General features: G+C 44.4%; 3 protein-coding genes and 1 pseudogene across 13 annotated transcripts; 2 read left to right on the plus strand and 2 right to left on the minus strand.

Annotated features, from left to right (window-relative positions):
* Positions 1-3140: 3140 nt before the first annotated feature.
* CNTN2 (contactin 2) lies at positions 3141-36354 on the plus strand. 10 transcript variants are annotated; one of them, XM_058275075.1, is made up of 23 exons: positions 3141-3326; positions 11859-12000; positions 16723-16867; positions 16985-17160; positions 17362-17457; positions 17903-18112; positions 18385-18484; positions 19735-19910; positions 20342-20478; positions 20878-21007; positions 23474-23624; positions 23754-23881; positions 24189-24364; positions 24882-25002; positions 25507-25665; positions 26021-26170; positions 28118-28188; positions 28513-28747; positions 29107-29219; positions 30325-30511; positions 30843-30955; positions 31407-31575; positions 32044-36354. In XM_058275075.1, exons 1-23 carry the CDS (start codon positions 3312-3314, stop codon positions 32151-32153), a joined length of 3210 nt encoding a protein of 1069 aa, XP_058131058.1. In that variant the 5' UTR covers positions 3141-3311; the 3' UTR covers positions 32154-36354. The 10 variants fall into 10 exon arrangements, 8 of the variants coding, with proteins under 8 accessions (XP_058131058.1, XP_058131056.1, XP_058131059.1 ...); XM_058275076.2 differs by having other exon boundaries at positions 3218-3326; positions 17984-18112; XM_058275072.1 differs by lacking the exon at positions 3141-3326 and adding an exon at positions 3458-3670.
* A 4105-nt stretch (positions 36355-40459) lies between these two features.
* On the minus strand, positions 40460-41471 carry TMEM81 (transmembrane protein 81). The gene has a single exon (XM_004477599.4). It carries the CDS (start codon positions 41370-41372, stop codon positions 40596-40598), a length of 777 nt encoding a protein of 258 aa, XP_004477656.1. The 5' UTR covers positions 41373-41471; the 3' UTR covers positions 40460-40595.
* A 1858-nt stretch (positions 41472-43329) lies between these two features.
* Positions 43330-80679, minus strand: RBBP5 (RB binding protein 5, histone lysine methyltransferase complex subunit). 2 transcript variants are annotated; one of them, XM_058275080.1, is made up of 14 exons: positions 80487-80679; positions 73012-73037; positions 71731-71903; positions 62414-62554; positions 61459-61621; positions 60033-60142; positions 58257-58376; positions 58015-58168; positions 57846-57917; positions 57159-57276; positions 54674-54743; positions 54029-54258; positions 52495-52572; positions 43330-45319 (listed from the first exon to the last, which is right to left on the minus strand). In XM_058275080.1, exons 1-14 carry the CDS (start codon positions 80503-80505, stop codon positions 45291-45293), a joined length of 1503 nt encoding a protein of 500 aa, XP_058131063.1. In that variant the 5' UTR covers positions 80506-80679; the 3' UTR covers positions 43330-45290. The 2 variants fall into 2 exon arrangements, with proteins under 2 accessions (XP_058131063.1, XP_058131062.1); XM_058275079.2 differs by having other exon boundaries at positions 52381-52572; positions 80487-80643.
* Positions 48106-48844, plus strand: LOC139436351 (glycogenin-2 pseudogene; annotated as a pseudogene).
* Positions 80680-135073: the final 54394 nt, after the last annotated feature.

Consider the following 135073-nt stretch of genomic DNA (forward strand, 5'->3'; position numbering starts at 1 on the left):
GTAGCAGGACTGAGTGTCAAGCAGATCTGCCTTCAGAGCTGGCTCTACCTGCTTGGTCACTCTTTTCCAAAGCTGCAAACGGACAGTCCCATGTACCACTATCAAACTGCTTCCAAAGACGTTACAGATGCTTTGAAGAGCAACCACATCCTATGGTTCTTGAATCTCCCACCATTCTAGGCAGAAAAACTTCTCTATAAATACACAGTCTCCTGGAAGCTCTAGAAAAGGATCTGGAGTCCAAAATCAAAGATAAAGATGCTAATGGCTAGAAAGGCCAGGAAAGGAGATGTGAGGCTGGGGCCTGGTAAGGAAAGAGAGCTCAGTACCGTCAGAGAGCCCAGGGCCCTGGCAGTACGTCCTCTCTCTTCCCATTTGTTCCCTGGGGCTGGGCCCAAAGCCCATCCCACGCCCCAGACCACTGGGAGATCCACTGGCCTCCACTGCTATTGATCTGTGGGGCTACAGGAAGAAGGAACAGATGGTCTAAGAAGGATTGGGTGGCCCTCAAGATGCCCTCTGAGTGCTTCCCCTGGGGCACTACATGTTTACAGCCCAATTAATGACACACTTGATCAGCCACCTGATGGTCTTCGGCTGGCCCTTCTCTGTCCTGTCTGGGAGTCCATGGTACTTAACCTGGAAAGTGGGTGCCCCAGCTCTGGACAACATGGAGACATTAATTAACCACAAAGAGGAGAGTTGGTCCTTATGATCAATTCAATGAGGCTTCCAGACTCTGGAAGACACTGAGAAAGAGGAAACCCTCCTGCCTCTTCCATGGCCCACCCCAGAAGGGTAAGTGTGCTACGGAGTACACTGCACAGTGGCTAAACCACGGCGCTGGAGCCAGACCACCAGGCTCCAGGTCTCCACTTGCTTACTTTGAGAAATTCCTTAATCTCACTGAGCAGCATCTGTAAAACAAGAAGAATTATACCTTGGGCAGGTCATCCAGGTAAAGCATTTAGCACAGCTCCAGGCACATTGGAGACACTCAAAAATGTTAGTTATTATTTCTGTTACTATCAACTAATGGACCTCACAAGTAAAACTCACCCTGGACCCCCAAATATCCACCCGAGGTTGGCATTGAGGATCCCAAATAATCCCCAAGAACTATCTGGAACGGGCTCAGTCAAGAGCCTCAGAGAGGTGAAAAGATAAAACTCTGGGAAATGTCTCCCCAAATCCAGGTCTAGGCTTGGCAAATACTCTTCCCTTCTTGGGTCTGGAGGAGTCTCGCTGGGGTGGAGCAGACTGGTGGTGCAGAGGAACCTGAGAGCTTTGAGACCCGAGTCATCTATGCTAGTGGGGAGGGAACTGAGGTCCTCCCCGGGGACCCAGCCCCCACCACACCACAAGACAGCAGCTGCCCTGAAAGAGTCACATAGACTGCCTCCGTCTAAAGCAATCCTTGCAAGCATTTCTAGGGCCCTTGGCCCCGACGCCCGCCAATCTTCCAGCCCATCAGCCCCGTGGCAGCCAGCATGCCATCCCCTCCCTCGGCGGGGACCTGCTCCTCGGCAGAGCTGGCTTCTGCTTGGAGAGAACCCACGACCCTCTCTTTAGAAGGTTGACCTGCGTGGCATCAGAGGGTAAGGCTCACCTCAGGAGCTCAGGGCCAACATGCCCACCACCAGGAAGACAGACAGGCAGACAGAGACAATGACACCGTAGTCAGGGGCAGGACAGAGAAGGATGACCTGGAAGAGATTTGATAAGCCTGAATTTGCACAGCAGCTTTCAGAGTTATCCAAGAAGTGATATTAGCAGAGTCAGATGTCGCTCCATCAGGAACAAAGAAGACTGTCTCCTAAGTCAGGAAATCCCTTTGGCAGGAGCAGCAGAAGGAGGAAAGGGAGAGCATATGGGACTTGGGCAAGCCCTCCTGGCCTTGGAGGCCGGGCAGCTGAACCTCCCTCTCCCCGTGTCCTTTTGCAGACCCTCTCCCTGCTCTGAGGTCTGTCCCAAGCCCCTCTGCCCTGCTCCACTTAGGAAGGCACAGAGCCGCGCTCCAGGCTTGGCAGGTTTGGCCATGTGTAAGTCTGAGGCTGGCCTGTCCATGTCAGCTGTTTCAGCATCTGGATGGCTCACCGGTCTTGCCTGCGCGAGCTGGACAGCAGGCGGACCAGAGGGGGGTGAGACGGCAGTGACAGCCTGACAGGCACGCCTGCCGCTGCAGATGGCCGGTCCCTCTGCCACCAGCCCAGCCTTCCTGGGCACACTCCCACATGACAGGAGCAGGACAAGAAAGCCTGCCCCTGACCTGGGTGAGCACCTCGAATCTCAGAGGTAGCAGGGACCCCAGTCATCTTTAGCCCTTTCAGGTTACCAGTGAGGCCCAGAGAGGCCAGGGCCTTGGCCAAGAACACACAGCCAATCGGTAACAGAGCCCAGACTACTACTCTTCAGACATTCAGGCTCCCAAGCCAGTGAGTGAGCTTTTCTTGACATCACACTGCTGATTGATTAAAAAATCGGCCTTAGATCCGGAAACACTGATATGGAAAGATGCTCACCATCTATTAAATACTGTCAAAATATTTTGCAAATCAGTTTGCATTATGTGACTCCATTTTCATAAAATAATACTAATAACCCATGCAACTGTGTACGTGACGCTAATAAACTGGGAGGCCCGTACTTCAAATTGTTAAGGGTGGTGGGCGGTAGATACAAGGGGCTTCTGCTCTAGTATTTTTAACTGTCTATAAGGGTTAGATATTTTGTCACGGAACCTGTGTTACTTTTGGAACCAAGGGAAACAATGACGATGAATGTGATGTGGTGTTGTCACAGAAGCGCTCCCCTCCATCCCACTGGACCCACACAGCAGGTCTGTGAGCTTTCTGACTGGGATCACTCCCTCTAGAGCAGGGAGCAGGGGTCCATGAGCTTGAACTGAAATTCAAAAAATATGTATTATTCTTGTGGGGACACGTTGCTGCGGGTGTGATATATTTATTAAATAACACACAGGACAGTGTGGACTTGGTAAGTGGTCCGTGGACTTCACCCGACTGGCAAAGAGGTCCGTGGAACAAAAAAGGGTAAGAACCCCTGCTCTAGAGGGAATTTCTGGGGGAAAGGAGGAGTTTGGCCCCAGGGATCCCCAGGGCTCGGGAAGCAAGGCACTTGCTTTCCTCTCCTCTCTAGGGTGGAGTCTCCGGGCTGGGCTGGGCGCCGGGTGAGGGTGAGACCCGAAACCCGGACTGGGCGGGGCGGCCGGGAGGGCAGCCCACAGCGGCGAGGCTGCGCTGCCCATCATTACGGAAGACGCGGGGACCGACTCGCTCCCTGGTCCTTAAATGACAGCAAATGAGGTAAAGGCGGGAGGGTGGGGACAGGAAGGGTGGGGGTGGGGGCCAGAAGGCAGCCATCTCCAGGGCCCCCCGAGAGCGTTGGCTGAGGACCGGAGCCAGCCAGTGAGCGGAGCCTGGGAGAGGGAGGAGCACATCTTGATGCAGAGATGCTGCAGTGGCTCCGAGCGCGCGCACACACGCGCCCTCACCCGCGGCCGCCGCCGCCGCACCCGGACGGCCCGCGGCCGAGGCCGGGAGAGCCGCGCCGAGGGAGGGCGGCCCAGGGGGCTGGCGCCCGGGCCGGCTCTGCTCGCCGACTGCGGCGGCGTCCACCTGTCCCGGCCAACACCCTTCTTTCAGCCCAGGTAGGTGCCAACCGCTTTTGTCTCCTCCAGCCCAGGGGCATCCCCGGCGCTTCCATCAGCAGGGACTCCTCGCTCAGCTTCTGTAAATATCCCCCTTTGCAACTTGGGAGGGGCACGGGGCTGCAGCCAGTCTGACTTCTCACCCCAGCCCCAGGGTGGCTTCTGGGACCCCAGAGGCTCCCCTCTGCCCTGTCTACGTGGGCATCATCGCACAGGGCTCTGACAGGCCGACCCTGGGCAGAAGGCTGGACCCGGCAGTGTGTCCCGGAATTCGAGCCGGCCGGCCGGCAGCAGCAACTGCCTGCGGAGAGGGCCGCCAGCTCCTGGCCTGCGGGCCTGCCCTGGGCTCCCGGTGCAGGGCCAGACCAGTCCAGAAGGCCAGGCCCCACACCCCGGCCTGCCCCCGAAGCCCCTGGGTGGAATGAAGCCTGACTCCCCAACTTGAGGTCACCCTGGGGCTGCCTCTGCTAGATGACATCTTTGCAAAGTCTCTCCATATGATAGAGTAGGGGACTTTGGGAGAGAAAGGAGAGGGGGGAGCTCAAGTTTGAGCAAAGGCCAGTCTAGGAGCCAGAACTCAGGAGGAGAAACTGAGACAAGTCACATCCCAGAGGCGAAGAGGCTGGGCCACGGGGCTCCCCTCCCGTGCCTCCCTTCCGCCTTCCCCAAGCTTACCTTTTCCTCACATCCCTCCCCCCTCATCCTCACCGGTGGGAGGGAAGGCTTTGCATGAAGTTTGGCTCTCCAGTCAAGAAAGGGGCTGGGACCAGAGCCGGTATGCAGGGGGAGAGGAGGCACAACTTGGCAAGGGGGTCTGGAAAGAAGGACAATCCTGCCCAGAGCCCGGGGGCTTACGTAATGGCCAGGAGGTGGGGGGAGCAGCCCCAGCCCGGGTCCTGAGCTCAAGCCTGTCAGTCTCTCCAGAAGGGGCTCCTAGTCCTGTGGGGGGAGAGGGGGTTAAGAGGAGGTGGTGACCGGAAGGCGCGCTGGTGCTGCGTGGGTCTGAGCCTGCGTCCTGGGAGGAAAAGCTGTCAGTCAAGGTTGTCTGTGGTTTGGGTATCCAGAGGTCAGGAAGGGGTGGGGTGTAAGTGCCCACGGCCCCAGAGAAAGGTGGGTTTCCTGCTCCCAAGGCCTTTGGCATCCCTCCACTCTGGGTCCACTCTTGCCTTTCAGCCTGCCTCCCCAAGGCCCCAGCCTCTTCCCAGCCCTGCCGGCATCCTTTTTCTTCTGCTAGAAGGAGGTGGGAGGAGGAGCCCAAATAACCCCAGTGCCTCAGTGATCTCCTGAACTCTTTCTGGGTGGCCTTTCAGCCTCTTCTCCCAGTCTTCCACACACAGAGAAGCCCTTCAGCCTCGAGTCTCCCTGCCTCCCACTCCTACTCTGAGCCATGGGGCAGACCACCAGAGATGGAGGAGCTACAGCGCAAAAAAGGGTGGGCAGTCTGTGGGAGAGGCTGGGTGGCCAGGACTCCGGGCTGGGTTGGGGAGATGGCCTGGAGGTCCAAGCGAGTGCCCTGGCCTTGGGAGAGCGGAGTCCTGCCCTTGGCAGCATCTCAGCTCCTCCCCAGCTTGCCCTTCCAATTAACCCCTTTCTGGCCGGGCTGCAGCACCCCTAATAGGACTCAACGCCTACTTTAGCCACAAGGCTTTCTGATTTCCAGTGGGCTCTTTGGGGAGTCCTCAGCCAGCAGGAGGGATGCAGGTAGGGAGGAGACCCGTGGGCTGACGATATTGAAGTTGCCCAAGGTCCACCTGTCTCATGCAGAAACCACTTGTCCTCATGCTCAGCGTGAGCAACAAGGGAAGCAAAGAAACGTGCCCAAGGAGATGGGTCCCCAGACTCCAGAGCCTGTCCTTCCCGCACTCTCTCCTGCTCTCCTCCCTCCTTAACATCCCCCATCCACGCCCACATCCTTTGAGCTCTTCCCTCATGCACCCTTTCCTGGTCATGTGCTCTGCCAGTTTCAGCCCTCAACCTCCCCACACCTCCCCCTGCCCTGATTTCACTTTTTAAATGCAACTCCCTTCCAGCACCTGCTCTGCCAGCAGTTGTTCAAATAAACAGGAGGGGCCTCTGAGGACGTGTGCTCTACAGGATGGTTGGCTAACCAAACTACTCTTCAGGAGTGGGCACACAGAAGGAGGTACCCCAAGGTATCCTCTCTGGTTCTAAGGACATCAGGGAAGCAAGGCACCTGGGGTGGTTTGGAGGGTGCACAAACCCCCGAAACCTCTGCAAGCCAAATGCTGATGAGAAAGTGCAGCCCTAGGACAATCTCTAAGGCTGAGTGTGGGTGGTATTCCTATTTCGGGGGAAATTCCTAGGAAGAAACAGGGGGTTCAGGAAGGGGTGGTTGAAATACAGGAAAGGGAGAACTAGACCAAAGAATATGCTGGCAAAGCAGGAGGAACCAGAGTTAGATGGCAAGAGACACTTCCTGACCAGGAAGATGAGCCGTGGGAAGCAGGGCAATCTCCTTTCAGATGACTCTGAGGTGGGGTGGAGAACTGGAGCCTGGTCCAAAGTTAGAGACCGTCCACCTGAGAGCACCTGGGCTATCGTCCCTCAGGTGGCAGACAGGTGGTGCCACAGGAATCCAGAGGAAATCAGACATCCTGTTCCTTCCCTCCTGCAAGCTGGCCACCTCCCATCCTCCACGACGGCCACCACTAACCCAAACCAGGGGTTCTTAACCATCAGTCCGTGAGCTTGAACTAACATTCAAAAACACGTTATTCTCATGGGGCGTGTTGGTGCGGGTGTGATATAGTTATTAAATAATACACAGTGTGGCGTGGACTTAGTAAGGGGCCTGTGGTTTTCACCCGACGGACTGAGGGACCCATGGAACAAAAAAGGTTAAGAACCCCCATTCGAAACCAAATGCCGGGGTCAGGGGAAGGGGGCAGGTTGTTTGGCTAACCTGGAAACTTCATGGGAATTTCTGTGGGCTCTGTGCCCAGGTGATAACCATCCTGAAATCAGGAAATCCTCCCTTCATTGAATAAGTTTTCTGGCGACAAAACTAGCCCATGTTTCCCGTTTCCCAAAAAGGATGCCGACAGAAGCAGGGGGTGTGATGCTCTCACCCATAGCCTGAACGTGCCCTCCCAGGACACACTCAGGAGCAAACGCACCTCAGTGTCCTCACCAAATGAGCTCCTGGATCCAGCACTTGGAGGTGGAAGTAACCCCTGCCTCCCCCGCGGGATGCGCCTCCAGACACAGCCCGCCTGCCTCCTCCAGCCCCAGCCCACACCCTCTCAAGGTCTGCTAACCTCCTAGAAAGGAGGTCCCCCACGCTCGGCTGGAGGGCAGCCTTCCCGGCTGCCCGGGGGGTGGAGTTAGTCTGGGACCCAGAGCAACTAGCCCTGAGGAGAGGAGGGGGCTGGAACGCACCCAGCCGGCTCTGCTCCGAACCAGCCCGCCTGTCACCTAAAAGAGGAGACCCCTGAGACTGCAAGAGATTACGGGATCACCCAGCCCAATGGACGGGAGTCCCCCCTAAGCAGTGATGGGGAGGGGGTAGGAGAGCAGAAATCGCTCTGCTGCTGCATGGGATTCTGTCCTCGGTTTAATTCTTCTGAACCAGGTCGAAACAGTTGTCCTTACTCCTGGCGCCTCAGATAGGGCCCCTTCTTCCAAAGCCCTCCCTCACTCCGCCCCCTGCCACGTCTGGAGCAAGGAGGTCAAGTAGGAAAACCTGAAGTCTAGGGTGGCTTGCGCTTTGTCCCCGACTTCCTCCCAGCAGCACTTCGGCTCTCCCCTGTGCCCGCTCCTCCCTTGGAAGGTCCCTCCACTGGAGAGGGCAGAGGCGGGGGGCCAGAGACCCCCCCCATGCCCGGGGCTGAAAGCTCACCCAAACCCTGAGCGGGGAGCCACAGCTCTCCCCCAAGGGCTCTTTAGAGCCGAGGCTGGGGCTCGGGAAACCAGCTGCAAATACAAAGAGCCTGTAGAGAAACCGAGGGGCGGGCTGGGGGAGGTGGGGAGGGAGGGAGAAGGCCGAGGCGCTCAGCTGCACACTGCCCTGTCCGCCTTTGGAGCTGCGCTAAGGACTTTCTGGAGCCCAGGACTCCAGCCCCCACGGAGGCCTCTCCACCATAGCCTCCCTCCCCCTGCCAGCTCCTGCACCCCAGGGCCCCCACCCCGGCGACCTCAGAGGGTATGGGGACGCGTCCGATTTTTCTGGAAGACAGTGGTCCTGTTTCCTACCCCAGGTGGTGATTCCTTTCTTAGTTGGAGCTCCTCCACATCTTAGAGCCCACAAGGCAGGAGACAGGGGCGGCTGAGGAGCCCCTGCCTGGGGTGCCCAGGTGTCCGTGCTTAGCCCTCTGCGTTCCTGAGCACACTTCATCCGGGTGTGATCTAATGTGTGCATTTGTCCGGCATCCTTGCCCTGGGGTTGAGGGCATGTCCTTGGGTAAGAGGAGGAGACACCTGCCCAGGAAACTGTGGGGGCCTGACAGCACCCTAAACGCAGGCAGGGACAGGCAGCAAGCAGTCGCTGCGTGGAGGTGAGCACGACGCACAGACGTGCCCAGCGTGCCGACACACATTCATGCCGGTTGGTGCCGGGGCCCGTGCATCGAGGGCTGGCAGGACTCTGAAACAAGAGCCCATCTCTCCCCAGCACTTACCGCAGGCCAGGCTAGGGCTGACCTCACAGTGGCCCTTATCCCCGTTTTGCAGCTGCGGAACTGAGGCTCAGAGAGGTTAAGGCACGAACTTAATTACTGGGGTTGACTCCAGAGCCTGCCCTGTAATCTACATGCTGTGCTACAGGATGGGGTGAGGGAGCGCGGGGCCTGGTCTCCTATGTTACTTGGGTGACTGATAATAAATCACTTAACCTCTGCCCACAGCTGAGCTCCAACCTCCTTTTCCTACCTCCTCTCTTCTGCAAGTTGGCAAATCACTCCATGCTCAAATCTCCATTTCCTAAGGGCAGGGGGGTGGGATAGATCCAGGGGCAGGAGCTGAGCATCCCAAGAGGCAGCATTTGGGTGGGGGGGGTAGTTTTTTTTCTGACTGGCTCTGTGCAGGGTCCTCAGCCCAGAACACCCACTGTGTGCTACAGTCCAGCTCAGAGCCTCCCGTCCCCCAGCTGTCCCCCGGTCCCTTTGTTTCCTGGGCCCAGCAGTTGAGCCATTACCCCCTGATGCCCCTGCATGCCCCAGGTGGCCCGTTCCCCCATGTGCTGCTGCCTCTCAGGGCCAGTCCCCAACGGTGACAGCCTGTGCCACCCGTGCCAGCCTGTGCCTGCACCCTGCACAGGGCAGCTGGGCTGGGCGAGGCTTGGCTGGCTCAGGGCTCTCAGGGCCCACTCGGGGCTGGCTTAGCTCCACTGCAGCCCTGCTCCAGACAAAAAGGCCTCCTCCGCATCCTGGAGATTCTAGAACAAGTCATAGGGCAGATGGTTTGGGAAGAGGACCGGTGTGTGAAGCTCAGGACAGCGTCTTGTGGCTGCACGAGGCAGCGTCCTTATTACTTTCTCCCCAGTGCTTAGCACAGTGCCTGGCACGTGGTTCACAAATGCCATAAAGCTTGTGTTTGCGGCTGAATGGCTGCCTGGCTGGAGTGGCAGGGGAAATGACTGCAGGCAGGCCCTGATGCCCAGCGCCTCGTCTTGAGGAAGGTGATACGTTCCAACCTCGAACCCAGACTCTTTTCGCATGCACACAGTGGAGCTCAATATCTATCTGATCAGGCTGGCCAGTCTTCAGTGCTTCTCAAGGACAAATCCAGGAGCCTCCGGGCTCCCTGCCCCTCCCGGCCTCAAGTGTCCCCTGAAGCTGCAGGTCTGGGTCCCCAGAGGGAGCTCAGGGCCCTTGGGCTGGGGAGATGACTGACAGAACTAAGATCTAAGACACTTTGAGATTGAATTTTGACCACCAAGGCAGGTGGAGGTGAATGATCCAGGGTAGGAGCACTTACGTGTGCACATACATATACACACAGACACACACAGGCGAAGACCAGACACACAGACACATGCATGTCAGGGACACAAAAACCAGACATACCAAGACACCCACACATACAGGCGCACACGCAGAGAGAGTGAGAACAAAACCCAACATGCACATATGCACATGTCATCTACATGCACAGAGACGCAGACAAAGCACGCACGCCCTGCTCTCGCCAGCAGTGCAGGTGGGCATCAGCAGGCAACTACCTCGGCGTCTTCAGCACTGGCCACAGCGCCACAGTCATCTGGCTCATTCAGGATAATGTGCCAAACCAGTCCAAACAGCCCCTAAGACCCCATAGCAGACGGTGTGAAGACGACTCGGGGAGGGGGGCACTCCTTTACCTCATTCAACCTTCAGACCAACTCTGTAAAGTAAATGTTATGACCACCACTTTGCAGATGGAAAAACTGAGGCTCCACAGGGAATTAGCTTGTCCAAGCTCACAGAGACAAGAGATTAAGTCAGTAATACCCAATCCTGTGGCCAGATTCCCACGCCGGTGAGTGCCCGCGAGGCCTCCCTGTTAGAGGGCTACCCTCTGCATTTGTGGAGCATCTGGGGGGCTCACTGTTGAGCTTCCCCATGCTGACTCTGGAGACCTGTGTGTGTGTGTTGTGTGTGTGACTATGTGTTCGTGAGTATGTGTGAAAGTGTATAGGTGGCGTGCAGGGGCACCCAGGCCCCCCTTCCTGACAAAGCGAAGCGGATATGAGGCTAGAGGTAGGGCAAGGCTGCCATCTGCTCAGACACCCCTCACGGCCCCCCCCAGGCACCCCCCTTCTCGGCTCCTCCCAGCAGGGCTCGCATCCTCCCTGACAGGCCCTGGGGCCCCTTCCCCTCCCCCCAGCTCCCTCAGGTACCAGCTGTGCCTGTTGAGGGGCAGGAAAAGGCTGTGGGGTGATCGAATATGGAGGCTTCAAGGGCTTGGGGCTTCTCTTTCCCAAGAAGTCAAGCGTGAAGCAAGACAAGGTGGATCCCAAACTCCAGCTAGTCTTCAGAGCCTGCTCTGGCTCCAGGGGCAGAGTCTCAAGGCATCTGCAGCTTCCTTCTCTCCCCCTCCCCCCGGGGGACAGCATTCCCAGCCCCGGCCCCCCCAGGAGCGTGCAGAGTCTGACCTGCAAGGATGCGTCGAGAGCACCCACTTTACAGAAGAGGACTTGAGACCCAGGCACTGAACTGGCCTTGCCCGAGCTCGTGCAGCGAGTGAGCGCTAGAGCTCAGCCAGGTTTCTGCAAAGAGGACCCGCTGGGCAGAGGAACAGAATCCCCGTGGGTTATCCTGCTCCCTGGGACAGCTGGGAGGGAGCTGGTAGGAGGCCAGGTACTCTGGCTCACCCTCAAGTAAAAAAAGCAGGCCCCGAAGATGCCACACTCTTTCCAGGACTTGGAAAGTGGGCCAGAGATGGAGGGTGGATGGAAAGGCTGGCTTTGCCCCTGACCCCGCCTCTGAGCCAGAGGGAGGGCCTCTGGCCTGCTCTCAGCACCCCCAGAGCTCTGGGATTTAACCAAGTAAAGAGTGGAGTTCTTGCTGCATTAATTCTTTCAGCCCAGAAGGCTGGTCTGGGACCATTAGCCCCTCCGGTCGGTCGGGAAGCTCTGTTAACAGAGCCAAGGCCACAGCTCCGTCCTGCAAAGTCTAAGTGTCTAATCCGGGGACCCTGGTGAGCAAGAGGAGCCAGTGGAACCCCTTTCACTGCTAGAAAAACAAAGCGGGTCCTGAGAGATTTAAGGCAGCTCCCGGAAGGACTTATTACCCCCCACCCCAGGTAGCAGAGAGTGGGTAAGAGGAGAATCTGCCCCAGTTGCTAGAGGAAGATGCTACTGGTTCCCCAAATCCAGGCACCAGCCTGTGCTCTTGTGGACCCTGCACCAACAGCGACGGCTGAGCGTCGCTGAGAGAGCGGGCAGCTGGGCTCTAGCCTCCCAATTAGCCACGGCGTTCACTTCCTGAGCAGCACCCTGCTGCCTGGAGGGGGGAATGGGCGAGGTTCGGGGCAGAGCCAGACTCCCAGGGGGCTGGTAGGAGGCACTCAGTCTGAGGAAGAGCTCCTTGGTAATAGCCAAGCCCCCTCCCCAGGGGCTGCCGGGAGGATTAGTGCTTGAGCAATTCCGGCTGCTCCCCCAGCCGGAAGTAAAAGCATTACCCCCCAGATGTGCCTGGAGCTGAGAGGGGGCTCAGCAGCTCAGAGCCTTCTCGCCCCTCTGCCTCGCCAGGTCCTCCTCTGCCTGCAGCCAGACTCTCCCCGCACTGGGCTGACGCGCCGCTCCTCCGCTGCCCACCACACCATGGGGACCCCCGCCAGGAGGAAGGCACCCCTGCTGCTGCTGGCCGCAGTGGCCCTTTTCTTTTCTCCAGGTAAGAGGATCCTCTGGGCTCAAAGGCCCAGCACGGATGATTATTTCATTATATCATTGCTATTATTATGTCATTGCTATTATTATGGTGATGATGACTGCACTGCTATAGCACCCGTATTTCTGAGGCTGTTTCCTGGGACTTACCTTCCCTTTGAGGTTAAGAGGAAAGGGGCTGAGTCTTTCCCATAGGATAGATGAAGAACGAATGACCCAGAGAGGGAGAATGGCTTGCCCTGGGTCACACAGCATGATTATGGCACAAGCAGATCTCCACAATGTCAGCCCGGAGCTGTAGCCTCTAAGACTGTGCTCTACAAGGTGGTAGCCAATACCCACATATGAGTATTTAAATTTAAATTAAATTAAATTTATGTAATTAAAATTTTAGGTCCTTACGTGGGAATCCTGTACTCCATGCATGATTACTCTGTAAACCCACAACTTCTCTAATAAAAAAAATTAATTTCTCAGTTGCGCTAGCCACATTTCCAGTGTCCAGTAGCCATAAGGGACGGCACAGATGATAGAACACTTACGTGGAAAGTTCTGCTGGACGGTGCTGTTCTAGTGTCCCCTGACGTGAGGAGACCGCGGTCGAGACCTCTGGGCTCTGAGGGTTCTACATGGCAATGCCCATCACTTGGCAGTGGGAGAGGAACTGGGAGGAGGTGCAGCAGAGCAGGGCAAGCCCTGGCACAAGGCGAGAGGGGCCCAGGCAAAGGTTCTCCTCCCCCTCCAGGGTGGGAGAAGGTTGGGGAGGGGGTAGAAAAGTGGGGCAGGCCAAGAGCCAGGCTTGCCGGGTTCTGGAGAGTGTGTCTGGAAGGAGGAGCCAGACATCCATGGAAGGAGGAGCTGGATGCCCAGGCTGAATGAGAGCCGCGGGAAGTCTCCAGCCTGCCCGCCAGCCCGCCAGCCCGGAGCACCGGCCTTCCTTTTCTCCTTAAAGATCTCCCTGGAAGAGGGGACCCTGTTCTCCAGAGGTCTTCTGGAGGCCTCAGGCTCTAGTTCCCCCACATCCCCAGGCTGCAGCCGGTGCGTTTGAGGTTCCTGTCTTAAGAGGAAAGGACTCCTCGGGCGTTCTTATAGAAGATCTCGTTTTGTCTTAACTGCCTCCCAATCCTGCACCCAAGTCAGCGAGCATGCTGGAATCAGGGCTGGCCCAGAAGGTGGGAGAGCCTTTCGCCCCCTCGCCCTGCCCCACAGGCCCCGTTCCCTGCCCTGAGCCCGCCAATCTGGGAGGTGCTGCAGCCGGGAAGCGCCAGCTCCCAGGCCCTCCTGGGACACAGCCACCCCAGCGAGGACAAAGGGACCAAGGGGCATTCCCTCGGCCAGGGACAACTGGATGCTGAATCCACACCATCGGACGGGGTAGGCAGCCCCCGGGGGTCATTAGACCCAGAGACAGGAGGCAATTGTCAAGAAGCAGGGACCAGATCTGCAGCCTTTCGTAGATTCAGAGAGAGACCAGAGTGGAAACTCCCCTGACTTGTTCCCGCCCCTCCCACGGAAGGTGCCTCAGCTCTCGGCTTTCCTTGCTAGTCTGCCCCGGGGATGCGGTTTGGGATGGCTGGTACCCCAGTTGGTGGAAGGGCCCGTAAACCAGGATGGGGGGTGGTGGTCCCCCTCCCCCAGGCTCTCAGGCCTCCAGCACCCTCCCCTGCAAGCTCACTGGTGCCTGTGTTTGGACAGGACCAGAATCAGGACAGAATCAGGGTGGAAGTGGAGCAAGGACAGCAAGGAGGCTGGCTTTATCTGGGAGTGTGTGCGCATGCGCACGCGGGGGCAGGTGCCCGTGTAGAGGGGTATGTAGCTGTGGCTGGAGGCGGGCTTGATTCTGCCGATGTTCTAGAGGTGGAGCTGCACGGTGTTGCCTGCAGGAGGTGCTGTGACTCGGGGGTGGGGGCATCTAGAGGCCTTAGGCACATGCAATGGCTCTCCGCCCCAAGGGGCATTTAAAAATATTTGGATTCCTGGGCTTCACTCCTAAAGATTCTGACTCCGTACCCCTGCGATGCATGATGAGAAACCGAGGTCAGGAATTCTGGCCCGTGGTTAAGGATGCCGGCTTGGGGAGGGATGGGCCAGGGCTCATATTCCCAGATCCGCTCTGTCTTGCTGGGTGTTTGGGGGCAGTGTATTGGACCTAAGTTTCCATTTCCACATTAGTTAAATAAGAAAGTGGCAGCATCTTTCTTGTGAAGTAGTTATGGGAAGGAAATACGGAACGTGGTATCTGGAAACTAGCAGGCCCTCAATCAATGGCACCTATTGTTATTACTGTGGATGTGTGGGTATATATAAATTAGTACACATGGGCGTTTGTAGCTACATGTACAGCGGTGCGTACGGGAATGGGTGTGCGTGTAAGTGTGTGTGTCTGGATATCTGAGTAGCATGAAGAGGTGGATATGTATATGTGTGTGACGTGTGTGCAGATGAACAATAGTGTGTGAGAGGCGTGGAGGTGCAGATATGTGGGTATTTAGGTGAGGGTGTGCCTATGGCTGAGTGCAGAGGAGAAGGCTTTTCAGGAAGAAGGCATCTTAAAGCTTCAGTGTGCCCGGAGCCCACTCAACCCCCCACCCCACCCCCAGCCACAGCTCCTGCCAGCTGCATTGTGCAAGGTAGTTCACAGCAGCCTGGCTGCCTCCACAGCCCCTCTTTCCCTCCCCTCCCGGTGGTCCCAGCTGGGGCATGGGTCTCCACCCTCTGCCACCATCATTAATTTGGGATTAAGCTGGGCTCTCCAGCCGAGATGATGCAGCAGTCACCGCCATCTCCGAGGCCTGGGGCGGCAGTGGGAGATCGTGGCGGGTGGTGGGCAGGGGGTGGGGGCCTGCACTCAGGCCTTCTCTGGCAGCCCTGCCTCCTTCCTCATTCTGGAGCTGCTTAACAGCTGCCCCCACCCCCAAGGGGCTAGGGCTGGGCCTCAGCTGCAGCACGGGGGGCCCACGCCCCACCCCTGGAATAGGGCTGACAGCTGGACACACTGGGAGAGGAGGTACTAATTGGATAAAGGGGTTCACCCCCTGCTACTCACTAAGGAGAGGCCCCAAATCAGCTGGGCCGAGAGGTAGGAGCCAATTATGGGTGACCTGCCTCCCACCTGACACCACGGAGGCAAAGTGGACTGAGGCCCACAAGCCAGAAACAGAGCCCACCCTCACCCCACCCACAGAAAGGCAGGGGTGAAACGCTGCCCTCTGTGCCTCTGCGTCCCCCGCCCCTGCCCTGGTGAGGCTGGGCAATGATGCACGAAGAGAGAGGCGCCTGGCCATTTGTGCCTGAGATACCCATTTGTTCAGCAAATTCAGGAGGCCTGCCGTATAGACCTGTCTGTGTGACCATGGGCAAGTCACTGCCTTTCCCGGGCCTCCCTTTCTTGAATTGTCACACTGGGACTGTAGTAAAATGCCCCCAAAGCAAACTGCACACCACCCACCCACCATCCACCCACCGTAAGACCTTCCTCCGTCCCCCATTCTCCAGCTGCCCACAGTTGGGTCCAGCAGGCATTTGCTGATTCCATGCCCTGGGCCACAGCATTCTTCTGCCCGATCATGGACCTGGGATTTCATAGGTGAAGACACTGAGGCTCAGAAGGGCCCCCTAACTTGCCCACACCGCTGGTACGAGGCTCAGCCTGGTCCCACAGCCTAATGATTTCCCCTGGGCACACTGTCCCAGAGCGGGCTTAGGCTTCAACACACGTGACCTCCCTTCCCCTCTCTGGCCTGTGACTCCTGTACATCTCCCAAGGCCCACCTCAAACCCTGCAGATCTGCGTGGCCCCCTGCCAATGCCAACTGCTTCCATTCTGAGGAATGTGGGATCATGGCGGGTGGTGGGCAGGGGGTGGGGGCCCTGCACCAGGCCTTCTCTGGCAGCCCTGCCTCCTTCCTCATTCTGGAGCTGCTTCACAGCCGCCCCCACCCCCAAGGGGCCAGGGCTGGGCCTCAGCTGCAGCACGGGGGGCCCACGCCCCACCCCTGGAATAGGGCTGACAGCTGGATGCACTGGGAGAGGAGGTACTAATTGGATACCTGAATCTAAACCTCGATGACAGCATTTGCCACCTTGCACTGAACGTTTTCTGACTCCCTGCCTGGACTATAAGCTTCTTAAGGAAGAGGGACTGTGACATTCACGTTTGCAAATGCAGTCTCCATCCCCGTGCCAGGTATACGGCAGGTGTGCAATGCCACCAAACGAACTGGACCATATGGGGCCTGCCCCGTCTATTTATTTATTTTTATTTTAAAAAAATGAATTCCTTTTATTGCAAACAAGCGTCTAAAGTAATTTCTCCACCCACTTTCTTTAGAAAGAAAAAGAAATCAACAGGCTAAGGAGATACCCATTCAAGAACTGACACGATGAAAAATTAAGTTATCAATGGGTGACTCACAATTTCCTGAGCTTTACAAAGATGCTGGCGTTAACTACCACACGCACACGAGCTTTACAGTATTGCCCAGTCTATTTAAAGGTCCATTTTAATTAATTCAACTAAAACAAAAAAATCCAGGTCCTTGGCTGCGCTAGCCACATTTCAAGCGCTCCATAGCCAGGTGGGCTGGGAACTACCCTACGGGACAGTACAGAACACAGAACGTTTACGTCATCACAGAACGTCGTATCGGACAGCACGGCCCTAGAGCAGCCGGGCTCCAGCCGGCCCCCCGGCCCTGAGGCCTCCGGTCATGTCCCCCATCTGCAGCTTGGAGCTTAGCCAGGACACCCCCGGATACCTTCGGGCCTGTCTTTGAGGACCAGCCCCTCAGCCTGCTGTTCCCGGAGGAGTCCACAGAGGAGAAGGTGACGCTGGCATGCCGTGCCCGGGCCAGCCCCCCGGCCACCTATAGGTGAGGCTGGGAGGGAGGCCCCGGGCAGCCCCGTGGCTTTCCGTCACCTGGGCCCTACCTTGGGCCGGGCCCAGCAGGCAGGACTTAGAGGTGCCCCCCCTCCACCCCCGGCTGCAGGTGGAAGATGAATGGCACCGAGATGAAGCTGGAACCGGGCTCCCGCCATCAGCTGGTGGGGGGCAACCTGGTCATCATGAACCCCACCAAGGCCCAGGACGCCGGCGTCTACCAGTGCCTGGCCTCCAACCCCGTGGGCACGGTCATCAGCAGGGAGGCCATCCTCCGCTTCGGCTGTGAGACCCCCCTGGGGCGCCAGGAAGTTCTGGGGGGTGGGGGCCGGGAAAAGAATGTCCAGAAAGGGCAGGTGGCACCCTCAGGCTGGCTGCCCCGATCTCCCCATGTGCCTGTTGGCTACTTCCCCACAGAGGACGAGTTAGGAAGGGGGCTCCCAGGCTCGGAGGATGGTGCCTGAACCCCCTGGTCTCTACCCCCAGTTCTGCAGGAGTTCTCCAAGGAGGAGCGAGACCCGGTGAAAACCTACGAAGGCTGGGGGGTGATGCTGCCGTGTAACCCGCCCGCCCACTACCCAGGTGAGCGGGGACCCTGGGCCCGGCTTAGAGCTAGACTCTCAGGAGGGGAGGGATGGACTAAGAGGTGGCCAGTGACCCTTGCAATCACTGATCCCTGGGTCCCCAATTTGAAACGACTTTGGTATATCCTTAGCGAGTCTGTCATTTTCTAGCTGTGGCTCTGCTTTCCCCTTTGGGCTGGCAGAGCCGCGGGGGCAAGGGCTGTGTCTGCATCACCTTGGGGGGGGGGGTCCCTGAGGACAGGCACTGGGTTCCCCCAGCAGACCCGGAGCTCCCCGAGGGCTCCTGAAGTCACACCTTCCCTCCAGGTCTCCCCTCAGCCCCAGTTCAGAGCACGGGGGCTCTCGGGACAGGGCCTACCTCCTCCCTCTGGCATGTTGGGGTCCCCCCCAGAGTTGTCCCCTTAGCCCAGCTCCGCCTGCTTCCCCAACTCCCCGCGTCCTAGGCTTGTCCTACCGCTGGCTCCTCAACGAGTTCCCCAACTTCATCCCCACGGACGGGCGGCACTTCGTGTCGCAAACCACAGGGAACCTGTACATCGCCCGGACCAACGCCTCGGACCTGGGCAACTACTCCTGCCTGGCCACCAGCCACATGGACTTCTCCACCAAGAGCGTCTTCAGCAAGTTCGCTCAGCTCAACCTGGCTGCGGAAGGTCAGAGCGGGGCGGGAGCCTGGGGAGGAGGCAGTGAGAAGGGCGCGCCCTGGGAAGAGCTCTCAGGAATGGGAAGAGTGCGCCGGGGCCAGCGGCATCAGACCCCAGAGTCTAACCACCGTTCCCCCACCCTGCCCCTCCCACCCCACTGCAAGGCCTCAGACCCCTGCCCCAGGCCCCAAAGGGAGTCCACCCAGCCGCCGAGCTCTGAACGGGCTGGCACCAGACCTGGAACCATGGGCATCTGATTTGCAAACTCCCCGTCTCCCCAGATACCCGGCTCTATGCCCCCAGCATCAAGGCGCGGTTCCCAGCAGAGACGTACGCGCTGGTGGGCCAGCAGGTCACCCTGGAATGCTTCGCCTTTGGGAAGTGAGTGTTGGAGGAGGGAGGTGAGGGGGCCAGGTGCCCCCCGGAGAGGGCAGGCAGGGCCAGTGCTCGGCCACCTCGGCGCCCCTTGCAAGGACTGGCAGAGGGCCGGGAACACCGGGGAGCAGTTACCACTCACTGGGCGCCCTCTCGGGTCAGGCATGGCACACAGCAGGGGCCTGACGCATGTCGCATCCCTTGCTCCTCCCAGCAAGGCACGGCAGGCTCAGGCAGCTGCAGCAGCCCAGGGCTGGAGGCAGCCTAGCTCCAAGGTCCGACTCTAGCCCCGCCTTCCTGGTTCCAATCCCAGCTCGCTGGCTGAGAGAGCTTGGATAAGCTGCTTCACTTCTCTGTGCCTCAGTTGCCTTATTTATAAAATGGTGATAATAGTGTCGACCTCATAGGGTTGTTACAGGATTTAATGAGTTTAGCATATATGTAAACTGCTTAGAACAGGACCTGGTATTTAGTTAAGTGTCCCATGAATGTTATCTTTTCAAAAAGTATGACAGGAAGTATTAGCTTTCTCGCTCTCCCAGGAAAGGATTCACTAAAATAGGGCTAGGCAAAGTAGCAGGTGCTTACTAAATGTTTGTTGAATGAATGAAAGAATATGACTTGTGCTTTGGTCTCCTCTTGCCTCAAGTATCTCTTGCCATTACCTGGGAAGCCCCCTGCTTAGTGGAAACTTATGGGCTTCTAACAAATCCATTCTAAAAGTACATGGAAGGATACTCTATTAACCCTTTAAGACCCACGGGTACCAAAGTCCACCCTAGCGCACAGCTTACTATTAACTAGGGCCCCGTGGAAAAGCAGAGGCAAGTTCCAGCTGGGAGCAAGGAGAAGGGAGTCCCAAAAGAGCCAAGTCACAAGTCACTGCCGAGAAGGGTAGACCCAGAGGAGGCAGAGTGGCCGGTGGGGAGGGGAGGGGCTTTAGGGCCCAGACCACAGAGAAAACCAAATTCTTTGGCTTCTCAGTTGTTGCTGGGGAGAGGGGAGGAAAGGGGAGCCCTGCTTCTTGCCCCTTGCCCACCTGTGCTCTTAGTCCACCTGAGGGAAGGGCATGGAGCCAGCCAAGGGCCCCGTCCCGCCTGGCCCCTCTCCCTCTGCTCCTTCCCAGGCCAGCCTCCCCTGCCACCCACCACACCCACCAGCTCAGGAGGACCTGAGAGTCTGGGCTCAGGGACGGACCAGCACAGGGGGAGTGTGCCCAGCTCAGCCCAGCCCCGCGACTCTGTCTTCCCTGCCAGCCCCGTCCCCCGGATCAAGTGGCGCAAAGTGGACGGCTCTCTGTCCCCGCAGTGGGCCACAGCTGAGCCCACCCTGCAGATCCCCAGCGTCAGTTTTGAGGACGAGGGCACCTACGAGTGTGAGGCGGAGAACTCCAAGGGCCGCGACACCGTCCAGGGCCGCATCATCGTGCAGGGTACAGAGCCGGGACACCCTCTTCCCCTCTGCCGTCACCCGTGCCCCTGAGAAAACAGACCCAAAAGTCAGGGAAGGGACGGGGAAGCCCCTTGCTGAGGCCCTCGTGCCCTTGGATGGCACCGGGTATGGGAGCAGAAGCAGCGAATGCTGCAGTCGGCTCAGAGCTTGGGGAGGGGTTGCAGGAAGAGCATACGGGAGGCTTCAGCACGATTTAAGTCGCTAAAACAGCCACTAGCGCAAGCACCAATTGCCAACTTTCTTGCACCTGCTTCTTTCTTCGCCCTCGCCTTTGTCCTCGCCATTCGGGAATGCTGATGGCGCCCTCCGCTGTCGCACGCAGGTACTGCAGCCTTGCAATTCCATTCCTTTCCTGAGCTTGGACGCTCCTCCCCGCTCATCCTCAGACTTTCTCTCCCTTACCCCCCACAGCTCAGCCGGAGTGGCTGAAGGTGATCTCGGACACGGAGGCTGACATCGGCTCCAACCTCCGCTGGGGCTGCGCGGCCGCCGGCAAGCCCCGGCCCACGGTGCGCTGGCTGCGGAACGGGGAGTCTTTGGCCTCCCAGGTAGGAGACCTGGGCTTCTCTGCTCACCTGGTTCCCTCACCCCCAGCCTCCCTCCCTCCCTCACACACACACACACACACATACACACACACACACCACTGGCAGCCCCTCTGGGCCAATGGGGGTCCCAGAGGATGGTCCTAGGGGCTTCTTTCCAGCCTAGAGTCACATGGCCACAGACTAGTCAAAGAGGCCCAGTGGAAAAATCTCTGTGGCCCTGAGCGGGTCACGTCGCCCCTCTGCCTTCAGTTTCCCGAGGTGCAGGGAGGCCTGGGTGATCTCTAAGGTCTCTCCCAGGAACCCCAAGTCGCCGCTGTGCCCACCGTGTTGGCCCCTCCACCCTGGTCCTGCCATGACCCCGACCCCTTGCCCTGCCCTGGGCTGGGCTCTTCTGCACAGAACCGGGTGGAGGTGCTGGCCGGGGACCTGCGGTTCTCCAAGCTGAGCCTGGAGGACTCGGGCATGTACCAGTGTGTGGCAGAGAACAAACACGGCACCATCTACGCCAGCGCCGAGCTGGCCGTGCAAGGTAAAGAGCTTAGGGAGGCCAGAGGAGGTCCCCGAGGCCACACGGGGGAGGGGGATATGGCTTCAGGAGTGCTGAGTTGCAGCACAACCAACTTTCTAAAACACACAGGCGGTTTTCTTGATTCATGAAATGTGGGCAATAATAGTCCTGACTTCACAGGGCTGTTAAAAATTAAATGCAATGATCAAGGTAAAGCATAAAGGACCGACTCATCACATAACGAGTGTCAATAAATGTCAGCTGGTGCTAATATTATTAATTGTGTATTAATAGTATTACTTGAGCTTGCTGAGCGTCAGTCTCCTCATCTGTAAAACGGACGTAACACCTACCTCATCAAACTGTAGAGAGTTTTAACTAAGTCTCATTCATTATTCACTCAACCAGTATTTATTTAACACCACCTAAGGAGAGAACACAATAGATAAGGTCCCTGCCTGCAACTATCTTACAAACCAGTGGAGCGAGGTGGACAAATAAACACATAATCAAATAATTAAAGGCCTTAAACAAAGGCTAAAACCATAAAACTTCACCATGGGGGAAACTTCATAACCTTGGATTTGCAATGATTTCTTAGACAACACCAAAAGCATGAGCAACAAAAGAAAAAAAACATAAAACAGGCTTCATGAAAATTAAAAGCTTTGTATGTCAAAAGACACTATCAAGGAAATGAAAAGACAATCTACAGAATGGGAGAAAATAATTGTGAATTATATATCTGATAAGGGATTAATATCCAAATATATAAAGAACTGCTACAACTCAACAACAAATAAACAACTTGATTTAAAATGGGCAAAAGATGTGAATAGACATTACTCTAAAGATAATACACAAATGACCAATAAGCACATCGAAAGATGTTCAACATCATTGGCTATCAGGGAAATGCAAATCAAAACCACAATGAGACACCACTTCACACTCACTGGGATGGCTAAAATTTTAAAAAGAGAAAACAATGTGTTGGCAAGGATGCAAAGAAATAGGAATACTTATATGTTGTAGGTGGCACTGTAAAATGGTGCAGCCACTTCAGAAAACAGTTTGGTGGTCCATCAAGCAGATTGTTGAAAATAGAACTACCACTTCTTGGTACATACCCAAAAGAATGAAAAGCAGATACTTGAACAGATATTTGTAAACCATTATTCACAATAGCCAAATGGTGGAAACAACCCACAGATGAATGGATAAACAAAATGTGGTATATACATAAGGAATATTATTTAGCCATGAACTGGAATGAAGTTCTGATACTTGCTTGAAGACATGTTGAGAATAATAAGCCAGACACAAAGACAAATATTGTATGATCTTACTTACAGGAAATACCTAAAAGAGCAAATCCATAGAGACAGATGGTAGTTTACAGGTTTCAGGGGTAGAGCAGGAAGAGGGAGTTATAGCTTAAGGGCTGAGTAATTTCTGTTTGAGGTGATGAAACAGAAGGATAATGGATGTCAGTGATGGTAGCACAATATTGTGAACACAAGACTACTGAATTGCATACATGACTATGGTTAAAATGGGAAATTTTGTGCTCTATATCAGTTATTACAATGAAAAGTCAATAAAAAAATCAAATAAATAATTTCAGACAGCCATAAAAAAAAAGTACAATATAAAGAAAATAGAATGATAGGGCTGTGATGGGCCAGTTAGATGGGGTGCTCAGGCTGGCTTCTCTGAGGAAGTTACATTTGGGGTCTGACCTGGGTGTTAAGAAAGAGCCAGCTATGAGAAGATCTGTGAGATTTCCAGGCAAAATGAGCAGCAAGTGTAAAAGGTCCTGAGGCAGGAAACAACTGGGCATGCTCAAAGGGTGAAAATAAAAGGCCCGGGGTGATTGGAGGATCACAGATGAGGGAGAGCAGAGCCAGACTGGCTCCGAGAGGTGGGGACTTACTTGCGAGTCCCTCATGAGGAGCTGGGCTTCATCTAAGTGCCATAAGAAGGGGATGTTGAAAGTGGGGAGTGGGATGGCTTGATTTATGTTTTAAAAAAGATCATCCTGGCTTCCAGGGGGGAAGCTTAGACACACGAAGACCAATTAAGGGGCTTTTCCGTAGTCCAGGCAGGAGACAGGTGGCTTGGACCAGCATGGTGGCAGTGGGGGTGACAGGAAGGGGCCGGGTTCGGTGTCTTTTGAAAGTGGATTGGCCGCAGGGGGCGGGGGGGGGGGGGGGGGCGTGGTATTTAAATCACTCAGCATGGGAAGCGGCTGTGGCTCAAGCAACTGAGCTCCCATTTACCACATGGAGGACCTGGTTTGATCCCTGGGACTCTTGGTAAAAAAAGGAAAAAGGCGTCCCAGACCTGCGCGGAAGCGATGCACCAAAAAGACAACAACGCAACCAGAGAGAAAAAAAAAAAAACTTAGCCAGGTGCAGGGCTGGTCCAGGGTGCCTGGGACCGTTCTTATTCCGTGGTGACCGTGGCGTCCCCCTCTCCTTCCAGCACTGCCCCCTGATTTCAGGCTGAATCCCGTCCGGCGCCTGATCCCGGCGGCCCGGGGCGGAGAGATCTTTATCCTGTGTCAGCCCCGGGCCGCGCCGAAGGCCACGGTGCTCTGGAGCAAAGGCACTGAGATTCTGGTCAACGGCAGCAGGTACAGCTCCCCCTTCCCCTCTGCCCTGCGCAATTCCTGCTCCCCCCTCATACTCCTTGGCGCCAAGGCCCCTGCCTGTGCCCGCGGTGCGCCCGTGGGTTGGCCGGATCTGCTTTGTCCTTGCTACAGAGTGACAGTGACTCCAGATGGCACCTTGATCATAAGAAACATCAGTCGGTCCGATGAAGGCAAATACACCTGCTTCGCTGAGAATTTCATGGGCAAAGCCAACAGCACCGGCGTCCTATCCGTGCGAGGTGGGGGCCGGGCGCTGGCTGAGGGCGCTGGCTCGGCCACCACGGGCGCCCTCTCTCCTCGTCATCCTGCTTTTGTGCCCCCACAGTCCTTCTAGTTTGGTTTTAAGGCTACCCCAGGATTCCTTTTCACTTGGGACCACCGCCCAGAATCTAGCCCTGCCCCCCACACACACACTCCCACGGCGCTGCTGGGAGGTCAAGTGCGTGTTTACCGCCGGCCTCTTCCCTTTCCCGGGGCTCAGGACAAAGCCTCTCCCCCTGCCCCCTGCCCCTCCCTGGGCCTCTTCCACCTTGCTTTCCTTGGCAGATGCCACCAAGATCACTCTAGCTCCCTCCAGCGCTGACATCAACTTGGGCGACAACCTGACCCTGCAGTGCCACGCCTCCCACGACCCCACCATGGACCTCACCTTCACCTGGACCTTGGACGACTTCCCCATCAACTTGGACAAGCCCGGGGGTCACTACCGGAGGGCCAGCGCGGTGAGGCCTGAGCCAGACGCCCCAGGGCTCCTCCCTCCTCCTGGATGCCCGGAACCACCAGCACTCCCAACACCCCGGCCACCCCAGGGCCCTTCTGCATGCCCCCAGGCCCAGGCGTGGCCGGCACATCTGGGATTATTAGCCACCCTCCCTTAGATGGCAGTTCCCTGAGATCCACCCAGAGGCCCTGCATTTAGGAGAGTTAGGGACAAACCACGACTTGAGGCCACCCAGCAGGACTTACTCCCTCTTGCTCTCCTGCTCGGTGTAAATGGCATTATCAGCTTGGGCTGGCGTTGGCCAGCTTCCACAACAAATTTGTTGTTTGGTCCCCAGGGGGTGCTCAGTGGGGACTACTGGTTCCTCTCATTGAACTGATAGAGGAAAACTGAGAAGCAGAGGGGTCCGCAGACGCGGGGGGGGGGGGGGCCGGGCTCTGCCTCGCGTGTCAGGGCTCCGTGCACTAGCCGGGGCCGCTTGCCCTCACCCGCCTCCCTCCTCCCGGGTCCGTGTGCAGAAGGAGACGGTTGGGGACCTGACCATCCTGAACGCCCAGCTGCGCCACGGTGGAAAGTACGCGTGCGTGGCCCAGACGGTGGTGGACAGTGCTACCAAGGAGGCCACGGTGCTGGTCCGAGGTGACGGTTTCCCACCTCCCCCTGCTCCCCGCGCCTTCCCTCTTCCCCTTCCCTCCCTGCTGCAAGCTGTTGGGAAGGGCATCTGAGCTGAGTACGTCCTGTGGTTCTTCCTGGGTCTTAAGTGAATAGAACATTCTTCCTCCAGAGCCAAACTTTAAAAAAAACCCACTCTTAAAAAACACATGCCCAGGACTGGAGTGCTTTGCTGAGGACATCAGTTTTCAAAACCAGCATTGAGAAGTCGGTTACACCTCTCTAGTGAGGGCCTCAGTGAGCCCCTCCAGCCCCGAGCCCGGCTGCTGCCCCCGCCCCTCCCGCCGCACTGCCCGGCCTCGCCCACCGCCCCACTCCTCGCCCTCCCACCGCGCGTCGCGGGCACGCGCGCTGCGCCCTCTGCCGGCGGGCCCGGTCCCGCGCCAGCCCCAGGGGCGGGGCCTGGGGGAGGCGGGCTCGCACTCGAAGCCGCCCAGTTCTGACCCCTGGCGCTCGGACCTCTGGGCGCAGGTCCACCAGGTCCCCCGGGAGGCGTGGTGGTCAGGGGCATCGGCGACACCACCGTCCAGCTCAGCTGGAGCCGTGGCTTCGACAACCATAGCCCCATTGCCAAGTACACCCTGCAAGCTCGCACTGCCCCTGCAGGAAAGTGGAAGCAGGTTCGGACCAGTAAGTGAGGGCGCCCCCCGCCCCCACCCGGGCCAGTACTGCCAGGGCCTGGCGGTGCACAGGGGGAGGGGGGCCGGGGCCGAGCCTGGCGCGGCAAAGGACAAGCGTAGGCCCTCTCCCTGGCCAGCGGGGAGAGTCACACCAGCAGCAGGAGAGTGGGGAGGGAGTTGGAGGATCGGTATTTGCGAGGTGGAGGATTTGGGCGCGTGGGAGGGGGGTGCAGGCGAGCACACATTAGCAAAGGCCCCAGATCATTTCCGACGTCAGCGGTACAGGGCAGGTCCCATGGCCTCTACGTCCTGACCAACGCGCGGGCCCTAAGCCTCCCTAGAGCCTCACTCCCTGGCGCTTGCAGATCCTGCCAACATCGAGGGCAACGCCGAGACCGCCCAGGTGCTGGGCCTCACGCCCTGGATGGACTACGAGTTCCGGGTTTTAGCCAGCAACATCCTGGGCTCCGGGGAGCCCAGCGGGCCCTCCAGCAAAATCCGGACCAAGGAAGCAGGTCAGAGTCCCGGGTCTCCCCAAAAGAAATGAGGTCAGATCAGAGACTCAGGCCCTCCTTAGCCCCAAGGCCGCAGCAAATCCTCTGCGCCCCAGCCCTGCTCTCTCAGCTTGGGACTCTAAAAATGGGAGAGGAAGGGTAAGGGAGGACCCGAGCGGCTGCCCTGCCCCTTGTCAGCATCGGCCCTGGGCGGTAGCCTGTCAGCGCTGCTAGCACCACCTGGTCCAAACCCTTAATTTTTAAGATGGGTGAACCTTACCCCTGCATGCAAATCTACACTTATCTCAAAACAAAAAGCCTCATTGTTGGTTTGTTTTTTTAATGGAGAAACCAAGGTTTGGAGAAAAGTCCCGCTGACAGAGCCCAGATTTGTATGCAGGACCATGGGTGGTGCAGATGTCCTCTGTGGAAGGGCTGGAGCTACAGAAATCAGTTAATGAGGAAGATGTGTGTGTGTGCATGTGACTGTGCTTGCGTGCGTGTGTGTGTGCATACGTGTGTGTGTTGCCGGGGGCTAGGGAAGAAGCCAGTCTCCCGGCCCTGCTTTAGGTGGTTTCTTCGAGAGCAGGAGGAATGCATAATCTGCCCACAGCAAAAGGCACGTGGGTGCCAGAGCCTGAGTGGGGGAGGAAGAGAGAACCCAGGAGAGAGGGGACAGCAGAGGCCCCAGCCAGCCTCTCGAGAGGCTGCTCCCCAACCCTCTCGTCGGACCCTCACCCAGCCATTCACTGGGGGATCCCAAAAAGGCTAGACTCAGGCCCCTGCCTCCCTTCCTCCCACCCTCCCAGCCCTGTCCCCCTGCCCCAGGCACTGTAGTGTGGTGTAGTGAGCTCTGGTGTCCCTTAAACCTGTTTTCCTAAAAGCCTCAGGCTGACTCTCCAGGCTCTTTCTAGAATCACTCAGCATTTGCAGCTGGTAACTCTTCTGAATAAGGAATTCTAGAAGTCCTTTCTTTGACCCTGAGCTCCTTTGAGAGTCAAATGTGGTGTGAGTGGTGAGCAGGGATCGCCTTCATTCTAGTATCCCAGTTGTTGATGAGCACAAAGACAGATGTAATGCGGAGGAAAGATGATGGGTTTTGAAGTCAGAAGAACTGACTTCAAATTGACTGTGCCACTAAGCTGTGTGACCTTAGGCAAGTCACTTACCTGCTCTGCGCCTCAGTCTTTCCACCCTGAAAAGATGAATGTGCATCACAGGATCCAAATGTGTTTAAGTGCCTCTTGCAAATTACAAGGCCCTTTTCCTTGTACCAAGTAAAAAGTTTCCAACTGCTAGATTCGTTGCAGAAATATCTTGATCCCTAGCCAAGCTACCCCCTGCCAACCTGTGTGAGCTGGTGAAATACATTCTTGTTTTAATATTGGCCTTGTTTAATACTAGAGACAATTAGAAAATTAAATCTGCCACAAAAAGAAAAATAATAATAAAATGTCCTAGAACCCCTAAGAAATGTGTTTGGTTTGGTTTTGTTGTTTTTGTTTTTTCTTTTTGCATTAATAGCAGTTGTGAATTATTTATTTCTCATAATTTAAAGCAAATTGGAGTTGGCCTGTGTTATTCAGTATAAGCCAATGAGGGTGAGGAGGAAAAAGTATCATTTTTGGAGCATCTACTATAGGCAAACCACTGTTTTGTTTAATTTTATTCTTGCTACAGCCCTCTGAGAGAAATATTATTATCCTCATGTTATGGAAAGGAGAAGCAGAATCTCAGAGAGGTTAAGTCACTTGCCCAGGGTAACACAGCTTGTAAGTGGCAGAGCTGGAATTTCATCCCAGGCCTGCCTAATTCCTGAAGCCATGTCTGGAGGGATAGTTGGAGAGCAAAACTGGGGCCTATTTGAAGGGACGGTCCAGGCCTAGCAGGTACAGTCACAGGTCCTGGGCTTTTCTTTCCCTCGCTGCCCCTTAACAAGCCACATCTGTGTCTCTTGGCACCTGCCAGCCCCCTCAGTGGCTCCGTCAGGACTCAGCGGAGGAGGTGGGGTCCCGGGAGAACTCATCATCAACTGGACAGTAAGTGGGTGGGTGGGCACAGAGACGGGCCTCCGGTTCTCTGGGACAAGCCCTGCGCCCCCTCGCCCCTCCCTGGCTCGCCTGCTGGTTGGCTCAGCCTGCAAGGCCCTCCCCAGGGTCACTGCGCAGCTCCAACCCAAGGACAGACACCCTCCCCTTCCCCGCCCCTCCCCTGCCTCTCCCCTCGCAGGAACACCCCTTGCAGGATAAAACCCGCGGCAGACCCAGGCGTCCGGGCGGCCCCTCCTGGTGCCGGCTGGACGGGCCCCGGGTGGGCAGGGAGGCGCGCCGCCGCCTCGCCCACGCCGCCCTCTCGCCCCTCAGCCCGTGCCCCGGGAGTACCAGAACGGAGACGGCTTCGGCTACCTGCTGTCCTTCCGCAGGCAGGGCAGCAGCAGCTGGCAGGCGGCCCGCGTGCCAGGCGCCGACGCCCTGCACTTCGTCTACAGCAACGACAGCGTGCGGCCCTACACGCCCTTCGAGGTCAAGATCCGCAGCTACAACCGCCGCGGGGAGGGGCCCGAGAGCCTCACGGCGCTCGTCTACTCCGCCGAGGAAGGTGGGCTGCCCTGGACCCCCGCTCGCCCCCAGCTGCTGTTCTGCGGGGTGGGGCTGGGGGAGTGTGTCGCTGACGCCTGCGGCTGTTTGACAGCAGGAGGTGCAGGTACCGGGCAGGCGCCGAGCCAACAGCCTCCTTTCCCGCTGCCGTGTCACCTTGTCTCCCCACTCAGGCCTGTGGGAGGGGGCTGGGGCTCGCTGGGGAGGGCCGAGGGCAGGGAAGTGGGCCCCGGTGACAGCGACGCTCTGGGGGCTCCCTCTCGGCCTTCATCCCGGGCCCTGGGCTCTCCTCTAAATCCTAAACCAGGGCAGCCGCAGATTGGCCCTGGGAACCCAAACCCATTCTCTGTTGGTTCCCAGAACCCAGGGTGGCCCCTGCCAAGGTCTGGGCCAAGGGAGTCTCGTCCTCAGAGATGAACGTGACGTGGGAGCCAGTGCAGCAGGACACGAACGGTGTCCTCCTGGGGTATGAGGTGAGCATCCCCCCTGGGGCCCCGGAGAGGAAGGAAGGGGTGCTGGGGCTTCCAGACAAGGTGGGGGCCCCTCACAGCGCCGGCTCCCTCCCTGCCCTTCACTCTCCTATGCAGCCCTGTGGACACAGACTAAAACCCCGTGTCTGCCGTCCACTGGGGAAGACACACCCGTGCACTGCTGCACAGGGTGTTTGGCTGAGGGTGGCTTTGGGACCCGGGAGCCCAGGGCAGGAGGCGCAGGTTCTGGGAAGCAGCGTGGCCGGCCCCCTCCCTGCCTGCCTGGCTCGCCCCCGGCTGCGCAGCCAGCAGCCCGGGCTCCTCTCCGCACCAGCTGATCCTCCCATCCCTGGGAACTCCGGGCCCAGCGGCCAGTGGCTTGAGCCCTGGGCCCTCAAGGACTCCACAGAGGGCTACCTGTGGAGCAGACCGAGAGCACAGGAGAGCAAAAGGGAGGGAAAGAAGAAAAAGCAAGAAATGTCATTGCCTAGGGGAGAGTCAAGGGGCTGGGCTTACGAGTGATAGAAATTCCAATGCAGTAGAGTCAGCCCTGGATTTTGGTGCAATACCTTAGGCAAGCCACGTTGAGGAAAGCATTCCAAGCTCGGCCCTTGGCTAGAAAAACCGTTTAGCAGGGTCTTAGTATTACGATTACTATGAAAATTTTGAGCAGCCAGCATCATCTCGCTGGGGGTCAGGAGGCCCCTTTGCATGTACAAGGAGACACTTCATAGCCCTTGGGGCAGAATCCCATGGGAGCCCCTGCTTTAATGAACTGGAGTGGGGTTCGGCAGGCCATGGCTGGGCTGAGCCTGATCCAAGCCTCCACACCTCCCACCCGCCCGCGCACTCCTTGGGTGCATTCGCTGCGCCCTGCCTTGGGCTGGGCTCTCTGCTGGGCACTGAGAAGACAGCAGTGAACGGCGCCCACTTCCGCCTGCCCCTCGGAGCGCGTCATCTACGGTCCAGGCGCTGAGCCTCGTGACTGAGACCCAGGGAGCCGGGGGAGAAGGGGAGGAAAAGGGTATAGGTGTCCAGGGCTTGGGTCAGGGTGGCCCTGAGGTCCTGGGCCTGATCACCGACCCTAGGGGACCCCTGGCCCCTGCAGATCCGCTACTGGAAAGCCGGAGACAAGGAAGCAGCTGCTGACCGAGTGAGGACGGCAGGGCTGGACGCCAGTGCCCGGGTCACCGGCCTGCACCCCAACACCAAGTACCACGTGACCGTGCGGGCCTACAACCGGGCCGGCACTGGGCCGGCCAGTCCTCCTGCCAATGCCACGACCATGAAGCCCCGTGAGTCCCGCGCCTGGGGTGGGGGTTCTGTGGGGACCCGCTGTCTCTAGGATCACTCCCCACTGATGAGGCAAATGCTCCAGCCCACACGAGCTGAGCTGGACAGGAAGAAGGCAGCGAGCCGCACGAGAAGAAGGGAGTGGAACTCGTGGCCTCTGCAGTGCCTCTCTTCTCCAGCCCTTGGGTGTTCGTGGCATTTGTTGCGTAGGCAGTGGTGACAGAATGTTTAGAATGTGACTGCTTTGGACAGACATCCAGAAAAAGGCTGCTAAAGGGGAGGGGTGGAGGCCGGGAAACAGAAGTCTCCCCAACCCTCTCCCTCCCCTGGCAGCTCCACAGCGACCTCCTGGCAACATCTCCTGGATTTTCTCCAGCTCCAGTCTGAGCCTTAAGTGGGACCCTGTGGTCCCTCTCCGAAATGAGTCTGCAGTCACGGGCTATAAGGTAAGGATGGGGTCGACCAGGCTTCGAATGGTGAGAAGCAGCTCGTCTGCATTTCCAGTGAGCACAAGGGAGCTGGAATTTGTAGCAAGAGGGATCTGAGTTAGACGTCAGCAGAGAGTCTTAATTGTGAGAGACATGAAATACATGAATGATTCTCCAGGTACTTTACAGTCGAGGCCATCAGAGAGGGGGCAGATGGCATCACTGTGGAGAGGTAGGGGGTCCTGGGGGCGGTGACGGACTGGGTGAAGCCAAGTGCTCCTTCAAGCCTAGGGGCTCTGCAAAAAAAGTGGGGCTACTTGCAAGTTTTCCTCCCACCAAGGAGGAGCTCGTTAAAAGCCTGGTCCCCGTTGCTGGGAAACAGGGGAGGGCCCAGAGACTAAGGGCTCCTCCCAGGAAAGAGAACGGGCCTGGAGTAAGCAAGCTCCGCCCAGCTAACCCCTACCCGCAGATGCTGTACCAGAACGACCTGCACCCGACTCCCACGCTCCACCTCACCAGCAAGAACTGGATAGAAATCGCCGTGCCTGAAGACATCGGCCACGCCCTGGTGCAGATCCGCACCACGGGGCCCGGAGGGGACGGGGTCCCAGCAGAAGTCCACATCGTGAGGAACGGAGGTGCTGCCTCTCCCCCCTCTCCCTCATCTTATCCTCCTGGAACATCAGGATCCACCCAGATGCCTGGGGAGGGAATCATTCCCACCCAACCCAAACCCACCCAACCAGACCCCATGGGAAGAGGGAAGACAGGAACCAGGCGCACGGGGTCCTGGAATTGCCCTTGCTGGCCCCTCCTCCTCCACCCCTGAAACGGGGCTGAGGGCCAGGGAAGGCAGGGGGCTCCTTTCGCCAGGTGCAGGCGAGGCTGAGGACGGGCGAAGGAAAGGGCCCTACCAAACCCTGTAGGAGTAGGACTGAGAAGGGCACCCAGCCACCCACGCTGCCAGCCCTGGCCACTTTCCAGGCCTGAAGCTGACCCTCTGAGTCTCTCAGGAAAGGTCCTGATCCCAGCCACACGGTGGGCCTGGCTGGGGTGCTCCCAGTCCCGGCTGACTCACACCCCACCTTTCCACCTGCTGCTTCCAGGCACCAGCATGATGGTGGAGAACTTGGCCGTCTGCCCCAGCGCACATCCCGGCTCCCTCCTCTCCTGCTCCGTGGCGGTGCTGCTCGTCCTGGGCTACCTGGAGCTCTGATCCTGGCCCCCCGCCCCCTCCGCCAGCGCTGGACACCCCGCTCCAAGTGACTCGGCCAGCTGGCCCCACACTGTGCCCAAGAGTGGTTGGTCTGAAACACCTACTTTAAACAGTGCCCTTTTTTAGGAGGTAGGAGGGTTCATATTCTGCCACGGGATAGAACCCATGCAAGGATTTTTTTTCTTTCTTTCTTTAAATCAAGAGGCACCAGGCAGCAATTTCCATGGTAATACTGAACTCAATGCCTGGGCCTTCTAGGGTGCCTGGATTGAAGGAACAGACCTATAGGAAGAAGGTGAATTTTAAACATGGACCTTCCAATCAGCAGGGCTGGCACTGTGGGACCACATTGGGATCGTGCCCCTCCAGGCCGAGTCCCGGGCCCAATGGAAACTGGCCTAAGGCAGCTGGACGAAGCACGAGCATGAACAGGCCTTGGTCTAAGGGGACAATACGGCTGAACCCTGACATTGTCCCTGACGACTCCCTGGAGGCCGCTGCCACCTGCCCAGGCTGCTGGAAACCAGCGCCCTGAGGCCTGGAGCCTGAGCCCCTCAGCTTTGGAGGGACGATACTCCAGACCGCTGGGGGTGGGAGCCACAAAGGGGTGAGAGGCTGGGCCACCTGGTGCAAAGGGGCACACTCATAACCCAGGGGGTTGCCCTCTCCGCCGACACTGCCAACCTGACCCTGTCACCCTGAGTGACAGAAGCCACTACAGGTGGCTGGATGACTAAAGGGCTCTGTCTTGGGGAGGTCCCTCACTCCGCCAAGGCGTGTCCTGCACGGTCCCTCCGGGGGCTTGGGCAGGAGGTAGGGGAGGGCCCGGTGCAGCCTGGCGGGCCCCCCTCCCTCTTCCGCCAATTCCACCTGTGGACCTGTGGCGCCCCCCCCACCCCCGAGGCCCCAGGCTCCACTCTCCCTCCTGACTCACTCAAGTCTGGGAGGGTAATGGGTGCATTCTTCGGGTCCTAGAACGGCAGTCTTCTGAGGAGGCCAGAGGACAGACGTGGCCCCCTCTGCTCCCAGGTATTCCCTGGGGCTACCTGGCATTCCCCAGGCTGCCTCCGACGGCTCTTGTGACAGGGACTGTCCTTTGCATTTTCCCAGAAGAAAAAGGGGTAAATAAACAGGACATCATATTTCGAGCTCCAAGTATATTACCAGTCACAGAATGTTAACCCTGGAAGAGGCCTTAGAGCTCAACTCGCCCAAGCCTCTCACTTCACAGATGAGGAAACTGAGGTCCAGAGAGGATTAGGGACTTCCCATGGCCAGAGACTGTACGTGAGGTGGCTGGGGTAAGAATTTGAGTCTCCTGCCTTCTCATTCAAGGCTCTTTGTCTCTCTAGAGGAAGGAAGCAGAAGTTGCTACAATTGGGCAGTGTCAATGGCTATGGACTGGTAAAGAAGGTGGCCCGGGGCAGTGGGGTATGAAAATTCTGTTTCAAGTTGTTCACAGGACTGGCAGTGGCTGGTCCCAGCCCAAGCCGTGGACAGATTCCAGGAGGCATGCAATCCTTCTCTGCCTGAGTCCAGCTTTTGCTGTGACCTCAATATGCCGTGCTGGTTCGAAGACTCTGTCCCCTTGACCCCAGCTCCAATAAGAGGCCAAAGCAAGGTCAGGAATCTTGCAATCCAGGCAGCAGTGGCAGCATGGCCAGGAAACCCCAATGCCTGTGCCCAGACCAGTGGCCCTTTCATGGGGTGGCAGCAGGACAGCTTCTTGTAGGGCATGTGCCCTCTGAGGCTCCCTGAGCCTGTTTTCTGTAGTTTACAGTTAGAGCTCTATTTTTTAATGGTTTTTTAAACTTTTGGGTCCTGCTCTATTTTTCTGGGCAGGTTTATGTTGATATTTACCCGCTACCATCTTTTAAAAAATGTAGGCTCACACCTCTTCTCCCTGCCGCCACCTACATCCCCACCCTTCCAAGCCCAGGACAGCTGCCTTGCAGCCAGACCCAGCAAAACCTCCTTACCTGCTCCTGTCTCCTCACATGCCAGGTGCTGGGGTCAGCCATGTGATCATTCTCCCACTCAGCCTGGCAACCTCCTGGTTCCCCATTGGCTGCAATTTGGCCTGTGCCTAGTTCTCCATCTGAGAGGTGTTGGGGGAGGAAGGATGTGTCCTTCTTCCAAGGTTTAGCTTGTTCTTGCCTCACTGCTTAGGACTGCAGCAGGGGAAGCAAGGGCACGAGTGTCTACGTGCTGGGCCAAGGGGGATGAGCTGGTTTGATAGAGGACCTAACTCGATACAGCTGAGGGCTGAAGCCCTTAAGCTCACTTGGGAAAAAAAGATTACAACTAAGTATCTTAGTTCTAACGAGGTCCACTGGAGAGGGAGAGGAAGGCAGACCTACTGGGAAGCCCAGGGTGTTTAGGAAAACTAAGCCCCAGGAAAATCTAACCACCGTGCAGGAAGAATTTGTTCGGGGGACACGGATCTATATTAAAAGAGTTGACACTCTGGCATGGGATTTCAGCTCAATTACTGATTAAGGTTCAATCACAGAATAGGTGACTTGAGGATATGCAACTTATTACAACAGAATAGCTTGTTAGGATGGCTTGTACATGAGCATGCCTGGTGGCGGAACACTAGATGAAATGGCTGTTCAGAGCCCCTGCCCAAGGGTCCTCCGATTTTCATCTGGTCTGCCCATCTGGGCTAGGGTTGTTGAGTGTGGCTCCTTCCTATCGTGGTCACCATCTCTACTATGGACTCTACCCCCTCACACACCAAGCTGTCTTTCCCAGCATCTGCAGCCCCAGAAGAGGAGGAAGCAACGGGGAAAGCCACAAATACCTACCACCCAGCTTAGTGGCCATTAAGTGCCTTGAGGAAAAGGGACAGAGACAGCCTCTTCAGGGTGGGCATACAAAGCACTCCCTATTCTGTGCACATTTGGGTTCAACCTACACAGGGTCCTTTGCCCCTTGCCTCGGCTCCTTGGTCCTTGTTGGTCTAACAGCCCAGATGTGCACCTGCTCCACAGAGGAAGGGCGGCTCTTTCCAGATGGCATCTCCGCACCCAACGAGGTCAGGTTACTTTCATTCAGGGTATCACATGTTACAGATGGTGTCATGGAGTGGGAGAGCCATGGGGAGGTGGTCTTTTTTTTTCTCTCCATAAAGTAACAGCAGAAGAGACTGTGATTAGATTATCAGAAGAAACTTCTGCCATGGGACCCTGGAGGCAGCACTCGGGTTTTTTAGGAACTTCTGAGGAATTTTGACAGCTGTTGGCCAGGGGTCAGGTTAGATGAAGGTGTGACGGGGGCGGGGAAGAGGCCGAGTGTCCTTCCAGAGCTGAGAGTCTTAGAATCAAAAGGTGTTAAGTATGCTACAGCCCCTACATTGTAGGGGAAGCGGCTGGAGGCACATAGCAGAAGCGGAGGGCTCCCCTCAGCCAATCTTATCACTGTCCAGTACTTTTCCCAGCACACACTGCCTCTCGGCACCTACCGTGTCCCTGACTGCAAGAGCCCAAGACGGCTAAGAGCCATTTACAACCTGTAGTATTCCCCAGCAACAAAGGGTATCTTTTTCTCTTCCTGGTCTGGAAGGTGACTGCCAGCTGTGCCCCTCACATCAGGATAGCAGTACCTTCACATCTGTATTCGCTGGCTCGGGTGTGATGCCCTATTTCCCTGGGTCAGACTCTACTAAGCCTCACCCTGGGATTGAGGGAGGTGGCCAAAGAGACTCCTAGAGTGGTGTGAGAGAGATTAGCTGGGCATTTTCCAAGGGACCTCAAGAGCTCCATGGAAACAGGTGCCTGGTGGCAGGGCAGGGGAATGCCCCCATGGACTTGTACATATGGTCATAAGACTTTGGGAAGGCCAGACAGTAAAGGGAAACTGGAGGTTTGGAGAAACGAGTCAGATAACTTTGCCCTGAGTCCCAGAAGGCCTTAGGGGCAAAAGGCACTTAATGACCTTGGATGGTTCAATGGGGTCCATCCTGCCTTGGCCCCCAGACTCCTCCAACTTACCCGTTCCACCTAGGACCTGCATAGCTCAGAGAAGCTTGTGGCTGGGTAGGAGCTGGGGCCATCTGATGACTTGACTCAGTTTTTGTTAAAATATAACCACTCCCACTGTCCTATCGTCTGTCTCTTATACTTCTTGTAATGGTAGTTATTTATTGACTCTTGTAGCAGGCAGTTCTTAAATAAAGATGGATTCTCAACCTGTTTAAGCATCTGGCACAAGGTGCGGGTTTTTTGGTTTTTTTTTTAAATTTATTACTATTTTATTTATTCCCCGCCCCTCCCCCCTGCAGCTTGCTTGCTGTCTTCTGTGTCCATTCACTGTGCGTTCTTCTGTCTGCTTGTCTCCATTTCTTGCATCATCTTGCTGCACCACCTCTGCAGGGTGCAGGCATCAGCTCTGCGTGGGGCGTGGGTCAGCTTGCCTTCACAAGGAGGCCCTGGAATGCCTCCCACATGATAGACAGGAGCCCAATCGATTGAGCCACAGCCGCTTCCCTGCTGTGTGGGTATTTTTTATCTTCAAGCTATAGCACACTTCCTCTGTCCTACAACCCCAGAGGCTCTTACCCAATATTTTGACCCCTCAGTCAACTCGTAGGAAGTTACACAATAAAGTCCATAATGCTTCATTCAGTCTTGGGAGATGGAAAAATTAGGCCAAGAGACTTCTAGGCAGACCTGAGCAGAGCACAAGCAGCTTATTTTTCTGGTCTGGCTGGCTTTACCTAACATTACAGCGGTAAAGGCTGTGTGATAATATTGATTCAAGATTCCCTGATTGTTTTTTAAGACAGTTGAGGTGTTGACTCAATAGTCTTAAAGGGAAGTATTCTTTCTGCAAAGATATATTGACCCTGCAATGGTAAGAATTTGACTGCTGTCTCTAGTCTCTTTGCACGGCAGTCAAGAGGGATACCCTTAAGGCAACTCTGTGAATGTTAAGTTCTCTCAGTGCAAGGCCGGCGAGACACTCCAGGCTGACTTGGCCCAGCCTTTTTCAGGGAAAAGGGTTTTTGGTGGAGATGAAGGTGAGCAGAGACCCCACCACTCAGCACTTAACTGCTCAGGGTCTGTTCAGCACGAGAAGCCTAGCCTGACAGTGAACCCCCAGATGGCCAGCATAGGCACTGGTATGGCAACAGGATTATCCCTTCCACTTGGAATCCAAATGGGCTGCTGAAACCAATGGCCAATAGAAGCCAAATTTTCATACAGTCAACATCTCCTTGACCATTCAGAGGCAGATTATATACACAGAATTCAATGAACTGAATTTGATCATTATAAATAGGAGGTCTTTTTTTCTTCCCTGCTCAATCCTTTCACATCCTCAAAGTCAAAATTCAAGAGTACAGCACACAGAATTATAAACCTAGAGCTGTGTAATAGTCCACTGGCTTGCAAGAAAATGCTGGAGCTCTTCTTGGGTCTCAGTCTATCCATAAAATGGGAAAGTCCTTCTTTCTCCTCAGCAATGTATTAATAATATTGAGGACATTCAGTACAAAGTAATATGCTATTTTTTTCTGGCTCTCTTTTAAAGCATAGCAAGTCATCACCTGACTGCTTCAGCATATTGGCCAGTGCTGAGCTAATATGCTTCCTTAATAATATTTCTGAACTCATGATCAGTACTCCAGAGCTTACGCAGCGGCTTTACTTACAAGATCTCAGTTGATTCTCACAACTACCCATTTCAAAGGTGAGGACTACAAAGGGTCAGAAGCTTGCTCCAGCAGAACCAGGACCAGAACCCAGGTTTTCTGAAATCCATTCCCTTGAGGCTGAGAGGATGAGGGAAAGGGCTATAGAAAATTTAAGGTATTTTCAAAGTAAGCAATAATGAGGAAGGCTCCTTATGCATGGGTCTAGGTCAGTGGTCCCCAACCTTGGTTATATATCAGAATTACCTGTGAGACTTCTAAGAATCCACGAATCTTGGAACTCATGATTATGTATATCTAGGACACTGAAAGGGCCTAGAAGCAATGGCTTCTCAGTAACAATGAGTACACCCAACTCTTAAGACTTTGGTTTCTAACTACTAGCCCTCACACTAAAAGGAACCAGAGCTCCTTGGAGAAACAGCAGAGGCAAGGGAAGTTCAAATGTCGACCTGGGACATATTGTGCTAGGAAACTCTATCTTGGGGATGGTCAAAGTCAAATGTAACCATGTCAAAGGACAGAAGAACTGGCTGAAAGGACTGACTAGACAAAACCTGGGACAACTTGAGCATGAAAACATTGACAACAGTAATGGATATAATTCACCAAATAAAAACAATCCATTGAGATCTCAAAAATAAAAAGGCAAAAAGAGTAAGCTCTTCTTTACAGAAAAATGCAGGTTAATAAATAAAAATAGAATGCTGAACTTAAAAGAATCACCATTTTGCAACCCCCAATATGCAATAATGAATAAGATAATATGACCATTTGTGGATGCCAAAACCTTTTGAGTGGTTTTTGGGAAACCAGCTATCACAATCCTAAAGTATCACTCCAAGGATTATTAATAACAAAGGGGGAAGGGGGCGGAATACCTTTGGAGAGCTGGCAGTCACCAGTTTTCTTCAATAGTGGGTCAACGTGACATTATATGCCTCCTCGTGGGGTACATCAAGTACATTATCTTCTATAAATGGCTCCTGTTGAAAATGTTTAAGCTGAATCTAATCATGATGAAATAATGACAAATCCAGATTGTGGAGCAATATACAAGACAACTAGCCTAGCTAGATTCAACAGAATCAATATCATGGGCGGGGGGAGTGCAGGGGATTTGTTTAAAATAAGAGAGTAAAGTGAAATAATATGTGAAATTTCATTTGATCACAGATCAAAAAGCTAAGTTAAAAAGCTACAAGATTTTAGAAACTGGGGAAATCTGAATATAGATTGTATATATAGCTAGGAATTGTTAATTTTCCTAAGTATGATAATGATATTGTAGTTACACAGAAGAAAATGTCCTTATGAGGAGATGCAGGCATGATTCAGGGGTGAAGGGCTACAATGTTTGCAACTAACTCTCCAATGGCTTAGCAAAATCAATACGTTTAGAGAGAAAGAAAAATGTGGAAAAAGAAAACAATTTGGTGAATCTAGTAAAGGGTCAAATCTATCAACTTTTCTATGGATGTGAAATTTAAAAAAATAAAAAATAGAGGAAATAATACAGATCCCATGGCCATACTTTAAATTGAATTAGCATTTCAAGGTTGGGGCTCAGGAATTTTATTTTTTCAAAAGCTAACCCAGGTGATTCTGATGTCCAGCTAGAGAAGAGAACCACTGGTTTGAGTCTTTGGTTTTTGGTATCCCTTTCTGTAGCTAAAGTGATGGGAAGAAATGCTGTAATTCTCTCAGTAGAATTAGCTTAGCTGGTGGTCAAGAGCCTTTTCCCTCAGAGTTCCACAACCCAATTACCTCAGTCTAAAAGGCCCCTGAGGGTCTTAAGTTTGGATTCCCAACAGAAGCATGTAAGTACCATTCCTTCCTTGGGAGGCTTGGCTGCTCTAAGAAACCAATACACTTGACCTTTCCCAGGAACATAAGCTTCAGGGCACTGAAAAACGTAAAAGGAAATGGAGCAGGGAGAAAGGAAAGGTATTGCCTGAAATACCAGAAGAAACATACCAGGTAAAGAATCCAGTGTTTTGCCAGGAAATTCCATTTAACACTGAACACAGAAGGTTCACCTGGGTGAGGACAGGGAAGACAGGTAACTTATTAATTTTTAGTGATTGTACATTACATATCTGAGTCAGATATTACCAACAACCTCAGCTCTGCCACACACAGGTATATGTCCCAACTGCCCCCCTCCCCCCGACAAGGCAGACAATTTGTTCAATATCTAAGAAACTTAACAGGAAAAAGCCAGACTGGTTATGGGAAAATTTAAACAAATGCAAAAGATATTTTTAACTAAAGAGCAGGGGGGAAAAAAGGTTAAGTGTCCATACAACTACCGTGAATTAAGTATTTTTATTGAAGAGGAAAAAAAATGTTTTCACTAGAAAAGCTATTAATACATGAAAGAAGGGAAAATGTTTTCTAGAAAAACTATTAACACATCCTTCTATAGGAATATACTGCTCATAAAAGGGGAAATGGAGATTGTAGGCATACAAGTTGTAAGAAAATGAATACAAACTTGGAAGATGAACTCTTTCCAGGAGCAGCGAAGAAGTCTGCAATCAGTTTCCTGGGTAGCTGGTGGGCAGGGAAGATCAGGAAGAGATCCATCGAGTTCGTAAAAGATGTTCGAGAAGACTGCCCATGGCTACCATGACGTTGCCCCTCTCCACGTCCCCCACTCATGCTCCTGGCAGTGGAAGCCCTCCCTCTTACTCCATCCACAGTCTGGCTGCCAGAGTACTCCCTAAAGAACTAGTTTGGCTTCCTGAAGAGCCAGCCCGGCAGAAGCAAGACTTTTAAGCTTAGGCTGTCATCCCTGTCCATCTTCTTAGCACATACCAGAGGACTATGCTCAACAACACACCACCAGCCACTCCACTGGCAATTCCTATTCCCAAGGCTGCTGCCACTTTCTTTTTCCACTCTGTGTGCTGAGGCCTGGTATGGTTGTCCAGATTCACTTCCAGGCCTTTGTCTACTAATTTCTGATCCTCCGTCAGGGACTGGTAGAAATTCAGGTTCACCAAGCTAGGAGGAAGGACCCTCAGTCCAAAATAGAGCCTCTTGACAAATTGCAGGTTTCTTAACAGCTGCACATCACACCGATAGGTCCCAGAGTCATACTCTCGAGCAGATCCAAACATCACAAAGTGAGAATTGACTCGGAAGGGTTTGAAGAGCTCATCGTCAGTTGAGATGATACCACGAGCAAGTCTCCAGGTGAAACGGAAAGCTTCCTGTCCAACATCCAGGATGTCTGAACTCAGGCAGCTCAGCACAAACTCCTTCCCCACAGGAATGGTGAAATGGTACATGCCACAGATCCAGTTGGTTAGACATTCCAAGAGGTGAGATTCACACTTCCTTCTCACTCCATCAGGACCCACCTCGCAGACAGTCTCCTCCTTATAGCCAAGGCCACAGGTGACAGTACAGGTTGTGGTACTGACAACAACTCTCCCCACAGCTTCCTTCAGCTTCTCAGGGATGTCCAGTGTTTGAGATAAAGTCACCACCAAAGGCACATAAAAGGCCAACACCAAGCTCCCAAAGATGAAACTAGTGGCCCAAGTCTTCATGTCTCAGCAGGTATTTCACCACCCTCAGCCAACACCCCAAGGTATTCCAGTTAAGTCCTCCTTGATACTGTAACTTAATTCCTTCTACATGAGATATCCTTCAAAGTTAAAAGGTATGATGGCTGCACTGTCAATAAAAAAAGTGCAACGTAAAAAACGCCCAGTTCTTACTAACAAGTTAGGTCATAAGGCAGGAAAAAAATCACAATTTTGTTGCTTTACTATCTATGCTTGTTAATGACCACCTTACCAGTCTCCAGTATTCTTTTCCTATCCTTTTAATGGATTTAAATCCACCTCTGAGGAAGACAAAGATTAAAAGACTTCAGAAACTCAAGTGAATTTCCAAATCACCTCAACTGCATAGTGAAGCTATATTCTTCCTCAGCCTATCCTCTCCCCTCCAAATTGCAGGATTGAAACTGTTAAAAAATTCCAGTTAAATCTAACCAACAAAAAATCAAATGCTAAAGTCTAAAAAAAAGGGGGGGGGGAGGGTAAAGTTGAATTAAATTACAATTAACTTTAAATGCTCCTAAACCTTCTATAAAAAGGATTAAGAGCTTTGGACTGGAAGGCAAGTGATTTATCCTTCCTGAATTTCGATTTGTTTCATCCTTCATAAATTAAGATCTCCTTGCCTATTTCAGGATGGTCACGTTGAGCATCAAATGACATACTGTACACATGTACATTCTATAAAGTATAAACCATTGTTCATGTGTAAGGAGTTTTAAATAGAAATGAAAAGTCATAAAGACAAGGACCAAGATGCTCTTTTAGAATCAGAATTATCAGTAAGATAAGTCATAGCAGTTACTCTCTCCCTTTTAGATACTCTTCCCTCCCAAGAGTACTGAAGATATTTTCCAGGTGAGAGGATACATAATTTTCCTTGACTCTGCCTACTTCCTTTCACCTACAGAAAACAGGATCTTATCATTTGGTTGGGTCAAGGTTGCTATGAAACAGCTATGATGTCAAAAAAGGAAGCATTTTTTTTAAATCGGAAATTCTCTTATTTCCTTTTTTTTTAAAGATTTATTTTTAATTTATTTCTCTCCTCTCCCCCCATTGTCTGTTCTCTGTGTCCGCTCACATTCTTGTCAGTGGCACCGGGAATCTGTGTCTCTTTTCTTTGAGTCATCTTGCTGTGTCAGCTCTCCGTGTGTGTGGTGCCTCTCCTGGGCAGGCTGCACTTTTTTTCACACGGGGTGGCTCTCTTTATGGTGAGCACTCCTTGTGTGTGGGGCTCCCCTAAACAGGGGATACCCCTGTGTGGCACAGCACTCCTTGTGCACATCAACACTGCGCATGGGCCAGCTCACCACATGGGTCAGGAGGCCCTGGGTGAACCCTGGACCTCCCATGTGGTAGGTGGACACTCTATCCGTTGAGCCAAATCTGCTTCCCGAAAAAAAAAAAAGGAAGCATTCTGAGTCACATAAAAAATGATTAAGTAGACACTCGGATTTAGAAATGATAAAATCAAGGACTTAAATAGTCTTTATGACACATATTCTTTAGGACACAATGAGCAGTCAATGATTTTTAAAGCTATTTAATCCAGGAAAGAAAGGCTAATAAGGAGGAATTTAACCATACTCATATTTTAAGACAGACCCCTGAAGGCAGGACCCTCTTCACAATCATTTTTGTAATCTCCTGAAGGTTTATACTGTGGCCCCTGTCAAGTAATTATACAAACTTGTTCTGAGTTATAGGATCCGAAGACAGACTGTGGGATGGCTTTTTATGATTAAAACCAACTTTCTGTTTGGATTGTCTAGTTATAATCTTAACTAGAAGCAGATATTTGGATGACCTGATCATTGCTACCCATTACAGCTCTAACTTCCTCTCAACATAGTAGGCCACATTTTCTGTAGTACAAAACAAAATGGCTGGTGAGTTTCGTAAGTGATCCGTGTTTACAAACAAACATCTACATCTGTTCTTTAATAAACATCCATTTTTATTTACAAAGCATTAAAGCTTCAGCAAAAAGTACCCAAGGCTAAGTCTTATCTTGTACAAAACTACAGAACATTAAAAACCAGAGTAAGAGGAAGACAGAAAGGAAGAAGAGAATACACATATATTATACAAATCAACAAATTCAAACCAAAATGGGTAAGTTTTTAGGAGCTGCAAAAAATTCTCAAAGCATAAATAATTATTAGGAGCTGCTGCCAAAGACAGTCTGACAGGGTTTAAGCTGATTTTCTCAGTAGCCAGTTTAGGAGGCAGACATGGCATAAACACCCAAAGATACAGGTAGAAGTCAAGCTATTTCACACATGGAAATAATGTAGAAAGCCTTTGTATCACGCTATTACAGCATACAGTGCAGAAAGAACTGGAATGGATATAATGTTTGTAAAATAAAAATATATCTAATGAGCCACCAACCAATCTCTATTACTGGTCTAACTCATATGAAATTCATAGACTGGACATTTGAAGAAAAAGTAGTAGCAACTGAAAATACAGACATTTTGCAAGTCCCTCAGAGAGAGCACTTTTCACTCAACTACTGAATATATTGGCTCTAAAAGATGGAATGGGAGAAAGAATACCGATGGATTCTACTTTGATTTCTACCCTAAGTTCCAAAAGGTGATTAACCTGTATATAAGCACGGTGTTTAAACTCTCCTTTGAAAATACTGAGAAAATGACAACCCAGGTTAAGCACTTAAGGTGAGCTAAAAGCTCTGCTCCGAGAGGCCAGTGAGCCCTTTCCACAACTGGTTTCTTTATTCTGGATTTTCGGAGAACTTCAAACAGCTAATGTACACATCTATCCAATCTGCTACTTTTTATATAAAGAACAGCAAAAGCAAAAACAAAAACAAAAACAAAAAAACAAAAAAACTAAGCAACCTTTCACAGAAAGGAAGTGACTGAAAACATGTAGTAAGAAAAACAAGCATAGACATAGGAAGGGAAAATGCAATGACTGATGGGAGGGACAGATATCCATAAACAGTGATAAAATTTTACCTTGATCTTTGATTTGAACTGTGTTGTTGCTGCTTTGATTTTTGACAGTTTTACTTTAGTCCTTGCATAGATTCCCCACCCCAATAAAAAAAGACACTTGTTTAGAGAAACCGTGGTTTGTTTCCATCTCTGGAAGCCAGCACAGGTAAAGCAATATAAACTATTGATGATTCTTTGCTGGAGACAGATGAAACTAGCTATCTTCAAAAACCATGATTAATGAGAGTGAACCAATACTGGAGGGAAATGTGAAATGAAAGAAAAACAAGAAAAAACCCTGAACCTCATACAACCCAACTTCTTAAGCAAAGTATAGTATAGTAAGAAGGGCTTTCTTATCTTTCTTCCTTTTCTGAAAATGTGTAATCTTTCAAGCACTTTCTTTTACTGCCCATCCTTTGTAAACAATATGGAAATACAGGAGGTATCTGGTGAGAGGGTACATTTAAAAATGGAAAAAAGAAAATATATAACAGAAGTATTAGCCAGGATACTGGTAACAAAATTTCAGATAAGAACAAGTCACTCAAGGACATGTACTGAGGACAAAAGGCAAATAGGAGATAGGAAATGACAGGTCTAAACGATGCTGGGTTAGATGAGCAAAACACGGGTATCTTTTGTCCAGCAACATAACTACACATTAATATTTCAATGAGTCAAACTCCTACTTGAGGTCTTCACAAATCCTCGTTCCTGAGAGCCTATTTGGACTTATGCTTGAAAGGGAAGGGACGTATACTCTTCTTCCATAATTCACTTCTTCACTCAAACATAAAATTCACTCCTTCCACCTCCTGGGTGGGAGACAGAGGCCTTTGTTTTAAATTAAAGTCAATCTCAAATGACTGACCACAGTGTCCAGAGGCCACATGATGGCAAAGTGGGGAAGAACGAAGAGCTTCAATGGTCTTCATAACAGTTCTGAGATTGCTCCCCCTGCTAAAGAGATTAGACAAAAAAAGATTTCTTTTAGCATCAACGTAGACCAGTTACTTACCAAAACAGCAATAATGATGGAAGCTGGCTGATGAACTAGCAAACATGGGCTAAAATTTCCCCTTTTTTAGAAAAGTTATAACCAACTCTCATTCCCAATTACCCTTTATTGAAACTTCAAAAAATCCAAATCCCAACCCCATACCCCAGTACTTTCCTTAGTACTTCCCCAAAGGAGGGAGGAAGGGACTGACCAGAGTTCAACAATTCTCCAAGGGGTTAACAAATAATGCTTAACAATCCAAAAAATGCTGTAAGTAGAGGAAAGGAAATTCTAGGGTACTACATCTTTCAATCTTTTATATAATAGACTTAGTCGCTAAATGATTAACAGTGAGCTACAGACCCTTTTTTCCCCAAGTGGCCTTCTTTTATCACCTTAGATTCCCAAATATGGTGAAATGTTAATGAAAGCTACTGTTCACATTCCTATGCACCAACCACTAATCAATAAATAGAATCCTAAATAGTAAAATCAAATGAACACTTCCCTGATTATTCCATAGAAGCTGTTCAACCTCTGAGGGGACATCCTTAAATGGACTGCTGTGAAATATTAACTAGGAAGTGTAAAAAGAGAAAAAGGTGAAGAAAATCTTCCCAGATGTCATTTGGAATGGGGAGAACATCATTCGAAGATTAAAAATATATAAATATAGTTAAAAAATAATTGCCCACTCTACAAAAGAAAACTACCCACTTATAAAAACTTTGCTTTTACACAATTTTTAAAGTAAAATTCAAGAGCAGATGAAAACTGGCAATAAAAATATATTCACTTTTGTCTGAGAACACACTGAAATTACCAAGAGATTCAAACTCTCTACTGAATTCTGCATTGTTAAAAATCAAATTTAAACTTTTCATAGTTCAGTAAGATAAAAAGTTTACTAAGCACCTGGTTTTCCAGATCTCTCCTAACATAAAACATAATCATTAACCTCAGGGATTGATTTTTTTAAAATTAATCTAGCATCTACTTTCCCAAAGGACTCAATGCCTTGGTACTTTAAAGCTAGTTTTGTTGACTGTTCCCACAGGTACCTGACTAATTTAGTTTCAACAGTTGCAAAGTGAACAAAACACTGGCATTCTAAGTCTAAACTATGATGGGAGAATAACTTGATCACAAATCGCTAACATTAATAATGGAACTCAGCCCCAAACAGTGGGGCTTCTGGGGGCTACAGAGACATCTAGACACTAAAAAGGCTCAGGAATTCGGCACCCATTCAGCACCCGATCAATGGGCCTTACTTTGGAATTTATACTCCCCAGTGTAACAGAGTTAAAGTCATTTATAGTTTCCTTACACATAGCTCTAGTTATAAAATATATGCCCAGAGACTTAAATTTTTGGTCCATTTATGAGTCTGTTTATGAGCCCTGAATCCCAACAGAGTTGCATCACCTACTCTCCAGTTCACTGGACTCACAGGTCAACTAATAAGGAGATGATGATGGACAATGCCCATCCCAAGGAACAGAGAGTGTCTGCAACTGCAAGCAAGACAGTTCCATGCATCTGCCCCATGGGATCAAAGTCCACTCTCAACTAGAAACAGAGTGGGTATCACCAGCCCCAAATCCTCAAGACTGGGAAATGAACAACGGACTAAAGTAGACTTATTGTTATTCTATTACAGACTCATTATTATTCTAACAATGGAAGAACCTGTATCATTAATATAAAGGCAGTGGCACCAAAAAGGAGAAGGAAGGACAGGTGTAACATGGGGATATTTTAGGAACAGTGAAATTGTCCTGCATGACATTGCAATGATGGATACAGGCCATTATACATTTTGTCAAAACTTATAAAATTGAGCGGGGCAGAGTGTAAACTGTAATGTATACCATATTCCATGGTTAGTATCAGTGCTTCAATATGTGTTCATCAATTATAACAAATGTACCACACTAATGAAAGATGCTGTTAATGTGGGAAAGTGTGGGAGAGGAGATGGTAGGGCATATGGAAATCTCCTATATTTTTGATGTAACATTTATGTAATCTAAAGTTTCATTAAAAATAGAAAAAAAATTATTCTAAAAAAGGACATTCACATGACTAATGAGCTACTTTATACTGATTGTCTATTGCAGGTCAGTTTGTGTCAATATTATCATCCTTGTTCTTAGGAATAGACCAAAAAAGGCTTGTCGAAGCATCAGCAAACTAATCAAAAACAGAACAAGCAATACGATGAGGAAGCTAAGCAGAAATACCACCACCAGAGAAGACCTCCATGCAATCTAAATCTCTGAAGTAGTAGCTGCTCCAAGGACATGTACTATTTAGCTGCAACATAAAGGAAAGCTCCATAATATAAGATAAAGAAAAATTCAACTCATGATGGATGCCTATTTCTAGTAAACCCCAAATAGTAGCTCCAGGTGGCCTAAGAAAACCCTGGATCATGACTTAAGCATTACCTTAGTCAGCTCTTAAGATCACATGGAATGAAAAAGAATACTCAACTAATCACCTGACTTTAAGGGAGGAGTCACCGTCTTAGTAACTGTTCAATAAAAAAAGAAAAAAATACAATAAAAAAAAAAAACCTCACCAGCAAGCACTTTACAGAGCACAGATTCAGTATATTCAGTGCCCTCGGGCTGAGTGGGTGGTGGGCCAGCAGGAGGAGACAGGGTAATCTGGGCAGTGCCTGTCCGCCAGCACAGAAATACGTCTGCTTGCTCTGGCCTATGTCCAGGAGAGACGCCCAATGGACCAGGCATATTTCAGCCCCCTCAGTTGGTCTTCAGATCCGTTTGTGAGAGACCACATCTTTGTCACACTTGCTCATAACAATGTTTACTGCCAAGGAGCCCTAGTTCTTGGCCAATACCTGAGAAGTCATAGGGCAACAAAGAAACTGGTGATTGTGCTTACATCTCAACTCTCTAGTCTTCTGAGGCTTCTACTTCCAGATACTCTGGAGAGTATCTGATAAGGTAAATGAGGGGAACCTGATAGAAAGTGCTATGTTAGCATACTTTCCAAAAGGTCCCAATCTTAGGGTTACCCTCAATAGCTTTACTGACAGGAACTTACTCATCACAGCAAGTGTGTCTTGAATGACATGAATACTTTGGCACTATCTAATATTGATGAGCTGTTTGATAAGGGAGAATTTTCTGTAGCCCCAGATTCCAGATTATTTCTACAGTGGTGTATTTGTTTTCCAATCCATCTCTTGAAATGCATTATCTCCTACTGCAACATACAACCTACTATGGCAGCTTTCAGGGGGCTAATCAAGGCTTACTGAACAATTTCTTCAGTAACTGTTCAACTGCAGATACTAAACAAATAGCTGTCATTCATCTAACTCAAGTAACAAAGCCTATACCTAATAATCCTGCTTTTAGACAATTTGAATGTAATATAAATTATTCCATTTTGGAGATTCCACAAAACCTTGGATCTACAGATACAATCTTCAAACTGATTTGATTTTTTAAAGAAAATGCCTCAGGCATTCTGGATAAGGTTTCATTTCTTAGTTATCTGGTGGAAAATCTATAATGGCTGCATACTGCCTTTTACCATATGCCAAAGTGCTTGCCTCAGAAGTCTCTGGAGTCAATGTGCAAATCAGCAGCAGGCGCCAGCCAGGCTTTGCTGGTTCAGGGCCCTCCAAGTGGACCGTGGTATTAGATGAAGCCCTCCCCTCACCCAAAGAATTCCCCAAGAAAGGCAAGTTGCCATGAAACTAATACTTCTGCTGCTGTTGTGGTCCAGATTCACCATTCTCCTTCAAATTCACACACTTCACAAAGATCCAACCACACTGCAGACACTCAATAAAACACTAAATGCAGCGCTTCTAAGGAAGCCTTGGAACCTAGCCACCAGCTCCATGTTCATGTTTATCGGCAACCCTGCTCCCCAGCACACTCTGGAGTTTGATCTAGCCACTTCTGATCTGGAGATTTCCATATAGGAAAAGGCCAAGAAACCAAGGACAGAGAAGAAAGGAGAAAAATGGGGAAAAAGACATGTAGATTACGTGGGGATGGACACAATGCATGCAATCAGAAGTTGCTGGGGACATGTTTACAGTGATCTTTGTTGTTGTCTTGCTGTATGTTGTAAGAAAATCCATTGTTAATCTGACCCTGAAATGTGAAAATCGCCTCTGGTCCATTTAAGGCAGGGGTTCTTAACCTTTTTTGTTCCACAAACCCCTGTCAGTCAGGTGGAAAACATGGACCGCTTCTAAGTCCACACTAAACTGTGTATTATTTAATATTAATAAATATATCACACCCATACCAACATGTCCCCAAAATAATGTTTTTCTGAATTTCAACTCAAGCTCACATACCCTTGTTAAGAAACCCCAACTTTAAGGGGTAAAGTTGCCAAAATTTTACCAATTTAAGTGCCTAAAAAAATAAGGCAGAAAATAAAAATTCAGTTTGAATTACATCTGCTATTACAAGAGACAAGAAAGTAATAGTCTTTACTGAGATGTCAGTTTCTGATTTAACTCAGCAAAGTGAGTAGGAATAAACTTCTAATAAGTCCTCGATAATGGTATCCACCCTGGTTCAAAGGAGCTTTGAAATGCTGACTTGTACAAATATTAAAATATATATCCTACATGTAGTTCAAAATTTCATCACAAACTTTCTTTGTCACTAAGTAATAACACTAGAATGCATGTATTCAATACTTTGAAATGTACAGGGGAAAAAAGGCTCATTCCTTTAGGGTAAGTAAACTTTCCAAAAAGTTTGATTTTGACTTTCACTTAGACATATCTGAAGCGCAGCTGAGAAACACCATGGTGACTGTACTCTCAGCTATAAAACCTAAAGGTACTTCACAGTGACTTTGACAGGAACCTAATTAGGGAAATGCCAGAGATTCCTAGTTACTGTTAGTGGTCACATCAGCTATAATTAAAAGATAAAACCACTATATTATAGAGAAAACATGATTTTTAAAAAACTTTTAAATGGCTTACTTATCATACACTTAATACTGAAAAGCAAATGATTAATTTAGGGGCAGGTTTTGAAGAAGCTGAGAGACTATGTCCCAGAGTATCTTAAGTGAATATATTTGACCATTTTATTTTATTTTATTTTATTATTTTTTTTTTTAAAGATTTATTTATTTATTTAATTTCCCCCCCTCCCCTGGTTGTCTGTTCTTGGTGTCTATTTGCTGCGTCTTGTTTCTTTGTCCGCTTCTGTTGTCGTCAGCGGCACGGGAAGTGTGGGTGTCGCCATTCCTGGGCAGGCTGCACTTTCTTTCACGCTGGGCGACTTTCCTCACGGGCGCACTCCTTGCGCGTGGGGCTCCCCCACGCGGGGGACACCCTTGCATGGCACTGCACTCCTTGCGCGCATCAGGGCTGCGCATGGCCAGCTCCACACGGGTCAAGGAGGCCCGGGGTTTGAACTGTGGACCTCCCATGTGGTAGACGGACGCCCTAACCACTGGGCCAAGTCCGTTTCCATATTTGACCATTTTAAATTACATGGAAACATTTTAGGCTCTTTGGCCTAGGGAAATCCCTCTCAATTCTAAGCTGTGTTTCTTCTCTTGTGGCATCAGCTTGTGCAAGAAGTGGGTTATGATGATTTTTATTTACCTCAAGCTGATTATTGATCTGGAATCTTTGTTGGGAATGCATACCTGACTCTTCCTAGGCTATTTTAAAATACATACAGGTATATCCTTAAGTGGATTTTTAGTGGAGCACTATAACTATTGTCGATGGGAAAAGAATGCTGATGCTCAAGAGATACAGTGTCGAGCTATGAAAAACTCAAGTCTAAATCTAACAAACTTGAGGTGAAGCATTCAAAGTCATGAGTCTTTCATTTGCTCCATAGAAGAACATTCACGCTTACAATGATTAACTGACTGAAGGTCTAAGTTAAACATAAGGAATTGTTTCGCATTCTATTGTGTATCACCACATTTAGTTCAACACATTCAAACCAAAATTTTTAGGCATCAAAAAAAAACACAAATAAAACTGAAAACCACCACCAATATTTAAATCAATCCTGCCTCTGGGCCTGCTGACCTAGCCACAGAAAATCAAGTATTATATATTAACTAAAGCTAGGCTTATATATAAAACCAAATGAGAAACTTCCAAAGCCCAAAAATATTTGAAAATAAACGGTTTCTAACTTGATAAATATTTTTTAAAACAAAAGTACATCTAGCCTTGGTTCACAAGTATTTGGTAGGAAACTAAAATTGTTCTACATCCCCCAGTAAAAAACCCCAATCATATAAAAGTTAGAAAACCCAACTATTAACTTTTAAAAGGCTTAGGTGTTAAGATGCAACACAGAAGCTAAAGTTTTTCCTCCTGATTTCAGATATGGAAAAAAAAAACACCTCATATCTTTTTCCTTAACATGATGATACCACTAACATTCAACACTGCTTCTAGACTACTTGGAGAGAGGAAAACACCACCTCTGGGATTTGAGCAACTTGAAGAGAGGGAGAAAAGGTGCTAGGGTTAAGCAGTCAAGGGCTGTATAAAGTAAGCTTGTATTTCCGGTTATTTGTCTGGCTCTTTCATTTGAGGTAATAACAACCACAACAAAAACAACAAGAAATAAAATATAAAATAAAATAATAAAATAAACTAGGAGCAAATACAGAGCAAGATATGAGTTAAACCAGAGGTTCTTACGCCTTTTTGGGTCATGGATTCCTATGGGAATCTGAGGAAAGCTATGGACATACTCCCCAGAAAAATATTCACACAGTATTTTGCATATAATATTTGGGGGCTGTGGTTCCCTTGAAACCTATTTAAGGACCCAAGATTAAGAGCCACTGAATTAAGCCAAATCTGGTTTAGCTTGCCCTTGGCAGAAGCTTAAAACTCAAGAGAATATATACTATTGGGGGAAAGGAGGTGAGGAAGAAAAAAAATACTGCAGTTAAACTGAGTCAGGGCTGTACAAAGCAAGGCCACGAAGCAAGCCAGACAGTGCTCCTCATGTGTCCTTACCTGTCAAGGGCTGGCTGAGTTCCGCCTGCACTTTACCCTTCGCTGATCCTTCCAGAGGTAAACCTCTGTCCCCTTTGTAGAGTTTCGGTTTAAATGGAGAATCTTTCTCTTTACCTTTTGATCCTTTAGGCCGGCCAGCTTGCTTCTTCTTGGATTTGCCATCCCCCTTCACACCCAGTAGTGGATGGACTTCTGTAAAAGGACAGGGAGACACAGAAAGGAATCCACACAGCACTAGTCCCATTATCCTAACCACAGCCACCTACCAGTGAGCAAGGAATGTTGCTCCCGTGACCCAGACCCACTAATAAAAGGAGAAAAGAAGTTTGCTTTGTTCATTATTCCTAAAACCGTTAAGTGTGGACATTAAGAGAAAGAGTTGGTTGGCCAAAGGGCACACATGGCCTACACAAGTTGACACCAACCCATATCAGCTCCAAATTGAAAAAGTAGCTGAGCGATCACTAATAAGGTCTCAGATCAAGCCAAAACAGGCATGCACATATGCAATGCCACATGGGAGTGGAAGGGAAAGGAGCTTTGGACCTAGACAGACTCTACCTGAGTCCACCACTTCCTATGAGATCTTGGGCAAATTAAATGTCTCCTTAAACTGTCTCCTTTGTAAAGCAGAGACAGTAAAACCTGCAGAGTTGATATAAAAATTAGCAGTGGTATATAAACCACAAAACAGGGCCTGGAAAAGAGCTAGTACAAAATCAGTAGCATCAGAGAACTGTGCAGTTGCATAACTAGCTGATCTAGAGGTATCTAAACAGAGAAAAAAATATGCCCAAGAGTAAACACACACACACACACACCCATCCCAAGAGGTGACAATAAAAACTTCCATGGTCAGATTATATAGAAGCAGAGAGGATAAAATGATTGTCCAGGTCTGACTAGCACTTTACCACCCAATAAAACCACTCTATGGAAAAAAAGAAGAGGAAAAGGTGGGGGGTGGGGAGGACAATAGAATAATGAAATGAACTGAGCTGGGAGTCAGAAAATTGTCATCTTAACCAGTATGGAGGTGCAGAATGTCTCCATTTTAAAAGAGAAATGGGGAAGCAGATGTGGCTCAAGCGACTGGGCTCCCATCTACCATATGGGAGGTCCAGGATTCGCTTCCTGGGGCCTCCTGGTGAAGGCAAACTGGCCTGAGTGGCGAACTAGCCCATGCAGGAGTGCTGGCCCATGTGAGAGTGCTGGCCCACGCAAGAGTGCTAGCCCAAAACGGAGAGCTGACACAGTAATCTGACACAATAAAAAGAAACAATGAAGACAGACAATAAAAGGCGCAGCAGACCAGGGAGCTGAGGTAGTGCAAGAGATTGAGCGCCTCTCTTCCACTCTGGAAGGTCCCAGAATCAGTTCCTGGAGCCGCCTAAAGAGAAGACAAGTAGACACAGAAGAACCGCACCAAATGGACACAGAAAGCAGACAAAGGGGGGATGGGGGGGGTGGATAAATAAATAAATCTTTAAAAAAGAAAAAAAGAGAAATGAAGGCAGATGAGAAAAAACTTAAGAAAACGCAAGGGCAAAGTCCATAAAGTAAAATCAACCAAATAGGAATTTACCAGATCAAGCTGGAGAATACAAAGAGGTGTCTGTCAGGCAACAGAGAGAGCTGTGGCTCTTACCGTCATTTGGTACTCCTTGAATTTCTATATTAGTTGTTTTGGGTTTCTTCTTAGGTGGCTGGGACCCATCAACTGAAGACTGCCTCTTCTTTTCTGAACTAGCCCCTTCATCCATCAAGGAGGTTTGGAGTGCATCCGGTGGGGGGCCATAAGGATTTTCTTCTGGGTCTTCTACCTCAGGGGCAATGGGTAAATATAACAGAGCCTTTGAATCTTCCAGCTCTTCATCACTATTTGGAAGAGGTCAGACAAGGGATAGGAAAAAAGAGGAGATAATTGCTTAAACCATGAACCCTTCCTTTACGGCAGAATCACCTACATTAACCATAAGCAACAGCCATAGATCTAGAACTTGAAGAAAGTCAAGGAAATCAAACAACGTGATCAATAAAACCAGCAATAAAAAATTAAATAAATCGTAAAAAAAAATGAATTCTTTCAGTTTCTTAAAATTCTCTTTTAGGGGAAAAGGGAAGGGAAACCAGGATAAGAGAATAAAGACTAAAGATATTTTTTTTTACACCAAAGAAGTTATCTCTTTTAACTAATAGGCAGATGGAATGAAGGGATAGCCAGGGGAAATTGAGCAGCTCAATATTGGACTGAAGAGGAGAGTCCCAGATGCCCAGCCACATGCCGGCTCACCTGCTACAAAAGGCAGCAATAGGATCCACACTGGTGACATCTACTTCTTCATCCTCCGCAGCATCAGCCCCTGCAGGACAAAAACACAGAGGAGGTTTGAGAAAAAAATGGAAAACCATTTTTTTATCTGTAGCTTAATGATTTTCATAAGCTGAAATCCAGGAAACAAAGGAGGAAAACCAAATAATTCATTTTACAAATATTTGCTGAATTTCTACCATATGCTAGGCACCAGGGATAGAGCAATAACCAAGAAAGTTGGCAACATTTCTTAACTAAAAACTCCACAGTCTAATTGGGGAGACAGATACAAACAGATAATTTCAATTCAATACAGTAAGTGCTAGGGAAGCAGACTTGGCCCAACGGATAGGTTACTATAATGAGCATAGGGATAAAAAAACAAAAATCATGTCTCTAAAATCCACATACCCATACTAAGTATATCAACCTTTATTAGATATCACCAGGTTTCTTGGCAAAGAAGAAAATGTGTGTGGGAAAGTTACATTACACTATGTACGCTAGTGTTGGGGAAGAGAGAGAGATGTTAAATTCAAAGAACATAAGATCACTTCCTAGGGAAGCAGACTTGGCCCAATGGTTAGGGCGTCCATCTACCTCATGGGAGGTCCACGGTTCAAACCCCGGGCCTCCTTGACCCGTGTGGAGCTGGCCCATGCACAGTGCTGATGCGCACAAGGAGTGCCCTGCCACGCAGGGGTGTCCCCCGCATAGGGGAGCCCCACACGCAAGGAGTGCGCCCCGTAAGGAGAGCCACCCAGCACAAAAGAAAGTGCAGCCTGCCCAGGAATGGCGCCACACACACAGAGAGCTGACACAACAAGATGATGCAACAAAAAGAAACACAGATTCCCGTGCCGCTGACAACAACAGAAGCAGACAAAGAGGACGACGCAGCAAATAGACACAAAGAACAGACAACCGGGGCAGGGGGGAAGGGGAGATAAATAAATAAATAAATAAATACTTAAAAAAAAAAAAAGAAACACAAATTCCCCACTGATAAGGATAGAAGCGGCCACAGAAGAACTACACAGCGAATGGACAGAGAGAGCAGACAACTGGGCGGGGCAGGAAGGGGAGAGAAATAAAAAATTAAAAAACAAAACAAAACCCTGCTTTCTAAAAAATACAGTAAGTACTACAGGAAAGGTATGTGCAATGTGCTCAGGAGATGGGAAGGAAGAACTACTTCTAAATGTGGACGTATGAGAAGGCTTCACAGAACACAGTTCAACAATACCAACACAATCCAGAACATTATGCAATTGCTGGTAGTCTTCCTAAAACACATGAGGCATGCAAGTTATCTAAATCACAAAAGGGAGGGAAGCGGACGTGGCTCAACTGATAGGATGGTCTGTCTACCACATGGAGGGTCCAGGGTTCAATCCCCAGGGCCTCCTGACACATGTGGTAAGCTGGCCCACGCGCAGTGCTGCCGTGCGCAAGGAGTGCCATGCCACGCAGGGCAGGAGAGCCACCCCACGTGAAAAAAATGCAGCCTGCCCAGAAGTGGGGCTGCACACACCGAGAGCTGACGCAGCAAGATGATGCAACAAAAAAAGACACACAGTTTACTGGTGCCACCGGATAATGCAAGCAGACGCATAAGAACACACAGTAAATGGAGAGAGCAGACAATGGGGAGGGGGGAGGGGAGAGAAAGAAATAAAATAAATCTTTAAAAAAAATCAATAACAAAAATGAGAACCAGCACTTTCAAGCTGAGAAAACTAACCATGACCCAGATGCCCCGATTCCTGGCACCATATGGCCCAGCAGTGACCAGCAATACTGTATTACTCAGTGACAGTACCAACCGGGCATACTAAGCCTTCATGCAAAACCCCTACTATGTGGAAAGAAGCCCCTTATTAGGCACCATAGGGGTCAAAAGCCCAATTTTTGTCCTCAAGGAAATTCCTATCTGGTTCAAAAGACGAGATAAAACTGACAAAATGATCATAATAGATATTAATACCTAAATGCTTTATGGCACAGGCACTAAACTAAGTGTTTTACCTGAATTATCTAATTTATTCCCCACAACCCTAACAGGTAGATACTATTACTACCTCTATTTTACAGAAAAAGAAATTCAGGCTTACAGTATTTTGCCCAAGGCAGTTTATGTTCTTTACCTTTAACTGACCAACAAAGTGAGCACCCAGCATGTATAGATGCTCATATAAACTCTCAATCATCTACAATTAATCAGGAAATTATAAAGTGAAATATTAAAAGAGTTGCTAGATCCCTAGTAATGTCCATGTAAGTCCTTAGTTAATACCTTATAAATTAAGATTCTCAAAACACTGAGAACTTATTAGTGAGTTTAAAGAAAAAAATGACACTGTACATTAAATATTGAAATAAATTTGCAATACAAATTAAGAGAGTATTAGGTAAAGCAATCATTTTTCCTTTAGGACATACTATCTGCAGTTAAAAATATTACCTGTCTGCTCAGGTTCACTCTTATCTTCATCTTCAATATCAAACTCTGATTCCCTTTCCTCATATTCCACATTTTCATCCAACTCTTTGAAGTCTGGTGCAAATGCACTCCAATTTTCCTATGCCAAAAGCAAAATACATGCCTTAACTATAATAAGAAAGCAATATAATCTGCAATCTAGAACATTAATGATACAGATGAAAGATTTGAGCATGAAAGAGACTCAGAATTCTGAGACCACACATGGCAAATAAGAATACAAATTAGATATCTACAGGTTCCTTTTGTAAATTATTCCAAGTTACTGACTGTAGCTCATTCCTAAACACCTGCCTTCCTTAATCTTATTAAGATATAATTTAAGTGATCTTCAAAAAAAAAAGATGCAAAACAAGTTAAATGAGCTGAAAGAAAGGAAAGCAAAAGAAAAATATATCGCAGATAAGTAACAGAAAATATAAAAGGAAGTACACTAAACTTTCTCCCTGAAAACAGAGCTAGTACACCAGCTTTAGACCAAAATCTTCCCAACAAAATAAAGCTTGATGCACTGAACCTGTTTAATTAGGTTATAAGAATTGTATGCAAAAGTAAATAAGGTAATTTTTAGCTTCCTCTGTGTAAAAGTCCTTTGATAAAAATAAAATGTATGTGCTTTCAAAGCAATTAAACCAGAAAAATACTTACTACTTGATTTTGTGCCCAGATAGATACCACTCCACTAGAAATGGATGCTATGATGGGTCGAACAGGATGCCACTAAATTTTAATGAAGGAAAAAAAAATCAGTTCTAAGAACAGACTCAAGCTTTTCTATATTATGTAAGTACCAACAACCACCTCCCATTCAACTCACAGCTACATCCAAGAGAAGTTCTCCTCTAGTCCCATGAAGAATCTTCACCAGGTTGCCAATGCTCTTTTCCCAGATGTACAGCGCATGCTGCCGGGCTGAACCTGCCACTATGTATTCCCCATCCCCAGAGAAACAGCATTTCTTCCATGGGGTCCTAAAGGACAAAGAAAGCACCCAAAGAAAACTAGAACCTGAGCCCATGTCACAAATTATCACATATTCTTCTAGGTTGTGATACATACCTATTAACCAAGTCCTGCAATTTTTGCATGGGTTCAGGTTCTCCATCTCTTCCACAGGTTAAGATTTCTCTGCCATCATAAACTCTGATTATTCGATCTGCTGTGTTAATTAAAAAGCAACTATAGAAAGAAAAAACACCAGAGGTCAAAAATCTGTTTCTGTAAACATTTTCTATTACCAGCTACTGAGAATAGAACCATGAAACAATGAAAAAACTGTGAAAAAACTAGGTAAAAACCTAAGTAACAGAGACCAGAATACTTACGCATCTGTCATCTTCTAAACCAAAATATAATAAAGTGAGAATAAGTTACTTTCTATGTAATCCTGAACCTATAAGCACAAACTGTTAATATATGACTGAGATCCAAGACCTCTAAGTTGAAACTCTCCCACTAAATTTACAAGCCTATAGTTAAATACAAATACTTCATTTCTCAGACCAGTTTTATCCACAATGTATTATTCTTAATAAATTAAACTAAATCTGTCATTTTAAAACGCCCAACTTGTTATTGTAATGACATCAGAAATCTGTCTAAAATATAACTTATTTCATCATCTTCTTAAAGGTTTCATTGACTGTAACCTTTTAATTCAAGAGAATTTTGATCACTAATTGTTTTCAAGTATGTATAGCTGCTCATATACCAAATAGTATGACTGTTATCTCTCTTACTAAGAACCTATTTCTTCTTGTTTCTGTTGATGTCTACTCTTGACTGGGTAACCAAACTTACCGGAATAACATCTGAAATTAAAATTACCCTTTAAATTAGGTTTTAAAAATAGGTTTAATGTGAGTAAATGGCATGATCAGTTACTCTGTAATATCAGGTCTGATGATAACTGCTAATCCTTACCCAGCGCTTACTATGTGCCAGGCATTTTGAAACTAACTGATAGAGCATCCACCTACCATATGGGAGGTCCAGGGTTCAAACCCAGGACCTCCTGACCCTTGTGGTGAGCTGGCCCACACACGGTGCTGATCCACGCAGGCAGTGCCGTGTCACGCAGGCATGTCCCCATGTAAGGGAGCCCCACACGCAAGGAGTACACCCGTAAGGAGGGCCACCCTGCATGATAAAAGTGCAGCCTGCCCAGGAGTGGCGCCGCACACACGGAGAGGTAACGCAGCAAGATGACACAACAGAGACACTGATTCCTGGTGTTGCCAACAAGAATACAAACAGACACAGAAGAACACACAGTGAATGGACACAGAAAGCAGCAACTGGGGAGAGGAAGGGGAGAGAAATAAATAAAACACAATCTTTTTTTTTTTTAAACTGATTAACTTTACTTAGTACTCATTATTCTCAATCTTTTTTTTTTTATTTCTCTCCCCTTTCCCGCCTCCCCCACCAACTTTCTGCTCTCTGTGTCCATTTGCTGTGTGTTCTTCTGTGTCTGCTTGTATTCTTGTCAGCTGCACTCAGAATCTGTGTCTCTTTTTGTTGCGTCATCTTGCTGCATCAGCTCTCCGTGTGTGCGGCATCATTCCTGGGCAGGCTGCACTTTTTTCGCACTGGGCGGCTCTCCTTACAGGTCCCCTACGTGGGGGAACCGCTGCATGGCACGGCACTCCTTGTGCACATCAGCACTGTGCGTGGGCCAGCTCATCAGACGGTCAGGAGGCCCGGGGTTTGAACCTTGGTCCTCATATGTGGTAGGCCGACGCCCTATCCGTTGGACCAAATCTGCTTCCAAAATATAGTCTTAAAAAAAAAAAAAAAAAAAAGCTATTCCTAAAAAGACAAGGTGCCACTCACCTTCCTTTCCGGGCAAACTCTATTGACTTAATGGCCGTGGTATTGCTGGTTCCGGTTGTTACTCTGAAGGAAGCAACAAGATCCTGAGAATCTGTTTTTAGGACCAAAATCTAAAGTTTAAAGGAAAGAAAAATAAGTATTCTGATAACTTATAGTAATTAGAGCTGGTTTGTTTCTAAAATTGGGCAGAGACCGGGTAAAACTATAAACTTCTCTATTCCCATGTATTCAGGCCAATTAACTGATACTGCTTTTTACCTCTTCAAAGACAGTGTGTTTTGGTTTTTTGTTTGTTTTTAAAGATTTATTTTATTCATTTATTTCTTCCCACCCCCTTGCTGTCTGCATTTGCTGTGTCTGTTTGTTATATGCTGGTCTTCTTTTTAGGAGGCACCAAGAACCAAATCATTTGAGCCACCTCTGCTCCCTGCTTTGTTGTGTCTTTCATGTTTTCCTTCTTGTGTCTCTTTTACGTCATCTTGTTGCTTCAGCTCACCACACCAGCTCATTGTGTCAGCTTGCTATCTTGTTCATCTTCTTTAGGAGACACCAGAAACCGAACCTAGGACTTCCAATGTGGTAGGCAGGAGCTCAAACGCTTGAGCCACATCTGCTTCCCAAAGACAGTGTGTTAACAATCTATTCTTATAATATAATGTTTAGATTATGTTCTTTTTCTTACTGTATATTCATTAGAGGGATAAATTCTCATGATGAAATTACAGTCTCATTACTAGACTTAAAATGACTGGTCTTCAAGAAAGAAAAGGGGAAAAAGTATATTTGGAGGGAAAACATTCACTATGTATGAACATAAAAGGGTCCCAAAGAGAAAAACAAAATCAGAGGATCAAGTAGCCACTTTCCAGCTCATGTGCTCCAGTTTAAAAAAAAAAAAATCAAGGTGCCAAAGGGAACCACAGACTTTAAGCTTGAAAGGGACCTCTAAGCCTGACTTACTCCAGAGAAAAACACCTTCTACAACATATCCCAGATAGAAGGTCCTAAACTTTCCAATATTCTGAAAGGCAAAGCCAGAGTTTAACAGGAAGGAATAAAGAAGGACAAAAAAATCTTAGTACTATAGGTACGGCTGGCATGAACTATACAATATTTCCAGAACTATATAATAGACATTTTCATTAGCAGAGTTCCATCTGACAATATGACTTACGTTTTATAATTCAGTAATGGCCCTTCCATCCTTTTCTAAGACAAATATTCTCTGACCACTCAAATTCCAAAGAACAGACATTACTATTAAGGCATGAATGAAAAATAGGCTTCATTTTCTACATACAGAAGCTATGCTCTTAGTCCAGGAAAAAGAGAAATTTAGGAGGAGGTAGAAAGAGTAAACATGAAATGAGCCAATACACAGGATGGCTGGTGCTTATTTTACTGTCTTCTAGGCTTCCAAGCTTACCTTGCCTTTCGCATTTCCCGTATAGATATATTCCCCTCGCCTATCAAAAGATGCAACCACATTCAAATCAGAGTCATCATCTACCGGGAGAACAACATGCTTGGAATCTGAAAGGGTCAACATGACAGGAGCAGATTTCATTGGACACACGAGGACCTTGTTCCTGTTTAAAAACATGAATAGTACAATGGCTATTGCTTTGGTATCATAAGGCTGATTTTCTGCCTTTTTCCCTGACCCCGATCCACTACCCCATCAATTCCACAGCCCAAGCAAATTTAAAATAGTGAAACAGCACAAAACCTAACTACCAAAAAAAAGGAAAATGGCCGAGGAAAATTATGAATCCTACAATGACAAAACAATGTTACCATTAATAGTAAATATGAAGATGTAGCAAACAATTAAAATATGTACAAAATAAATAAAAAACAAAGTACTGATTGTACTAATATAAAAAAAAATGCATACTTACATACATTTAATATATATGAAAGTACTTTGTGAACTATAAAACACTACCCGAAAATCTTATAAAGAAAATCCAGCTTAGAGAGAAACCAGAGGAATCAAAACAGTTATGTCTGGATAATGGAATACTAGGTAATTTTTTTCCTTAAATGTAGTTTTAATATTGAACTGTTTCCCCCTGCTAAAGAAACCCAAATAATCAGGCAGGGAAAAGGCCCAAGTCAAGGCCAAATTATTATACTTATTTCCACATTTGCCCATTTTCAAAGTCTTACTATTTATCAGGTTTAAATTATATAATACATAATACTCTCCTTAAAAATCTATTCAGTAGAACAAACATAGAAAGATTATTTTATGTATAAGGTTCAAAGAGATGTGTTTTGCCTCCTAAAACCTTAAGCTGAAATGTTCTTGAGGCTGGAACAAATCCATATAGAATTAGACCTCACCCCAGGAAAAGAAAAGTTTAGGTTAAACATACTGATCTCGTGGATGATACTGGACTTTTAAGATGGGTGAAGGGAATCGAAACCTCTGGTCGCAGTCACCTGAAAGAACATCCCACTGTGACACTATGTTATCAGTAGAAGCACTCACGAGCTTATGACCATCTCGACTCCAGCTGAGAAGAAAAAAAGGGAAGATTAGAATGTACTCCAGCTTAGAATATATCATACCACTATTACAGATAAAAATATTTGAGTCACACATATTGACCTAAATGTCATGTTGTTTTTCAACTTATATTCAAATCCACAAACTTTCACAAGCTAGCAATAAATAACATGTTTTCATGACATTGTCATATCCAGTAACAGAAGCTCTTAGTATTTCAAGATAACAAATAAGTAGCTCAGTTAAATAATTAAGACTCAAGCATTTCAGAAGAGTCTGAAGTCAGTTGCCAAAAAACCCACAATAAAAAAAAAAAAAGTCACAATTGCCGAAACAAGGGTCAGTGTAACAAAAACCAGGTTTTTGTTGGGTTGTGTGTGTGCGTGTGGGGGGGTGTGCTGAGTTTTCTGAAGTTGTCACAGAAAAAGCACCATCACAGTGTGAGAAAAACAATATGTATCTGTTATTTAAAATAATTAGGAAAGGAATGAAAACATTACGGTAAAGCAAAAAGAACATTAACAACTTTATCAGTTTAAACACTGGACCAAAAAAAAACACTTTAAAAAGTATGAAAATATTTAAGATGCATCAGAAGAAGGAAACATGGGGGAAAAGATATTAAAAAATATTTAACTTCTGCCTCTGGAAATATGGGGTAGATGCACTTTTTCCAGTCTTCCTAAGTACAGCTAGACATCCTGGACATTTTATATAAAACAAACATCCAAAGATTCTAAAAAGGGAGATGTGGCTCAAGCAGTTGAGTACCCACCTCCCACACGGGAGGTCCCGGGTTTGGTTCCTGATGCCTTCTGAAAAAAAAAAAAAAAACAACAACAAACAACACGCAAAACAAATGAAAAAGACAACTCAGAACAACTCAGGGAAGTCGATGTGGCTCAGTGGTTAAGCACCAACCTCCCACAAAGGAGACCCCTGGTTCAATCCCTGGCCCCTAGTACCTAAAAAAAAAAAAGAAAGAAAAAAATAAAAAGACTCTGAAAGCAAGAGAGAAGACCAACTGGCTAGAGACTATAGGGCCCATGAAATGGGGCACAATGGTGAGTTCCCTAGGTTTTCTTTTTGCCTCCCATAATCCACAGTAAGTTCAAGAAAAGCCTGCAAAACAGAAACATAAATGGGCACAGTCAAAAAAGCCCCAAGGAAAATTTGCTTTCTCTAGCTGAAGGACTGGAAAGGGACAGCCATCCTGGTCAACGAAGTCCAAGTGGAGAAACATAAACTTCTACCTTTGCCTGGTCATAACAAGGCACCCTTCTCCCATCAAGGGGTGCAGAAAAGGCTGAGTGGGGAGCCAGAACTTTCATTCCCACCAGGTTATAACGAGGACCCACCACCACAGTGATAGTGGAAGCCATGTGAGGACACTTCCCAGCCAGGGTGGTATCTACAAAGGTCAAGTGGGGAACCTGAATTTCCAACTTCACCCAGAAGCAGCGAGAAAGGTGGACTTCCATACCCATCTAGCAGTAATAAGACAGCACCCTTCCCTCCCCCAGCAGTACAGTGTCAGAGAAGGCGTACTGAAATAGAAGATTTAAATAAGATCCACAGTCCCATAACACAACGCCTCAAATGTCCAGGTTCCGATTGAAAATCATTCATCAGCCCTAGAACCAGGAAAATCTCAATCTGAATGAGGAAAGACAATCAAAAGCCACTAACACTTAGATAACAGAAATGTCAGAATTATCTGACAAGGATTTTAATGCAGACACCATAAAAATGGTTCAGTGAGCAATCATGAACACACTTGAAACAAATGAAAAAACAGAACACCTTGAACAAAATAGAAGATATAAAGAAGAATAAATGGAAATTTTAAAACTGAAAAACACAATAACCAAAATAAAAATTAATAAAAACTCAAGAGATGGGTTCAACAGCCCACGAAACGAATGAGTAAACTGGAAGGTAAAACAATAAAAATTACCCAATCTGACAACAAAGAGAAAATAGACTGAAAAAAGTGAGTAAGGGGAAATGGACTTTGGCCCAGTGGTTAGGGCGTCTGTCTACCACATGGGAGGTCCGAGGTTCAAGCCCCGGGCCTCCTTGACCCGTGTGGAGCTGGCCCATGCGCAGTGCTGATGCACGCAAGGAGTGCCCTGCCACACAGGGGTGTCCCCCGCATAGGGGAGCCCCACGCGAAAGGAGTGCACCCATAAGGAGAGCCACCCAGCGCGAAGGAGGGAGCAGCCTGCCGAGGAATGGCGCCACCCACACTTCCCGTGCCGCTGACGACAACAGAAGCGGACAAAGAAACAAGACGCAGCAAAAAGACACAGAAAACAGACAACCGGGGGAGGGGAGGGGAATTAAATAAATAAAAATAAATTAAAAAAAAAAAAAAGTGAATAAGGTCTCAGGGACTTGTAGTACTATAAAGACCCAATATTAATGTTACCAGAATCCTAGGACAGGAAAAAGAAATTAGGGCTATAAAAGTATTTGAAGAAAAAAAAAAGTGAAGAAATAAAGGCTGAAATTTCCCGAAATTTGACAAAAGATAACCTACAAAGGTGAGCAAACTCAAAGAAATCTACTCCAAGACACACAGACAAACATATAAACACTAAAGTAAAAAAAAATCTTGAAGGCAGAAAGAAAGAAGTGATACCTTACCTACTGGGGAACAGTAATTCCAATGACAGTGGATTTCTCATCAGAAACCAAGGAGGCAGAAGGAAGTAGCACAATATTTTTCCAAGGGCTAAAAAACTGTCATCCCAAATTCTACATCTAGCAAAAATAGCCTTCAGGAGCAAAGGAAGAAATCAGGACATTCTCAGACAAAGGAAAACTAAGAAAAGTTGTCAGCAAGATATCTACCCTAAAAGAATAGCTAAAGGAAGTTCTAGAAAGAAAGGGAAGTTCTAAAGGAAGTTCTAAATAGAACTAAATAGCTAAAGGAAGTTCTAAAAAGAAGGAATCTTGGAATATTAGGAAGGAAAAAAGAACAATGGAAAGAGCAAATATATGGCTAAATATATATATTTAAAAATGTGCCCCCCAATTTTTTTTAAACCTGCCTGTAAAAACCAGGCATATCCTAAATGTAGACTCATAAATGATTTCTATAATGCTGTAACACAGTTTCCTTGGGAGAAAAAAGGGGAGGTGGTGTGGTTAAATAAAAGAGACTTTTTTCTCACGTTAAATTTTCTAAATTATGTTTGATATTTGAAGCAAAAATTCTATGTGTCTGATGTTGTCCTCAATATACATAGAGGAACTATTTAAGACAATTATATTATAAATGGGGAAAGGTAAACTGATATAAAAGATTGTGATAAATTATTTATATATAATGAAATACCTAGTAATCACTAAAAAAAACTATACCAAGAAGTACACTCAAAAACACCACAGATAAGTCAAAATGGAATTCTAAAAATGTACAAGTAAACCAAAGGAAGGCAAGAAGAAGAAAAGAGAAACAAAGAACAGAAGGAACAAACAGAAAACAAAATAATTATCCAAATTTTGAGTTTCTATTGAGGAACTTAGCAGGTAATACAGCACCATGATTAAGAACCTGGGCTCGAGAGTGAGATTTTTGCTGAAATCTAGGCTCTATACCTTCTAGCTATGTTACATAAACTTTCTGAGCTTCACTTTCCTCATCTGTAACACAGAAATAATAATAGTATGTACCTTTAGAAAGCTGTTGAGAGAACTGACATTAATATTTTATATATATATAAAACTCTTAGCCCAATGCCTGGCACACAGTAAGGGTTCAATAAACATTAATAAGTATTTGGACTGAGCATTAACCAGCAATGCATTTAGAAAAAGACCTTCACCAAAGGGGGAAATATTAAATAAAAAAGAGGTTTTATGGCTAAGAGATTTCAAGGTTGAGTCAGGAGGTCATTCTGGAGGTTATGCTTAATGCAGGTCCCAGGCAGATTTCACCAACTATCCCAGTAAACAAAGCTTCAAACAAAAGTGCTCCTGAGGGCTCTAGGGACATCCAGACACTACAGGAAGGGCACACAGCCTCATGAAATCAACACCCCCCTCGGCAGGCCCTGTTTGGGAATATGTAAAATCTATTTACCCAATATAACATTGTTATACTCCTTTGTAATTCCCCCAATCATGATTCTTCTACTCCTTTTACTCAAACCTGTAATTTTCAATATATGTTAAATATCTCTCTCAGAGACTTAAATCTTCAAATGGTTCATATGCCAACTGAGCCCCGAAACCAAGCAGAGTTGCGCTAACTCCTACCTTCCAAATAGTCCTTCAGGCTTGTCCAGCACAACTAACAAAACGATGATTAAGGACAAGTCCTATCCCCCAAATAAGGAGTATCTACACCTGCAAGCAAAACAATTCTTCCATCTGCCCCATAATGTCTCAGTCCCATCTCAGTCTGAAGAAGTTGGAGCAGACACCATCCCAAATTCCTCAAGACTGAAGAATGAACAAACATAAGGGAGGAGTGTAACCACAGACCAAAGTAGATTTATTGTTATCATAATTATCTTGTGTTAGCAGAGTAACATGTAATGCTTATATCAAGACAGTGGTTACCAGGGGTTCAGAAGGGAGAGGAAGGGATGAATAGGTGAACTGTGAAACTGTACTATATGATACTGTAATGACAGATACATGATATTACACATTTGTCAAAGCCTATAAAACTATATAGCACAAAGTGTAAACCATAATGTAAACTAAAGACTTTCGTTAGTAGCAATGCTGCAATACTGGCTCGCTAATTTTAACAAATATACCACACTAATCTAAGACGTTAAGAATAGAGGAAACTGTGTATGTGGGGTTGGGGGGGAGAGGATTATACGGGAACTTCCTATACTTTTGGCATAATTTTTCTATAAATCTAAAACTTCTCTAAAAATAAAGTTTATTATTATATATTTTTAAAATAATAAATGTTTGTACCAGAGACAAAATAAATGTGTTTCCAGAGTTGGGGCCCTAGGGACAGAGAAAGGCAAGGGGAAGCTGAGGAAGTGAACGTGAAAGGCTCCGGCCTCCCTCTCACCAGCTCGACTTGCAGTCAGTCTTACCCCTCAGGAAGAGAATCAGAGGATCCTTCTAGAGAATGTGAACCCCAGAGAAGAGGCCCACAGATGTTGAAACATAAGTGTTTGTAAGAAAAAAGCCAGTCGCCCACCTAATTTTGGTGGAAGACAGGAGGGGAAGAAGGAAAGCAAAAATTCTTACACACTGTTAAGAGGAGATCCACAGATAATTTCAAAAATTAACAAGAGAAATAATGAAAAAATTACTTGAAGTAGGAGCACAAAAACCTCAAAGTATACTGGAATTGGGACAAGTTTGGGAATGTTAGCTATGATTCCAATTTTCCTTTAAAACTTTCTGCGCTATATTTTTTTCTTGCACAATGAGCTTGTTTTGCTGATAGAATTGAGGGAAATTTAATTTTAAAAATTAAATTATAAACAGATGTTAAAAGCAAGAGGGGTTCTCCAATTTAAAAAATATTTAGTTCTACAATTCCAAACTCCATAAGTGCAAGAATCAGGGATAATCATACTCTCTCATATCGGACAATTCTGTTTCTTTACAAAAGACAAACAGACTTTTATTTAGTGAGTCCAGTGTGTCAGTCTTAAAGATCATTTAGTTCTACTCATGGCCTCTTCCCAGTTCTTGAGTTTCTTCTGTAGAAGCTCCAGAAAGGGGAAAGCAAGTCTGAGCAGAGACAGCCCCACAGAGAGTTCTTTCCAGACAGTCTGTACCATGCCCGGCACCTCTATCTGAGAGCTCCTCCCTACTCTGACCTTTCATTTGTTTCCCTATAACCTCTGCTCACTATCTACTAGTCCGGATTTTACTCCTTGGGTAAATTTTTCTGTTTTTCACGTCAGCCCTTTAAAAGAGTTGAAGATAGCTATCACACCTACCCATACCTTCTCTTGATTTAATAGTCATAGTCCCTAGTATGTTTAAATATTACACAACAATTAAGAGAGGTGTATTCTAAAAAAGTTTATATTACTCCAAAGAAAAATGAAAAATGCATGTAATTACTGATTATAACTGTTATAACTATACTTAAATATACCAAAATAAGGGATCAGTTAAACAGTGGCAATGCATGCATACCTGCAATACATATGTAAACAACTGTTTAATGCGATATTGTAACAAATGCACCACACTAATGAAGAATGCTGTTAATGTGGGAAAATGTGTATGTGGGGGGGTAGGTAGTAGGGCATAAGGGAAATCCCCTATATTTTTTATGTAACATTTATGTAATCTAAGTATTTTTTAAAATAAATAAATTAAATTAAATTAATAAAATAAAATAAAATAAAATAAAATAATGAGATAGGGGAGAGAGAATAGCTCAGTGGTTGAGTGCCTGCTTCCCATGTATGAGGTCCCAGGTTCAATCCCCAATACCTCCAAAAAGGCAATAAATAAATAAATAAAATGAGGTAGAACTCTACATACCAACATAGAAAAACACCACTATATTTTAAGAGGGGAAAAAAAGCTATAGAATAAAATATATAGGGCATCTCCATTTTTGTTCAAAATCCATATAAACAGACCTGTATATTTTTTACACAGGCAGAGAAAAGGATACAGACATATATTATAAATAAAAGATATATTCCATACTCTTTAACAATAGTTACCTTAAGGAGACAAGAGACTTCCATTTTTATTTTTTAAAAATTTTAACAGTAAGCAAGTATAAGTTTTATATAAACTTTGTGATTAAGAAAATTAAAAAAGTTGGGGGGAAAACTCATTATTCACACCCTTTGACCTAGTAACAACAAACTTCTTTAAGTGTACTTTAATGAAAAATCATAGACCAAATGCCTACTGGACATTCCCATTCATCTAACAAATACGTAAACACCTACTATATACCAGGTATAGTGCTAGAAGCTGGATACAGAGCAGTGAAAAGACAGACAAGGCCCATTTACTCACAGCATTTATCATCTTGCAGAAAAGACATTCATAAAACAAATAAATATTTATAATAAAATACCATGAATATAATGGGAGACATGAAACTATTATCTCAAACTACTTCCCCCTCTCATCTTATATTAATGAATATCTTCATCCAAGCCAGAAACCTGAGGATCCCCTTAACCTCCCCACTTCACTCACACCCTTATCGACTTCATGACTGAGACACATCATTTCTACCATTTCTTTTATCTGTCCTTAGTTCCATTATCTATCATCTCTAGCCTAGACAACTGCAACTCTATCTCCATTCACTGTACCCTTCAGTCTAGTCTCCACATGCTGCCCAAGAGATCTTTCTAAAATAAAGCTCATCATGTCACTTTCCTGTCCAAAATACTTTAATGCCTTCAGGATAAAATCTTTTTATGCCTTCAGGATAAAGTTCAATTACCTGAGAATGACCTAAAAGTTCCCCAATGTGGATCTCAGCTTACCATGGTTCTTGCCATATCACACCTCCCATTCCACAATCCAGCTGTCCCAAACTACTTGCAGTTCCTCCATCTATCGTGCTTACTTGAAGCCAATGTGACTTTGCTCAAGAAGCACATTCTACTTGGAATAAACCTAACAAGACACCTACTCACCTTACAAGTTTGAAATTATCTCATCTGTGAAACCCTTCCTGACCACCATGCCCTCTAGTGCACTTGACCACTTACTTTTTCCTTTGCTCCTTCACCTCCACTAAACCTCAAATATAGTTCTTGTACATAATCTACAAATCTTTATTACATATATCTGTATGCGTGCCCACCTCCTAATAACCAAGAACTTCTCTTTATTTGCTTTTGTGTCCCCAATGCCTAACACTATACGTGGTACATAATACATGCTAAATGTTTGCTAAGTGAAAGAATGAATATTTAAGAGAAAACCTATATGCACCAAGACAGTCACCAAACATTATGCAGCAAAGAAACAAATAACAGTTAAGAACATAAATGGTTTATCTACCAGATGGTATATTATTGAGCCATAAAAAAAGTTTTTAAAGCCTGAAAAAACTTAAAGCAAGAAAATGCCCAGAATGCCTTAGGGAAAGAAAAAAAGCAAAATATAAAATAGAATATAACACAATTATAAACTATGCTGTTATTTTATAATAAAAGTATAGGTTTTTGTGTGATCTACATCTTTTAAAAATAAATAATATATTTTTTAAAAAGTATATGCATAATTTAATGGGTACAATATTCTAGAATTAGACTGCATTGATGGTTGCAAAAGTCTATGAATATATTAAAACCACCGATTTGTACACTTTAATGAGTGAATTTTGTTATATGAATTATCTGTAGCTTAATAAAGCCATTAAATTCATATGTATATATTTAAATCTTTATTGAAACAACACCAAAAAAAGAAATGAAAAGCCAAGGAGTTAAAAAAGACCTAAGAGATTATTCAGGTCAGTGCTCTCATTTTGCACAGCAAAGAAAAATTTTGCTTAAAGCCAATAAATGGGATTCAGCTTCCTCCTAACCCAGAGTTTTAAGATACCACTGCTACTTCCACTCTTCAGATGAAAGGAAATATTTAGAGTTTAATAAGGCTAGGTCTCATTAGGTGCTTTTTTTGGCCTCAAGTTAATTTTAAAAAGGTAAGTGTTATACCAAAATAAAATTTTCTGATGTGAGTATAGTTTCAGAGAATAAGAATCAATGGGAACTTATATTACAGCAGATTTCAGCTCAATACCATCATATTAAGAAAGTTCTTGATAACTATAATTCAATGTAGGAACAGGCATGCTTGTGATCACTGAAATTGCTGGAATTCAAGACAAACCTGGATAAGTCTTAGGACTAGATGACATTCGAGCTTTCCTCCTAACTCCAAGATTTTTTATGCTAAATGAAAGGCCAATATCACAATTATACTACAGCTCCAATTCATAAATATCTCATTTCAGTATTGAAATATTCTCAGACAGAGCCTGATATAGATCAATTACACTGAATTTCTCACTACAAAGGTATTTCAAGGTATAGCATGGGTTCAAAATATAACTAAGCTATGAGAAATTACAAATACCTGAATATTTAAAACTCTAAATATTAAAGTATCTATGTTGAGATTGGCCAATATACAGTCACCCTTCGTTCCTTTAACTTAACTCATACTTAACCTATTAATTAAAAATTTTCTTACCATAAAGAACAAACTGGATGGATGTGTGCACTTATTATTTTAGCAATGCCTCTTGTCAAGAAATCCCAGATGACAATGCGGCCATCATTACAGCCAACTGCAAGCAGTGTACCCCATCTATTAAAGGTGCAAGTTAGGGCCATACTGATACAATCCAAAGTTCCATCAGCTTCCTAAAAATTAAAGTGAATACAACAATATAGACAATCATAGCCAGGTATCCAAATTATTTTTCAGAAGTTCTCTATCATTTATGACACTTCTCTTAAAATTTAAATTGGCATTTATACCCAATTTGTACGTCTTTTTTTTTTTTTAAAGATTTTATTTATTTCTCTCCCCCCACCACCACCACCCCCAGTTGTCTGCTGTGTCCATTTGCTGTGTGTTCTTCTGTGTCTGCCTGTATTCTTGTCAGCAGCACCGGGAATCTGTGACTCTTTTTGTTGTGTCGTCTTGCCATACCAGCTCTCAGCGTGTGCGGCACCACTCCTGGGCAGGCTGCACTTTTCTCACACGGGGCGCACTCCTTGCACGTGGGGCTCCCCTATGCAGGGGACACCTCTGCATGGCATGGCATCCCTTGCACGCATCAGAACTGCACATGGGCCAGCTTCACCACACAGGTCAGGAGGCCCTGGGTTTGAACACTGGACCTCCCATGTGGCAGGCCGACACTCTATCCACTGAGCCAAATACGCTTCCCTGTATGACTTTTTATACCTATTAAAAGAGCCAAAATGAAGATCATATATAAAAGGCAATTTGAGGGAGAAGTAGCTCTGTGGTTGAGTGCCTGCCTCCCATGTACAAGGTCCCAGGTTCAATCCCTGGTACCTCCTTAAAAAAAAAAAAAGACTATTGAGGATTTTTTAAAACAGCTGTGATCCAGCCCTTACATTATCAATCCAACTTTGCACAAACTTTTTGGGGGAAATTAGGCAAACTATAACAAGTGTTATCATGAATTATATACCTGTTGACACAATAATCAAAGTAATCATATTTCTTGGAATTTAATCCTAGAAAAATAATTTAAAACAAAAATATCTGGGATGAATTATATGGTTTACATGATTATGGTGAGATTTCCAGCCAAAATTGTCTATTCAATTTCCCCAATCAAAATTATTTAGTTCCTTATTATAGTAAAAATATATTATTACACTTAATGCTTCTTTTGTTAAAAAAAACAACAGGGAACAAAAAGCATTTTCCCCTCAAACATAAATAATATATAATTAACATATTTCTAAAATCACAGCAATACTGTATTCTTACCTCTGGATAGTTCTGCCCAAAGGATTCTGCAACAAAGCAAAGAAAGAGTGTTGACGGAACACATATAATATACTAGGGATCCTACAGCTCAGGACAGCAGTGTTTCACAAAGGGAGACCCTTTCAGGAGCATCGTGAGGTCAAGTCTATTTTCATTACAATACTAAGATGGTAACTGATTGTTTTTTAACTCTCAGTATCTCATAAGTATACGGATGGGTTTTCCAGAGGTTATATAACCTGTAATATCGCAAGAGTGAATACAGATATGAGAATCTAGCCAACTTCTATTAAGGTAAACATTAAAGAGATTTGTGAAAATGTAAAACAATGCCACTCTTCTCATTAAATATATTTTGTTTTAGGAAACAGGTTTTTTTCATTAAAATGTTATGTCAACATATAATGGGCTTACTATGTTATTTTTAAATAATAAACCTGAAAATTTTCTGCTTTAATATCCGAATTGGTATACATCAATAGATATAAACCAAATAAGCAAAAGCTCTTTAGTGAGCCTCAGTTCTTTAACAGCATAAAGGGGTCCTGACATCAGAGTTTTAACTGCTGACATATCAAGATCTAGCAATATTCTGCCTCCTCCACACCCTCTAGGCAGTCCACAATTTATTTCTGTATTTACTCAAATGAAGAGCAAGGAAAGGAAAGGCAAGAACCAAATCAAATTATCTTAAGTTCCAACAGTCTGAGAAAACTATCAAATGGCAGCAGCCAATCAGCAGAGATCATTCCCTTCCTGCCTAACCATGATGTTTAGATATTAACATAATCTGCCAACTGATTAAACACTCAGTTCTCTATGTTCATTTCTTGAGCAAACAATACATGTTGCTTCTAATATCTCTATATACCTTTCCCAAATTTCCCTGAAACATGGTATATGTATATTAGTTACAAACATTTCAAGCTATAGTATGATGGTATGATGACACTGCCTACCTGTCTGAAGTTTAATTTTGGCAGCAGCACAAACTTTATCAGTATTTATGTAACTACCTAAATATTTTATCACAGTGGTTTTTAAACTATGCTCTGAGAACTTCAAGGAAGCTGTTTTATATATAGGGGTTATAATGAATTTTCATTTTTAAAAGGAGTCTGTTGGGAAGCAGATGTGGCTCGAGCAGTTGGATGCCTGCCTACCACACGGAAGGTCCCAGGTTCAGCTCCCAGTGCCTCCTAAAGATGAGCAAGACAGTAAGATGACATAAGATGATGCAATGAGATAAGCCAACGAGATCACGCAATGAGGAGACACAATGAGGAAACACAATGAGACACAACAAGCAGGGAGTGGAGGTGGCTCAAGCAATTGGTTGCCTCCCTACCACATGGGAGGTCCCAGGTTTGGTACCCGGTGCCTCCTAAAAAGATGACAAGGGGACAAAGAGAACACACAATTAACAGACAGAGAGCAGACAGCAAGTGCAAACAACAAAGGGGGGAGGGAGGGAATTAGCAAATAAATCTTTTAAAAGAAAAGAAGTCTACTGCTTAAAAAAAAATGAAAGCCAATTTTATTGCATTTTGTCCTTATTTTATAAAAATTAATGGAAAACTAAAGAGTGAAAAAATACCAAAACTTATTTAAAAAAACACAGGTTCTACACTTAAAACCAAAACAAAGATAAAAAAGGTAGATAACTGCCCAAAAAGGTAAATAATTTAGCTAATGTGCACCAGACTTAAGGTGGCTGATTGCATTCAATTATGAAAAAGCATTGTTCTTGTGGCAAAAACCAAAACGAAGCAAACATCCAAAAAACCAGAAACAAGGCAAATGCCCATTAATAGTAGAATGGCTGAATAAATTATGTTGCATTCAAATATCCATGAATTAGATTAATTCTCTTGGAAAAATTTCTACTAGTACTACCAAGTGGAAAAAAAAACCCAATACACAAAGTGTATACTCTTTTGTTGTAAACGTGTGTATGTACACACACAAGTACATAAGCATGGAGAAAAACATGGAAGGAGATACATGCACTTATCAACAAAGGAAGCAGATAAGAAAAAAGACCACACTTTTTAAGAAAATGCATTTATGGTTAAGTTAAAATTATATAGTATAAGAATGGGTCTCTGCAGGAATGCATTATCTACTAACTTGTAGGAATAGCATCTTAGAGTGTTAAATGAAGACAGCAAGTAGCAAATGTACATTAAAAGATTCTATTTCAGTAACAAGCAAAAACAAAACCTTCCCAAATTTATGTGTAAATATGTTTCTATAAGCAAGGAAAAAGGTATTAAAGGATAAACCCTAAAGAGTTAACATTTGGGAAAGGGAAAGAGGGGCAAGATAAATTTGTCTGTAGGTATATTTGTACTGTTTCCACTGTTTTGACAAAAATGTACTATATTTGTTCATTTGAAAAACATCAAATAAAAGAACCTTAACAAATCAACGACCTATGGGCTTTTCCAGATTTCAACTCACATTGGCTCATCATTTAAATGCGCAAACCTGCCCTTTATTGAAAAGTCAACATTTTCCCACCTCCTTTCTTTTCAGCATGTCTTCCTTTCTCCCCAGACCCTCACAATGGCCTTCAAACACATTGGCTTTCCTGACATTATTCTTAAAAAGTCTGTGCCGCCCTCATATGTTCAATCTTCAACTATGTGTCCTTCCTTTGTACATGCTTTTTAATTCCGTGCAATCACAGCAATTTCTTCAGGTACCTCCTCCTCTGTTTCTCTATGAGGATTCTTTCTCCAAACTTCCTTTTAGTTCTCCAGGTCTCTCTCAAGCCTTCTTCCTGCCACACATGACATGGAATAACATCTGTTCTCTGAATTTTTTGGCAGCCACCTCTTTAAAGGCTTGATTGGACCCTTTCTCAAATGTCCCCACTATTTTCTACTTGCCAACCAAATCCTCCCTGTTGTTATTACAGAGTAAGAGTTCCATTCTGTCTCCTCTAGTAGGTGATGACACTATTTCTTTTAGAGAGGTGAGACTGCAGGTAGCTAGATAACTGACCTCACCCCATCGCTACCATAATTACTTCATTTTCTTGGCTCCAGTCTGGTCTCCCTCAATCAGCTTCAAGAAGCTGTCAGGCCTGGGTCTCAAGTATTTCTAGAACTATTTTTTCAAACACAATGCTTAGTGCACAAGTTAACTCCAGGATACAAGCTAGCATGGGTAAGAATAGTAGATACAACACATAACAAAAACAGACTCACATGGTCTTCAAATACTGAAATTATCAGCATAGATTACAAAACAATTATATTATGTTCAAGGAATAAAAGCCAAGGTTGGAAAATCTGGCTAGGAACTGGAAATTCAACAAAATCATATGAGAAATTTAAACAAGAATAAACTGAAAACCAAGATTAAGCAAGTTTAAGAACTGAATATGGGTGGCGGACTTGGCCCAGTGGTTAGGGCGTCCGCCTACCACATGGGAGTGCGAGGTTCAAACCCCGGGCCTCCTTGACCCGCGTGCAGCTGGCCCATGGGCAGTGCTGATGCGCGCAAGGAGTGCCCTGCCACACAGGGGTGTCCCCCGCGTAGGGGAGCCCCACGCGCAAGGAGTGCGCCCTGTAAGGAGAGCCGCCCAGCGTGAAAAAAAGTGCAGCCTGCCCTGGAATGGTGCGGCACACACAGAGAGCTGACACAAGATGACGCAACAAAAAGAAACACAGATTCCCGTGTCGCTGACAACAGAAGCGGACAAAGACGATGCAGCAAATAGACACAGAGAACAGACAACCAGGGTGGGGGGGAAAGGGGAGCGAAATAAATAAATAATCTTAAAAAAAAAACCAAAAACTGAATATGTCAACTGAAAGAAAGCTAGAGTATCCAGGGACTGAATAACATAGTGAATCCAGAGATGGATGAGGACTGTGGTTAATAAAATACAATAATGTTCTTCTATGAACTAGAACAAATGTATGTCACTACTACAAAGTTGTAAGAATATGGTGATGCATAGGCAAAAATACAGTTAATGTAATTTATGGACTATGGTTAACAGCAATATTGTAATATTCTTGCACCAATGCCAAAGAAGGCATTATAGCAAAGCTGAGGGTCAATAATAGGAGGGTATGGGATTTTTTCTTTTGGACTAAGGAAAACATTGAAAGGTTTACTGTGGTGATGACTGCACAACTCTGTGATGAAAGTGAGAGCCACTGAGTATACACTTTGAGTAGAACATACAAGGCATGGGACTGTATAACACAGGGAACCATGTGGTGAAGGATGGGCTGTGGTTAACAGTACAAATATGAGAGTGTTCTCTCATGAACTATAACAGATGTACGATACTAATATGTAGTGCTAATGATAGGGGGTACATGGAAAAAATATCCCAAGTGGACCACTGGCAGTGGTAATGATCTAATCACGTTCTTCCATAATCTATAACAAATGTTCCCAAAAAAGTAAGGTGTTGGTGGAGGGGTGACATATGGGAATTCTGCACATTATACATGATTGTTTTGTAAACTCACTTCTCTAAAAAAAATTTAATCAGACCAAAAAAAAGCAGCTGCCATATCCAACTTTCTGAGCCCCAACTCCATTATGCCACTTACTTGTTTAAAAACCTTCTTTACTACACTCCTAAGTATAATTTTAAAAAGCAATTTCAATCTGGATCCAACCAGCATTTCCAATTTTCACCTTTGGCTATTTCCTCATCCCAACCTAGTATAGAATTTTGCATAACCCACCCTAAGCACCAGCTGCAGGCTGGTGAAGAGAGCCACCCCGCATGAAAAAAGCACAGCCTGCCCAGGAGTGGCACCACACACACGGAGAGCTGACGCAGCAAGATGACACAACAAAAAGAAACAAATTCCTGATGTGACAAGAATACAAGCAGACACAGAAGAACACACAGTGAATGGACAGAGAGAGCAGACAACGGGGTGGGGGGGTAAGAAGTAAATAAAAAAATAAATCTTAAAAAAAAAAAAAAAAAGCTGCCTAAGTAAAATTAGTGTTTTGCCTGTGGGCCTCTTGAGCATCCTATACTAATCTAAATGGCCCATTATCATTCACTTCTTTTATCTGGCCAAATGTCCTTTAGTATGCTCCCACAATCACAGAACTTCTGTTCCTTTCTCCTTTTTATTTGCAATCATTAACTTTCTCACTTGAAAACTCAGTCATTTCCATAAAAATTTATATCTTTTGGATCCAGTCTTCTTTTTAAATTGTCTATTCCAATGCTAAATATGCCTAAGTTTCACTTCATGAATCTTCTGTAAGAAAAACATTTCTGATGACCCTGCTATGTCTTTCAAGGTACTAGCCTATCACCTTTACTCCATCTTAACTTTTTAAAAATAAAGGTCAATGCTTTTCCTCCATTTCATCTCCCACACTTTCCTAAACCCATTGTAATCTGCCTTGTGTTCAAGATGCTAAAGGCCCCCAAACTGCCTAAGGACTAACTAGAGGAGCCCTTTCTCAGCTCTTGACCTCAACTGCCTTAAAACTGACACCACACCAACCTGCATTCTCTTCTAACTCTACATGGACAAATATAGGCAAGGCCCTTGAAATGATACATAGCTCATAGTAAGTATAATACTACGTAAACTGTTACCTATTATTACTATTACTCCTACTGCACTACTATTACTATATCTGACCACTTATTCCTCCTTTTATTTCCTAAATATATAGGTAATTAGCCAAGATTCTGTCCTTGGCAATTTTCCTTTTTCTGCCTTCCTACTGTCTACGTTGGCCATGTCATCTACTCACAAGCCTTCAATAAGCCCACCTGGAAGATGGTTATGAATCTCATAATCTCATCCTGTCCTGAACCCCAGATCCACAATTCTAAGTGCTAGACATTAAATATCCAAAGCTGTCTTTTCCCAATGTCCTTCAATATTATTAACACCATTATTTACTCCCATAATTTTTTGCTTCACTCTCTTCCTCATCACCACTACCACCATATACAAGCAATTCTCAACCATCAATTCTACCTCCTCAATGTCTTTTCTTTCCATTGTCTAGCTCAGACCAACCTTATTTCTCATCTGAGATCACCCTCCAAACTAGACTCATATCCCTCCAAGACCCAAGGCTTAACTATACATTGCTGTCAGATAAAATCTACAAAATCATAACTCTGAGTTAAAATACAAGGTCAAAACCCTTCAATGGACTTGTCCTACCTTCCTCAAAAAGCACAATTTCTTAGTTGAGTATTCAAGAGCCTCAACAACAACAACAACAACAAATACATATGGCACTAATCCTATCTCTCAACCTTCTCTTTATTCACAGAACCCACAACCTGTTCAAAGGAAAAGTTCTTTAGGTCTCCACACAATCTTTCACTGATGTCTTAGCTCAAACATATTCCTAGTGAGCATTATTCCCCATATCTTCATACTTCAGCCAGTCAATATTTTACCACCCTTAAATGGCCACTTGAAACACCAACTCCTCTGTAGGATTTTTTTTTTCTGATTGCCTTTCTTCCACTCCCCCAAAGATAATCATTCCCCTCTTCTAAATATTCTTTGCTCTTGTTAACAACTCTTATAGGCCTTGTTGTGTTTTGCGATATATTATGGCTATTTACATAATCATCTTAATCTCCCTAACAAAAAGCTCCTTAGAGATCATTTCTTAAATATCTTTGTAGCCTTCTGGACATACAGTCAGACATCTTTTTTCTTTTCCTTTCTTTTCAGAGAAACCTGACCATTAAAGACAAGTGCTTCAGAAGCTCTTGAAAACCTTCTCAGACACCGCTAGACAATATGCTAATGAAAGCCCAGAAGAAAGGACCTAGAGTTTTAAACAACTTGGATAAGAGGGAGGGGGGAAATAACTGAGAGAGGGTGATAAAATGGCATCTGCTGCTATTCTATAGTTCACACCCACACACAAGTCTCTGATACTCAAGGATCTTGAATAAGAAATCAAGATCATTGGATTCCATGACAACCACACCATTAACTTTACTAGTACCTTCAAATTACTACCCCATGGACCTTTTCTCATCTGTTCAATGAGGGACTTCTATTAGAAAATCTCTAAGTTCCTTTGACAACCCGTTTTTCTAAAGAAAGATTTAGCCTATCCAGGCACCCAACACACTCATAAGTCTTCAAAGCTTCAAACCAGGTCTCACTTCCTCAGATTCCTTCTCCAATAACTCCGGTCCTGCCTGGTCTGGGCTACTTCAACACCTGCGAGCCTTATAATCACAGCTAAATCACACACTGCTCCTATCGCTCCACAACTGATCTGAAAGTGGCTTCTGGAAAGGCAATGCATTATGTTCAGAAAGAAGCTGGGCTTCCTCCTCCCGCTGCTGCCGCTGCTCCGTACCAGGAGCACCCAATAAGCCATCGCAGACCCGAGTTCTTAAGACTGCAATCTGAGCTCCCTCCAGCCCAGATTCCCTCCTTTCCAAGACTAAGGTTCCCGAAGACACAGCCACAATTCGTCCTCACCCAACAACTCGAGGTTCATCCCTGCGGACTCCGGCCGCCTGGTCTCAGCTCCAGCAGCAACGCCTTCTCCCCGCTCGCTTCCAAGGCCTGCTTTTAAGTGGCGGGCACAGCTATTACCCAGGCGCAGGCTCCGGAGAATTTCTGGTTTAGAAGGCCCCGCGGCTTCCGCTTTCTTTCCTCCGCTTTCCTTGTTCCTTTCAACTGGGCTCCCCATAAATATGCCTAACAGAAAAGAAGCATAAACTTTCTCATAATTATTCAATTTTGATCCGTTTTAAGGGGACAAAATAGGATTGTTATTCAGTACTTTTAAAAGTGCAAGTATTTAAGGGTATTCTCTCCGGGAAGATGTAAATGAACCAGAAATTTCAGGCACTTAACTAGACTACTAAGCCTTGCTATGGTCCATGTTCAGCAATGTTGTCCGGCCAGGCTGCATCAGGCTCCGCAGGAAACGTTCCGTGCAAGTCCTACGACGTACGAAAGCCGAGAAAGGTCAGCTCCTGGTGCTTCCCGGGTGTAGACTTGTTTCTGTCAGGGCGTATTCTCGCCCTGCTATATAGCTGTTTTCCGTGTATCTGTCTCGGTCTCGTGGAAATTAGCTTATCTTTGTAAATATATTCTATTGATTATGATAGAATTTGTTAGGCGTCCTGTACGCGACGCAGGGCATTTTTATCTAAGGCTTTACCGAGTACCCAGCGTGGACCAGAACACCCTGAAAATAAAATGGAATGAGAGTTAGGCTGGCTTCCCTGGAGCTCAGGCAGGACTGTGATGAGGTACAGAAATCAATTAGAGAAACCAGCTGGTGGCAAATTTTACATAAGCAAGTTCCAGAAAGTATATTACAGACAATGGCTGCTGTAGTTTATCAGAGAATGAAATTTCAGCAGAGGCTTTCTGCAGAAAATATGACTCGAGCTAGATCCCCCTACTTAGATTTATGCTGGTGATTCCAGCTCCACCGCTTTACTAATCCTGCCCTCCCTGCCTTGGGCAGTATTTCAGCTTCTGTGCCTCTGTTTTAATCCATATAAAATGAAGGTGATAATGGTAGCCTTTATAGGATTGTTGTAAGGATTAAATAGTTAACACATAGAAAGAACTCAAGTGCCCAATAAATAAGTAGCCATTGTTATTTATAAATTACTTTCACCTAAATCAACTCACTGGATTCTCAACACTTTTTTGAAGCCATTAGGGCAGGTATTAGCCACACTTGACCAAATGCAGTAATTGAGGCTCAGAGACATTACGCAGTTTACCCTCTTTCAATGTCCAAAACATTGCCAAAATGCCATCCAAAATATTGCACTACCAACAATGTTATATAGGAGTGCATTTCTGCAAACTCCTGCCATCATTGGTTATTATCAATTCTCTTAAACTCTGTCAGCTGGATAGTGAAAAAAAAGTCATTTATTTCTTAATGAGGATGAAAACTTTTCACATGCATAAATTTGTATTTTTCTCTTCTTGTGGAGTGGCCTATTCATGTCCTTTGTTGATTTTCCTCTTGTAGGATTTTGAAGCAAGAAATTATAAGATCAGATTGGTGTCTAAAAAAGAAAGCTCTTAAGGACAGTGTGATATAGAGATTGATTAGAATTATGAGATTACTGCAGTAATCCTTGGAAAGTTGAGGAAGACCAGAAGTCACAATAGAGGGAAAAGAAAGAGGACTTTGCGTTCAAGAGAGATATATGAGACAGAAATGATAGCAAGTTTTTTGTGTGTGGGAAGTAATAAGACGTCAGAAGTTTGCCACGACCGCCATGTTTCTACCTTGGGTGGTTCCATTAAACAGGGCAGAAGATAAAGGGGAAAAAAAACTGTTTTGATGAGGTAGAAGAATCTAGTTTGGGACATGTTAGGTTTAAGGAGCCTGAGAAATCTAAGTGACAATACAGGTTTAGAGATCAAGGAGAAGATCTAGGCTAAAGATCTACTATTTCATTCCTGAAATAGGGATCTATCTTACAATTGATGATATCTAAACATTTAATTAGCAGTGTATTTTTCTTTCTTAGTGCTACTTAACTCTTTGATTTGATGACAATCAGTGTAATTGGAGTACATTGTTTTACAAGTGTTGGTTGGAGCTTATTAGTACTACGAACTATCAAAGGAAAGTACCTTTCTGTGTTGAGGAAAGGAAGGGAAAGTTAATATTCATTCTTCTTTGTTTGAAGCAGCTTATATCTGTTATTCAGACTCTATATAAGAAAGGAGATCTTGGATCTTAGGTATGCTGAACTTCTATACTATTACATATTTTTACAGGTCCTCCCTAAATTAGGCCAGCTGGTACTTCCATCTCTTCAAGGTAAAGGCAAGAAATTCTCTGAGCGTAGCATTTCCCAGTCAGCCAGGATATGCCCTGACAGCTACCTCAAATCATAAGGAATAGAGTGGGGGGAAGAAGATTGTTGTGACATTCCAAGGATATAATCCAGTGGTTCTCAACCTTAACTGCAGGTTGGAATTTCTGGGAAGTTCAAAAAACTACAGATACCTGAATCCCACTCTCAATGATCCCCGGGTGATTCTTTTCCTTAATTAAAAAAAAAAAATTTAAAAGAAGATTTAGATTACATAAAAGTTCCATCAAAAATATAGGGGATTCCCATATACCCATTCCCTCCCCCTCCCACACTTTCCCACATTAACATCTTTCATTATCATGGTACTAATTGGCTGAGATAGGGAGTAAAGCCTTTTTTGGAAAAATGTGCTCCTTTTTTTTTCTTTTGCTTAACCACAGAAATTTATGAACTCATGATTTCAGAGGCTGTATCTTCTGGCTGCCAGCAATCTTTGGAGTTCCTTGGTTTTTCCATTATGTGGCAATGCACATGGCAGCATCTTCTTTCTCTTACATGTTGAATTCCAGCTTCTGGCTGCTCTCCATGGCTTCCTCTTTCTGTGTCCAATTTCCTTTGCTTATAAGACTTCAGCCATATTGGATGAAGGCCCGTGCTCAAGAACATCTTCAAAGGTCCTATTTACAAGCCCGCAGGGCCAGGGTTTAGAACCTGAACATGCCTTTTGTGTGTGTTTTGGGGGGGGGGGGGGCCATGATTCAGTCCTCAAAAGCTGCCTATTAAATTCTTATCAGCTCTGTATAAGAAGAGACCTAGGCCAGCTTAGCAAAATCTACTCTACAATGACAGAGTTTGCCTGGAATACAGGAGACCCCTTAGGGCTTCTCATTACTACCATGCTGTAGCAGTTTGATATAGTTATGAATTCCAAAAATACATATTGGATTATGTTTGTAATCTGATCTGTACCTGGGTGTAATTAAGTTATGATTAGGGCTTTGATTGGGCCACGTCATTAGAGCATTGAGTCCCCATCCCTTGATGGGTAGGGATGCACAGATAAAAGCCATGACAAAGGACAGAGTTGAGGGGTTTTGATGTTGGAGTTTGATGCGGAAGGCTTAAGCTGGAGCCCTGGGAAGTAAGCTCACAGAGGAAAGAGAAGCCAGCCCCAGGAAGAGAGGAACCCTGAGCCCAGGAAGAAGCAAGCCCTGAGAAGAAAGGAACCTTGAACCCAGAGAGAAGCAAGATCCTGAAAGGGAGGAACGCAGGAAGCTTGAACCCTCACAGACGTCAGCAGCCATCTTGCTCCAACACGTGGAAACAGACTTTGGTGAGGAAGTAACTTATGCTTTATGGCCTGGTATCTGTAAGCTTCTACCCCAAATAAACACCCTTTATAAAAACCAACCAATTTCTGGTATTTTGCATGAGCACTGCTTTGACTGACTAATACATGGGGGTACCTCAAGATATGTGAGGCACACCCTGGCAAAACTAAAGGGAGAATAAACATCTCTACAATAATATTTGGAGACTTCAATACACCACTTTTAGCACTGAATAGAACATCTGAACAGAGGATCAATAAAGTAACGGAGAACTTGAATAGTATAATAAATGATCTAGACCTAACACATTTATAGAGCATTACAACCCAAAACAACAGTATATACATTCTTTTTTTTTAAAGATTGATTTTTTTATTTCTCCCCTGCCCCCTCATTGTCTGCTCTCTGTGTCCATTTGCTGTGTGTTCTTCTGTGACCGCTTCTATCCTTATCAGCAGCACCAGGAATCTGTGTTTCTGTTTGTTGCCTCATCTTGTGTCCGCTTTCCGTGTGTGCAGTGCCATTCCTGGGCAGGCTGCACTTTCTTTCGCACTGGGCGCCTCTCCTTATGGGGGGCACTCCTTGATGTACCGCAAGGAGTGCCATACCATGCAGGGGTGTCCCCCGCGTAGGGGAGCCCCATGCACAAGGAGTGCACCCCATAAGGAGAGCCACCAAGTGCGAAAGAAAGTGCAGCCTGCCCAGGTATGGTGCCGCACACACGGAGAAATGACACGTCAAGATGACGCAACAAAAAGAAACACAGATTCCCGTGCCACTGACAGCAACAGAAGCGGACAAAGAAGACGCAGCAAATAGACACAGAGAACAAACAACCGGGGTGGAGGGGGAGGGGAGATAAATAAATAAATAAATCTAAAAATAAAAAGAATGAAGTTGGAGAACTTTTACTTCCTGGCTTTAAAGCATATTACTTAGCTACAGTGGTAAAAACAAAAAACAAAACAACAACAAAAAAACCCAGCATGGTATTGGCATAAAGATAGACAAATTGACCGGTGTGATCCAATCAAGAACTCAGAACCTCATAGCTATGGTCAAGTGATTTTTTGTCTTTCTCTCCCCTTCAACCCCCTCCCCCACCCCTCAAAATTTAATACTTTTGTTCTTCAAAAAGACTTTTTCAAGAAAGTAAAAAAGGCAGCCTACTCTATGGGAGAAAAGATTTGGAAACCACATATCTGATAAGGGTTTGATATCCATATTATATAAAGAGATCATACAACTCAACCATAAAAAGACAAACAACCCAATATAGAAAAGGAAAAAAGACTTGAATAAAAATTTTTCCAAAGAAGAAATGTCCAAATGGCCAAAAAGCACACGAAAAAAATGTTCAACATCACTAGCTATTAAGGAAATGCAGATCAAAACTACAATTAGATACAATTTCATACTTCATAGAATCACCATTATTTAAAAAACAAAACAAAACAGAAAACCACATTTGCTGGAAGGATATAGAGATATAGGAACACTCCTACACTGTTGGTGGGAATGAAGAATGGTGTAGCTCTGTGGAAGACAGTTTGGCAGTACCTCAAGAAGCTGAATACAGAACTACCATATGATCTAGCAATACTCTTACTAAGAATATATTCAGAAAAACTGAAAGCAAGGACACAAACTGACATTTGCACACCGATATTCATAGCAGCATTATTCACAATTGCTAATATATGCAAACAGCCCAAGTGTTCATCAACTGATGAATGGATGAACAAAATGTGGTATAAATATGCAGTGGAATACTATTCAGCTGTAGGAAGAAATGAAATCAGGATGCACATGACAACATGGATGAACCTTGAGGACATTATGTTGCATGAAAAAAGCCAGACACAAAAAGATGAATATTGTATGGTCTCACTGACGTGAACTGAATATGATGAGTAAATTCACAGAGCTAAACTCAATAGAGTATAGGTAACTAGGTAGAATGTGGGGTGAGATAGGGACCTGATGCCTATGGTACATAGAATTTTTAATAAGACTTATAAAAATGTGGAAATGAATAAAGGTGATGTTACACATTATAGTGAATATAACTGACACTGCTAATTCATAAATATGATTGTGGCTGAAAGAGGGAAGTCTGTGGATGTAAATGAATTGAAAGGAAGCTAGAGGATAATCTAGGTAATGTATAACATAGTGATTTTAGTGGTGTATGAAGATTGTAGTAATAGCATAAATATAAGTATGTTCTGGGAAGCAGATTTGGCTCAATGGATAGAGCATCCGCCTACCACATGGGAGGTCCAGGGTTCAAACCCAGGGCCACTTGACCCATGTGATGAGCTGGTCCACGTGCAATCCTGATGCATGCAAAGAGTGCCCTGCCACTCAGGGGTGTCCCCTATGTAGGGGAGCCCCACATGTAAGGAGTGCTCCCCTCAAGGAGAGCCACTCAGCGTGAAAAAAGTGCAGCCTGACCAGGAGTGGCGCCATATACAACGAGAGCTGACGCAGAAAGGTGATGCAACAAAAAGAGACACAGGTTCACGGTGCTGCTGACAAGAATATAAGCGGACACAGAAGAACACACAGTGAATGAACACAGAGAGCAGACAACTGGGTGGGGGGGAGAGGGCAGGGAAGGGGAGAGAAATTAATTTAAAAATAAATAAATCTTTTAAAAACATATAAGTATGTTCTTTTACAAAGTGTTAAGAATATGGTGATACATGGGAAAATTACAACTACTGTAATTTATGGATAATAGTTAACAGTAATATTGTAATATTTTTTGCAGCAATGGCAAAGAAGATATATCATTTCTAAGGGACGAGAAAATGAGGGTTTAAGGGGGTATGGGATTTTTACTTTTGGAGTAATCAAAACATTCTAAAATTGACATGGTGATGGCAGCATAACCTTGTGATGAAAATGAGAATCACAGAGTTTACGCTTTGAATGGATTGTACCAACCATAGGATATATAAATAGGGAATCCAGTGGTAGAGGGACTGTGGTTGACAGAACAAATAGGAGAACATTCTCATTGGGTGGCTTGGGGGAAAAAGACACCAAATGTAAGATAAGACCTATTGTTATAGTTTGTAACAAATGTTTCACAAAGTGTTGGTGATGGGGTGATGTATGGGAGCCCTGTATAATGATACACATGTTTGGTTTTTGTTCACAACTTTTACTGTACAATTACTATTTATGTATGTATGATATACTTAAATATATTTTTATTTTAAAAATCCAACATTCAGGGGAGTGGATTTGGCCCAACGGATAGTGTCCACCTACCACATGGGAGGTCCAGGGTTCAAACCCAGGGCCTCCTGACCCGTGTGGTGAGCTGGCCCACGCGCAGTGCTGAGATGCGCAAGGAGTGTCCTGCCATGCAGGGGTGTCCCCCGCGTAGGGATATACCACGCGCAAGGAGTGCGCCCTGTATGGAGGGCAGCCCCATGCAAAAAAAGTGCAGCCTACCCAGGAGTGGCACCACACACAGAGAGAGCTAACGCAGCAAGATGATGCAACAAAAAGAGATACAGATTCCCAGTGCCGCTGACAAGAATATAAGCAGACACAGAAGAACACACAGCAAATGGACACAGAGAGCAGACAACTGGGGGAGAGAGGGGGAAGGGGAGAGAAAGAAATAAAAAATAAATTAAAAAAAAAATCCAATATTCACATTCAAGCAATTCTGCACAAAGTTTCTGAAACTGAGGAAGGGACAAAGAAGTAAAAAAGAGGTAGCACTCAGTCTGAATCTATGAACACCAAAATACGTTTCACTGATTCCGTTTCCAACATGCAGAGTAAAGGTTCTTCCTCCAGACCCACCGTGGGGAGCAGCTTCATGGCATGTGACCTGTGCAATCACACTGGGTCTCTACGTAGGAGGGCTCTGTATTTAGAAAGGCCCTGTGCTTAGAAAAGCCAGTGGTTGGTTTAATGTTCATTCGTCACCAACTTTTAAAATTATTAACAATTTTTTAACGAGAGCACCTGCATTTTCATTTTGCTCTGGGCCTCGTGAATTATGCAGCCAGTTCAGTCACTTCCCACTTGTCAACCACATGCTTACAGAAGGAAAGGCACCTTCACGCAGTGCCCCCTGTCCTGTTGCCATAGTTGATAGGTCTATGGATAAGCCACTGACCCAAGTAGAACCCAATTAGATTCCCAAGAATTAGGAGTGGGACCTAAGCAATCCCTACAATCCAACTATTCTGTTGAAAAGAATAGATATGATTTAGGGAACTGTTGGCCCCTAACAGATGGGGAGCTGTAGAAGCTGGCTGCAGTGTGAAAAATCAAGCAGAGTTTCAGATACAAGCCGAAGATAATCTCTGATTCAATTTGATCTTAAAGTCATGCTACATTAAAGTGTTTGCTTTCTGCTAAATATCCTTGGATCTTTATAACAGATATGCTTTTTACTTGCGGTATCTCAGAAGGAAACAGTCTCCAAACTAATTCCACTCCATGAACTGAAGACAATGGAGAATGCTGAAAAATGATTTGTATTGGAAGAACCTAGGGAAGGAAGTACCATTTCAACCTTTAACAACTTTTACAAAACCATTTATAAAACACAACCCAACCATTCAAAATCTATTAAACAAACAAGACTCACAGTTGCTGCTCTTCAGCAAATGAAACCATTGCATAAAGGTAAAGAAAGGAAGGAAGGAAAGAGGGAGAGAGGGAGGGATGGAGGGAGAGAAGGAAAAAAGGAAGGAAAGAAGGAAAGACATTGTATTCAGAAAATAGGCTCTCAATTCTGTGACTCTCCCATCCAGTGTAATCATTGTGCTCATCTTTATTGATACTAGCTATTAGATACTAATGTAGCAAATGAAGTTAAAATCTTTTGAAAACAGTGGCGTTACAAAACCCCTAAGGGTCTTTCAATGCCATCTTTTCCCATCCACCTATTTCTTTCCCTCTCTATCCTCCAAGTGTCTAGATTCTTGGTTTTGTTATAAGAAAGAATTTGTTATAAGAAAGAATCCAAAGATGAGCCACAAATCAAGTAAACAAGCAGAGAATTTATTGGGGGGTAAAGCAAGAGAAATAAATTACACCCTCAGAGTTGAGGGCAGGCATTCTCAAGGGAGAGACATGCTGAGTTCTGCTCTGAGGTCCCTGTCTCATGGGAGGTACAGGACTCCAGGGTCTGCGCTGATTGGCACATTTGAGACTAAGCAAGGGTCATCTATTGGGTGGTTTGATTTGCTTAGGGACGTGGGGTTGCTCTCCAGGGGTGATTGACTTCCGGCTGCTGACCACAGGCTCTGCAGGGCGTGTTGCCTGGCGGGGACTGGCCTCCGGTCACTGTCCACTAGACGTGAGGTACCCTGAAAGTGGGTGGGGGCAGGTGGAGCCTCTCCTGCCCCTTCCCTCTTTCCCCCATGTAATGATGCTGCCAGCTGCCGTCCAGTAATGCAGGCATCGGGTTGATGTGCTGTGAGCTGCATGGCGTGTGCTTATAAGCTGCCCCTTCCCAACTTGCTTAAAACAAAATGCCATTTTTAGAGTAATAAAATTGTTGTAAAATTTTTTGTGATGATGAATACACAACACTGTGATTATACTAAAAGCCAATAATGTACACTCTGGTTGGATTGTATAGTACCTCAATAAAACTGCTTTTAAAAATGAAAAAAGCCAAAATAAAAAAATAACTGGGCAAATTTCGATCAAGCAAATGCAAACAAAAAGAGCTGAAGGCGCAATTGTTAAAGTATAACTGAAGCTCTGTCTTGCATACAGTCAGAAGAAGTTCTAACTTTCACTCATGCTTGTCAGAAACAGCTGCAGAAGAGAAACAATACACTGAGATGGTCATCTCAAAAAGCAAAAAGCGTCTAGTTTTTTAGAGTTACTTGGAAATAAAGGCTAAATTCCTGGTAGAAAACCTCCAGCAGTTCATTGTAATCTCAGATTGTGTCCAAAATGATCAATAGTAATGCAATTTATTAACCATTATTATCTCTTACACTAGCTATGCTTTATGATATCACATAATTATTAAAACTATGTATTCTTGATAAATGAAAAGGTACATATTTTAGGTGGGAAATAAAACCATTTATTGGTATGAAACCCTTGTCCCTTTGAAAAGGTTAAAAAATATAGCAGAGAAAGTAGAAAATGAAATATGAGACCACTCTATTGACTTCATGACAAAAAAATATTTTTTAATTTAGAGGAAATTAATGATTTTCTAGTAATATTTATATATTTTCAAATTTAACCCAAAAAGAAGAAGAATAGTATGGATCAATACTATGGAAGATATTGAAAATCTTTTTAAAGATAATATATTTGGAAGTGGACTTGGCCCAGTGGTTAGGGCGACCATCTACCACATGGGAGGTCCGCGGTTCAAACCCCGGGCCTCCTTGACCCGTATGGGGCTGGCCCATGTGCAGTGCTGATGTGCACAAGGAGTGCCCTGCCACGCAGGGGAGAGCAGACAAGGTGGGGGAGGATAAATTTTAAAAAATAAATCTTAAAAAAAAAAGTGGGCAAACAACAGCTCTTTCACCTGTGGACTCTCATCAGCTTGGAGCCTTGTTTTCTATGGCTTCTGTATTGTCATCATTATAAGAAAGGCCTTTTCTACTCCAAGATTTTTTCTGTTTTTCCCATATTTTTTAAGGGATTTTTTACATTATTAAATAACAATAATTACATTGTAAGGAGTAAAATGATTAAGTTTATTATGAGGAATAAGATGGGGATCCAGCCTAATTTTGTCCAGATGGCTAGCCTGTTGTCCCAACAAGGTTTATTAAATGATGTATTTTCTCCACTATTTGAAATGCCACCTTTATCATACGCTAAATTTCTCTATATATTTGGATCAATTTCTGGATTCTAGGTTATTGTGTTTATCTGTTTATACATATGCTGATACATCTTTTTAAATTATTTTGATTTTAAAATGTATTTGATACCTGCTAGGGTTAGTTCTTCTCCATCATTACTCTTGCTTTTCGTGTTTTTTAAAAAATCTTTGTCTTTGACCACATGAACTTTAGAATTAGCTTATTTATTCTCCTTCCTCAATATCATGTTGGTATTTTTTCTGGGATCCTATTAAATTCAAACATTAATTTAATGATTTAATGTTGTAATTAATCATTGGAGAACTGACATCTGACTCAAGTACATCAATGACTTTCTGTTAAACAAGGACTTGCTTTAAGTCTTTAGTTCCTAGTCTGACAAATTCTGATCCAGGACACTCTTTCCTTCCCCAACCCCTGAGATGGTTCCCTCATCTGTCTGCTTGTTTTGTCCGCTCATTGTATCTGATCACTGTCTGCTCATTCTGTCCACTCAATGTCTGCTCATCTTCTTAAGGAGGCACTGGGACCTCCCATGTGGGAGTTGGGTGCCCAGCTGCTTGAGCCACATCTGCTCCATGCTCCTTGTGTCTGCTTGCTGTGTCTGCTCATACCTCAGCTCATTGCATCAGCTTGTTGCATCTGCTCGTCTTCTTTAGGATGCACCAGGAACTGAACCCAGGTCCTTCCATGTGGGAGGCAGGCAGCGTACTGCTTGAGCCACATCCTGACCACTCTTGATTTCATTTTTTAATTTCAAGGAGATAAACATTCAGGACTTAAATAAACAGTAGTAAAGAGTTCAATATTGGGAAGTGGATTTGGCTCAATGGATAGAGTGTCTGCCTACCACATGGGAGGTCCAGGGTTCAATCCCAGGACTCCTGACCCATGTGATGAGCTGGCCCACACACAGTGCTGCTGCACACAAGGAATGGCCTGCCATGCAGGGGCGTCCCCCACATAGGGGAGCCCCATGTGCAAGGAGTGTGCCCTGTAAGGAGAGCTGCCCGGCACGAAAAAAAGCGTAGCCTGCCCAGGAGTGGCACCACACACACAGAGAGCTAACACAGCAAGATGATGCAACAACAAGAGACACAGATTCCCGGTGTCACTAACAAGAATATAACACACAGAAAAACACACAGCAAATGGACACAGAAAACAGACAACTGAGGGGGGAGGGGAGTGAAATAAATAAAAAATAAATCTTTTTTAAAAAAAGTTCAATATTGCATTTATTCCCTATCAAATGTCATGCTGAACAATATTCAGCTATTTACAGGCATGCTGAGTGTGGGTTAGTTGTATAGGAGGGATGAACAAAAGTAAGGTCTTTTTTTTATTTTAATTTTCTTTATTAGAGAAGTTGTGGGTTTACAGAACAATCATACATAAAATACAGGATTGCCATCTACCACCCTATTATTAACACCTTGCATTGGTATGGAACGTTTCCTACAATTGATGTTAACATATTTTTATAATTGTACTATTAACTATACTTCATGGTTTAACTTCGGGTTCACTGTTTGTATAGTGCAGTTCCATGGATTTTTTTTAAAAAAACATTATCTTGTTAACCATCTATTCAACCTAACATTCCTCCTTTTAATCACAGTCAGGTATATATTCAAATACTGTTAATTACGTTCACAATGTTGTACTACCATCACTGCATTCCATTACCAAAACATTTCTACCATTCTGAATAGGAACCATGTACATTTTTTTTTTGGCTTGGTTAATACTTTTAATTACATGATTGTAATTATACAGTTTCCACTATTCAATATTTTATGTAAAGCCAGTTACAGTGCACAAGGTTTTCAGATGAGACAATACATATCAAACTATATAGACAGGCAAAGTTAGATGCCATTATGAGGCTTTATCTTAAAAATACTTTCAGGAAAATAAACATTTGTTCTACCAGCTCTCTCAGCTTTAAAAAATATGGTTAGAAATATACATTTTAATTTTAAAAATCAAGACAATGATTGATCAAATACTAATGAATCAGTTACATTTTAAAACTTTTAATGTTTATGAATGCAGGTTAGATAAAAGTCTGCAAATTATTTTAATATAAAATTGCAGTATTATAATCAGATGAACATGACTGCTGACCATTCCTTCTACTGGATAATTAAAGAGGTAAATTCCTACACAGTTTAGGTGAATTGTCCAGTCTTTCAAACACATCTATGGTATTCCCTTAGCAAAACTGGGAATACTCAGATTTAGGAGAGACAGAAGAGCAGCAGCTAGCCTCACTAGGACAGTTTCAGTGGGAAATGACGATTAAAGTAATAAAATACGTTTTTAACGTTGTTTCTGATGAGCACTGTTTTCCAAAATGTAGTAACTTTTTTTTTAAGTTGGAAGAGAAGGAGTTGTAAGAAATGAAGATTAGTTTAGTTTTCACATAAAGGAAGAAAATATTGATGAATGTAACCTGGCAGCCTACTGCCTCAGTCTCCCACTCCCGGGTTAAGCAGGAACAAAGGAAACCAGCTTAAGCCAGTCCTATAGGCAGTAAAAAGATGCCCAAGAAAGAACTAAGTCAATACCAATTCAGCACTAAATTCCATTCCTTATTTGGCAAAGAGGAGCAGGTAAAAACTAAAATGGTTGGAATGCGATGGGGGAAGCGGTTAATCACAAACTTTTGTGTGGGAAAGTTAGATCTTCTCCAATGGACTGTACCTTCTGAAGTATCCAAACTATGGAAAAACAGAGGAAGGGCTTGTGTGCTAGCTTAGAGGTATAAATTGTGTCATTTTTCTTTGTTCCGGGTGCCAGCCACGTTTTCTGGTTGTGCGCCCCTTCTTGCAAGATTGAGAATAAATTTTTTTCTTCTCCACAATCGGATGAGCCTTATTTTCTTCCAGAAGAACATTTCTTTCTAACACAGTCAATCTACTTTTAAAACAAACATCAAATGAGGACGTCGCTCGTTTTGATGTGGGCTATGGGTGGGAGGCTCTTTGTCTCTTAATAGATAACCTAAGCTGTCTGTGACTTGTGGGTGTGGGACTTAAGAGGCTGCAGTCCTGTCTTTGGTAACCACAGCAGCGACTCCAGTCCCAGGAAACAGTTTAACAATGCAAAGTCTATAAACTTTAAATATTCAGGGAAAATGCAGACCAAATGGGCGAGAGGCTTATCTGGAATGTGTGAAGTCCGTGCTGGGGGCTTACCTAGGATGTGGAAGATATATGCTAATTCAAGCCTATTGAGAACTGAAACAAAAGGACCATTTGGCCTTTCTTCTCTGTATAAAAGGGACTCAGAAGACTTGTTCGGGGCTAGGGATTGAAACGTAAAGCTCCCGAGTCTGGCCGGCCGTCAATAAACCATTTTTCCTTATAAAATCATTCCTGAGTCCTGGCCTCTCTATACGCAAATAATTGAACCTCTCTCAAATTCTACAGCGGTTTGTCCTCAGCAGTGATCTGAGGAAAGGAAAAGCTCCAGGAGCCCGTGGCACAGCGCCTCCCAGGACAGCTGGTCCATAAGGCTCGCACGCAGGATCACCCTCCAAATGCAAACACAAACTCAGGAGAACATTTGGGAACTCCTTTAAAACTTGTCTGGACCCAAGAAAAGAGTTAGAAATTGCCCCCTGGAAAGAGGGCAGGGAAGGGAGTGGGAGGGTGAGAGGCAAAAGGGATCAGGTTTTAGAAATGAAAACTTCTGGAGACTTAGAAGAGCAGCATGTTGCTTGGAAGCAGCTGCAGTTGACAAGTGAGGCTCCTTATTTCAATGGGGCACTGCTCAGGAGCAGTAACCTACTTTACTGACAGTTATGGAAGATTTCTAATTTTTATTTAGAACTACAAAATACAAGTCTGACTGTACTTCTGTGTCCACATGGTTTTGCAGACACCCTGTGGACTGTCCTCTTGACTATTTGGGTACTCAGAAAGCTTCAAGGGTACTTACAAACACTCATTTCTAATTTTAATTCCATTGGAAACTGTCTTGGTGTACTTTCAAAGCTATTTAAGCCTCTTAAATGAAAGGAATCTCCCCATCTAACATGCATTGTATTCATATCCCACAACAACAGGTCTTCTATAATGGACTCAAATTTAGAATCTCGAAGAATCTGGGTATGTTGGGGTTTTAGTGGCAGGTGGAGTTTAGGGGTAAAAGTCCACTCTTATCCAGGGCAGGAAGAATTTTCCATCCGTCAGACCCAGAGATTTTCTGGACTCTAGATATGTCCCCACAATTAACACTGTGATATGCAATTCATCTGAAGAATTATCCCATGTCATTTGTGTGTGCAAAGAAACACGTCTTTAAGAAATCACTCATTTCCTGTGACTGATTTTGGTGAACCTATTAAATACAAGGAATTTTAGAAAGAGCCACAGTGATGGCAGTTCTTGGAAACTTGAGCAGCCAACCTGAAAGGCAATTTATCAGATAAAAGGTATTGTGCTTAACACTGAAGACCAAGTTTTTCACATTTGGCCAAGGTACTGTTATAGATTAACGATACTGACCAGACTCAGACTTTGCATATAGTTCCAGTTGAGAGCTTTATTAGCCGCACAGAGACTGTCTCATCCTACGCAGAGGAGAGAGCAGCCCCGAGTCTCAGGGAAGAGGTGTTTTTATAGCCTTTTAGGAGGGCGAAGGGGTTTACAAGCAAGCAAGCAGGCACAGAAGCAGAACACTGCGGTTAGCTGAAGATAGCGTATCTATTTTTTCTTCTAAAAACCCCATGTTATTTATTGGCACTTTTCTTGTGGGCAGTTCTGAGTTATTTATCGGCACTCTCCTTGGAGGCCACCTTAAGTTATTTACTGCACTCTCCTTGGAGGCTGCCTTAAGTCATTTATCTATCTGAAGGCACTTGCAATTCCCACCTCCCAATGTAGTTCTATTCCTATTTTCCTAATGTGGCCTTACCCTTACAATACCAAGTGGCTCATTCAGTATTCTGCATGAGCTAAGGCTGGCAGCACATTTACTTGTTCTGAAGTAATAAAAAGCACCCAGCAAGAATAGGACTCCTGTACGTTTTAAGCCTTAACTTCCCATTCCCTATTCTCATCACGTCCTCTGCTAATCTATAGTCTAGATTCTGACTATATGAGTTTGCTTATTCTAATTATTTCAAATCAGTGAGATTATACATTTGTCCTTTTGTGTCTGGCTTATTTCAGCCAATATGACGTCTTCAAGGGTCACCCACGTTGTTGCATATAGCAGAACTTCATTCCTTTTATGGATGAATTATTCCATTGTATGGATACACCATGCTTTGTTTATGCATTCATTGGTTGATGGACACTTGGGTGTGTTTCCACCTTTTGGTTATTGTGAATAATGCTGCAACTACATTGGCATACAAGTATCTGTTTGAGTTCCTACTTCAATTCTATTAGGCATATACCTAGAAATAGTATTACCAGTTCCTATGGTAATTCCACATCCACCTTTTTGAGGAACTGCAAAACTATTTTCCACAGAGGTTGCACCATTTTACATTCCCACCAGCACTGAACAAGTGTGTCTTGTCTCCACACTCTCTCCAACACTTGTTATGGACTAATGACTAATGATGTTGAACATCTTTTCTTGTGCTTATTGGCCATTTTAATATCTTCTTTGTAGAAATGTCTAGTCATGGTTTTTTGCCCATTTTTAAATTGGTTTGTTAGTCTTTTTGTTACTGAGTTATAGGCACCATTTGTTGAAGAGACTATTCATTTCCCATTTGACATGCTTGTCAAAATCAATTGACTATAGACGTGAGGGTCTATTTCTGAGCTCTCAATTATACTCCATTGGTCTGTATGTCTGTCCTTTTACCAACACCATCCTATTTTGATAACTATAACTTTGTAAAAAAATTGGGAAATGTGAGTCCTCCCACTTCATTCTTTTCCAAGATGATTTTGGCTATTCGGGGACTCATAGCATTCCATATAAATTTGATGATTGGCTTTTCAGTTTCTGCAAAGATGGCTGTTTGAATTTTGATAGGGATTGTGTTGAATCTATAAATCACTTCAGGTAGAATTGACATTGTATTAGTCAGGGTTCTCTAGGGAAACAGAATCAACAAGAGATGTCTGTCAATAGTGTGTGATTCTATAAGAATCTCTCACGGAGCCGTGGGGATGCACAAGCCCAGGTTCCACAGGCAGGCTGCAACCAGGGGCTGCAATGGAAGTCCAGTGAAGGTTCCTGACGAGTTCTGAACAGTTCCCAGCTGTCCAAAGACGAGCTGGGAAATTCTCTCTCAATGCTGGAATCATTTCCCCTTTTAAGGCATTCAACTGATTGGGTTAAGTGTCACTCATTGCTGATGGCAATCTCCCCAACTGATATAATTATAACCAGCTATCTATGATTTACCACTGCAGTAAAGTCAATGGTGTCTTAGGCCCATAAATGCCCTTTCATTACAGTTAGCCCAGTGCTTGCTTGACCAAACAAATAGGAACAATTACCTGGCCAACTTGACACAATAGCTTAACCATTACAGTCCACCCCTTGTCAATTTGGCAACCATATACATTCCCTTAAGCCATACTTTGTCTCTAAGTAGAAACAATAACAGACATACACATATATATATTTCCACTTAACAATGTTCAACTTTCCTGCATACAACCAGAAATGCATTAATTCCATACAGAATAGGGTGCAAGTTCCTGGGTAATATTCACTCTCAAACTTGACATCCTCAAATATTATGGCATGAAATGGATACAACTTTTTATATGATAAGGGAAAAGTTTGGGGAAAAAGACAAAGAAATTCATTTTGTGTACATATATAATCATCATCATAATGAAACAAGGAAGAAAAATTCATGACCATTATAGTCCCCATTTCTGTAACTGGTTACATGGTCGAAGTTCATATTTATCATACCTTCTTCCACTACCCATTCCATGTTTCCATTACCCTCAGCAAGCACTTCAGCTGACAGTGTTTCTTTGTCTGATGGGATGACCCAAATTTTCATTCCTGAAGATTCTGGGCCATTGTTAGTCCTATTTGGATTGGTTTGTTGCAATTTTCCATTGACTTTAATCATAGAACATGGCAGTACTAGGAGATGCCCTAGAGGATCTCCTGTATTCTAGGCAAACTCTTCTTTACCCTCATTATGTAGATGCAATCCTATTTCCCTTTGATACTCAGGATTAATCACCCCAGCCAGTACAGTAATTCCCTTCTTTGTTGATTCAGAGGTAAGAGGAGCCCAAAGTGGCCAGTGGCCAGGTGGCAGTTTTAACTTCCAGTTCAATGGAATCATTGTTGTGTTCACTGGTGACAGCACTCCTCCTTTTGGGACTAAAACCTGTAGACCAGCAGATTTTGAGGTTGCAGGGACAGAAAGCAAAAATTCTCCTAGTGGGTCACTAGGGGTAATTGTGAATGGTGCCACTCCCATTTCCACACCTTGATTCTTGGACCCATAGATTCTGGTTATGGGAGAAACAGCACATAGAGTGGACACTGATTTAAAGCATACACAGTCTCCTGGAGAACACTGCCCCAGCCCTACAAGGTATTGCCACCTACATGGCACCATACTTGAGTCTTCAAAAGGCCATTCCACCATTCTTTCAATGCAGCTGCTTCAGGGTGATGGGGATATGGTAAGACCAGTGAATTCCATGGGCATGTGCCCATTCCCACACATCATTTACTGTGAAATGGGTTCCTTGATCAGAAGCAATGCTGTGCGGAATGCCATGGTGGTAGATAAGACATTCGGTAAGTACAAGGAATGGAAGAAGCATTGCGTGCAGACATCTTAACATCCTAACAATGTTTAGACTTCCAATTCATGAACATGGAATGTCCTTCCATTTATTTAGGTCTTCTTTGATTTAGCAATGTTTTGTAGTTTTCTATTTATAAGTCCTTTACCTCCTTCATTAAATGTATTCCTAGATTTTTTTTTTCTCTTAGTGCTTTTTTGAATGGAATTTTTCTTGATTTCATCTTCATATTGCTCATTACTAGTATATAGAAACAAACTGATATTTGCATGTGGATCTTATACCCTGACACTTTGCTGAATTAAATTATTAGCCCTAGTACTTTCGTTGTGGGTTTTTCAGGATTTCCTAAATAAGACTGTGTCATCCACAATAGGGAAAGCTTTACTTCTTCCTTTCCAATCTGGATGCTTTTTATTTCTTTTTATTGCCTAATTACTCTGAATACAACTTACAGTAAAATGTTAAATAACAGTGGTGACAGTGGGCATCCTTGTCTTGTTCCTGAACTTAGAGGGAAAGCTTTTTGTCTTAAACCACTAAGTATGATGTTAGTTGTGGGTTTTTCATATATGGCCTTTATCATGTTGAAGAAGTTTCCTTCTATTCCTAGTATTTAAGTGTTTTTTATCAAGAAAGGGTGCTAGATTTTGTCAAATGCATTTTCTGCATCAACTGAGAAGATGATGTGTTTTTTTTCCCTTTGTTCTTTTAATGTGGTGTATTATATTAATAGACTTTCTTATGTTGAACCACCCTTGCATTCCTGGGATAAATCTCACTTGATCATGATGTATATTTCTTTAATGTGCAGTTGGATTTGGTTTGCAACTATTTTTATTGAGGATTTTTGCATGTATAATGATGAGGTATATTGGTCTGCAATTTTCTTTTCTCGTGTTCCCTTTATCTGGCATTCATTTTAGGGTGATATTAGCCCCATTGAATGAGTTAGGGAATGTTCCCTTCTCTTCAATTTTTTGGAAGTTTGAGCAGAATTGGTGTTAAGTCTTCTTGGAATGTTTAGTCAAATTCCCCAGTGGAGTCATCTGGTCCTGGAATTTTCTTTGTTGGGAGGATTTTGCTTACTGATTCAATTTCTTTACTTGTTGTATGTGTGTTGGTCTGTTGAGATCTTCTGTTTCTTCTTGAGTCAGTATAGGTAGTTACTGTGTTTTTAGGAATTTGTCTGTATCATGTAGGATATCTAATTTGTTGGCATGAAGTTGTTCATGGTATCCTCTTTGTTTCTGTGGGCTCATTAGTAATGTCCCACCCCCCCCTTTACAGTTCTGATTTTAGTTATTTGCACCCTCTTTTGTTTTTTCTTTTTCAGTCTAGTTAAAGGTTTGATCTTTTCCAGAACCAACTTGTGGTTTTGTTGATTCTCTCTAATGTTTTTTCATTCTCTTTCATTTATCTCCGCTCTAATCTATTTGCTATGGGTTTAGTTTGCTCTTCTTTTTCTAGATCCTTCAATTGTGAAGTTAGGTCTCTGATTTGAGATCTTTCTTCTTTTTTACTGTAAGCATTTAGAGCTAAAAATGTCCCTCTCAGCACTGCCATTGTTGCCTCTCATAAGTTTTGGTATGTTGTGTTTTCATTTTCGTTTGTCTCAAATTTTTTCCTAATTTCTCTTCTGATTTCTTTGACCATAGGTTGTTTAAGAGTATGTTGTTTAATTTCCACAAATTTTTAAATTTTCCATTTCTCCCTTTGTTATTGATTTCTAGTTTCATCCCTTTGTGGTCAGAGAAGATACACTGTATGAGTTCAATAATTTTGAATTTATTGAGACTTGTTTATTACCTCATATATGGTCTACCTTGGAGAATGAGCCATATTCTCTAGAGAAGGCTGTATATTCTGTTCCTGTTGGGTGACGCGTTCTATATATATATATGCCTGTTAGATCCAGTTGGTTTATGTTATCATTCAAGTCTTCTGTTTCCTTATTGATCTTCTGTATAGATGTTCTAACCATTACTGAAAATGGTGTATGGTGTATTGAAGTCTCCTACTATTTAGAACCATCTGTTTCTCCTAATCTGTCAATTTTTGCTTCATATATTTTAGGACTCTGACATAAGGTAGGTGCATATATATTTATAATTATGTTTTCTTGTTGAATTGACCCCTTTATTACTATATAATGACCCTTTTTGTCCCTTATAACAGTTTTTTTAATTTTAATTTTTATTTTTTGAGGTACTGGGGATTGAACACAGGACCTCATACATGGGAAGCAGATGCTCAACCACTGAGCTGCATTCGCTCCTCAGTGAGAGTTGTTTTTTATCATTTGTTTGTTTTTCATTTGTTTTTAGGCACCCAACTACTTGAGGTACATCTGCTACCTCCTTGTAACAGTTTTTTCCCCCTTTTTTTAAATCTTTTTTTTTTCAAAGATACATAAATCACACAAAATGTTACATTAAAAATAATAAAGGTTCCCAAATACTCTACTCCCCACAGCAACAACTTCTTTCATTAGTGTGGTACACTCAGTTTTTTACCAAAATCTATTTCATCTGATATTAGTTTAGCTACCTCAGCTCTCTGCTGGTTACTATTTACATGGTTTTCTTCCTTTTCTTTTCACTTTCAGCCTACTTGTATCTTTGAATTTAAGGTGTGTTTCTTACAAACAGCATATTGTTGGGTCATAGTTTTCAATCAATTCTGCCAACCCCTGCTTTTGACTGGAGAGTTTAATCTATTTAGTTTTATTGTGACTACTGATAATGCAGGACTTTCTTCTGCTGTTTTGTTGTTTGGTCTGTGTATTTTTTTAAAGATTTTATTTATTTATTTATCCATCCCAACCCCCTCATTGTTTGCACTTTGCTGTGTGCTGTGTCTTTAGGAGGAACCAGGAACTGAACCTGAGACCTCTGATAAGGGAGGGAGGCACCTAATATCTTTTTTTAAAAAGATTTATTTATTTATTTATTTCTCTCTCCTCTACCCGCCCCGCCACCACTCCAGTTGTCTGTTCTCTGTGTCTATTTGCTGCATCTTCTTCTTTGTCCACTTCTGTTGTTGTCAGCGGCACAAGAATCTGTGTTTCTTTTTGTTGCATCATCTAGTGTCAGCTCTCTGTGTGTGCGGCGACATTCCTGGGCAGGCTGACCATTCTTTCGCACTGGGCGGCTCTCCTTACAGGGCGCACTCCTTGCACGTGGGGCTTCCCTACGCGGAGACACCCCTGCGTGGCACGTCACTCCTTGCGTGCATCAGCTGTGCACATGGGCCAGCTCCACACGGGTCAAGGAGGCCCAGGGTTTGAACCGTGGACCTCCCTTGTGGTAGACGGACGCCCTAACCACTGGGCCAAGTCTGCTTTCCCAAGGCACCTAATATCTTGAGCCACCTCTGTTCCCTGCTTTGTTGTGTCTCTCATTGCCTTTTTTTTCTTTTATCTCTTTTTGCACCATTTTGTTGTGCCTGCCTGTCGCATCAGCTCACTGTCTTGCTTGTTTTGTTTCGTTTTTTCTTTAGGAGGCATCAGGAACCTCTGCTCCATGTTTTGTTGTGTCTCTCAGTATGTTTTTCCTCTTGTATCTTTTTTTTTTTTAAAGGTTTATTTTTATTTATTTAATTCCCCTCCCCTCCCCCGGTTGTCTGTTTTCTGTGTCTTTTTGCTGTGTCTTGTTTCTTTGTCCACTTCTGTTGTCGTCGGTGGCACGGGAAGTGTGGGCAGCGCCATTCCTGGGCAGGCTGCACTTTCTTTCCTGCTGGGTGGCTCTCCTTATGGGGCGCACTCCCGTGGGGCTCCCCTACGCAGGGGACACCCCTGCGTGGCAGGGCACTCCTTGCACGCATCAGCACTGCACATGGGCCAGCTCCACACAGGTCAAGGAGGCCCGGGGTTTGAACCGCAGATCTCCCATGTGGTAGACGGATGCCCTAACCACTGGGCCAAGTCCGTTTCCCTTCTTGTATCTTTTGTTGTGTCATCTTGTTGTGCCAGCTTGCCGCACCTGCCCTTCATGCCAGCTAGTTGTGTTCTTTAGAAGGCATCAAGAACCAAACCACGGACCTCCAGTGTGATAGGCAGGAGCTCAGTTGCCTGAGCCACATCCACTTTACTAGTCTGTGTATTTCTTATATCTTCTTTGTCCCTCAATTATTCCATTAATGTCTACTTTCATATTTATTTGATTTTTTTGTAGTATACCATTTTGACTCCATTCTCATTTCTTCTTCTCTATATTTTTCATATGTTTTATTTGTAGTTACCATTGGGCTAAAATTTAACATCTTTAATCTATAACAATCACATTTGATTTGATACCAACTTAAATTTAGTAACATACACATACACTATTCTTACACCCCTCTGTCTCTGCCCTTTTTGTTGTACTTTTTTACAGATTATATTTTTATATACCATATTCTAAAACCATAGATTAATCATTATTTTTCATGCATTTACATGTTAGAGCCCATAAGAAGTAAAAAAATGGAGTTTAATACCAAAACTACAGTACAAGGAGTCTGTATATCTCAGCAGTTGAACAACTGTTTCCCATGTATGAGGTCCTGGGTTCTATCCCCAGTACCTCCTAAAAAATATAGAGAACAAGAGTACTCCATTTAAACTATCCATATAATTATCTTTGGAGGTCTTTATTTCTTTATGCCACTTTGAACTACAACCACAATCTAGTGTCCTTTCCCTTCAATCTGAAGAACTCCCTTTAGCATTACTTGTAGGGCAGGCCTAGTGGTGACAAACTCCCTCAGCTTTTGTTTATCTGGAATTGTCTTAATCTCTCCCTAATACATTTTTTAAATTATTTTAACTTTTTTTTAAAAAGATTTATTTATTTATTTAATTCCCTCCCCTCCCCCAGTTGTCTGTTCTCTGTGTCTATTTGCTGCGTCTTGTTTCTTGTTTCTTTGTCCATTTCTGTTGTCGTCAGCGGACAGGAAGTGTAGGTGGCGCCATTCCTGGGCATGCTGCACTTTCTTTCACGCTGGGCGTCTCTCCTTATGGGCACACTCCTTGCGCATGGGGCTCCCCTACGCGGGGGACACCCCTGCATGGCACGGCACTCCTTGCGTGCATCAGCACTGCGCATGGGCCAGCTCCACATGGGTCAAGGAGGCCCAGGGTTTGAACCGCGGACCTCCCATGTGGTAGACGGACGCCCTAACCACTGGGCCAAGTCCGTTTCCCTCTCCCTCATTTTTGAAAGATAATCTCAGTGGATATAACATTACTGGTTGACAATTGTTTTCTTTCAGCCACTTAGGTATTTCATCCCACTGTCTTCTTGCTTCCATGTTTTCTGATGAGAAATTGGCATTTAATCCTATTAGGATTCCTTTATACATAAGGCATTGCTTTTCTTTTGCAGTTTTTAGAATTCTCTAAAAACTGGCATTCATCAGTTTGACTATTATGTGTCCAGTTGAGGTTCTCTTTGAGTTTATGCTGTTTGAGGTTCTTTTGGTTTCTTAAATGTGCATATTCATATCTTTCATTACATTTGGGAGGTTTTCCACCATTGTTTCTTTGACTATTCCTTCTTCCCATTTCTCTCTTTCTTTTCCTTCAGAGACTCCCATCATACATATATTGGTATGCTTGATGGTGTCCTACAGGTATTTTAGGCTCTATTCACTTTTTTTTAATCCCCTCGCCCCCCGTGGCTTTTTGTGTGCTGTCTGCTTTCTGTGTCCATTTGCTGTATGTTCTTCTGTATCTGTGTTTGTTTATTTCTCCTCTCCCCCCTTGCAGTTTGCTCGTTTTCTGCTGTCTGTGTCCATTTGCTGCGGGCTCTTCTGTGTTCTTGCTTGTCTCCCTTCTTTTTGTTGTGTCACCTTGCCATGTTGGCTCTCCATGATGTCTGTGGACTGGGTCGCACTCTGTGGCACCTGTGGGCCAGGTGGTGCTCCACACGGTGCAAGTTAGCCTGCCTTCATAAGGAGGCCCCAGGATGTGAACCGAGGGCCTCCCATATGGTAGACAGGAGCTCATCTGATTAAGCCACAGCTGCTTCCTGGCTCTATTCACTTTTAAAAATATTTTTTCTTTCTCCTCAGCCAAAATCATTTCATTTGTCTTGTCTTTGAGCTCATTGATTCTTTCTTCTGCCTGCTCCAATCTGCTGTTGAAACCCTCTAGGGGATTTTTTATTTCAGTGATTTTGGTCTTCCACTCCAAAAGGAACAAATCGACTTCTGTTCGCTTCCTTTTTAAAATTTCTGTCTCTTTATTGAGAATCTCAGATTGCTCATTCATTGTTTTCCTAATATCCTTCATTTCTTTCCATGTTTTCCTTTATTTCTTTGAGTATATTGAGGATCATTCTTTTTTAAAAGTCATAGGCCAATATGACAAAAATCTAGCCTTTTCCATTGATGGTTTCTGAATTTTTATCTTGTTGATCTGGATGGGCTATCATTTCCTGTTTCTTTGTTCATCTTGTAAACTTTTATTGCATATTGAGCATTTTAATATTTTAAAGTGCTAACTCTTAGATTCAGTCTCTATTTTTTTTTGACTGATTTCTTCTTTTTTTTTTATTTTTTTATTTTTTATTGACTTTGTAATAATATTACATTAAAAATATATATGTGAGGTCCCATTCAACCCCATCCCCCCACCCCCCCTCTCCCCCCCCCAACAACACTCGTTCCCATCATCATGACACATCCATTGGATTTTGTAAGTACATCTTTGGGCACCTCTGCACCTCATATACATTGGTTCACATCATAAGCTGTCAGTTCCTTAAGATTTTATTCAACTAGTGATATGACAAAGATTTCCTTGCATCCCAGGTGCTAACAAAAACAAACCAATGCAACACTTTCCACAATCTTTGAAAATTGGCTCCATGTTGGCAATTGCTCTTCTTTAGTGTTTGGCTCTTCTATCAAGGCAATAAGCCCAAGGTGAATGTGAAGGCCAGGGTCCTCTCTGCCTTTTATGAGCCTGCATTTTTTCCCCCTGAACTTGTGCTCATTCATGGCCTTAGGAATCCCCCATATACAGGAATCTGAATATCCCCACCACTTCCTGAAAAATACTTCCCAACCTTCTCCTGGGTAATCTGTTGTATATTTTAAGGCTGGTAATCCTTTGTCCCAGGCCACTTAGACTTAATTGTTTCTTATCCATTTTAGCTGTCTGTAAGTTGCTCCTGCATGTAGGACAAATTCTGGGAGGACCACCTACAGATGAACTTCCTGGTTCAGTCTTTCAGGGTATCAACTGATGAGTTGGAACTGACATACAGGTACTCCAGATTGTGCATAGGTGTTACCCTGCTCCCTCTGGAACAGAACCATGGACCCACAATGGGAGCACAGACTGGCATCACACTGAGTAAGGAAGGGGCAAAAAAAATGCACTATGTGCCTCTCCTATCATTTTCTAAATCTGTGTTTTCTTGATTCATCAATTTTCCCAGTTTAATGCAAACTTTTAACTGTTTTCCTGAGTTTTGAAGAAGATGACTGTAAGTTTTTGCTAGTTGTTCAAAGATTTTGGGGGGGAACAGCGCCCTGGAGTGTCTTATGCCACCATCTTGGTCAACCTGTTTTTAAATCCTGTTTATTAAATTTCAGAAAGCATATATCACAAATCTAGAAGTTTAGTTCTAGAAATAGGAGCAATACATTAAAATATTATATATGTATGCAATATAAATGTGTGTGTATGTGTGTGTGTTTACATACACATGGTGAAAAGAAGACAAAGCATCTTAATTACTTCCAATAATAGCAACTACAAATTTGAATATCCAGTTCCTTATTCAGTTTGGAATGTGGGATCTTAATTCTGTCTTAATGGACTGGCACTGGGAGGGGGAATAAAGAAGGGGAAATGAAGGCATTTGCCTACTTTTGAAGGGCTTTCCAACCTAGCAAGAAAGGATTGTTTGTTATGTAGATATATAAATATATTGTTCAGGGGAAGGAAAAGGAAAAAAAAAGGAATAAAATCTTGATTACTGGATAGTATATCAATAATTGCTTAGAATACCTAAGTGGCACAATTAAAATAATATGATTTGATATAAAAAGGAGATATAAAATCCAATATCTTTTTATATTAAATTAGAAAGAAAAATAGAAAAAAATGTCAAATTCAGATGCAAAGAATCTATCAATTTACATATGGAGAAATATTTTCCAGGAGGGAAAGACAAAATATCACCGTGATAGCAATCTTTCTTAAATTAATACTTTTTATATTAATTTCTAATCAAAATCTTTAAAATAAAAATAACAACTGAATATGTGGCCTCGTGAACAGTTTAACCCCCCACTGAGGTTTCAAATGAAACTTCACAAAGTGATTATCAATTCTGCATGAAACAATAAATGTATGAAGATTATGAAAGAAATTTAAAAGATAAAACATTTTGGAGATTTTTCTTTAGCACATACTAAAATGAATCATGAAGTATTGTATATTTTTAAAAGCCCTATGCTCTACCAAAGAGAGATACAAATCAATGGAAAATTTTAAAAATAAATGACACTGAATATTTTATTTTATTATTATATATTATGTACTGGGATTGAACCCAGCACCTCATACATGGGAAGCAGGCATTCAATCACTGAGCTACATCCCCTCCCCAGTGAAGTTGGTTTCTTGTTTGTTTGTTTGTTTGGTTGGTTTGGTTTGGTTTGGTTAGGAGGCACCTGGGATCAAACCCAGAACCTCATGTGTGGGAAGCAGGTGCTTGACCACTTGAGCTATATCCATTACTCAAATTAGGTTATTTTAAATAGATTGCTTAGATTTTTGATGGGACTGTCAATTCCTTCAACCTGCCCTAATCCAGTCAGCCTAAAACTACCAGAGACAAACAGTCAACTTGACAGATTTTTTTGCAATAAGGATGATGGCACACTAGAAGAATCATGGGCTGTCCCACTAATCAAAGAGAAAAGTAAAGTTATTATAAGATTTAAGGGAAAGTACAGTTTAGGCGAAAATTAAATTTAAATTTAAAAGACTGTCAATATTTTGATTTTATGCTTTCAACCCTGTTTTGGAAATTGATATGACGGTGTTTACTAAAATTAAACATTCATGCATATATTTTGGGAATTCAACTTAAATAAAAGCTCTAGTATTGGAACCTAAGATTATTGAAAACATATACGTACAATTATTTAAGCACTCTTAGTAACAGCAAGTAACTGGAAACCACTAAATTTTCATCCACAAATGAATGGTTGGACAACCATATGTGAAACAACATGCAGCAGTTAAAAAGAATGAGATGAATTGCCTTGTGTTGACTGGAAGGAATGTTCATAACATCTTGCTAAATAAAAAAGTCAAGTTACAAAAAAATCTGTAGGATGAGACTCCATTTTGTTTACATACACACACACATACACATACACACACACACTTGCATGTAGATTGTTATAAATAAGGGGAAATTTTTGACCAAACACCACTACATAAGCAGTGATTCCTCAGAAGGGTGAGCTTGGAAGTGGGTGAGGGGAAACTGGCTTTAAATATTTCTGTAATATTTAATTACAAATTATTTAAATTATTACCTTTGTAATTCGCATCACTAGCATAGTTAGTCTTTAAACAACAATAAAAATTAGTGAAAAATGTGGCCTCATGAACAGTTTCACCCCTTCCACTGAGGTGTCAAATGACCTTTCTGAAACCCTAATCTCACCAGTGATTTATTCTAGCCCTTATCCTATAAAAGTCTTTCCCACCCTACAGAGAGAGACTGTTGAGTCCATTTGTTCAGAAAACAGAGTGCTTAGAAGCTCTGAAAGCCTCCGATCACTGTGCACCCCCGGAAAGAGTTCTAGCATAGCCTGGGCCACAGGCAGAAGCAGGTGCAGAGGCAGCCTGGGAGAGGCTCAGCATCCGGGAACCAGCAGCAGATGGACGGGGTAAGTGCCAGGACAAGGGGGATGATATTCAGGGCCAGCGAGGGCAAGGCACTCTGGATGAATGTAAGAGGATGCCTTGGATGTCTGGCTTGAGTATACTTCACTGGTTTTTTCTCATTTTCTTTTTCCCTTTCCTAGGCAGGTTTTCAGATCCCTGGACAAAGGCCTGCATGGGATGAAGTACTGCCTCATTAGCTGGGTCAAGACGGGCAAGCGGGAAGCCAGGCTGTGAGGGAGCATCAACTGGTGCCTCCCCAGAGCAGGAGACTTCACAGTACCTACCCAAGTGGCAAATGCCTCTTTTGCTTGGGCAAGCAGTGTCATCTGGCAGTTCACCTGAGGAGGCTCATGCTTCTCGGTGAAAAATGACTGTGAACTGTTCCTCCTTGTGACCTTGTTTGTGAAAACAAAAGTTAGGAAACAATGCAAATCTCCAATAATAAGTCTGGTTACACAATGTATGATACATTCATATAATGGAATATTATGCAGTATTTGTAAAAATGAATACAGAGGTGTTTTATGAGCAAATTTAAAATTTCCAAAGTTAAACAAGGTACAAACAGGATACTTTTACTTTAAAGATGTGGTAAACAACAATATACATTTTCACTAGTTTCTATTTACATAAAGATGTTCTGGAAGTTTATACCAGAGACTAGTTAATAAAAGTCCTTATGTAAGGCAGAGAGGGGATTGGGAATGGGTAAATGGAGAAGAAAGAGTTTACGCTGTAGAGCTTTTCTATTATTTGATATATGAACCAAGTGTATTACCTGCTCAAAATACTAAATTTAAAATTTACTGGGGAGCAGAGGTGGCTCAAGCAGTTGGGTGCCTGCTTCCCACATGGGAGGTCCCAGGTTCAGTTCCCAGGTCCCTAATACCTCCTAAAAACAAACAAAAACAAGCAACAAATGAAAAAGCCAATCCAGGGGAGCCAATGTGACTCAGTGGTTGAGCACCAGCTTCCCACAGATGAGGTCCCAGGTTCAATCCCTGGCCCTGGTACCTCAAAAAAAAAAAAAAATTGAAAAAAGGACTTACATAACAATGGCCCGGCCTCCCAAACTTTGGGCATGGCTGACCCTGCCCTCCCACCGCCTCCTGCATGTGACTTCTTGGTCGTGGACCCCATTACAGAAGGGGCTCTGAGAGGGGAGAACTTAGGTGAGCTTATCTACCTTGGGAAGGGAGGAGTAAAACCTGGTATCCCAGGCAAAGAGAGCTGTGCCAGGGCCCCTTGGGGTACAGGTGGCTGGATCGTCTCTGCCTTCTCTTGGCCGAGGCCTGAAGCTTTTTTTCAAGTGGCTGAGAACTCTTACAGCAACAGAAACGGTAAAGGGCAAAAGCCAGAGCCCAGCAACGGGAGGCCAGAGAAGAGGGCTCAGGCCCTGGTCCTCGGACAGAGATTCTGGAACCTTCCCTTCTCCCCACTTAGGTTTCTTTTGAGAGCAAGGGGCCCCAGGACCTGGGAGTTGGAGAGATGGGGAAGTGCCATCAACCATTTTCTTGGCCAGTGTTCCCCAGTTTGCCCTAACACAGCTGGTCCCTTTATCGTGGTACAAGAGCTGAAGACTCAGCCCAACTGTCCTTTCCAGGGGGATCAGGCCAGGGAGGGGGCTGGACCCACTACCAGGCGTCCTAGAAGACACTAGCCTGACACCCCCCCCCCCCCCCACCCAGTACAGGCAACCTTGGCCATCAATCCTAGCACACCCACAGGCCCCACAGCAGAGGAAGCAGCCAACTCTGAGGAGGATTCCGCCGGTTCATCAGCACCATCCACCGGCCAAACCACAGGGCCGAGATGGGGAAGGAAGGGAAGAGGAGAAGGAGGTAGAGACAACAGGAAAAGGGGGCCTGAGGCCAGGACTGGCTGCCAACCCTGCTCAGAAACTTCACCATGATCCTCCTTGAAACTGGATATTGCTGGGGCCTTCTCTGAAGAGGGGGAAAAATGGGGAAACCCCTGGCTTTTTTTTTTTTAACCTAGTGGGGTGTCCAGTTTCCAAGCTGGCCTCTGACGAGCCCTGCCTCGTGTATTCACTCCCTCACGTGGCCCCCTTCCACGTGGTAGCAGGCTTGGCCTGACAATAGCCTAGCACAGACGGAACCACAGGTCACCTCTGAGATTAGGGGGTGAGTTGCACTATGGCTTTCATCTTTTGAATCACTTGCTCTGAGGAAAACCAGCTGCCATGTCCCGAGGAGTTCTACCCAGAGGTCCACTTGGCGAGGAACGGAGCCTCTTTCCAACAGCCGTGTGAGTGAGCTTGGAAACAGACCCAACCCCAGCCAAGCCTTCGGGAGCCTGCAGCCCCAGAGGACAGCTTCGCAGCAACCTTGGGAGAGACCCTGAGCAGGAAACATCCAGCTAAGCCACACACAGATTCTTGACCCTCAAAAACTGTGTGAGACAATCGAGTTTTACTTTTCGTATGTTATTTTAAGCTGCTAAATTTGGGAGGTTTGTTATCCAGCACGTGAGGATTAATAAAGCTAATATATTTACTTTTATTGATATAAGCTTGCAATTTGAGGGCTTTTGCTGTGTTCAAGATGCTAAGTGCTTTCTCTTCTTTCGTGTGTAATTTTTGGTCTTTTATTTTATTTTATTCCTTCCCCGCAATTGCCGCCTGCTCTTGCTGTCTGCTCTCTGCGTCCATTCGCTGTGTGTTCTTCTGTGTCTGCTCATCTTCTCTTTAGGAGGCACCGGGAACTGATCCTGGGGCCTCCAACATGGGAGACCATTCAGTTGCTTAAGCCACCTCAGCTCCCTGGTCTGCTGTGTCTCTTATTGTCTCTCCTCTGTGTCTCCCTCTGTTGTGCCATCTTGCTGTACCAGCTCTCAGTGTCACAGGCCAACTTGCCTTCACCAGGGGGCCCCAGGAATCGAACCTGGGGCCTCCCATATTGTAGATGGGAGCCCAATCACTTGAGCCACATCTGCTTCCTGCGAAATGCTTTCTTCCTTGCATCTCATTTAATCTCACCAGTTGTATAGCCTTCCATTGTGGATGAAAGAAATGGAGGCTCAGGATCATGTCCAGGGTCACCCAAATGGCCAGTGGTTTATAGCGAGCCAGCATGAGACTGGAACTTTTATTTAAGTTTAAAACTGCTGCCCACCTCTTGCCCCCACTCTAGCCAACCCTACCTCCACCCCACCCCCACTTCCAGCTAAAAGGACTGAAGTCTAAACAATAGCCCCTAACCCATCCAATCTATTTCCCCCAACCCCTTAGTCCTCACTCAACATCCTCCACTCAGACTAGTGGAGGCACCACTAGTGCTCATCTCCTCCCCACCTTAATCATTTGCTCCGTCTATCCACTTCTCAGTCCACGTCTTATTGGAGGCTTTCTTGAGGGGATGGTGGCCAGTGAGCAAGGACCTAGGTGGTCACTGCGTGGATGGGTTATTTCCTGAGGATGCCATAAGAAACTACCACAGATTCAGTGGCTTAAAACAACAGAAATTGATTCTCTCTCTCAGGCATGGAGGCCAGAAATGGGAAATCACAGGGTCAGCAGGGTTAGTTCCCTCTGGAAATTCTGAGGGAGAATCCTTCCTTAGCTCTTTCTGGAATTAAATTGATCTCTGTGTGTTCATGTGCTATTTTATATTTACTGCCATTGAAAAGGAGGGTGTTTCTTATTCTCCAGGTACCCCCAACATAAAGAACAGGGCCTGACATAGAGTAATCACTCACTAATTTGAATAAAAGAAAAGGGGAGGAGGGGAAGGCCACACTAAAACGTCAAATGTGAAGATGCTGTAGAAACTCGGAAATCTGTTAATAATACATTAAGCCCCCTAACCAAAAACCCATATAAATAAATTAATAAAGTAAATAAAAAAGAATGCAGATAACAAATGACTACAGCATGGCCACAAATATATAAATGTACCACATACTCACTTTTTAAATAATATTTTTTATTAGAGAAATTGTGAGCTTACAAAACAATCATGTGTAATGTGCAGAATTCCCATACATCCCCCCTCCACCAACACCTTACATTGTTGTAGAACATTTGTTACAGATTATGAAAGAACATGACCAGATTATTACCACTAACTATGGTCCATACATACTGTAGCAGTTTGATATTGTTTATGAATTCCAAAAATAGATTTTGGGTTATGTTTGTAAACTCGTCTGTTCCTTTGGGTGTATTAGATTGTATCAACTTCAGAGGTTTTACTTTTACTAAATTAAATTAGGATTAGGACATTTACCAGACCTGTGGTTGGTGCTGGGGTTTAGTGTATACTCAGGGGACCTGAATCTCTGGACTGCTCATGTGATAGCCAGGCCCTGAGCCTCAACAGACTTGCAACTCCTATCCACTGCTTTATTGGGCTTACCTCAGCAAGCTAACAGGGAGGTGAAGAAGGTCAACCACCACACCAGGGAGCCAAGAATGCCTACAACTGCAAACAGGAGAATAGCATCCATCGTCCAAGTAGAGTCAAGGCACCCTCTTGAGAGAGGGGTGGAGAGGACATAGCCATCCCAAGGCCCACAGAATGGAGGAATAGAGTATGGATTAGAGTGGACTTACTGATACTCTATTCTGGAACTAATGTGATTAGTAGTGGAAGTAAATGTTAACACTGAGATGGAGAAAGTGGACATGATAGCTGCTGAGGGTGGGAATGGGAAGAAGAGAGGTGATGTGGGGGCATTTTCAGGACTTGGAGGTGTCCTCAGTGGTACTGCAGGGACAGTTACTGGACATTGTATGTCCTCCCGTGGCCCACTGGGTGGACTGGGGGAGAGTGTAAACTGTAATGTGGACCATTGACCATGTGGTGCAGCAGTGGACAGAGATGTATTCACCAAGTGCAATGAAGGTCCCATGATGATGGAGGAGGTTGTTGTTATGGGAGGAGTGGGGTGAGGGGTTGGGGGGTATATGGGGACCTCATATTTTTTTAATGTAACATTAAAAATTAATTAATTTAAAAATTATGATTAGGGTTTTGATTGGGCCAAGTCAGTAGGACATTGAGTCCCTGCCCCTTTGGTGGGCAGAGACTCACAGAGAAAATAATGTGACAGAGGAGAAAGTTGGAGTTTTGATGCTGGAGCCCCAGGAATTAAATACACAGGAGAAGAACACAGAGGAATAGAGACAACTCCATAGACATGGCAGAGGCCCTGGGAAGAGAGAGAGCCGATACTCTACAGCTGACCTTGAGGAAAGAATAGAGCAGCTGAGTCTGGGAAGAAATGAGTCCTGGGGAGAAAGACCATAAGAAGCTGGGACCATGGAGCCTGAAGAGGAAGGCTGAACCCTTGCAGAGGCCAGCAGCCAACTTGCTCCAACACGTGGCAACAGTGCTGGTAAGGGAAGTAATTTACGCCGTATGACCTTGTGACTATATGCTTCTATTCCAAATAAATACCTTTTATAAAACCCAAAAGATTTCTGGTACTTTGCGTCAGCACCCTTTGGCTGACTAATACACATCCCCTATTATTAACACTATGTGTTAGTATTGTACACCTGTTATAGTTCATGAGAGAACACTCTCATATTTGTACTGTTAACCACAGTCCACCCTCCACCACATGGTTCCCTGTCTTGTACAGTCCCATGCCTTGTACATCCTATCCAAAGTGTACACTCAGCGGCTCTCACTTTTATTGCAGAGTTGTGCATTCATCACCTCAGTAGACCTTTGAGTATTTTCCTTAGTCCAAAGGAAAAAAAACCCATGCCCCCTATTATTGGCCCTTAGTGTTGATGTAGTACCCTATTTGACATTGATGCAAGACTATTACGATATTGCTGTTAACTATGGTCCATAAATTACATTAATTGTATTTTTCTATGCATCACTATATTCTCAACACCATATAATAATGACATTCATTTGTTCTAGTTCATAGAAGAGCATTCTTGTATTTGTTATTAACCACAATCCTCATCCACCCCCAAGTTCACTGTGTTACTCAGTCCCTAGATTATCCTCTAGCTTTCTTTCTATTGATATTTACATCCCTAGACGACCCTTTCAGCCACAATCCCATTTATAAACCAGTCGTGTTAGTTATAATCACTATAATGTATTACCATCTACTCTATTGATTTCCACACTTTCACAGTCAAGCTAACTGAAAATTCTACATACGTTAAGCATCAGTATCCCTCTTCAGTCCTAATCCTATCTCCTAGTAACCTATAGTCTAGGTTTTAACTTATATATTTATTCTCCATATTTATTCCATATTAATGAGACGATATAATATTTGTTCTTTTGTGTCTGGCTTATTTCACTTAGCATAATGTCCTTAAGTTTCATCTATGTTATGATAGGTGTCCCAATTTCATTTCTTCTTACAGCAGCATAGTATATCATTGTATGTATATACCACATTTTCTTTCAACGGTTGATGGTCCCTTGGATTGTTTCCATCTTTTGGCAATTGTGAATAATGTCGCTATGAACACTGGTTTGCAAATTTCTATTTGCATCACTGATTTTATTTCTTCTGGACATAGTCCTAGGAGAAGGATTGCCAGATCATGCAGCAGTTCTAAACTTCCTGAGGAACCACCAAGCTGTCTTCCACAGAGGCTGCACCAGTCTACATTTCCTCCAATAGTGAAGAAGTGTTTCTATTTCTCTACATCCTCTCAAGCATGTTTTGTTTTCTGTTTTTTAAAAATAATGTCCATTCTGTGAGATGTGAGATGATATCTCATTGTAGTTTTTTTTAAAAAAATATTTATTTATTATTATTATTTTTTAATTACATTAAAAAATATATATGAGGTCCCATTCAACCCCACCGCCCCCGCCCCCCACTCCCCCCACAGCAACACTCTCTCCCATCATCGTGATACATCCATTGCACCTGGTAAGTTCATCTCTGAGCATCACTGCACCCCATAGTCAATGGTCCACATCATAGCCCAGACTCTCTCACGTTCCATCCAGTGGGCCCTGGGGGGATCTACAGTGTCCCGTAATTATCCGTGAAGCACTATCCAGGACAACTCCACGTCCCGAAAACGCCTCCACATCTCATCTCTTCCTCCCGTTCCCCACACCCAGCAGCCCCCATGGCTACCGTTCCCACACCCATTTCACATTTCCTCTGTGGACATTGGATTGGTTGTGTCCATTGCACACCTATGTCAAGTGAGGGCTTAGATTCCACATGGGTACTGGATGCACTCTTCCCGCTTCTAGTTGTAGACACTCTAGGCTCCATGTTGTGGTGGTTGACCTTCTTCAACTCCATGTTAGCTGAGTGGAGTAAGTCCAATAAGTCAAAGTGTAGGAGCTGAAGTCTGTTGAGGCTCTGGGCCTGGGTGTCATATTATCAGTCCAGAGATTCAAATCCCCTACATATATCTTAAACTCAGCACCAACTACAATTCCAATAAAGTAGCATGCAAGTCTTGTGAAAAGAGATCCCCTCTGAGTCCATTTCCATCACGCAGAAACACCAGCTCCAAAGAAGGGCCATCTGTCATGGCCGTGAACCCCTTCTGCCATGACCATAGAACCCGTGGGTCTCTTTATCCCTCAAAAGAACCAATACCTGGGGTTGTATCTACCTTATCTGTCTCTTAGACTCTGTTCAGTTGTACATAGGGGTATTCCTTCTGACAACCTCCAGACTCTTTTTTAGAGACTCACAGCCTTATAATCTCATTTCTCCTTTCCATTTCCCCCTTACATTAGGTCAAACCGCTTCCCGAAGTCATGTTATTATATGTAGACAGGTATATTCTGCTGTTCCGCATTGAATCTTTAATTCAAGGTCATTTTCTAGTTGCTTCTTCAGCTGGTATGTGGTAGTGCTCCCTCGGTGCCAGGGAGGCTCATCCCCAGATGTCGTGTCTCACGCTGGGGGGAATGCATCACATCTACACGCTGAGTTTGGCTGTGAGAGTGGCCACATTTGAGTAACATGAAGGCTGTCAGGAGGAAATCCCCAGGCACAATGCTACTCTAGGCCTTGTTCTTATTGCAGGTGCATAGGCTCAAAAGTGTAGCCATTAGTATCAAGAGCCCACTGTTGGGCCCTCCTTCCTTCCTGGTTCTTGCCATTGCACCTGGAGGATTGCCGCTGCTCTCCCAGGGCCCACAACAGTGACCCCCCGGCCAGGAGCCCAGTACCCCCCCAGCTGTTGTTTTTAATTGTTTCCACTATGAGTATATATAGACATTACCATATACCCTGGGCATATGCCCTGTATAACTCCCTGTCAACCATATATATCCTGTCAATAACATCCCATATCAGTATTCCTCCGCTGCCATTGTTGAACCACTCTGTGATCCAAAACTTCCCGTAAAGTGAATCCCAACATAATGTCAGCTTCAGAAGAGTCTTAGATCACCAAAATTCATATATACAATATACAGTATTTCCCCAGATCCACCATAAAACCTTTTCCCTTCCACAGCAATAATCTTTTAACTTATTCATATCATATTTCCTGAAACTGATGTACAGATTCCGAAACTATAGTTTTCAAACAAGGTAACATTTGTGCTTACTATGTGGTCCATACTTTAGGTTGTGCAGTTTTCTAAATTTTTTAGTTATCCTATGTTTTGTCTTATGGTTTTCATTATTAGTCTGTCGTCCCCTATATGTTTGTGGTGTAATATTAGCTGTTTTATATTCATCCTCGTGTACTCTCACATAACTCCTCTTTTGCCCCCTTATTTACCTTTGTTCTATCCATTGCACGTCCATTTTCCCCTCCCCTTAGGGCCCACAACGCCTGCCAATCTAATGCCCTGGGAGCCGTCCTTTCTCACGACAGATACAGTTCTCTCTATTCGACGGCATTAGTCTTCCCCAGGATATGGGTCCACCCCACCCAATGGTAGAACCCACCTTGGCAAAATGAGCCTTCAGCTATTCCCTCCGGAGTCCGTCCCGCATCAGACCATACCCCCTGAGCGTCCTAACCAGGTGACCCTCCTATTTATACTTTGATACGTTTTACTCAACATTTAGTTCTCAACGAACTTCTGGCACTCTCCCATGTTTGTATGTTGCCCCTCCCTCCCACCTATTTCTTGGACCATATTACCCCTCTTCATATCCCCAGCCCCCCTCAAACCCAGAAAACCCCACCCGAAGGTAACCCCTTGCCCCCATTTTGTCCCTTCTTTGTGCTCATACTTATCCCCAGCTCATCACAGATTCCACCCCTACAGACATTAACTCACATCCTTCCTCCACCCCCCGATTTCCAGTAAGCCACTTTTCCAGACTCTAGCTCTCTGAGGCAGTTAACTTATTTCATATCATTGAGGTCATATAGTATTTGTCCTTCAATGCCTGGGTTGCTTCACTTAACATAAGATTCTCAAGGTTCATCCATGTTATCATGTGCGATTGTAGTGTATTGGTTCTTACAGCTGAGTAGTATTCCATTGTGTGTATATACCACATTTTATTGATCCACTCATCTGTTGATGGACTTTTGGATTGATTCCAACTTTTGGCGATGGTGAACAATGCTGCTATGAACATTGGTGTACATATATCGGTTTGTGTCCTTGTTTTCAGATCTGATGGGTATATACCCAGCAGTGGTATTGCTGGGTCATATGGCAAATCTATGGATAATTTTTTGAGAAACTGCCAAACTGTCCTCCAGAATGGTTGGATCCTTCTGCATTCCCACCAGCAATGGATGAGTGTTCCCCTTTCTTCACATCCTCTCCAGCATTTGTATTCTACTGTTTTTTTCATGGCTGCCAATCTTATGGGAGTAAGATGGTATCTCATTGTAGTTTTGATTTGCATTTCCCTGATAGCTAGGGATTTGGAGCATTTTTTCATGTGCTTTTTAGCCATTTGTATTTCTTCTTTGGAGAAGTGTCTGTTTAAATCTTTTTCCCATTTTTTAAATGGGTTGTTTATCTTTTTGTTTTCGGGATATATGAGTTCTTTATATATGCAAGTTATAAGTCTCTTATCAGATATATGGTTGCCAAATATTTTCTCCCATTGTGTGGGTTCCCTTTTTACTTTCTTGACAAACTCCTTTGAGGTGCAGAAGGCTTTAATTTTGAGGTAGTCCCATTTATCTATTTGTTCTTTTGCTGCTCGTGCTTTTGGTGTGATATTCATGAAGCCATTTCCTATTACAAGGTCCTGTAGATGTTTCCCTACACTGCTTTCTAAGGTCTTTATGGTCTTGGCTCTTATATTTAGGTCTTTGATCCATCTAGAGTTGATCTTTGTATAAGGTGTGAGATGGTAATCCTCTTTCATTCTTCTACATATGGCTATCCAGTTCTCCAGGCACCATTTGTTGAATAGGCCATTCTCTCCCAGTTGAGAGGGTTTGGTGGCTTTATCGAATATTATATGGCTATATACATGAGGTTCTATACCTGAACTTTCAATTCGATTCCATTGGTCTGTGTGTCTCTCCTTATGCCAGTACCATGCTGTTTTCACTACTGTAGCTTTGTAGTATGTTTTGAAGTCAGGAAGTGTGATTCCTCCTATTTCGTTTTCCTTTTTCAATATGTCTTTGGCTATTCGGGGCCTCTTTTTATTCCAAATAAATTTCATAGTTAGTTTTTCTAGTTGCTTAAAGAAGGCTGTGTTGATTTTTATTGGGATTGCATTGAATGTGTAGATCAGTTTTGGTAGGATAGACATCTTAATAATATTCAGTCTTCCTATCCATGAACAGGGAATATTCTTCCATTTATTTAGGTCTTCTTTGATTTCCTTGAACAATCTTGTATAGTTCTCGATGTATAAGTTTTTTACCTCTTTAGTTAAATTTATTCCTAAGTATTTGATTTTTTTATTTACTATTGTGAATGGTATTTGTTTCTTGATTTCCTCCTGATCTTGCTCATTATTGGTGTATAGAAATGCTACTGATTTTTGCGCATTGATCTTATAACCTGCGACTTTGCTAAACTCATTTATGAGTTCTAGGAGCTTTGTTGAAGATCTCTCAGGGTTTTCTATATATAGGATCATGTCATCTGCAAATAATGAAATTTTGACTTCTTCCCTTCCAATTTGAATGCCTTTTATATCTGGTTCTTGTCTCAGTGCTCGAGCCAGTACTTCCAAGACAATGTTAAATAGGAGCGGAGACAATGGGCATCCTTGTCTTGTTCCTGATTTTAGAGGGAAGGATTTCAGGACTTCGCCATTGTAAACAATGTTGGCTTTAGGTTTTTCATATATACTCTTTATCATGTTCAAAAAGTTTCCTTGTATTCCGATCTTTTGGAGTGTTTTTATCAGGAAGGGGTGCTGTATTTTGTCAAATGCCTTTTCTGCATCTATAGATATAATCATGTGGTTTTTTTCTCTCAATCTGTTTATATGGTGTATTACATTGATTGATTTTCTTATGTTGAACCACCCTTGCATACCTGGGATAAATCCCACTTGGTCATGGTGTATAATTCGTTTAATGTGTTGTTGAATACGATTAGCAAGTATTTTGTTAAGTATTTTTGTGTCTAGGTTCATTAGAGAAATTGGTCTGTAATTTTCCTTTCTTGTGGTGTCTTTGTTTGGCTTTGGTACTAGGGTAATGTTGGCATCATAGAAGGAATTAGGCAGTGTTCCTTCTGTTTCGATTTTTTGGAATAGTTTCAACAGGATTGGTGTTAGTTCTTTCCGGAATGTTTTGTAGAATTCACCTGTGAAGCCGTCTGGCCCTGGGCTCTTCTTAGTTGGGAGATTTTTAATGACTGATTCTATCTCTTTGCTTGTGATTGGTTTGTTAAGATCATCAATTTCTTCTTTCGTCAGTATGGGCTGCTTATGTATTTCTAGGAATTTGTCCATTTCCTCTAAATTGTCATTTTTGTTGGAATATAGTTTTTCAAAGTATCCTCTTATGATAGTCTTTATTTCTGTGGGGTCAGTGGTGATATCACCTTTCTCATTTCTTATTTTGTGTATTTGCATCTTTTCTCTTTTTTTCTTTGTTAGTCTCGCTAAAGGTTTGTCAATTTTGTTGATCTTCTCAAAAAACCAGCTCTTGGTCTTGTTTATTTTTTCAAGTGCTTTCTTATTTCTATTTCATTTAGTTCTGCTCTTATCTTTGTTATTTCCTTCCTTCTTCTTCCTGTTGGGTTACTTTGTTGTTGTTTTTCTAATTCCTTCAAATGTGCAGTTAATTCTTCAATTTCTGCTCTTTCTTCTTTTTTGATATATGAATTTATGGCTATAAATTTCCCTCTCAGTACCGCTTTTGCTGCATCCCATAAATTTTGGTATGTTGTGTTATCATTATCATTTGTTTCAAGGTAGTCATTGATTTCTTTTGAGATTTCCTCTTTGACCCACTGTTTTTCTAAGAGTGTGCTGTTTAATTTCCAAATTGTCGTGTGAAGTCTGGGTCTCTGTCCCTTGCAAATTTCCAGCTTGATTCCACTGTGGTCAGAGATATTGTTTTGTATGATTTCGATCTTTCTGAATTCATTAAGCCTTTCTTTGTGGCCTAGCATATGGTCAATCTTGGAGAATGTTCCATGTGCGCTTGAGAAAAATGTATATCCTGCTGTGTTTGGGTGTAATGATCTATATATGTCTATTAGATCCAGCTCTTCTAATATACTGTTCAAATGTTTTGTTTCTTTAGTGATTCTCTTTTGAGATGTTCTGTCCAGAGTTGATAGTGGTGTATTAAAATCCCCCACTATAATTGTAGATGCATCTATTCTTTCACTTAGTTTTTCCAGCGTTTGCCTCACATATTTAGAGGCGCCCTTGTTAGGAGCATAAATATTTATGATTGTTCGATCTTCTTGACAAATTGTCCCTTTCACTAAAATATAGTATCCTTCTTTGTCTCTCACAATTGTTTCGCATTTAAAGTCTATTTTGTCTGATATTAATATAGCTACTCCTGCCTTTTTTTGGTTGTTGTTTGCTTGTATGATTGTTTTCTAGCCATTCACTTTCAACCTCCATGAGTCTCTGGGTCTAAGATGTGTCTCTTGTAGGCAGCATATAGATGGGTCGTATTTCCTTATCCAGTGTCCCAGTCTGAATCTTTTGATAGGTGAGTTTAATCCGTTGACATTCAGTGTTATTACGTTTAGAGAGTTATTTATGGTAGCCATATTTTGGTTGGATTTGTGTTTGTTATATTTTGTTTGTATTATTTTATTTTCCCCTTCTATTTTTGTCTTTCTTGTTGCTTTTACACTCTCCTCCATCTCTGACTGTCCTGTTTTTTCCTTTCTTCCTGCAGAATTCCCTTAAGAATTTCTTGAAGGGGAGGTTTCTTGTTGATATACTCTTTCAGTTTCTGTTTATCTGTGAATATTTTGAACTCTCCATCATTTTTGAATGCTAGTTTAGCTGGATAGAGTATTCTTGGTTGGAGATTTTTTTCCTTTAGTACCTTGACTATATCATACCACTGCCTTCTTGCCTCCATCGTTTCAGATGAGAAATCAGCACTTAATCTTATGGAGTTTCCCTTGTATGTGATGGTTTTCTTTTCTCTTGCTGCTTTTAGAATTTTTTCTTTGTCTTGAGCATTGGATAATTTGACAAGTATATGTCTTGGGGTGGGCCTGTTGGGGTTTATGACCAGTGGAGTGTGCTGTGCTTCTTGGATATGTACATCTGTCTCTTTCAGTAGATTTGGGAAGTTTTCATTCATTATTTCCTGCAACACTCCTTCTGACCCCTTTCCCTTCTCTTCTCCTTCTGGAATGCCTATAATACGTATGTTTGAGCATTTTGCGTTATCATTCAGGTCCCTAAGTCCTATCTGGATTTTTTCTACCTTTTTATTGACCACTTCTACTATCTGTTTGATTTCCAATGCACTGTCTTCCACATCACTAATTCTCTGCTCTGCCTCTTCTAGTCTGCTGATATTTGCTGCAAGTGTATTTTTGATTTCTTGAATTGTGGTGTTCATTTCCATCATATCTGTTATTTTTTTGCGCATGTCTGCAATTTCCCCTCCAAGTGTTGTCTTCACGCCGTTAACCTCTTTCATTACTTCATCAAATTTGTCGGTGATAAATGTTCTGAGATCTTTCATTGCTTGTGCAAAGTCCTGCCCCTCTTCCTGATTTTCAGTTTGTTGATTGGATTCAGCCATGTTTTCCTGATTACTGGTTTGGTTTGTAGATTTTTGTTGCTGTCTTGTCAACATTTTTTCTTGACGGGTTTAATCAGTTCCTTAGCTTCTTTGTCTAGTCTTGGAGATTAATTAGCTGTTGTTTTTGCGTAAGTGTTATATCTTCTCTTTGTCACTTTGTTCTTCTTATTCCAATTTCTTATTGCTAGTTAAGCTCACTTTAAAGGAAAGTATTAGTGCTGGGGAAAGTCAATTGTGTAAGGAAGGAAAAAGTGTGAAGTAGTATTGGTGATATATGTTTACAAAGCAACAATATGAGTTCTGGGAGGATGGAGGTTAGGTCATGTAAATTGTGTAGAGTTATAGTAGTAGGAAAGTACCTATAATGAGGTAGACGACTGAATATGGGAGGAATGTGGTACATACTAAGAGGCTATTGTTTTCGTGAGAGAGGGAAAGAGAAAAGAAAGGTAATAGTTTCAGGGACGAATACCAGATGGAAAACTAAACAAAGGTATTAGAAATTAAGAGTTAGACACTTTGTGGATCAAAGAAAGGGAGATGGAATATAGGAGAGATAGCAGATGGTGGAGGATATCAAGTTGTAGGGGAAAGGGGATAGTGTAGATAGGCTAAATCTATTCACAGAGAAATGAGGCAGTGGAGGGTGAGGAAACCCAGCAAATGTGAGGTATTTCCTGTAGGACCTATTGTATTGTTAAGGTAAAATAGTATAAGAAGAATACTTATACAAGAGAAGAAAGAGAGGATTAAAAAAAAAAAAAAAGAACAACAAGAACAACAACAAAAAATAAAAAAAATTAAAAAACAAAACAAAACAAAGAACAGAAACCCCGCCGCCAGGCTCGGCTGGGCTCAGCTGGGCTCGGCTTTCCCGCCCGCCGCCCTGCGCGGCGTGGCTGGGCTCGGCCCCCCCGCCCGCTGCGGCTCAGCCGGGCTCGGCCGGACTCGGCTTCCCCGCCCACCGCCCGCCGCCGTGGCGCAGCGCGGCTCGGCTCTCTCGCCCGCCGCCCGGCGCGGCACGACTAGGCTCGGCTGGGCTTGTCTCCTTCGCCCGCCGCCCGCCGCGGCACAGCGCGGCTCGGCTCTCCCGCCCGCCACCCGCCGCGGTGCTAGCTGCCTTGGCTCCGCCTACCCAAGGAGGGAGTCCTCCACACGTAGCTGGGATCTCCGTGTATATTTCACAGATGGATCCTCTCTGTTACCTTCCCTCCAAATCGATGTCCAGACACCTCCGGACCAGGAAAAATCCCGAAACAGCCGGTCCCAAAGAGTCTCTGACGCCTCCCAGCCGATTCCCCCCAGGAGCTAGTAACCGGGAAGTTCACTCAGCCGCCATCTTGCCTCCCCCTCATCATTGTAATTTTGATTTGCATTTTCCAAATAGCTGATGATATTGAACATTTTTTTCATGTGCTTTTGTATTTCCTCTTTGGAGAAAAATCTGTTTAAGTCTTTTGCCCATTTTTCAAAAGGATTGCTTGATTTGTTTTTTGTTTCTTTTGGAGGTACCGGGGATCAAACCCAGGACCTTGTATGGTTGGGAAGCAGGCACTCAACCACTCGAGCTACATCCACTTCCCAAATTGCTTCCTCTTTTATTATTGTGTTGTATGATCTCTTTATACAAACTGGAAATAAAATCCTTATTGGATATGTGGTTTCCAAATATTTTTTCCCATGGAGTGGGTTGCCTTTTCACCTTCTTGACAAAGTCCTTTGAAGCACAAAAATGTTTAAGTTTGAGGAAGTTCTGTTTATTTTTTTTGTTGTTGCTTCTACTTTGATGTAAGGTTTAAGAAACCACCAACTACCATCAGGTCTTGAAGATGTTTCCCTAAATTTTCTTCTAGGAGCTTTATCATTCTAGCTTTTATATTTAGGTCTTTGATCCATTTTGAGTAAATTTTGTATAAGGTGTGAGATAGGGGTCCTCTTTCTTTCTTTTGTATATGAATATCTAGTTCTTCCAAGATCATTTGTTGAATAGACTGTTCTGGCCCAGCTGTTCAAACCAGCTGGATCATTTCATTCAATCCAGCTTCCAGGATCATTTGTTGGATAGACCGTTCAAACCCAGTGGGTTTGATCAGCTTGTCAAAAATCATTTGACCATAGAAGTGAGGTTCTGTTTCTGAACCATCAGTTCTGTTCCATTGTCTATATGTCTATCTTTGTGCTAGTACCATGCTGTTTTTACCATTGTAACCATGTAATATGATTTAAATTCTGGAATTGAGAGTCCTCCCACTTTGTTCTTCCTTTTTAAAATGTTTCTGATTATTCAGGCCCCTTCCCCTTCCAAATAAATTTGATAATTATATTCCATTTTTTTAAAAAAACACGTTAAAATTTTTATCAGGATTGCATTGAATCTGTATATCAATTTGGGTATAATTGACATCTTAATGATATTTAATTTTCCCATCCATGAACACAGAATGTTCTTCCATTTATTCAAGTCTTTGGTTTCTCTTTGCAATGCATAGTAGTTTTCTCAATAAGTGTTTTGTGTCCTTGGATAAGTTTGATTCTTTTTGTTGCTATTGTAAATGGAATTTTTTCCCTGACTTCCTCAATTGCTCATTACTACTGTAAAACACTGATTTTTGCATATTAATCTTATATCCTGCCACTCTGCTGAATTTATTAGCTTTAGTAGCTTTATTGTACGTTTTTTAGGATTTTCTTGCTATAGGATCATATCATCTGCAAATGGCAAAAGTTTTACTTCTTCCTTTCCAGTTTGGATGCCTTTTATTTCTTTTCCTTGCCTGATTGCTCTAGCTAGAACCTCTAGCACTATATTGAACAACAGTGGTAATAGTGGGCACCCTTGTCTTGTTCCTGATCTCGATAGACAAGCTTTCCGTCTTTCACCATTGAGTACAATGTTAGTTGTGGGTTTTTAATATGCCCTTTATCATTTGAGAAAACTTCCTTCTATTCCTATCTTTTGGAGTGTTTTTATCAAGAAAGGATGCTAGATTTTGTCAAATGCCTTTTCTACATCAATCGAGATGATCATGGATTTTTCATCTTTGATTTATTTATGTGGTGTATTACACTGATTGATTTTCTTGTGTTGAACCACACTTGCATGCCTGGGATAAAATCCACTTGATCTTGATGAATAATTATTTTAATGTGTTGTTGGACTTGGGATTTTTGCATCTGTATTCATTAAGGATATGGGTCCATAATTTTCTTTTTTTTTTTCTTTTAAGATTTATTTTTTATTTCTCCTCTTTCCCCTCCCCCCCCCCCATTGTCTGCTCTCTGTGTCCATTCCCTGTGTGTTCTTCTGTATTCACTTGCATTCTTGTAGCAGTGCTGGGAATCTGTGTCTCTTTTTGTTGTGTCATCTTGCTGCATCAACTCTCCATGTGTGCAGCACCACTCCTGGGTATGTGGGGTGGCTCTCCTTACAAGGCGCACTTCTTGCGCATGGGGCGCCCCTATACAGGGGACACCCCTGCGTGGCACAGCACTCCTTGCACACATCAGCACTGTGCATGGACCAGCTCACCACACGGGTCAGGAAGCCTGGGGTTTGAACCCTGGACCTCCCATGTGTAGGCAGATGCTCAATCCATTAAGCCAAATCCACTTCCCTGTAATTTTCTCTTATCATATTATCTTTGTCTGGCTTTGGTATTAGGATGATATTGACTTCATAGAATGAGCTTGGTAGCATTCCTTCTTGTCCAATTTTTGGGAAGAGTTTGGGTAAGATTTGTATTAAATCTTCTTTGAATGCTTGGTAGAATTCACCTGTGAGGCCATCTGGTCCTGGGCTTTTCATTTTGGGTTGCTGTTTGATGACTGTTTCAACCTCTTTGCTTGTGATTAGTTTGTTGAGGTCTTCTATTTCTTTTAGAGTATAGGTTGTTCATATGTTCCTAGGAATTTTTCCATTTCATCTACATTGTCCAGTTTTATTAGCATACTGTTCATTGTATCCTCTTATGATCTCTTTTATTTCTGTGGAGTCAGTAGTAATGTCCCCATTTTCATTTCTGATTTTATTTGCATATTCTCTTTTTTTCTTTGTTAGTCTAGCTACGAGTTTATCAATTTTTTTACCTTCTCAAAGAACCATCTTTTGGTTTTGTTTGTTCTATTTTGTTGTTGTTCTCAGTTTCATTTATTTTTGCTCTGATCTTTGTTCTTTCATTCTTTCTTCCTGTTTGGGCATAGTTTGCTATTCTTTTCCTAGTTCTTCCAACTGTATCGTTAGGTTGTTGATTTTAGCTCTTCTTTTTTAATGTAAACACTGAGAGCTATAAATTTCCCTCTCAGTACTGCTTTTGCTGCATCCCATAGGTTCTGACATGTTGTTTTACCATTTTCATTAGTCTTGAAATATTTGTTTCTCTTGCAATTCTTTTTTGGCCCCCTGATTATTTAATAATGTGTTATTTAATTTCCATATATTGGTGAATTTTCCATTTTTCCATCTGGTGTTGATTTCCAGCTTTATTCCATTATGATCAGAGAAAATGCTTTGTATAACTTTGCTCTTTTTAATTTTATTGAGGCCTGTCTTGTGACCCAACATGTGTTCTATCAAGGGGCACTTGAGAAGAATGTATATCCTGCTTTTTTGGGGTGCAATGTTCTGTATATGTCTATTAGGTTTAGTTCATTTATCATATTATTAAAGCTCTCTGTTTCTTTATTGATCCTCTGCCAAGATGATCTATCCAATAATGAGAGTGGTGTACTGAAGTCACCAACTATTATTGTAGAGCCATCTATATCTCCCTTCAGTTTTGCCAGTGTTTCCCTCATGTAGTTTGGAGTATCCTGGTTAGATTGCATATATATTTGTGATTGTTATTTCCTCCTGGTGAATTGCCCCTTTTATTAGTATATAATGATCTTCTTTGTCTCTTAGAACAGCTTTGCTTTTAAAGACTGTTTCATCTAATATGATTATAACTAGTCCAGCTTTTTTGTTGTTGTTGTTGTTACTGCATCTGTGTGGAATATTGTTTCCCAGTCTTTCATTTTCAATCGATTTGTATCCTTGGGGCTAAGGTGAGTCTTTTGTAGACAGCATATATATAGCTTATATTTTCTTATCCATTTCTCCAGTCTGCATCTTTTGGTTTGGAAATTTAATTCATTTACATTCAACGTTATTTCTGTATAGGCAGTTCTTCACCCATTTCAACTTTCTGTTTTATCTGTCATATCTTGTTTTCACCATTCTTTTTACACTTCAGTTACTTTTACTGTTATAATCTTCATTTCTAGATTCTCTTCCAAGCCTCTCTCTGTCCTTTCTTTTCAGGCTGTAGCACCCTCTTTAGTATTTCCTGCAAAGTCCATCTCTGTGTTACAAACTCTCTCATTTCTTTTATCTATGAATAGTCTAAATTCACCCTCATTCTTTTAAGAGGTGCTGGGGATCAAACCCAGGACCTCATACTTGGGAAGCAGATGTTCAATCACTGGGCTACATCTGCTCCCCTCACCCTCATTTTTGAAAGACAGTCTTGCCAGATATAAGATTTTTGCCTGGCAGCTTTTCTCTTTCAGTATCTTAAATATATCATACCACTGCCTTCTTGCTTCCATGGTTTCTGATGAGAAATCATTCAATCTTATTGGGCATGCCTTGTATGTGATGAATCTCTTTTCTCTTGCTGCTCTCAGGATTCTCTAACTTTGGCATTTGACATTCTGATTAGTATATGTCTTATAGTAGGTCTATTTGGATTTATTCAGATGGGAGTATGTTGTGCTTCTTGGATACAGATATCTATGCCCTTCAATAGCATTAGGAAAATTTCTACCATTATTTCTTCAAATATTCCTTCTGGCCCCCTTTCCCTTCTCTTCTCCTTCTGGGATACCCATGACATGTATGTTTGCATGTCACTTGCCATCATTTAGTTCCCTGAGACCCTGTTCAATTGTTTCTGTTCTTTTCTTTATCTGTTCTTTTGTATGTTTGCTTTTGGATGCCCTGTCTTCAAGCTCCTTGATTCTCTCTTCTAACTCTTCAAATCTTCTGTTATATGCCTCCAGTGTATTTATAATTTCATTTGTTGTGCCTTCATTCCCATAGAATGTTATTTTTCTATGTATGCCTTCAAAGTCTTCATTGTGCTCACCAAGTGTCTTCTTTATATCCTTAATCTCTTTAGCCATCTCAATGAATTTATTAAGGATATTTGTTTGAGTGTCTAGGATTAGTTGTCTCAACTCCTTTGTCATCTGGAAGCTTACTTTGTTCCTTTGACTGGGTCATATCTTCCATACCTGTTTCTTGGTATGGATTGTAATTTTTTGTTGGTGTCTTAACATCTGATTTAATAGATGTATTCATTCTTGGCCTCTTTTCTTTCTTTAGTCTAGGGTTTTCTTCTTGATAGTCTTTGTGGTACAGCCCCTCTTCGATACTTGGTTCAACTTAATTTGGAAGTTTGTAGTGCTCGTGTTTAGCCCATTTGAATTTTTTCAGGCTTTTTCATCTATTTCTTGCACTTTCTCCCTTGCTGGTTGTGGAGTAGAAGTCAAGGATGTGGTTGTTACTGTAAACAATGAAGCTGAATCTGCCCATATTGCCCCAGGAACTGAGGAAGGTTCTCTCATCTTTCTCCCCTCCAGAGGTAGAGACAGAGTTGCAGCCATGTGCAGTAATCCAAGTTGTGCAGACCAAGACTGTCTGTAGTTGCCCAAAGAAACTGATGACGCTCCATGCCCCTTCCTTCCTTGCTTGGGGCAGGGATTGAACTGTGGGTGTGGTCAGCAAACTAAGCCGTGCAAGTCAAAACTGACTGCAATTGCCCAGGTAGACTGATAAAGCACCAGCCCCCTTCCTCTCCTGCCAGGGGGTGTGTCGGAGTCGGTGACCCGAGGGTACTGGGAATGAAAGACAAAGAAAGATTGGGTTCAGGGGATCTGAGAGCATTGATTTCTCAAGCTCATCAGACAACTTTACTGAGTCGAGGGGCTAGTATATATACCCCTAACATAGGTGACATTCAACATAAAATCAAGTTACCTATTACACTTACCTTATTCTATATTAACTAGTGATTGATGAACACCAACAAACTTTACTGGAACTATTATTATAAAAATCAATAACTATACTCATAAATCTTATTACTCAGGTCGTTCTGTTCTATATGTTATTGTTCTGCCTGTAGGTGTACTTTTCCAGCCATGATTGTGATCTGCACCGATAATCATAAGGGACAGCTTGACTCAGTGGTCAAGGAAGTAACTTGCTTCCATGGAAACAACATGCCTTTGTTTCCCACAGGGGTGGGAATGGAGTCTGTGGTATACCCAGCAATCTAGTCTGTGTAGGCCAAAAGTGACTGCAGTTGCCCAGAGAGAGTGAGAGAGAATGCAGTTGCCTGGAGAGGCTAGTGCAGGTCCCCCAAGTTTCCTCTCTGCCAAAGGTGGGGCTGGAGCCTAGAATAGGGCTGCAATCTGACCTGGGTGTAAAGAATCTGGTTGCTCTCTTTACTGTGATTTCCTATCAGTTTCACTTCCCCTCATCCAGGGGTGGAGTTAAAATGGAGGCTACTGGCATCTTTCTGACTTGGACAGGCTCATACTTTAACTGTTCTTAGGATTGGACTTCAGCCAGCCAAATTTACTAATCAGTAGCTGAAATTGGTGCCTGACTCTCTTTTCCTCCCATTTTTAGGAAATGGAGCTTCCAACTTCAGCCAGGGAATAGCTCCAGAGGTGACTTGTGCCACCAACAGGGTCTGGGCATCAGCCTCTGTAGCATGAAGTGCTCTACTCATGAATCTTCATTGCAGATGGGCAGTCTCCTCCTTCCATTCTTCCAAAGGTTTTGCAGAATGCTCTTTTGGTCACTTGGCCCCCCAAACAGGTTATTCAGCTCTGACTGATTACTAACTGTACTGTAGGATGAGCTGACTCTTGGAGCTCCTTATTCTGCCACCATCTTGCCCCTCCCACAGATTCACTTTTAACAAAGCATCCAGCCTCCAGGGTTCCAATCAATGCCTGACACTGTCTCCAGTCTGGGAACCCTCCCTCACCTTTCCACCACTGCTGTAGCTGTTTAGCCTGCAGGCCTTTTCTGGTTGTTTCTGTAGCTCCTGTTCCCTTTGGCTCCCTTGTAGTGAGAAGACTTACTCCAGGGCCTCTGCCCAGAATTGATGAGACAGCAGGGATACCTATTCATATCCCTTTCCTCCCCATACTGCCCTTCTACCCAACTATGTCCTCTTCTGCTGCATTGGCCCTCTTCCTCCTTCCACTAGCCCTACCTGCCTGACCTTTTTCATTGATATCCATGATCTCTGAGAAACTGTCATCTGACTGGCATCTGAGGAGAAGGCTCCTTCTTCCTCTCCCGGGGTGCTTCTCTTCAGCTTCAAGAACTCAATGGTGGCTCCAGCCCCACAGTGTCAGGAAGAGAGGCCTCACCAAAAGCCTGCCATCCCTCAAGAGATAGGGTCCTCAGATCCACCTGAATGGGTCCACAGTCACAGCAGCTTCTGCTCCTTGGGGCCAAAGTCTCCCCTCGTGTGTGGTCAATGAAATGCAGCAGACTGTCAACCTACAGCACCCTTTCTTTCCTTTTTGGAAAGGCTCTGTTACCTGGAACCTGTCCAGAACCTAGGTCTCTTTCTAACTGCCTTTTTTTCCCCTCTCCCCTTCCCCTCCCCCCCATTGTCTGCTCTCTGTCCATTTGCTGTGTGTTCTTCTGTGTCCACTTGCATTCTTGTCATGTGGCACTGGGAAACTGTGTCAATTTTTTTGTTCTTGTTGCATCATCTTGCTGCATCAGTTCTCCATGTGTGTGGCACCACTCCTGAGTTGGGCTGTGTTTTTTTTTTTTTGTGCAGGATGGCTCTCCTTGTGGGGCACACTCCTTGCATGTGGGGCACCCCTAGGTGGGGGACACCTGTGTGGCACAGCATTCCTTGCACGCAACAGCACTGTGCATGAGCGAGTTTACCACATGGTTCAGGAGGCCCTGGGTACCAAACCCTGGACCTGCTATATAGTAGGTAGGTGCTCTATCAGTTGAGCCACAACCACTTTCCTCTGACTGCTTTTTGATTATCTTTCAGGGACTACATCTCCGTTGAATGCAGTTTTCGTGAGCAGGTGAATCTAAGTGCTTGCAACTCACCATGGAATCTGAAGGGATAAATTCTTCCATTCTGAACCAATAGGGCTAGGAGATGAGCTAGGACCTGTGCTCAGCCATTCATTCTCCCTGGCAGATGACTCACAAGAGAGAAAATCATTCATGGTGAGGCCTTTGCAGTAGTTTCCAGAGTTGCCCTGGTTCCTACACTCTGATTGTTTGAGCCTGTTCTTTCAGTTTCCTGTCAATTTTGTAAGCCCCTATCTTTCCAATACATACTCACTTTCTCCTAATTTAACCAGAATTGGTTTTCTTCGAACAACAATAGATGTTCGTAGCAGATGAACAATAACAGAAATGCAGTACACTAAAAGTTGGATGTTCTGTCCCTAGGTGAACCATTGCTGTTGGTTTGGTATACGTCCTCACAAACTTCTTTTCTGTTAAGATACAGAGATGAAATAGATCTCTGGATAGTTTGGGAATATGGGAGATGGAAGGGATTTTTTTTTTTTTTACCAAAAAAAGGGATTATACTAGGTCTATTCTTATATAATTGTTTTCATTCAATGATACAGTATGAATCTTTCCATGTCAGCATATATAAATCTGCATCATTCCTTTTAATGGCTGCATAGTATTACATTGTATGACCACCACAATTTCATTGTCCCTCATTGTCAGATATTAAAATTGCCTCAAACTTTTTGGTAGTACAAAAAACAATACAATGAACATGCTTATATTTATATAGCTTTGCACACCTGTGCAAATATTTCTGTAGAGGGTACCATCTAGAAATTTCTGGTGTAAAGGACATCTGCATTTTAAATTTTATAAGGACTGCCAGATTACCCTTTGTGACTATTTCCACCCCACCCCAACAACATGGGGAAGTGCTTATTCCCCTGCAACCTTATGAATAGGGATTTTTAATATTTTTTAGTAATTTGATAGATGGAAATATCTTCTTGGTTTTCCTATGCATTTCCCTGATTACTAGTGAGGATGGGCATCTTTCTCAAGTATTTATTAGTCAATTTACTTTTAGATTTTTTTTTTTACTTCTTCACATTATTAGAAAGATAACCTTTTATCTGTTATTTACTGCAATTTATTCTCTCCAAATTAGTGATTTGTCTTAACTTTGGTATTGGTATCTTCTACTGCCATTTTTTTATGGCTTCTAGGTTCCAGATCATGGTCAAGTTTTCCCTGCCCCCCAAACTATAAATAAATATATTTACTTTCATTTTCTCCTAGAGGTAGCAAGATATAATTAGTTGTAAAAACAGAGGCTCTGACTAGACTTTTAAATTCAAGTTATTAGCTCTGCTACCTATTAGTAGCATGACCTCTCTGTGCCTTAGTTTTCTCATCAATAAAATAAGGTTGTGGTGAGGACTGAGTTAATATCTGTAAAGCATTTAGAATAGGGCCTTGCAATAAGAAATATGTGCTATCTTCTAGTTTCTTTATAATTTTTTTTGTCTTTTTACATTTAGATCATTTGTATGCCTAGAATTCTTTTTTTAGGAGGTACTAGGGATTGAAGCCAGGACCTCATATGTGGGAAGCAGGTGTTCAACTACTTGAGTTTCATCCACTCCCCTGGAATTCTTTTTTTGTATGATGATTTAAGAGTATTTTTTAGGAGATTTGATCAGAATCCTGTCTTGTCTCCATTCTTCTCTGGACTCCTGCCCCACCCTGTTTCTTCCCACAGGCCCCTGGACTCGCCCCCACCGGCCGGAGCAAGTGGCGCCCCATGTGGGTCTGGGACCCGGGACAGGAGCAAGTAGGCACTGCAGAAAAAGCCAGCGCTGGTGATCTGAGACTACACTGAAGACCTGGGAATTCTTGGGCTGAAGACCTGAGCGACTGCCTAGGGCAGAGGCCCTGCGCGACTGACTTGGGCAGAAGACCTGAGCTTCAGCTTGGGCACGTGTGATAGAGACCCTCGGGAGACCGCCTATCTTCTGAGGCCTCGGTAAGTGTCGACTTTACCATGGGGCAGGGCTCCTCTAGTAATAGTTCCCTTTTCCTATCCGGTCTGCAGGCCCCGCTTAAGACGAGAGGAGTAAAGGTTAATGCTAAAGAACTCTCTAAATTCTTTGCCTTCCTAAAAGAAGTTTGTCCCTGGTTTCCACAGGAAGGGAGCATTTACAACTCATAAAGGAGCTAGAGCAGCTAAAAGAATTAAAACACCACAAATGCCGAAAGGCAATTAACCACAATCCTTTTATCACCTTCCCACCCACCTGCGCCTGCCTAGAAAGACCACCCAGGCGTGCATCCCCTGCGGTGAAAAACAAAACAAAACCCCCCCTTTTTTTTTGCATATCCAGCCACTGAGAGGCAAACCGAGGGGCAAAACTATGAGGCAGATAATGAGGCAGATGGTGAGGTGAAGGTACTTCGTGTGCATTCCACTTTCCCCTTTAAATCTTTAAAAGAGCTTAAAACCGCCGCCTCCACCTATGGACCCACTGCTCCGTAACAGGCTTGGGAGATTATGAAAGCACTGTGCAACAAGCAAGATATGACCCCAGCCTTTTCTCCCAAATTCAAACTGCGGCCCTTAGAGCCTGGAAAAGGCTGCCTACAAAAGAACGCCCTGCCTCCTCCCTCACTACTATTAAGCAGTGGCCAGAGTAACCCTTTTCAAATTTTGTAGGCAGATTGTGCACGGCTGCAGAAAGACTGTTTGGCGATACCAACACAGAAACAGACTATGTAAAGCAAATTGCCTTTGATAATGCAAATGCGGCTTGTCAGGCCGCGGTAAGACCTTATAGAAAGAAGGAAAACTTGTCTGGTTACATCAGGCTTTGTTCTGAAATTGGCCCCGCCTATCAACAAGGCCAGCCACAAGCCCCAAAATCCAAACAAGCTTATAAGGCAATCAACTCTGGTCCGGCAAACGCCGACCCCTTTCACAACTCTTCGGGCTCTCTGCTGTCTACATGACAATGTAGCTCTGGGCTAGTGAAGGCTAATATAGTTAATCCACTGGAAAGAGAGAGAAACATGGCAACATTTGTGTTTTGTTTTGTTTCCATTCTAGTTCTGATTGGGCATGCTTGACCAAGATAATAAAATTGGTACAAAGTTTTTATCAAGGTCTAAAGGAAGTTTTCAGTTTTAAATCAATGGTTTTCTCCAGAACTTCAAGGCTCAGTTTAATCTTACAGTAATAATTCAAAAATGTGT

This window comes from Dasypus novemcinctus, chromosome 13 (assembly GCF_030445035.2).
Source record: "Dasypus novemcinctus isolate mDasNov1 chromosome 13, mDasNov1.1.hap2, whole genome shotgun sequence".
In the NCBI taxonomy this organism is placed as follows: domain Eukaryota; kingdom Metazoa; phylum Chordata; class Mammalia; order Cingulata; family Dasypodidae; genus Dasypus; species Dasypus novemcinctus.

Coding starts and splice junctions, on each gene's coding strand:
- RBBP5 (XM_058275079.2), bottom strand. Junction 58,377..60,032: donor GAGTTTGCCCGGAAAGGAAG/GTGAGTGGCACC, acceptor TTCTTTCTATAG/TTGCTTTTTAATTAACACAG. Junction 54,259..54,673: donor ATTGCTGCCTTTTGTAGCAG/GTGAGCCGGCAT, acceptor TCTTCCAAATAG/TGATGAAGAGCTGGAAGATT.
- CNTN2 (XM_058275070.1), top strand. CDS start 3,473: ATGCTGCAGTGGCTCCGAGCGCGCGCACACACGCGCCCTCACCCGCGG. Junction 17,161..17,361: donor GGCCATCCTCCGCTTCGGCT/GTGAGACCCCCC, acceptor CTCTACCCCCAG/TTCTGCAGGAGTTCTCCAAG. Junction 25,666..26,020: donor GTGGAAGCAGGTTCGGACCA/GTAAGTGAGGGC, acceptor TGGCGCTTGCAG/ATCCTGCCAACATCGAGGGC.
- TMEM81 (XM_004477599.4), bottom strand. CDS start 41,372: ATGAAGACTTGGGCCACTAGTTTCATCTTTGGGAGCTTGGTGTTGGCC.